Here is a 144,179-nt window from a genome sequence, read left to right as displayed (position 1 = left end):
ATGCATGTTTCAGATCGAAAGGTCAAAACAGTGACTCGTGGCACGTTGTACAAGTTCACTCTACTGAACTAGTCTATAAGCAAGTCACTGTGGGATATTTCACATAACTCTTCCTTGGAGAATCCAATTTGGGTCAGACTTGTGGCATTGGAAAGAGGACACAGAGGGCTAATGCAGCTCACAAATTTAGAACTAGATGATTGGAAAGTACAAAGATACGTCAGAGGCAATATCGAGCTCCGACAAAGTGAAGAAAGGTGTGTATATTTTTTTAAATTTTTGCTTAAGTTTGGTTTGAAAATTTATTTTGAAGGAATTCAAAGGGCATAGTAGAGCATTATTATTGATAAATGATGCCCCAAGGAAAGAAAATGCAAACACCTAGTAAGGAACCTGAAAGCTCTAGCATGAATGATGAAGAAGAGGAAGAAATGCAACATGATATTTGAAAATTACAAGACCAAGTGCAACAACTGTCCCTTGCACAAAAAGGAACAGAACCTAAGATGGATGGTTTAAAGAAAGATGTAGAAGCTAAGATGGATGGTTTAAAGAAAGGTCTAGAAGTTAAGATGGATTGTTTAAAGAAAGGCATAGAAGCTAAGATGATTGACGTGGAAGCTAAGATGGATGATTTGAAGATAGATTTGAAGACAGACATGGACGAATTGAAGATAAATATGAATAAGTTGCTACAAGAAATGGTCCCTAAGGGTGAAAGGGTACTAAATGAAACTCACGATGAGAACAAAAGAAATGTTAATCATGATTCCATAGATGCTAATATTGGATTGAAGACTCACCATATTCCAAAAATTGATATGAGGAAATTTGATGGCAAGGATCCTGCCACATGGATATTACAGATGGAGCAATTCTTTGATCTCAATAATGTGCAAAACACAAAAAAGGTACGTATGGAAACTTTATATTTGGAACCAAATCAGGTTGTATGGTATCAATGGCTTTGCTCTCGTAAACCATTTATCACTTGGGCAATTTTTACGAAATAATTGATAGCACATTATGAGGATACAAAAAGAAACACTTTTTTTAGCCAATTGATAAGTCTCAAATAAAAGGGTTCAATAATGGAGCACATTGAGGAGTTCCAAAAATTGAACATAAGGGTAAAAGATATTCTAGAGGAGGATAGGATTGATGTGTTCATAGGGTGTTTAAAGGATAATATCCAACATGATGTTCGCCTTTGGGAACCTGATTCATTAGAGAAGGCATTCAGGTTAGCAAGAAAAATGGAAAGCAAAATTATGGCAACCAGGAAGCATACCACTCACAACTATAAAGACGGAAGTGTTGTTGCCCCTAGCCTTCCACAACCTATAAGGTTGACTCCACAACAATTGGAAGAACAAAGAGAAAAAGGGCTTTGTTACAGTTGTGATAGCAAATACACTAAAGGTCATAAGTGTGCTGAGAAGAAATTATTCTACATAGATTGTGAAGAGGAAGAAGAAAAGGAGAAGGAAAGGACAAAAGAAGAGGATATTCTTTAGGAACAAAGCCTAGATGAAGAACAAATAAATCCTACCATATCATGTAATGTGTTGGCAGGAATTACCACTCCTCAAACCATCAAGATAGAAGGACAAATCAAGAAGAAAAAGGTAATAGTGTTGATTGATTTAGGAAGCACCCACAATTTTATTCCATTGTAAGGTAGAAAAATAATTGAATTGCTTCCTATACCCAGCACCAGAGTTTCAAGTGATGATTGCAAATGGAGGAACAATAAATTGCTCTGGAAAGTGCCATAATATCAAGCTATCCATGGGAGAATATGTATTGACTAGCCCAATGCTTTCCATTCCAATGGTAGGTGTTGATGTTGCACTAGGAGTCCAATGGCTACAATCCCTCGGTACAATAGCTTTTAATTTTCAAGAACTTTTCATCAAATTTTCTACAGAAGTAAAGGAAGTTGAATTAAGGGGTATTGCAGGGAAACCAGGAAAGATAATAAGTTCTAATAGTATGACAAAGCTTCTAAAAAAGTAGCAAAGAGGTGTAATTGCACAATTATGCTCACTAGACGTTTCCACATCAGAATCATCTATTTCTCTAGATCTTCAAAAAGTCCTCGACAATCATTCCAAGGTATTTGATAATCCCAAAGGTCTCCCACCTATGCGTGATCATGGTCATGCTATTCATCTGATTCCAGGAAGTGTTCCTCCAAACATGAGGCCATACATATATCCCTATGTCCAAAAGAGTGAAATTAAACGTATGGTTGCAGAAATGTTAGAGGCTGGTATAATTCAACCGAGTCAAAGTTCCTTCTCTGCTCCAGTAGTATTGGTGCACAAGAAGTGTGGATCATGGCGCATGTGTCCAGATTATAGGGAGCTCAACAAGCTCAATATTAAAGATACGTTCCCCATTCCTGTCATTGATGAATTACTGGATGAATTGCATGGATCAATTTACTTCACCAAGTTGGATCTTCATTAAGGATATCATCAAATCAGAATGAAGATTGAAGACATTCCGAAAACAACATTTAGAACCCATGAGGGTCATTATGAATTTTTAGTCATGCATTTTGGGCTTACCAATGCACCTTCAACATTTCAAGGTTTGATGAATTCAATTTTCAAACCATTCCTCAGAAAATTTGTGTTAGTATTTTTTGATGATATACTAATCTACAACAAGTCTTGGAAGGATCATGTTGAACATGTTGACAAGGTGCTACAACTATTGAAGGAGAAACAATTATATGCAAAAAGATCCAAATGTTTCTTTGGAGTGCCGGAGGTGGAATATTTGGGTCATATTGTATCTCATGAAGGAGTTAAGGTAGACCCTAGTGTTACACTAAAAAATGTCACCATGGCTATTTACAGTTGGTATGGCTCTATCAACAGTCATACTACCCTCTTAAGCAAGTCTTATGCCTCTGCTATCCATGTCAAACTCCAAGAAAGAGAGAAAGTCTTTATAAATATGTTTATCTCTGGGTACGCAGGTTCTCTCAAACCTTGCCTGCGGGTACGCACCTATTGTTCATAAGGTCTACGTCCAAGGACGCTCTGTATCTAAAGGGGCAGGTGCGTCCCTCTGAAAAGGTTAAAATGCACAAGTTTTATCTTCAAAAACTTACTTGTGGTCATTTCTAGAGCATTCTAGAAGGTTGTTTGACGTGTATTGAGCGCCTCCAGATGGTTCATGCACTCCTACCAAAGAGGAACTTATCCCATCAATAAGGGAGTGATCACATCCAAAGAGGGGACTATCCCATTGATGGTGGACCTGATTAACTTCCTCTTGAGCACTATAAATACAGGCATTGGGCCAGAAGGAAGGAAGTTAAAAGCTATAGATTTCTAAGGGTAAATGCTGCAGGAATTAGGACTCCCATTTGGAAGCTTGTGAGGAGAGATTGTCATCTTTGCTTGTTCTATTTGGAAGTGGGTGAGCTTTGTCAAAGTAGAGGAAGACTCTTGTGGACCCTGGAAGGAGCTTGCACAACACCAAGGCTCAGGTTGTAATGGTTCCTTTTGATTACCTTTAATGCAAATTGGTCCATTCTTCTCAATAACTTGTTGTTTATGGGTTATTTCATGTACTCCTTGGTCTATATGTTGAATATGCTTTGTTTTATGTTATAATTAGGTGCTATTTAATTGTTTGATTGTTGGTGATTGCAGGTTTTGGAGAAAAAGAGGAGCTCATCCAGATCAACGAAGCTTGGACTTCTACAACAGCGTTTGGACAAAGGTAAGAACGAAACACTTGATTTCTCATATCATAATGTATGTTTGGAGAAGGATAGCTCCAGTTTGTTTTGTTTGTCATTAGAATGTCTTAGACTTCTAGGAAGGTCAGTTGTGTCTGCACTCTTGACTGATTCTGTGTGACAAATTGGCGACTCCGCTGGGGATAGATTCCATTGATGAGAAGAGTCTTTTCTTTTGTGTGAACTTTGTTTTGAGAAAATTGGTTTATTTTTCTGGTTTTGGCTCTGTGACCTTGTCTCTGGGTGGGTTAGCTTAGGATTAGTTTTATTTTGGTTTTTCTTGAGTTTTTCAGTAGGACGCACCCTCTGAGTGTTGCACAGTGCGTCCCTGGACGCACTTTTGCTGTGTGCACAGAGCGGGCCCGCACCTGTGCTAACGGGTTGCCTGCGTCCCCTGCCAAAATTTGAGAAAATTCCTTTTTTTACCTTTTTTTCTCTTAGATTTTGTCTTTTCTTAGTTTTTTCTGCCCAGATTCATTAGTCCCTTGCCCAGAATCTTCACCTGAACTTGTTTCGATAGCATTGAGTGTTTTAGTGGATTTCATCGAAGTGTAAGCCCTAGGGTTTGATTTTGAGTAGGTCTTGTAGTGACTTTGGCGGTAGGAGTTGTCAAGCCTTAGATCTCTCTAGTTTTGTCAACATTCTAAGAAGTCAGACCTGTCATAAAGTCTACCTGTGAGAGAAACTTACCATCGAGTTGTCTTTTGGGCCAATTTCGAAGTGCTTGTTGTTTAAGTCTTGAATTCCATTTTACAAAAGAACAAAAAGATTTGAGTTTTGTTTTGACTAGTCTTTTGATTCTGCATTAGCTGGTCCTTGATTTGATTTTGATCAAGTAAAACAACCTAGAATCATCTTTGTGAGCTTTTGCCTTGTTAGGTTTGCTTAGAGTAATCTCTCTTTTGATTTGCTTGTGAGTCAAGTTTTCATAGTTTTGTAGCTTTTGAGATTGTTTTTTGTTAAGATAGGTTTATATGCTTTATTAAAAAGAGAAAATACAAAAACATCTCCTTTGAAAAGTTTTGTTTCAAGTAGCTTTGAAATTTTTGAAAGAAAAAGAGTTTTTTTCGTGCAAGTAAAGAGTGGTTATGTTTGTGTGCTTGAAAAGAAAAAGAGAATTGTTTCTTCGATTGTCTTTTCTAAGGAAGTTGTTTTCTCTAAAATTTGCATTCTCTCAACTCTCCTAGTTAAGAATTTCATTGAAAAAGCAAAGTAGCGTAAATCATCTTAGGTGCATCTTTGTAGTGGTTGGAGTCGAGTCTACACACCATTGGTTTCACTTCCTCTACTTGTGACTTTAAAGAACAACCATAAAAGTAACGCTTAAAGTAAAATTGAAATAGTAACTTTTATTTACTAGGGCTCTGAAGCACCAATTTAGATCAGGCTAGTGTCTTGGAGTAGGTGCGTAATTAACTCTCCAAGACAACAAAACCAGACAAGTAGCTTATCTTGTGATAGAATAAATCCAATTGTCTCACTTTTACTCTGGGAAAGCTCCTCTTAAAGGAGAAGCACGAGCTCGTGTCCGAACCAGTGAGGGGATCATTCCCCGCTCGTTGGGAACGACGCCAGACACGCACGTATTACAAATGGTAAACCTCGGATTAACCATTATCGAGGAGCCAGGGGTCACTTGTCGGTAAACCTTGGATTATTGTCAAGGAGCCGGCAAGGGGATTGAGCTTGCTACTCTGCCCTTGCGTGATGTCGGAGTTTACACTGTTCCCCCAGGTGCATTTGTTGCGGTTGGTAACCTTAGTGGCCATTATCTTTAGGATTCTACCGAGGTGACGGTGGAGGGAAGGTCCCACTGTACCTGGAGCAGACGTCGGCTATACTCACTTGGATTTTCTGGGGGGTTCACTTCACTCGAGATGGTTAAAGTGGAGGAACTTGGTCCAGTCTATTCATTAAGCAGGTTGTCGGTGTAACTGTTCCACCCGCCATTTCTGTACTGAATCCAGCGAGGTTGGGCTTCATCACCAACTAGCGCTTTTGGTCCGGAAGAATACTGTTTGTGTTTGGTTTGACGCCCTAGATTCTTTAGGCGTGTGATTCAAATTTGTTTGGTTCTTTAGAGACTTTAGGTGGTTTGATTTGAAATTTTATTTTTTTTTCGTGTGTAGTAGTTAAAAGTTTTTAGCTGTGGCAGAATTACCGAGACAGTCCCGTAGACTTCGGGGCCAGTCTCCTGAAGTTGTTTCTGTGGCCGAATTTTTGAGAAGATCCCGTAAACTTAGGGGTGAACCTCCTCAAGATGAGTCCAGTCATCTAGAAGTTTAAAGGTCCTTGTAACTCCTCCTAGTGGCAGTAGAGTAGGTTCACCTGAAGAAGGAGAATCTTCCTTGGTAGTCCATCCAGATTACCAAAGTTTAGAGACAGGTTGTTGTGGGGAAAAGTATCCGACTCGGATGACCCTATCCCTACTCTAAAGGTGACAGTCTTTAGCAACAACTGAAAGCAAAGCTTTGATATTTTCCTTTATGAAAGTACAGAGAGAAGGAAGAAAAGATTAACCAACCGGTGTCTTTCGCTTTTGTCGATCCCTATCCTCTCTCTTTGTCTCTTGTTCCCAGCTCCTTGCTCCCTTTACCGGTCCAGCTACACACAGATCCTGCACAAACAAGAGAGGAAACTACAAGATACAAGTACTCATAACTGATGCATGGATTAGAGTGAATCAAATATACAAGTAAATACAATACATCAATGCAATACAAGTATATAGGAGAACATGCAAAGCTTTATTGATAAAAAGTAACAGGGTTCTGAGAAGGTTACAACCATCAATGGCTCCAATCCAGCAGCACCTCCCCAGCAGCAAGAAGTCTCCTCTTCACCTCTATATAAGCAATCACCCAGTAGCTCTGACTGTAAACCACCAGCACTTCCTTGCTTTACACAAAATTCTAGCCTCCTTAGACCTCATAGAAGAGCTCTATATATAGGATAGAAGAAGAGAGGATGAGTCAGCTTGAGACTGACATAAAGCTACCTTGTGTCCTCTTCCTCTTCAGTTAATCTTCAGTTCTTGAGTCCACTTGGAGATCCTTGCTTACACATGGAGATCAAGTACCTCTTACTCATCACAGGGCGAATCTCATGAACCAAGTGTCAGTTTGGAAGCTTCCTGGGCAGTTGACACCTTGCAGAATGACTGTGCCACTTGGCCAATCTCGCCCAGCGTAGGTAGCCTTCATTAGATTTGACTCTCAGCGCAGGTACAAGGAGGAGCAATTGCATTCCAGCGGAGATGCTCAGTGGAGCAGCTGACATGATCCAAAAATGGCCTGTTTTTGAGTGTTTTCAGGTGGAGAACTGATTGGAAGTGCTGTGGTTTGATGACCTTGTTCTTTTAGGGGTAAGAACAACATGTTTAGGGACTGAGGATCCCTGTAATTATTGACATTTCATGCTCCATGTCGCGAGGCACAAAAATGTCTATAACAGTTGCCCCCTAAAGTATGAGGCCGTTTATCGGGTGAAATGCTTTATCTAGAGGGTCCGAAGTTCATTCCAGTGCTGAGGAGGCGCCCTGTAATACAATACAATACAATACATTATTTTTCATTCTGTTTTCATGATCTAGCTGAGGCGGGCATTCCCATGCTCAGCTTTATAAATACATTTTGGTACATATGACAGACGATCGTCTGATGGTAGACTGATAATTTTCTACTGAAATTATCATCCTTTGAATAGGATGATCATCTGCCGAAATGATGTACATGACAAATGCTTTTATATTTCCTGAATATATATCGCAGCCCGGATGGATGAAACTAGATCCGGGGTCTTCAAACTCGTTCGATCTTCACTCTAAGTACAAGTCGATCCATGTGAGAATTGCGCTGAAGTCGAACATGGAAAGACATCGCTTGATTACCGGTCAATAATGAAAACCGTTAACAAGCGCGAGAGGAATCACCGATAATGATAATGACCCTCAAGGTACTGCAGTACAATTCACATGGCGTGAATAAAGGACTTGGCGTCGAATGCCACGCAAAATCTTCTGGTCGAAGGTCATTGATGTATACCTGTCGCCGGAAGTGAGAAACTTGCCATTGAGGCATGCAAGCTTCAAAGTACTGATGGGGGTGTTCCTAGATCAACTTCTTGGATAATGAGCTGAAGTCGACAAGAAGCGATCTTTCAAAGGAGGGCCTTAATGAATCCCACATCAATGACACGGAACGGAGCTAATGATTTTAGTGGAGGTGAAAACAAACTGTGACATATGATTCAGGGTGGCGATCATGAATGGATGAAGGATAATGTATGGCAGTGGATGGGACACGGTTGACACTTTCAGAATGACCCCTCTTGAACATATAACGACACTGATGCGATGGATCGGTAGCATTACCCCAAATGTGGATGGTTTGGCGAGGACCATGGTGATGAGACCGGTGAATGAAACAACCCAACCCGATGTGGTACGGAGGAAAAGTGTCATGTTCAAGAGTGACTTGCTACCATTAAACGTTGATGTTCTCCCAATTTTTCCCCAGTCATTTCTGACCAGTACCTCTTTATTTTTGTCAAGCTTGAGGAGGATAACATATGCTTGTTCTATAACCTGCCCTTCGGGCAAGCCCATCGCTATGATTTAACGAGCCTAGCGATAGGGAAACTCGTTCTCATATAAAGACAAGTTTGTCGCTATTTAATCATTTTAACGAGTCTAACGACAAGGAAAACTCGGTCCTTTTCATTTTTAGAGAGTCTGAAAAGGTACAGAAAGTCAACTCCATAATTCCTTTTTCGTCAGCTAATCCCTTAAGTCCGAAAAAGTATAAAACAATACAGAAGGGATGGCTGTTCGATACTTTTAACGAGCCGAACAAGACAAGCGCTTGATCCTTTTGTGCAATAATCCCTCGGGTCCAAAAAGATTAAAATCTAGAGGAGGGATAGCGTTCCGGTCATTTAACGAGCTGGAAGGCCAAAACTCGGCAAACTTTTCATATTTTACGAGTCAGTGAAAAGAGCTCAAAGAAGACTCGTCTTTTGAGGAACGAGTGATAAACAGGGATAGCAGCAGATTCCAGGTACAGGTTGGAATTTTCCAATCACGGCAGTGTCACAAGGATGGCTAGGTGAAATCACTCTTCGCAGTTGTTTCTCAAAAGAGGTAAACACACAAATGGAGGTGAATGATCGGCCAAATGAACAGTGGAGGTGACAACACAAACACGACCAAGGCTTTTATGGCTGATGAATTTACGATCTCAAAAGGTTATTTACTGGGATAGGTTCATTTTTTCCATGAGCTTGAACTCTGGTGGAAACTTTTGCTCACACTTTTCTATTTTTTAACGAGCATAAATTCAGTGGTAAAACTGCTCGAATTTTGCGTTTATTTTTTAACGAGCATTAACTATATGCTAAAACTACTCGATATACCAGTCATAATAAGAACGCCTCCTGTGAGATATCTATTTTTTAAGGAGCTTTATCTCACTAAGCTATGCTCCAATTTTGGCAAATTTTACCTTTGCCCCACAGGCTTTCTTCATGTAAGGTCGGAAACGGCTAATCCTACGAGTTTAAAGGGTTAGACCTACAGGTTTAAAGGGAGGACCTAAAATTTTAAAAAAATAAATAGTCGTCCCTTGCTTACATTCCAAAAGTTTGCATGCCCCCAGGTATAGGATAGAATTTCGAGGCTGCCCCTCCTCTCCCCTACCTCTGTTTTTCTTTGGGTGTTCACAGTTACTTGTCATCTTGCCAATCTAATGTTAACGATACTAGTCTTCTCGATATTTTAAGGGGTCTTACGCAGTACTCAGGCTTCCCGTCGGCCCACTTCTAACAAACAGTTATTTGTGACAAGAGAAGAACACTACTCAAAGACAAAACATTGGTATCGTTGAGGGAGGCTTGCCTCTTTCTTATTATCCGAAGAGGGTTCTATTCGCTGCCGCAAATCAATCTCTTTCTTCGGCGATGTCTAACGTTGGGTTACTAAAGATGGTGACCACCTGCTGTAGCAATAGAATCTCTTTGAAGGTTGCCCCTGATTATCCTTCAAAACATTTGTTTTTAATGGGCGAGGCTTGAATTCAAAGACGGTTACTACTTGTTACTGCAAACGGTCTTCATCTTCGGTATCCCTATTACCTAGACAAGGGGAGCGAGAAGCCAATTATCTCACTCACATAAATTTGACAAAAGAATATTATTCCAGAACAACCCCACTTCCTTCCACAGACGGGTTACGGACTAGTCATATTCTTCTGCGGAAATTCTTCCTTATACCCGGGGTTTCTTCTGCCCGAAGCAGACCAGGGTGCATGCCCCCTGGGTCCTAGTCTTCCTTTCTGAATCACTCGCACTCATCGGGAAGGAGGACGGGGGGTGGAGGCGTATCTTGAGTGAACAGACCATTTAGGATTGGTATTTGACTATTTGCGATGCGAGATCCCGGAAATGAAAGTTGGTCTACGAGCTTGACCATCCTTCCTTCGTGTGGAAAACACATTACTCTAAAGAGTGAGGAGACTATCGCTCCCATGCAATAAATATAGTCGCGTCCGAGGAGTAGGTTATAATCCAAGGGTCCTTGGACGACCAACACGTTCATATTGACGGTCTTCCCTTTCAATGTAACAGGTACATTGGGGAGGATTCCTAATGGTCGACTGGTTCCTTTATCAAAACCTGAGAGATTTCTCAACTCAGGTAAAAGCGTCGGGGAACCCAGTGCTTTCCAAGAAATAGAGGAAAGGATACTCACAGACGCCCCTTCATCAATGATAGTACCAGCCATAATCATTCTATAGATCTGGACAATGATTCTGAATGGTATACTGGCTGGTAACCGGGGTCTGCCTAGTTGATTCCAATCAAAGGATACAACCAGGTTGCTTGGTGGTGGGACCGAATATACGGCCGGATATGACCCTGATGATGTTCCTTCCTGCGATAAAGGAATGGACACATTTCCCTGACGCTCATCAGAGTCGGTGTTAATGAAAAGAACCTGGATGGTGTCATCCTTATTCTCTTCAGTGAGGGTGTCGCATGAAGATGACTCTTCGACGACGGTGTCATTTGAAGACGGGTTTTCAATGACGGGGTCATTGGACGATGAAACCTCTGAAGGAAGAACCGGGTCAACTGCCGTTTCGACCTTTAGACTTTCGTCTGGTCTGGATTCGGTAGGTTCATTCTCAATGACCGACACTTCAGCTGACCACTTGAGCGGGTCAACTGGATTTTCAACTATCGAGGGATTAGGCGCGAGTTTTTGGTATCCAGGAGGAAGTCACAACGGTGAAACCGGGCGATCTTCCAAAACTCTCTTGGCCTCATCTAAGAATGGACATTTGTGGATGGCATGATTGCCTTCACACAATAGACAGGGTGATCTTGGTCCCCTTCTTTGTCCTTCACTCTCGCTAGTTGACGGACTGCAATCAACATGACTACCAGAGGTTGATGCTACCGGATTGTGCAACCTTGGGGACCAGTCCCTTAGTATCCGGGGAATACAAGGACAATCACGATGAAAGTGGGTCCCTTTGCAAATGACACATGGCGATTTAGGCCCGGTCGGTGCAGTGTGTGGTTTTTTGTCAGTTTTCTTCTGCTTGCCCCGAGTCGCCTTCGCCAGAGGCTCCTTCTGCTTCTTTTCTCTCTTCTTCTTTTCCTTCTTCTCCTTGGGAGGCTGACTTTTGCCAGCTCTACCTCGCGAAGATGAAGGATCAGAGGAAGTATCGTAAGAAGTGGAAGGCTGGTGGGTAGTTCTAGATTGTTCTGACTGTTGATTCGACTGCTCAGGATTAGTGGCAATCTGGACTACATTAGTTGAAAAGAGCCACACAGAGAGGCCGATTGTCAATCCTGGAAGTGACAATGTTGCCATATGAGGCGCACCAACATCTCCCCAAGAGGAGAAGGGATTTGGACTTCCGCCAAGGTTACTTCCTTGGTTGGTGGGCTCCATACTTTTCAACTGAAAGATCAACGTGGGAATAATAGGTGATTATGTTCCGCTTAAAATAAATTTTATTAACGACGTTTTTAGACACAAACTTGCTTTTTCATGTTTTAAGAGTCGAGAAAAAGCTAAAGATGACTCTAGTCACCTTCGATGTATTAACGAGCCCGAAGTGACAAATGCTCGGTTGGACCTTTTCAGTTATAGAGTTTGAAAAGGGCCAAAAGAAACTGCTCTGGAGATCTAGGCAGAGGGTGTGCCAAACCTTTCGCGAAACCACATAATACGTTTTACGGTACGGGTGGTCGATCTTCGTGAATGCTGTGTTCACTGCATCGCGATCAGTAGGGCGGCCGACACGGCTTCCTAAAGATAAAGGATAAATGCCTATAGGGGTCTCCCAATATACGCGACGGTACGCGGGAGCACAAGTCCGTGTTAGTGCCACCGACTCTCAGGAGGAATCACTCACCTTCGTAGAGATCGACAGTCACTATGTTTAACGACGCCGGAACACGTCTCTACCTAGACCTCTAGATGTTTGCGTTATGTTACAAAGCGTTGTTATGTAACTTGGGTTTATTTTAATGTTGATCTTGCTTAACAGTTTGCCTTTAAGGATCGCCATGAGATGTATATATACAACTTCCTACATGCAATCTAAGATGAGAAGCAAAACTTTTCAATCTTTCAACTTTGAAAACCTTAATCTACTGAGGGAAAAGAAAGACACAACTTTTTCCACAGATCATAGAACACACACTAAAATGCACATTTTCCTAAATCGTCAAGCACACAGTCAAATGCAAAATGCACAATGCATGTATTTCTTTTCGTTATCCTTAATGTTGATGTAAGACAGAAAGGAAACTGTTGTATAATTTTGAATCTAATTTCAAGTAGAAATAAACAAGCTTGTCCAAAATCAAAAAGACACCTTATGATCGACTTGTTTAGACACTGAAAATGTATAGATTCAAACCATAAAATGAAAAGTAAACAAACTCAAACAGCCATGAACAGTAATAAAACTATCTCTTAAGATCACAAAAAAACACTTTTACAGTTCAGGATCTAAGAGGCCACAGCTATACTGGTTCGCTTTTCACAATGGGAAACTGTAACTGAAACAAGAAATATTGAAAGAACATTCACAGTTTCATCACACAACTGAGGCGGAATAATGTCAAGGAAAGTGGTTTACAACAAGTACAATGACCAGCAAGCAATCAGCAAAAAATCAGTGAAAACAGGGCTAAGACACAAAGGGAAACCTCAGAAGGACACTGGTTAACTGGTCCAGCGCAGGCTCTGGTCTGTCAAATTGACTTCCAGCGCAGTTCCCGAAAGGAGTACCTGCGCTGTAATGCAGACTGCCTGTGGACAGCCTGCTCTGGGACACGAGAGTTGCGTTTTCAAGGAATTCCGGGTCATAAAAAGCTCAAAAATGCACTGTTTTTGCTGAAATAAAAAGCTATAGGTCAAGTACAAGCTAAGGGATGATCAAGAGAATGAAAAGCTATCACAAAGAGTACAAGAGTCTCTTGTAGATCAGCTATTCAAATCTTGAATCTGCTCAGTAAATGAGCAAGAGTAGCAGCCCCTCTACTTCGCTTTTGATATAGTCAAAAGCTTTTCGATTTGGTACTCTTTTCTTCAAGAAACGAATAGCAAAGATACTACAAACACCAACAAGATACTAGGCTCCCCAGCGGAGTCGCCAGTTTGTTGTGGGGAAAAGTATCCGACTCGGATGACCCTATCCCTACTCTAAAGGTGACAGTCTTTAGCAACAACTGAAAGCAAAGCTTTGATATTTTCCTTTATGAAAGTACAGAGAGAAGGAAGAAAAGATTAACCAACCGGTGTCTTTCGCTTTTGTCGATCCTTATCCTCTCTCTTTGTCTCTTGTTCCCAGCTCCTTGCTCCCTTTGCCGGTCCAGCTACACACAGATCCTGCACAAACAAGAGAGGAAACTACAAGATACAAGTACTCATAACTGATGCATGGATTAGAGTGAATCAAATATACAAGTAAATACAATACATCAATGCAATACAAGTATATAGGAGAACATGCAAAGCTTTATTGATAAAAAGTAACAGGGTTCTGAGAAGGTTATAACCATCAATGGCTCCAATCCAGCAGCACCTCCCCAGCAGCAAGAAGTCTCCTCTTCACCTCTATATAAGCAATCACCCAATAGCTCTGACTGTAAACCACTAGCACTTCCTTGCTTTACACAAAATTCCAGCCTCCTTAGACCTCATAGAAGAGCTCTATATATAGGATAGAAGAAGAGAGGATGAGTCAGCTTGAGACTGACATAAAGCTGCCTTGTGTCCTCTCCCTCTTCAGTTAATCTTCAGGTCTTGAGTCCACTTGGAGATCCTTGCTTACACATGGAGATCAAGTACCTCTTACTCATCATAGGGCGAATCTCATGAACCAAGTGTCAGTTTGGAAGCTTCCTGGGCAGTTGACACCTTGCAGAATGACTGTGCCACTTGGCCAATCTCGCCCAGCGCAGGTAGCCTTCATTAGATTTGACTCTCAGCGCAGGTACAAGGAGGAGCAGTTGCATTCCAGCGCAGATGCTCAGTGGAGCAGCTGACATGATCCAAAAATGGCCTGTTTTTGAGTGTTTTCAGGTGGAGAACTGATTGGAAGTGTTGTGGTTTGATGACCTTGTTCTTTTAGGGGTAAGAACAACATGTTTAGGGATTGAGGATCCCTGTAATTATTGACATTTCATGCTCCATGTCGCGAGGCACAAAAATGTCTATAACACAGGTTATAATCCCGAAGCTGTTACAGTTTCTGAGCTTGTTGGTAGTTTTTCGTCTGCTAGTGATACAGGCGAAGAACCAGAAATATCCGAACCTGTTACTCTGACTCCTAGTGTTCCTGATTCACCGAGAATAGAAAGAATTATCACCGAAAATCTTCATGTTGGTTTGATTGCTATTGAAGAACTTGTTCCAGAGGAAGAAATAGGCGTCTCTGATCCTGAAGATCAATTTACCCTTGATCTAAGGGAGCGTGAATCTATCTTTTACAGTCCTCCTAGAAGTACTACTTGGTACCTTTCGTTAACCAATTATTTAGACAACTTTGGGCTAGGTTTTTCCACACCTCGTACTCCTTTTCCACCTGGAGGTATTCATACTCTTGTAAATATGTCTGGTCAGTCGTCTGTGTTTACACAAAGTCCTGAATCTTTTTTACATGGCGGTCCTTCTGTTCCTACTGGGTATCAATCTCTTTCTGGTACCTTTGCGGGAGCGTCTCCTTAACCCGTTGATCATGGGTTATTAGTTGGAAACAGTGGTAATGTACCATTGGGTGTAGGAGACATTTACATGATGTCAGGTTCAGTTCCCGTTTCCCAACCTCAAGGTGGCCAATTACCGCCTGGGGGGCAGCCTCCGTTAATGCTTGGGGGGCAACCTCAAGGTACTCCATTCATGTCTGGGGGGCAACCTCAAGGTCAGTACGCTCCTATGGGGCAATACATACCTCAAGGTCAACCCCAGCCTCAATATGTACCCCAAGGTCAACCTCAGTATCAATATCAACCTCAAGGATGGCAACCTCAAGGATGGCAACCCCAAGGGTATCAACCCCAAGGGTATCAACCTCAAGGATACCAAACTCAAGGTCAAGGTCAACCCCAGTACCCGTATTCACCTCAAGGTTATCAACCTCAAGGTCAATACTCAGGTCAAGGTTATCAACCACCTCAAGGTCAATCATATGGTCAAGGTATGGGAACTGCACCTTACAATTATCAATCCTATCCTCAATCCGACTATGGATCTCAGTATCCTCAACCTGTTATGGGTCAATACCCTGGAATGTTAGTGTGGGATCCGTCACAGGGTCAACAGGTGTTGCAGCCAAGTATACAGTCGGTACCTCAAGCCGGACAACCTGTAGTTTCTGGTCAACCCCAGCAACTGCAAGTTGTCCAGTCAAGTGTTCAAACCTCTGTAACTTCGGTAGTTCCTCAGCCGCTAATTGCACCTAGTACTCCATCTCAAACGGCTGATGCAACTACCGCCACATCTACCATACTTACTTCTGGAGTATCGACGGCTCCGGTTTCTACTGTCTCTGTAACCACTCCGCAGACATCTGTACCGTTGTCCGGATCTACGATTCAAACCACGGTCCAGATGCCTGTAGGCCAGCCTGGTATAAGTACGGTTGTCACTACTCAACCTCAATTTGTTCAACCTCCGTACCAAGGACAGTATCAACTTGGGCAAGCTATCCAACAACTGGTTTACCTGTATCAACCGTATCCTGGGTACACTTATCAACAACCTCAGCAACCCCAGTACGGTCCGGTTAATCCTGGTTTTCCAGGAGGATATAATATCCCAAATGCAACTCTGGTTCCTAGTTATCCGGGATATCCTCCTCATGGGGCCAGTATTGTGACCCAGAGTTTTAGATATCCTAACCGGCAGTTACCATTTATCGCAACTTTGGATTTACCAGACTTGATGCGCTTAATGAACGATCCAATTCAATATCTTCCGTTCTGGCCGCCAATGCCAAATAAGTTGCCCAGCAATATACCCAAGTTCGAAGGTAAGTCTGGAGAGGATCCGTCCAATCACGTGATGACTTACCACCTCTGGTGTGCTTCAAATTCTATCTTGGATGATTTGATCCTCTTACGTCTTTTCCAGCGTACACTCATTGGTCTCGCGGCCAAGTGGTACATTGAGTTACCACGGGCCTCTTTCTACAATTTTAGCCAGTTAGCTACCTCGTTCTTAACTCACTTTCAGTTACCGTTCAGATACGATAACGGTACGGAGTTATTAACTTCACTAAAACAATCAACCTCCACATATATTTCCGATCACATTCATGAGTGGAGACGTCGAAGAAGGCTAGTGAAAGTTTTTATCCTGGACCAAATCTTAGCTGAATGGTTTGTTAAATCATTATTACCAAGGATTACTGAAGATGTAGCTAAGGCCGGAGTAGTTACTGAGGAGCAAGTCATTGCTCAGGCGCAATACCTTGACTTACACTCAGTCGGGTACATTACACGAGAAGATTCCGGATCTTCCAAAGTCGAATCAAATCGCTGCTGCTCCTTCGGGATCTCATGCCGCTGATGGTATGATTGGTATCGTGAATACAAAGAGCAAGAAGAAGTCTTCCAAGGCTTCAACTACTCCTATTATCACTTTGCCCGATTCCCCGACAGGAGAGTCTTCTCCTGAACTTACCACCGATATTCACGCTGTAGAGTCATCTACGGCCAAATCAAAAAACGGTGGAAAGAAGGAAAGAAAGAAGAAGGCTAAAGCAGACAAGGCTCCGAAGGAGAAAACTGAAAAGTCGGAAACCAATGACGAAAAGCGCAAACCTCGATATCCTTGTCTTATTTGTGAAGAGGATCATTTTACGAGAGATTGCCCTCATCGGGCCAAGGTTGTGAAAATAGTCAAAGGTTCTCCCACTCCTGCTGTGTTAAAAAATCCATTTCCGGAGCAGGAGAATAAGATGATAGGTTCTTCCTCGAATGCCAGTGAAGAACCCATTTTGATGATGTCTCATGTGAGGATTGCAACTCGATCGCAAGATTATGGTAGTAAGAATCCTCTTGATGGTAAGGAAGCAAAATCTTCTCACTCTAACCCATCAACCTCAGCTCCTAGTTCCAATCCACTACAGATTGAGAAACATAACCAAGACTTAGTAATTAGACCACCCGCCAAGGGTGTACTTCGAAGGTCTGCTTTCAATACACATGCGAGAGCGGCCCAGAATTACAACATTGTTGAGGACTTAGCTGTTTCACCCTCAGCAATGTCGACGTTAGAAGTGCTGCAATCATGCCCAGCACAACGAAAATTGCTTTTGTCGGCTATAGGAGCTGCTGATGTTCAGGATCCGAATCTCATGATCTTCGATCTAGAAAATAGTACACTTCGTCTCCCCCATCAAATGGCTTTCCAAATTCCAGTGATCGTCAAAAACAGACCTATTCATAGGACTGTGATTGATGAAGGAGCTTCTACGTGTATTATGTCGATTCAATGTTGGAGATCCCTTGGTTCTCCTTCGTTGAACCAATCCCCCACCATCCTTAAGGCCTTTGATGGCCGTGGGTTCCGTCCGTTTGGTATTCTACAGGAATTACCTATAGGGGTAGAAGGTAAAACCGTTAGTCTGGATGTGGAAGTGGTTGATGCCCCTCTAGACTACAACCTTCTTTTGGGTCGAAGTTGGTCATATGCTATGACAACGGTCGTTTCATCGGTCTTCAGAGTAATTAAGTTTCCACATAACGGTAAGATCGTGACTATTGATCAGCTGACATACTTTTCATCTGACCCAGCCTCTTCAGAGAGTATCCAACATGTCGGTAAGACGACAATCCCTTATAGGGACGTTGGTGTAGGTTTAGTTAAGGATTCCGGTTTACTGGGAACTTTTCCTCTCCCTCCACTCAGCGTAGAACCTTCGTTTGCAACAATTCATATGATTACATTAGAAAACATTATTTATGATGATCCTTGGTATGTCCCATCTGACTCTGAGATAGACTCATTCGGTAATGCTATGCCCTTGAGTCCATATGAAATTGCTTATGAATCTCTCATGTCTTTTACCGACTTTCATTCAACCGAGGTCGACCAAATGAATGTGGTCAGTGAAGAATCACTTTTCACCTCAACCTTAGAACGGATAGCGTTTCCCGAAGTCGTGTCATCTGACGAACAACTTCGCGAAATCCTAAGTGTAGACGATCTACCATGGGAGGATCTCCATCACAGATCTTCGTTTTTACCTAAGGATGATGCATTTCAAAATGACTTTTCATCTATCTTTACCGCTGAATATGTCAAAGACGCTCAGGATCCAACGAAACATTGTGATTCAGAGTTGAATTTAGGGAATATTTCTCGTACTATTCCCATTGATATTTCAGTGAAGCCCGGAATTGAGGAGAACATTCATATAGGTGCCGCATGTACAGAAGAAGAAATCCAAACTTACAAGGCCCTATTCCAAGAATTCCGCGATGTGTTTGCCTGGTCTTACGAGGAAATGCCAGGAATCGATCCTGCCATTGTTGTTCATGAAATAAAGACCTACCCAGATGCTAAATCCGTCCGGCAACGGTTGCGTCAAATTCACCCTCTAAAAGTGGTTGCGATTAAAGCAGAAGTCGAAAAGCCGTTGAAAGAAGGTTTCATTTATCCGATCCCGTTAACGGATTGGGTATCGAATATTGTTCCGGTCAATAAGAAACAAGGAACAATAAGAATCTGTATCGACTATAGGGATATCAATCGAGCTTGTCCAAAAGACAACTATCCTACGCCTTATATCGATCAAATTATTGATGATTGTGCCGGAAGTGAAATGTTTTCCTTCATGGATGGTTTATTGGGCTATAATCAAATCAATATTCTACCTGCCGACCAACCAAAAACGACATTCATTTGTCCATGGGGGACGTTTTCTTACTGCAAATTACCTTTTGGGCTTAATAATGCCGGGGCCACTTTTCAACGGGCGATGCCTTACGCATTTCACGACATCAAGCACATTGTGCAACCGTATCTCGATGATTTTCCTGCTCATTCTTTACGTCGAGCTGATCACCTTGTCCACCTACGAGCAATCTTTATGAGGTGTAGGAATTATCGAATTCGGTTGAATCCCCACAAGTGTGTTTTCTGTATAGAAACAGGTCGATTGCTGGGATTTGTTGTTTCAAAAGCCGGCATTCGTGTCGATCCCTCGAAAGTCGAGGCTATCATCAAATTGCCTCCTCCTTCGAGTTTGCGCCAACTCCAAAGTTTGCAAGGGAAAGAAATTTTTTTTACGCTGATTCATCCCAAACTACGTCGAGGTCACTAAAGGTTTTACACGGTTGTTGAAGCAGAATGTTCAATTCTTTTGGGATGAGATTGCCCAACAGTCTTTTGATGCACTTAAACACGCGTTGACCCATGCACCGTTGTTGCATCCTCCCAACTACAACCAGGACTACTTCTTATACCTCGCAGCTTCGCATTCCACCATTGGAATGGTGTTAGTTCAAGAAGATGAATTCAGAGCGGAACATGTGATATATTATCTCAGTCGGACCTTAAATCCCACTGAGCTAAAATATTCGCATGTGGAGAAATTAGCCCTGGCAGCCGTTCAAGCTGTCCAGCGTTTTCGTCACTACATTCTTCTCCGTAAAACTACAGTTATTTCGGATTGCAACCCTATGATTTACATTTTGACAAAACAACTGCTAGGGGGCAAGTACTCTAAATGGATCGTTATCCTGCAAGAGTTCGACTTGGAATTCGAGAAGTCCAAGTCTAAGAAATCCTTAGTTTTTGCGGAATTGATGTGTGATTTCCCGCGTACTGACACAGAGACTGTGGCAGAAGAGTCCATTGCGGACGAATATTTATTTCTTATCAGTACTTTAAATCCGTGGTTCGGGGATATAATCATCTATCTCCAAACCCAAACCTTTCGGCCTGAAGCTTCAAGAGTGGAACGTCGAAAAATTAGGTTTCAATCCCAGCAACACAAAATTATTGGAGATACACTTTATCGCCGGGGGGCAGACTTAGTTTTTCGACGTTGTCTAACTCACGAAGCGACTGAGAGAGTTTTGAATGATTGTCACTCTGGAGCATGTGGCGGTCATTTGTCTGGGTATGCCACAGCTCAGAAGGTGTTGCGCGTTGGTTACTTCTAGCCATCTATGTTTAAAGATTGTATCATTGCAGTCCGAAAGTGCCACAACTCCCAAGTGTTTGATCGAAAGATGCGCGCACCACCTGCTCCTCTCCACCCTATAATTTCCGTTGGTCCATTCGCCAAATGGGGTATCGACTTTATTACTTGTAACCCTCACTCGGCCGAGGGGCATGCGTATATCATCCTCGCGGTTGATTATTTCACTAAATGGGTTGAGGCGATGCCTACATTCGACACAAGCGGCAAAACGGCTGCAGTTTTCATATTCAATCATATAATAACTAGGTTTGGTGTCCCACAAGCAATCATTACTGACCATGGGAGCCATTTTCAAAACACCATGATGACTGAACTTACAAGCCAGCTTGGTTTGCGCCATGACAGCTCTACTCCTTATTATCTGCAAGCCAACGGTTTGGTTGAGTCTATCAACAAAGTTCTGGTTATCATGATCCGACGAACCATTGGTATTCATCGGTCGAATTGGCACAACATGTTATTTTCGGTGCTATGGGCATACCGAACCTCAGTGAAAACCTCAACAGGGTTCACTCCTTTCCAGCTAGTTTATGGCTTGGAAGCGGTGTTACCCATTGAATGTGAAATCCCATCACTTCAAATGGCTGTCGAATTACTCCCAGCTACTTCCGAAGAGGATAAACGTTTATTGTACTTAGCTAAATTAGATGAGACTCGACGTGACGCTGCATTGGCAATCGAGACTCACGCGAAACGAATGAAAGCTCAGTATGATAGAAATGTGACCCCTCAAAGTTTTTCGGAGGGAGACCTAGTGCTTTTATATGATCAAGCTAACGATAAGCTAGGTGCTGGAAAATTCGTTCCTATGTGGCATGGACCCTATATTGTAAAGCGAAAGCTAGCAAAAGGGGCTTATGAGCTGGTAGATTTTGATGGGGACTCTTTAGGTAAACCCAGAAATGGAATTTACCTAAAGAGATATTATGCTTAAATGGTGGGTATGGAGAATTTTTAAGTTAGGTTAGGTTTTCTTTCTAGCTAGTATGGTTGTTAGTTAGTCAGTGTGCTTAGCTTAGTGAGTGTGTTTTTTGTCGTTATTCTGGCTTATCTTTGTTTTGCTCTTGATATTGTAGATGTCGACGCCCCTCCAAACATACATTGGATTTGCTGATGGTGCTTGTCGTAGTACACGAAATATCTCTTCCGCAGCTTGGGTTATCTATTCACCCTCTGACGAGTTAGTTTCTATGCATGGGGTAAGCCTCGGTCAAACAACGAACAACATTGCAGAATACAGTGCAGTGGTTGAATTATTATCCGAATCTATTTCATTTGGAATTCGACGTTTGATAGTGAGGTTAGATTCTGAACTTGTTGTGTTACAGCTTAATAGAGTTTATGCCATTAGAAATCCTGTATTATTAAGGTTGTTTTTGAGAGTGCGTCTCTTAGAACGTGAATTTGATTACATTGAATATCAGCATATTCCAAGGTCCTTAAATACATTAGCAGATGCAATTGCTTCTCGAGTGTTGGAAAGACATTTACGATAATCATGCAAGTAAATTTAAAAACATTTCATCATACATGTTAAACAAGATAAGCCGGTAATAATGATATATATAGATAGGAGTGTGTCAAAAAATATACATCGTCTTCGATCATAGGTTGAAAAACACCTTATGATCGGCAAAAATGATAGAGTACAAAAAGTCAAAAATGTCACATGTGTCTATAAAGTGACTAGCCGATCACTGGTGGTGCTCCCTGTACGACACCACTGCACGGGCTACCTTGCGCAAAAATCTCCTAAATGGTCCAGGGACTGCGACTACATAATGCTGAAGTCTGATAGGAATATCATCCATAGTAGTCTCAGGTATATCCACCGTGAGACGCTGTAGATCATGCTCCAACTCAACTAGTACCTCTGCAGCCGCCGTGTCCTGTGGGGCCGGTACCGGTGCAACTGGATGTCTCCTCTCAAAAGGCCGGAGGTTGGCTGGACGCTGTGGACCAACATCTGCATTTCGAAAAATTTTACTGTCAGTTTTGAGATGACATATATAAAAAACAAAAAAAATACATAATTTGAAAACTCGTGAAAAATAAAGTACCTCTGTCATCCCATTGTTCTCCCTGTGGAAGAACCATGTCCGGATCACCTCGAAAATCTACTCCGGCATACGGAAAGTCCTGAATCGCAAACACCTGGTCCTCTAACCAGTGAAAATAACTGTCAGTGAATCGAACAACTGCCGCACCCTCGTCCGGATGCCGGGCCATCACCGCAACCCATCGTACCAGCTTTGGCTCCTAAGGACCCAAAATATCAACAGTGAGATGCTGAGGGATCAGCATCAGAATTCTCTCTAGGGCAAAGCTCACGACTATAGGCCCATATCCAAAGGTCTTTAGTCTCCCGGTCTTTGCCCTGGTCAGTTGAGCTTTCAAGTTAGCCGACACCGCATCACACCAGTTGAAGATGGTGCCTTGGAGACAGTCAATTGCCATCCGCATTTGGGACCCAGTGGCAATATGTAAAGTGGCTGAGCCACAAATCCTGGTCACAATGAAAGCTAAGACCATGAGTTTAGGCCGAGAGACATATTTGATCTCTATGCCTTTCGCATGGTGTCGATCAGGTAGGCATCAATCTGCTCGGAGACTATCAAGGGATTGGCCACCCGGCCTAGTCCCAGCCAGATTGAGTTGCTCACCTCTATTCGGCAAGCCAGTGAGAAAGTAAATATCAGAGGGCTCTATCTCGAGTTGTTGCCCCCGGATATAAAAGCATTGCTCTTGAACATTCCATCTCTCGACCAGCCACTCTAAGAATCTTACCTGAGCCCTCATGCCAGGTATGGCCCAGTATTTGTATAATCCACATCCTCTTAGGGAATCGAGGGAAGGTTGATGATTGATTGCAGCTTCATCAACCTCCTCATGCTCTCTTTCTCTCCAATCCAGCATGATAAGTGCCCTACACATGAATAAACAGGCATTAAAATAAATTTTGGGTAAATTCAATGGTTAATTTGGGACCTTGGGGTTTCAAAATACGCGTTTTGCGGAGGACGCACCCCGTGTTTGGCGCATAGTGCGCCGGGACGCAGGTGGCCCGAAGGTAGCCTGCATCCCCCGACCTTTTCCCTGTGTAGGAAAAAGTCGAGGGACGCAAGCCAGCCTTTAGGGAACCTGCGTCCCCCGCAGAGCGGTTTTCAAAACCCAAAATCCCCCAAAAATTAAAAATGAAACCTAAAATAAATTTCTAAACGGATGAAATTGACAAGGAGGATGTTGTGAAATACCTGGAAGAGACGGCGTTCGATTCTAACGGTCGGATTTTCCGCAGCGACCACGGGAAGTTTCTTGTCAAAAACTCCTTTTTCAACCTCAACAGTCAAACGGTAAAAATGACATGGCAAAAAGTCTTTTTATAGGTTTTTTGGATGAATTTGTTCATTTTTCACCATGGAAAGATGTTTTTCGATGTATTTTTGCCTGTCTTAAATAGGTATGAGTAATGTGTCACTTTTGTGCAGGACAAAGGGACTTAGAGGGAAAATTGTCATTTTTTCACGAACAAAATATCAGAGTCATCTTTTAAGCCCTTTTCTGACTCCTAAAACATGAAAAGATTGCCGAGCGTTTCTTTTACACTCGTTAAAACGGAATTAAAAGACGGTCCCCTTATAGCTCTTTTCTGATCGTAAAATCAGGAAAAGATTGTCGGGTTTTTGTCGTTTCAAACTCGATACGGAAATAAAACGACGTGTCCTTGATCGCTTTTTACTTTTCAGGTCAGTGGCACTAATTATGAAAGTACTCCTTGGTCGCAAGATCAAGCGGTTCCCCCAGGTATTATTTTATACTTTTTCGGGCTTGAGGGACACAAATCTACGAAAAAGTTCAACTTGGAGTTTTCTTAAGTTTTTCAGACTCTCTAAAATTGAAAAACACCGAGTTTCTCCTATACTGGGCTCGTTAAACATTTCACAGTAAAGGACCTGTTCAATTACAAACAGGAACGAACCACTCCTTCCTAGGGTTCGAATCAAAACTGGGTTGGACTCATCCGAAGGATGAGCTTATAATCAAGCATATGTTATCCTCCTCAAGCTTGTTAAAAATAAAGAGGTACTTGCCAGAAATGGTGGGGGAAAAGAGAGAAGAATGAGCCTATTTGTTACCTTTTGTCTCAGAAGAAACTTTATTACCACTCTTGGACACGACACTTTTCATTCACCTGGGTTGGGAAATCCTTTACCTCACAGTTGATCAAACCACTTTTGAAAGTCTTCAACTGGGTTCTGGGGATTAACTTTGAGGTATTTAGCACCAAACCATCTGTCGTGTTGTTATGTGTCCAAGAGGTCTGCAAACAAAACTTTCATCTGCAAAATACTTGTCATCCATTTGACCATCCCTGAGTCAGTCCTTACAGCAAAATTTCTTCAACTTGAACAATGATTTCGTGTTGTGGGCTTGCCTGCAACGGGTCACTTTCTATCGACATCAGCACATTATCTAGAGAGATGACTTAGAAATCGTCAGTGCCTTGAAGACTGCATGCATCAATGGCAGGTTTCTCGCCTTTGACGTCAGTTTACATCATTGACTTTCGATCGAAGGATTCCGTGAAATGTTCGACATCAACTCATTCATTCACATCTCATGGATTGTACTGGGTACTTTGAGAACCATTGACATTACTGGTGGTCTCTCTCACGCTTGTTAACAGTTCACATCATCGACTGGTAATCAAGTGGTTTCTACCATGTTCGACATCGACTCATTTATTCGCATGGCTAGGATCGTACCAATTCGAGAAGTATGAACGAAGACCCTGGATCGAATCTTTACCATCCAGGCTGTGAGGAGTTTTGTATTCATTATCTAAGTAGACTAACCATAAACAGATGGCTGCGCCCATACTGTGTCTACAAAAGTCTATGATTATGATGTACTGCAAAATCATTCCTGTATCAGAGTAGTTAGTCTGTTAGTTAAAGTTTTAATCTGAGTATGGGAATGCCTACCTCAGTGATGATATAATCTTATACATGTATTTTGTGTTGAAAATTGCAGGTTCTGACCAGGCTCTCCACGAGATAATCCTCAAAATGATAAAGCGCTTCACCCTTCCTAGATAATACAAAACCCTAATCTATTCCACGCTTCGCACTTTAGGGGGCAATCTGTTACACTAAAAAATGTCACCATGCCTATTTACAGTTGGTATGGCTCTATCAACAGTCATACTACCCTCTTAAGCAAGTCTTATGCCTCTACTATCCATGTCAAACTCCAAGAAAGAGAGAAAGTCTTTATAAATATGTTTATCTCTGGGTACGCAGGTTCTCTCAAACCTTGCCTGCGGGTACGCACCTATTGTTCATAAGGTCTGCGTCCAAGGACGCTCTGTATCTAAAGGGGAAGGTGTGTCCCTCTGAAAGGGTTAAAATGCGCAAGTTTTATCTTCAAAAACTTACTTGTGGTCATTTCTAGAGCATTCTAGAAGGTTGTTTGACGTGTATTGAGCGCCTCCAGATGGTTCATGCACTCCTACCAAAGAGGAACTTATCCCATCAATAAGGGAGTGATCCCATCCAAAGAGGGGACTATCCCATTGATGGTGGACCTGATTAACTTCCTCTTGAGCACTATAAATACAGGCATTGGGCCAGAAGGAAGGAGGTTAAAAGCTATAGATTTATAAGGGTAAATGTTGCACGAATTAGGACTCCCATTTGGAAGCTTGTGAGGAGAGATTGCCATCTTTGCTTGTTCTATTTGGAAGTGGGTGAGCTTTGTCAAAGTAGAGGAAGACTCTTGTGGACCCTGGAAGGAGCTTGCACAACACCAAGGCTCAGGTTGTAATGGTTCCTTTTGATTACCTTTAATGCAAATTGGTCCATTCTTCTCAATAACTTGTTGTTTATGGGTTATTTCATGTACTCCTTGGTCTATATGTTGAATATGCTTTTTTTTATGTTATAATCAGGTGCTATTTAATTGTTTAACTGTTGGTGATTGTAGGTTTTGGAGAAAAGGAGGAGCTCATCCAGATCAACGAAGCTTGGACTTCTACAACAACGTTTGGACAAAGGTAAGAACGAAACACTTGATTTCTCATATCATAATGTATGTTTAGAGAAGGATAGCTCCAGTTTGTTTTGTTTGTCATTATAATGTCTTAGACTTCTAGGAAGGTCAGTTGTGTCCGCACTCTTGACTGATTCCGTGTGACACCTAGCAAAATTAAAGCCATTTAGGAATGGAAAATCCCCACATCCATAAAGTATCTGTGACGATTTCTCGGGTTGACAAGGTATTATCGCAAGTCTGTTAAGAATTATGGGAGAATAGCAGCACCTCTAACAACATTATTGAAGAAAGATTCATTTTCATGGACTCCAAAACCAACAAAGGCCTTTGAACATCTTAAAGAGGCAATGTGCCAAGCACCAGTCTTAGCTACACAGGGCTTCACAAAAACCTTTATTGTGGAATGTGATGCTTCAGGAAATGGAATTGGTGTCGTTCTAATGAAAGATGAAAGACCCATTACTTTTGAAAGTCATCCAATCAAGGGAAATTTTTTAAGCAAATCTATTTATGAGAAGGAGATGTTGGCAATACTCCATGCACTTAAGAAATGGCGACCCTACCTAATGGGTAGACACTTCAAGGTAAAAACGGATCATGATAGCTTTAAATACTTTTTACAACAAAGATTATCCTCTGAAGAGCAACAAAAGTGGGTCACAAAGATGTTGGGTTATGACTTTGAAATCATCTACAAAAAAGGGAAGCAAAATGTGGTGGCAGATGCACTCTCAAGAAAGGATGAGGATGTGGAACCATTGTTGTGCACCATTTCTATTATCCAACCAGATTGGATAAACGAAGCAAGGGAGGAATGGAAGAATGACAAAGAAGTGTGGGCACTTATTCGAAAGTTACAACAAGATTCCAGTACGTCTGGTACATTTAGCCGGCAAAATGATTCGTTATGGTACAAAGATTGCTTATACCTTTGTAAGAATTCCCAGCTAAAACAAAATATTCTTATGGAATTGCACACTCCTCCCTTAGGAGGGCACTCAGGATTTTAAAAAACTTACCACATGGTTAAGAAGGAATTTTTTTGGGATGGCCTTAAATCATATATTCAAAAGTTTGTGGCTGAATTTTTGGTTTGCCAACAAAATAAAGTTGAAACAATTAAGACATCGAGTCTATTACAACCTTTATCCATTCCAAGCCAATGTTGGGAGGAGGTTTCAATGGATTTTATCACAGGTTTACCCAAGTATGAGGGAAAGAGTGTCATCATGGTGGTAGTTGACAGAATTACCAAGTATGCACACTTTTTTGCATTATCACATCCATTTAAAGCCAATACAGTTTCTACTGCATTTATGGAAAAAATTCAAAAGTTACATGGAAACCCAAAGATTATTGTAAGTGACAGAGATCCCATTTTCACTGGAAATTTTTGGACAGAATTATTTTCTTGTCTTGGTACTCAGTTAGCTCATAGCTCATCTTATCATCCTCAATCTGATGGGCAAACTGAGATAGTAAACAAATGTTTGGAAGGATATCTTCGTTGCTTTGTATCTGATAACCAGACACAATGGGTCAAATGGTTGCTTCTGGTTGAATGGTGGTATAACACTTCCTTCTATACATCAACAAAAATGACCCCATTTATGGCACTTTATGGGTATCAACCACCATCCATCACATCATATTTAAGAGAAAATTCTAACGTTCAGGCAGTGTAGCATCACATCGAACATCAACAACAAGTCCTCCAACTCTTAAAGGATAACCTCGTGTTGGCACAGAATAGAATGAAACAATAGGCAGATCAACATCGCAGTGAAAGAAGTTTTGGTGTAGGTGATTGGGTATTCCTACAGCTACAACCATATAAGAAAATGTCCCTCAAGCAAGCTAAGAAGGATAATAAATTACCACCAAAGTATTATGGTTCGTACAAGGTGTTGCAAAAGATTGGTACTATGGCATACAAATTGGAGCTTCCAGCAGCTTCTCGATTGCACCCAATTTTCCATGTTTCATTTTTAAAGAAGGTTATAGGCGACAAGCTCCCAGTTCAAACAATATTTCCAGAACTTGACGAGGAAGGAAAGATTATATTGGAACCGGAAGGAGTCACAGAAACAAGAACTCGACAGCTACGAAATTGTTCAATTTCAGAGTATCTTATTAAGTGGAAGAACTTATCCGCTCAAGATTCCACATCGAAGGATGAGAATTTTATGAAGAAGTATCCAGAACTACTCAAGCGTTGAGGACAACACTTTTTTGAAGGAGAGGGTCATGTTCGGTCCCTATAATACTAGTGATTACCCCATTACTATTGTAGCTATACCCCTTATTAATATTGTTGTGCCCCTATTACCCCCATATTGTTACTATTGTGCCCCATAGAATCCCTCTATTGTTATTTTTGTGGCTTTATATTATTATTGTTAGGTCGGCTAGATTATATTGTGACTCCTTAGACTCCTATATAGAAAGGAGGTTTTGTCATTTGAATCATCCAAGAATTGTTCATTTATGTAATGTAAAGGAGGTTTCCCCCTCGAAGAGGCTGAATTCTAAGGCATTGATTTATCTTTCCTATCTTTCCTTGAGCTAGTTTCATAACAGTCCCTCATCCCTTTTATGCAATCCTTGTGTGTATCGATGGAGGAAGGTTGTTGAGGCTTGGAAGGGATGGATCTAGAGGACAGTTCCACTTGGAGATGGAGAAAGACTCAGGTCATAGTTTTTCACATTCATCTAGCTTACATCAATAAAGAAATGTTGTTCTATTCCCGATATTTATTGTGTTTATGCATTAATCTATGTTATGACTTATGTATGAAATCTTATGTTAATGCTCATTTTCTCACCTACTTATATGATTTAACACCTATGTCATGAACATGATTTATATTAATTTTGTTGTATATGATTTTCTTGGATAAGTTACAGGTTCTGAAATCGTTAGAAGGAGCAGAGGGTTTGGACCGTATGGGATCGACCTTGAACATAGGACTCTAAGTAATACCACTTCTTCATACTTTAGTTGTTTAAGATTTTAGGTTTTTTTTCTTTGTATTTATTTATGATGTATGCCATATGCTCTTTTGGGGTTTTCAACCCAATAACCTAAGTTTTTTCCACCTACAACCAAAGGATATTGAAGCAATGTCCCTTTTGGAAACAATGCTCCAGCAAGAATCAAGGGAAAAATAGTAGTAAGTCTTGATCAAAATGAAGAAGGACGAAATGTGTTGTATGTAGAAGGTCTCAGGCACAATCTACTTAGTGTTAGTGAGATGTGTGTAATGTCTATGATGTAAACTTCTGATCTAAAGAAACTGAGGTCTGCAACATAAAAAATAGAAAACTGGTGGGAAAAGAACTCAAAACCCACAATAATGTATATGTGTTTTATTATTCTAGGGTCAACTACTATTTGAGAAAAATGAGTAAAGCATGAATGTGGCACAAGAGGCTTGGGCATGTGAATTTTTATAGTTTGATAAAGATAAGTAAGATGGGAGAAGTGAGAGGATTACCAAGACTGGAAAAGTCTAATAACATAATCTTCAAGTCATGTTAGTTTGGCAAGCAGACTATAACACATTTCAAATTGAAACAGCACCTCATCCAGACCTCTGAAGCTCTTTCACACCAAAGGGAGAGAGTTATTTCATGTTTTTGATTGATTATTTTACCAGGGCTACTTGGATTGTTCTCTTAAAAGAGAAATCATAAACATTAAATAATTTCAAGAAGTTAAAAGTTCAAGTAGAAAATGATAAATATTTAAAGACAAAATGCATAAGATCAGATAGAGGAGGAGAGTACACCTTAAGAGAGTTTGGGAAATTGTGTGAAGAGCACGACATTAGTAGGAATTACTCAGTGGCTAGAACTCCTCATCAAAATGGAATAGTAGAGGGGAAGAAGAGGACAATCTAGAAAATGGACAGAGAAATGTCAGATTAAGAATGAGTGCCTCAAAACTTCTAGGGAAAAGTAACCCATATTAATATATCTATGAAATAGAAATCAACTCAGGCCTAATAGTGATAAAACTCCTAGTGAGTTATGGAAGAGAAGACATGCATTAGTTAAACAACTCAAGGTGTTTGGGAGCAAGTGCTTCATTAAAAGGAATGAAAATAACCCTGAAAAGTTTGACTCATGCACTGATGAAGATTTATTAGTTAGATACTATTTTCAAAGAAAAGGATATAAGTGTTACAAAAAGCGGACAAGGAAGATTGAGGATTTCATGGATGTAATAGTAGATGAAGTATGTTCACAACCTGAATCCTCTAAAATTAATATGAACTCAGATAATGAAGAAAGGTAATATTTGATGTCCGTCGATCTAAATGAAGTAGATTTAGACAATGAAGGTGGGAAAGTAGGCACATATTCAAGGCCGAGGATACCCTCTAGGTGTGTACAAAAGGAACATCATGAGATTTAGATTCTCGGAGATCAAAGACAGGTTGTCCAGACTAGAAGGAAACTTACGGGAAGTACAAGTTATGAAAATTTGGCTACTATCACAGATAGAACATAAGAACCTCTATCAAGCAAGTGAATATAAGTTATGGGTGAAATCCATGAGTGAATAACTTGACAAAATTGAAAATAATGATACATGGAAGTTTGTTTGAAGACTGAAAGAGAAATTTTTTTTGGAACAAAGTGGCTTTTCAAGAAAAAACTAAATGAATAGGGTCAACTAATCACGAACAAAGTTTATTTGGTATACAAAGGATATGCCCAAATAGAAGGGTAGATTTCAAAGAAGCCTTTACACTAGTAGCTCAACTAGAAGCTATAAGAATCTTTCTTTCTCTTGACATCCATAAGAATATTAAGGTAAATCATATGGATATGAAGTCTACCTTTCTCAATGGAGATTTATAAGCGGAGGTTTACATTGTAGATCCAAAAGGATTTCTTCTCTCCTCTAATGAAGGGCTTGTATGTAAACTAAAGAAGGCCTTGTATGGTTTAAAAAAACCCCCCAGAGCTTGGTATGAAAGGTTGGATAGGTATCTCCAACATCAAGGGTTTAAGAAAGACATATTTGACAGTAATATTTATGTAAAATCTGAAGGCAATCATCGATTAATAATGGTTGTGTATGTGGATGATATAGTATTTCACATAGATGTGGAACAACTAGGGGATGAATTTACAAATTATATGTAAATAGAGTTTGAAATTTCCATAATTGGAGAATTGTCCTTATTTTTAGGTCTGAAAATTACTCACTATCCACAAGGAGTGTTTATTTTCCAATCAAAATATCTCAAGGAAACCATAAATAAAATTGAATGGAAGATTGCAAACCAGTCAGCACACCCATGAATATAGGCTGCAAATTGTTAAAAGAATATGGACAATCACTAGTAAGTCAAACTAAATTTAGCTCAATGACTAGAATTTTACTGTATCTGATAGCTTCAAGGCTAGAAATCATGTAAGTAGTGTGGATTATGGTCATATTTTAGGCCTTTCCATGGGAGAGTCATGTTGTTGTTGTCAAGCATATATTCAAATATCTTTAAGGTACAACAGAATATGGACTGTGGTATGCGAAGAGAGAATATTTCAATTTGAAGGCCTACATAGATGTAGATAGAGTTGGAAGTCTTGATGATAGGAAGAGTACTTCTAGTGCAACCTTCTTCCTAAGTGAATGGTTGGTGTCGTGGGTTAGCAAGAAACAAGGCTCTATCTCTCTGTTGACTACTAAAGAATAGTATATTTCTATTTCTACCTATTGTACATAGATTCTATGGATGAAGAAACCCTTGAAAGATATAGAGGTAGAGTTGTCTAATCCCATAAAAATAATGTGTGACAACACAAGTTCCATCAACATCTCTAAAAATCTAGTCATGCATTCAAAGACTGAGCATATTCCTATCAATTATCATTTCTTGAGGGAACATGTTGCAACCAACATTGTCAAACTTGAATATATGCCCACTAAAGAGAAATTGGAAGATATATTTACGAATCAACTAGCAAGGGAACCATTTGAGCATCTTAGGTGGAAAATAGGGGTTGTGACTCCTCCCTTCAAATGACTTAATTTTGGAAGGTGGTGGAATTTACTCAGAATTTGGAACTCACGGGAGAGTGTGTTGTAATTGTTCAAGAGGATTTCTTTTGAAGTATTATTTGCCACTAATTTCAAAGGGGGATAATATTGGCATCACATTAGACCATTCCTAGCCTGAGGGGGATCTTATTGTGTTGCAATCAATGCCAAAGGGGTAGATTGTTGACATTTGTTGGCATATAGCTGGTTCTGTAAATGTTTGCATTGATGTCAAACAATGGTCAGCATGATGACTGGCTATTTGGAAGGAATCCCTTGGTTGTTGAGGTGCTTTGTAGAAAATAATCACAATAGTAGGCCTACTGAAGAAACTAAAAAATGATGATTACAATGATGGACTAGATCGAACTCCATGGTCACTTCAATCTTCTTGAAGAGAATCATTATAGTAGTAGTCTTACTAAAGAAGCCATAAAATGATGGTTACAGTGACGGGACACATGGAACACCATGGTATCTACAATATTCTTGTAGAGAAGCATCCTAGTAGTAGGCTTACTAAAGAAGCCATAAACTGATCATCACGGTAGTTGTTGTTAAACTAGCCAAAGATTCAATTGAAAGAGAAGTTTATAGTCACCTTCCATGCGATAAAGGACTCAAAGCCTACATTTTACCCTATCCATTGGAAAGTTCCGTGAATAATCTTTCCAACGATATGTGGAAGTCCAAAATAGGACTCTTACGCCAAAACATATGGCTTGCCAATGTTTAGGGATTTGAATTCCTAAGAATGCTGGAATATCTGAGACCAGGATATCAGTGTATCTGCATGATAGGTGATATTTATAATCATAGATTTGATACATCAGAGAGGGTTGTATTAGAATTAGGAGGAAATTAGAACCCCGAATATTGGAGTATCAGAAGTTATTCAAGTGAGTAAAGTGCATAAAGTTGTGAAAGCGATAAGTGTCAATAATCCATTAAACATGTGGAGGAATGCCAAAAGGAGAATAACAAAGGATTTCAACACAAATCCAAGGGTGATAGGTGCCATTCTCTCTCCTCTAACTAGACACAAGGATGCATATGATTGGCTCCAATAAGCAACAATTATAACTGAAGTCATCATGACATGTCAGTATGACAGGACATGTGGTAGGTGTATTTAACTATATTGGGTAGGCTAATACGCTAGAACCAAGTGACACATGTCATCTCTAAAGAGTCAACATGTGGAGATGATGACATCATATCGGAGCTTGAAAATCAAAGGATTAAGAGATCAAAACACTAGAGCAATTGGAGTGTTGAAAACTTTCAATATAGAGGGATTCCGATATTAGGCTCGCACATGGTCATAAGAGCTTAATGAATTAGGGGTGCAAGTAGTTAACGAAGGGAGAATGACCCCTCACAGGAGTGTCAAGGCATAGCACCTTAAATTTAAGTGGTAGGTCACAACTAGCGGTCCTATGATTAGACGCATTGTGATGGCTACGCAGAAGGAGCTCGAAAATCAGAGGATCAGACTATCAGAACACTGCACCTTTGTGAATATTGTGATATGGAATTGTAGAGATATGGATTGCTCTAATAAGTAAGTATATATCTTTAAAGAACATATGGGATGGAAGTTATGATATTGATGGAAGGCATGAAGGATTTGGTAGTTGAAAATGTCTAATCCTAAGGAAGAATTTTTTAACAAGAAATCAAGGACAGCATTTGTAATAGAGATGAATTTGAAAGCTTGAAGGAAGAAATCGATTGCATCGCATGCACGAATGGTTATGGTAAATAAGAATAGAATGGTCACCCCTATGGACTGACATGATAATGATGAATAACCATGGGACTCTCGAAGGACTGTGCAAGTCATATAAGAATTAGTTTCTCGGTACACGAGCTCTTTGTCGGAAAGCTACACAGAACTCTAAGGACCATCATTGTTTTGGGCACGATGACAAGAAACTATCAAAATATGCAAGAGAAACAAGTGAAGGCATCTCTAAGTACATATTGGAAGCTATAGGGTAGTGTGGAGAGAATCCATTATATAGTGTGCCTCAATGGAAAAAAACCATCACCAACAATGGAAAAGATGGGAAAGTGAGCATAAGTGTGGCAGAGTAGTGTTCTAAGAGTGAGCATCAAAGTATAGAGGTAGAAGCTCTTGAGAGGATACAATGTAATACAACAGCAAGAGAAGCGCGAGGATTGTGTAAAGAATTGCAAGGGTAGTGTTGAAGTGTAGTCAGTGAAGAGCCCTTAATAGTGAAGGCATAATGCAGAGGAATTATTGCAGTGAGCAACGAGAGGAGACCTACTACAAGTGAGCACATAAGGAATAGTGTAGAATTCAAATCTATGAAAAATTATGTTTGGTATTTTACTTGTAAAATTTCATGCCTTTGTTTTTAGTTTGGAAATTGTATGAAATAGTAGAATAGTGGCAAGGGCAAGTTGGTGCCTGCAAACTATAGAGGTTGATGCCTCTTGGAAAGTTGGTGCTTGTTAAACAAAGTGGTTATGTGCCTCTAGCGAGTGGATTCTCACAAACAAACATATGTAATTAACTCGGTACTTAATTTACATCATAAGCAAGCAACAAATTGGTGGTTTTTTCCCTTTGGGTTTCCACATGAAAAACATTGTGTTAAATGTGTGCTTATCATGTGTGTTGTTGTTTGAATATGTATGCTTGAAACATTTTGGGTTCACTCCTTTTTTAATGAATTCTCTCACAAGTTAAAGAAAATAATAAGGGGATTTAATCATAATAATAAAAAGAAGAAAGAGTTTCTTAAGTATTGTTTCACACCCCCCACCCCCTCTCAACAATTCATTATTCCAACACTATGTTAGTTCATTGGTGCCTAGCATGAATCCCATTATAGGTATATACTGACTCTCATGATAAGAAGTTGTATGTTATCACTTATAGAAAGCCCTGCTTGTGGGGTAAAAACGCTAAGGTAACCTCCAACCGCTTCGGGATTGAATTTGGACCTTCAATATAGATGGGGATCTCTCCTCAAGCTCAGTCACCCTAGGTCAAAACATTAGTAGGTATGTTAAACAATCTATGGCCAAATTAATGTAAAATTTATTGGTGTTGGTTGGATTATCGGAAGATACCATTGGGCACTAGAGTCAAATAATCTTAGTTAAGAATCTTTGGATCTTGGTTTGTAAGGATTCTGCATTCCAAAGGCATTTATTTTAGAAATATTCTATACATTAATCATTTATAGCATGAAAAGAAGAATAGGAATACATGCATAGCTTCAAAAAAAGAGAATCATAACAAGGAATTATGTATTTAATTCATCAACTGAAAGTTGAACATATGAATATAAGATATAGATCAGTTTGACATGAATTGTACATTTACTTACCAATTCAGATGAGAATATTAAACAATCAATCAATAAAAAGTGAAGAAAAAGACACTAAGAAACATACCAAAAATTATGTAAAAATGAATCTTTCGCACACAAATCCCTATACTTCTATCCAAAATCTCTTCTATTAATGAAATGCACACAGTTATAATAGGTTTCCTCTTCAAATTCCAGTTGTGTACATTACATAAATGATAGCCTTTATAAAGTACTTGCAAATGGTTCAAGATCCAAAAATAATGGATCTAAAACCTATTAATATATCTATGTATTACTAAATAAAATAATCAAGGAGATAAGAACTAAACCCAAGTTAAATTGATGAGGTGCATCTCCAACTGATTAGGCCTTTTTTCTAAAAATAGAAAAAATAACTATCGTGAATTCCTGAAAAATGGGATTTAAATGTCCATTCTAAACTCCCAAGCTGTGATATCTATGTAGAAATTGATTTTTAAAATAGTGGTTAAAACAAGAAAAAACTGAATTGTAAAATCCTCTAACATAGGCTTCGAATATCCTTCCAATCTCTCAAACAATGACACCTGTGTACGAGGGTTTTTTTTAACGAGTCTGTTTAAAAATAAAAACCTCTTGCAAATTTGGAAAATTCATTTCCATCTATTCGGAAACCATGCCAAAACTTACTACCTTTTAGAGGAAAAAAATAGTAAAACAAAGTTTTTTTCCAACATCTGCTTGTTGGAAACAATGTTAATATAGAAGTGGGTGGGTGAATCAATATTAAGGCTAATCTAAAATTTTATGAAAATTTTCCTTTACTCATTCAAACTTGGCATCCACTAAATGAGAGCTACCATTAACAAACTATAACATTAGTAATTTGAATCCACATAAGCATACACATCATGAGAAGCACATATATGACACATAGGCTTAACATGGAAACCCTTATGGGAGAAAAAAAAACAAGATTATTTTTATTATTAATGTAAAAATTAGCTCATCTATCATATTACATCAATCTGTTTGTGAGACACCAATCATAGGAAGCACCAACTCCCTTTGATTATGTACTATCACCCACTAGCAGGAAGCACCAACTCTCGTCTTTTGCACACACTTGATCAACCTACCAAAAAAACCATCTAAAGCACTAACTTCATGAATTTCTTATAAGCTCCAACTTGTAGCTCCTTATATTTATGCAAGCACCAACTCACAGGAGGAACCAACCCCCAAGCCTTTTGAGACACCCACTAGAGATAGAAGCACCAACTTCATGTATGCATGCTCCAACCTACACTCAATAAGGAACTAATATTCTCTATAGATGGTAACTATGTCTGGTATCAACATTGTTCTCCTCATTAGCCTTCCATATACTAATCCCATCCTAAAATTTTTCCTCTCCTCACTTTGTAAAAATAGACAATACTCATTCCTCCGCTCTCAATAACATAGACTTATATCTAAGGCTTCTTCCTTTTCTCTGGCACGTTTGGCCTCTTTCCTCTGCATAGGCACTCTCAACCTATTCTTCGTAGCATAGTCTCACTTGGTCTCACACAAAAACACTGAACCACTCAAACTATTTTTTATGCAACATAGGCATGCACATCCCCTTTCTGCAACCCAGGAACACTTGGCCTCTCCTTAGCAGCACGCTCACACCCAAAGCTATCAACACAACTCACTAGCAACAATGCTTCTTCCCTCACTCACTCAACTATAATATTGGGTTTTTTTTCACTAAAACATAGTGGTCAATTTTGTCTCTGTCAGTCATCACTTTGTCATTCACACTATCATATTGTACCTCTACATGGATTCTCCATCTTGTTGTTCTATCTCATTGCTTGAATTCTGTCAATGTAGCATTAAATCAAAGAATGAGCTTCATTCACTCACCAACTATGGCTACAATAAAAGTAATGTAATGATTTTCCATCTAAGAGTCTTTCAACCTATCGAGAAATAAATCTTGGTCACACTATAGACTCGAGGATCTCCTCCATTAGATTCATCTTGTATCGACAATATGGCTCTTTACCGCTCAAGACATACTTCTGAATTGTCTTCCAGAGACTAACATGTTCCTCTAGAATGGCTCTCCTTCATGTAATCAAATATGTTGTTCTTACAATTTTTCCTTCATTTAACTCAATGATGCATGCATGGGAGATTATATGTAGCTTATTTCAACTCAAGGCAAACCCAACACTCTTCGTTGAAAATTGTAGTCCTCTTCACCCTTAACTCAAGGATATTGACATTTGTTGATTATTCATTCGATCAATTCTTATACGCTCATTTACTCTTAGCTTCTGACTCATGTGTTCTTCATACACCTCTGTGTTGTAAGATAAGATCCCCACATATCATAACTTTATTAAGGTGACTATGTTCTAGGATATTATGAGATCACAAGATTCTTAGCTTGGCCTTTAGTCATTTTTGCTTTCCTTCTTGTTGTTGTTCCACCATACGATCTCGTGTTGTGACCTGTGACAAAGCACCTAGGTGATAAGCCCTTCAAGATCCTGCTGGGGGGATATCTCCTTCTGTTCTTGTTCTATGCCCTTGTTTCTTTAGGCTCCACGACCAAACTCCAATAACATTGGAGCTCCCTTGTATCAAAAAATTCTCAATGTGAAATAATAAAGGAGTTACTAAATCTCCAACCTCCAAAACATACTTCCAGGATGACATTAGGATATTCTCATCAACCCCACATGGTGTCTTCATAGCACTTAGGTGCTAATCCCTTCAAGATCATATCGGGGGCTTATCTCCTCATGTTTCTGTTTTCACCCTTGGCTCTTTGGGCTCCATGAACCAATGCCAAAAACATCGAAATATCCCTGGTCTCAAAAATTTCTCTAAATCCAATTGTAGAGGAGTTATGAATTTTATGACCTGTGATATATACTTCTAGGGTGACATGATTCTCGTGTCATATTCTATCATTAGCTTTTGAGGGCCAATCAGCTTCTATTTGCAAATGATTTCCTTTATAAATCCATACTCCCCTCAACCCTTAGTTCTTTAAAAAGAAATCATTAATAATAAGTTACAAGGCTCTAAGGTTCTGAAGTGTCGATGGGTCTGAAATTCAGCCTCCTTCCTTGGTTCTTAGGTTCCAAGGTTCTGAAATTTTGACCTCCTGACGTCCTGATATTCCAACCCTCTGGGGTCCTAGGCCTCCAACCCTTTGAAGTTTTGAAGTTTTGAAATTCAGCCTGCTTCCCTAGTTCTAAGGTTCTGAAATTTGTGCCACTTCCTAATTCTGAAATTCACCATGCTCCTAAGGACTTCAACATCCTTATTTTGGTTATCAATAACTTTTTTTCCCAAGATCCATTTATTACTGTTGGAAATATTTCTCAAGTCACTTTCCACTAGAAAAGGTTCAATGTAGTCCTTGAACCATTTCCTACCTGAAACATTGCCCCAAGCACTTTTCCATTCTTTGCACCTTAACTCTTCTTCTTGTTCCTATAATCCTAGACTCCTTGGACAACAAAATCATCCTTTTATGGCTTCTCCAATAGGCCTTCTTCTGTGATTATTCTATACTAGAGACTACATCAACCATGGGATTCCCCCTAGAACAAACATGCTAGCACATATTGTTGGTGTCCCAAATTGCTCTATTTTTACCCTATTCCCATAAGCCTTAACCTCTGTTTTATCTCTATTTAACCCTCTCATTCCTGTACTAGTCCAACATAAACATCTATTCCTACATATACTTTGTATTTCATAATTAATATTTATTAAGTGATTTATTAATTACTTTACATAGATTTAATGCATTTTATTATTTATTGTAACTAATGTTTAAATTTCCTAAAAATTAATTGAAGAACTAAGTGTTAATCATCATTTAGTGTGATTAGTGTCTGTAGATTTCTGCATCGCCAATGTTGCTACTCCATGATCTCTATGATATTCCATGCGAGCATTTTTTATCCACAACTCCTAGTTCGGTTGCAGACTATCTGAGGACGGACGTTGGCAGTGTATAGTGAGGGATGTTGGCCGATAATATGGTCTACAACTAGCAAAGTCCACATTTTACTATAACCATTAGTTGGTTTTGCAAAGTTCATTTGTTAGTCCATTCAATTGAAAGGTTTGAATAGGGAATGACTATAATTAGAATAATATGGCTAAGGCCGACAGCCTGTATATAACGAATACTATAGGTAGAGCCACGCTAGCGATCTCTGAGTTATAATTTTGTTTACTTTATAATTTTGTATCACCCTCAGTTCTGGGTTGGACTTTCACTATCATATATATTTGCTGATCAAGTTAATACAAGGAATGCAACATGTTTTCTTCACGATGTGTTTATCTTCTATTTCATGTGTGATTAAGTGTTGAATTGTCTCATTTTCTAAATAGGAAACAATATGTTTGGCTAGGGTCTAGCCAACCTAGTTCGTTTACCCTTATGCTTTCACCATTTAAAAAGTATGTGTGAACATTTATTCATTTTCATTTGTGTGGCTTTGATTGCTCTTATGTTTATTTCAGAGTTTTGAGATTAATCCATTTTATAGTCAAGCATGAACGTATCCGTAATTTGGAACTTTAATTAAGTTTATTTCTTTCTTGCAATTTCTTTCTTGCAAGTTACTTTCTTGCAATTTCCTTCCTAGAATTCCTTTACTGCAATTTTTGCCTTAGTTTGCATCTGCTCGGGTCATGTAGTAATATTCTTCCTGTACAAGTACATGTCGTTTCTTGCACTCTGGTTTTACCTTACAAAAAGTGTTATGTTCCTTTCCAGCTTATAATTTCATTTATTCTTGTAAGAAAATGTATTTTCAAATCAAGTAATCATTCTAAATGTTAAGAATTATACTTTTGAAGGATTTTTACATGAATTAAAAAAGAACATTATTACAAACAATTTACTTTATACTTGCAGTTTATGAATTAAGAACAAGGAACATAAATGTTATAAGTGAATTGCTGAAACACAGTTGATGCATGCAAATTTCTTTGACTGCTGCTTGATTATTTTGAATTCTTTTTTCTTTATGAAATTTAATTTCATTGCAAACATTAGTTAATTAAAGCATTCTTTTTCACATGTACCTTATCTCAGAATCCAGCTTGCAATTGCAATTCTTTTCAGCACCTCTTCTAATTCTTTCGAAATTAAATTGGAAGCTTTGGTGAAGGAAGCTTTGTCTTGGTGCAAGAGTTGGTCTCTTGTCATAGGAACAAAGTGTTGTAAGCCTTGAGGCTTAGATCAACTCCATAAAGACATAAGTCTTCAGTAAAGGAGGTAAAATATACTTTTCAACATAAGTACTATACCTGCACTAGTGCAAGCATATTGCAATAGTACAAGAACAAGTTGCTTGGTGTAGAAAGAAGATCAATTGGGAAACATATCTTGCAAGGGCACACTTGTTAAACTGTTAGTTATCTACACTAATGATAAACATAGCATTTCATTTCAGCATTTAGGATTGCTTCCAGTTATGTGGAAGTTCCTTTACTTTATTTCCTCGCAAATTATTCTTCTACATCCCAGCACTAGAATTTCTTTGGTGTCGATTGTCTTTAAGATTGTTTATGTTTGATTTTGCAACATTTCATTTAAGTAGTAGGATTAGTAATAGGAAAAGTTCATACCACTTCTGGAATTTCATGTGCTTCGTCTCTAATTTTACGAAAGCCTTGTGTTGACAATTAAGTGTTGAGGAGTTTTCTTAAGTGCAATCCCCGCACCCAATATTTTGGCATCATTATCGAGGAGGCAATTTGAATTAGTAAGAATTTTCCATTTTTTGCAATAGAGGTAAGTCTGTTATTATTTTTTCTATAGTGTCCTTCTATTTTCTTGAAGGAATTTATAGGTGTCCAGTTATTTTTAAGCTGCAACATTTTTATTGAATTTTTTTTTGTCATTTTTTGAAATGAATGCCTAAAGGTGGTAGGAGTCCGAAGCCCACTAGAGGACAAAGAAATACTGATAATTTTGACACCAAATATCATATTGGGCCTTCTTTTGCAAGTAGAAAGTCCAAACAAACTCAAACTCATCACGCAAGAATAGTCCACTTGGGCTCTGGAAGCAGTACTCCAGGTGTGACACAACCCACAAAGGAGAAGAAGGGGACTATTGGAACCCATAGTTATCCTTCTTAGCCTGTTGAGAGTGGTTCATGTGGAAGAAAAACAATGGAAAATTAGGAGGACCATGCAGAAGGAATTGGTGAAAATGAGGTAGATGAGGAATAATCCACTTTTGGATTTTCAATTGTGGATCCTGATACACAAGTACAAACGAAAAATATTTCACCATCAGCTCTTACTCATTTCTACAGTAAGGTACATGAAGATCCAAATCCTTTCCTATTTGAGTTTGATATTTTGTGTAGAAGTTATGATATTCTTTCGATCCCCAGAAGTTAAAGCTGTTTCCTACAACTCTTAAGGACACAACACTCTGTTGGTTCATGGGACTAGGAGAAAACACTATATCTTCCTGTGAATAGATGTACAGAGTGTTCTTGCCAAAATATCACGAAGATTGTAAGACTATAGATATTGAAGATGAAATCTTTACTATTGTACAAAATGATGATGAGATTATAGAGGACTACTTGGAGATATTCCTCTACATCCTCCAAAGGTCAAAGCACAAATTTGAACTAAGTTCCATTGGAACCTTGTTCTGATGGGGGCTTACTCATGATGCTAGGAGTAATTTAAATAATTTAGGACAAGGGGATATTGCTCAAAAATATTTTGATGAAATTTGTGACTTGTGTAGGAAATTTGCGAAGAACCAATATAGATCTGGTATAGGAATGCATAATAGAAATAAATAAATAAAAAACTTAATCTACTGATTCTATGATTATTGGATTAGAAAACAAAATGGACAATATGAAAATTGAAACAATGAATATTTTTAGTAAACAAATAGATTGTATGAAGTTTCAAAAAAAACTTGTAGAGAAAAAATATTTATTGTCCGAAATGTAGAAGAAAGCATCCTTTAAGAGAATGTCCTCTCGATTTTAAATAAACTAAAAAATGTGTAATTTTTATAGATAACCATGCCATGGAAAAATGTCCCTCCATACCTGGGCTGAAAACTGTACTTGAAGGAGGACAACTTGAAGCTAAATCATTTCATGCTATGGGAGCATCAAGAACTGGCCTCAGGTAAGTGCAGGTATGGCTCTAGAACCTCCACTACATTTTTTTGGTTATAATGCATATTCATATTCCTATCCTAACAATAGTCACTCTCAACATTGGCAGCATGGGAACCTATATCATTATGGACAACCCTCCCAATATTTGCAACAAGGATGGAGAAGGCCAAACCATTCATATGATTCACACCATTCCTATCCTGCACCTATGTAGTCATACCCTCCTACATATGCACCTTACCCAATGCCACAACCATCATTACCTCAACTGAGTCAACCAATGCCACCATTGCCTTTACCCCCACTGTTTCGACCTTCTTAGCTGCCTGCCCAACCTTTACACAACCCCAATAACAAAGTGGTATAGATGATCCATTCTATGAGCCCGCTTTCCTCATCCATATATTAGTCCATGCTAGTTGGAGTCAATGAACCCTAATTGAGATCGGGGAAGATAGTAACCTCAGAAAATGGAAAGCAACATATGGTGATTATCAATGAGAATGACGAGGAGGAAACTCCTGACCATTTTGAAAAATATGACACCATCTAGCCTATCCTTGTACCTTCTAAGCCTTTTCCATCTTCTTCCAATCGATCTCCCTATCCAGAGAGGTTAGTTGTGGAGAAGAAGGACCCCATTCTTAAGACTAGCCTGGCTTCTCAAGTTAGGAACCTTTTCATAAAGGTACCTTTGTTCCAAGCTATTAAAGAGATCCACATTTTCATAAAAATCATTAGGGATGCCTGTCTCAAGAACTCAGGGACGAGAAGATTAGAACCTCAAACCATTCAATTTGTTGGTAGAGCGAGAGAGTTAATGATGGGGTGTATGCAAATGGAGAAATATACCAACCCTCGAAACCCTGTTGTTTCTATTTGGATAGGTGATGTCCTTGTATCCAATGTACTTATATACCTAGGGGTAGCCATTAATGTTATGACCAAGAAAACCATGGATCAACTTGGATTGGTCCATATTCATCCTACTACCACTATGCTTGTACTAGTAGACATATATAAAATCAAGTGGGAAGGGGTGTTGGATGGTGTGATCATTTCTCTAGACTCTTGGGAATATCCCACAGACTTCATTTTGCTTCAGCCAGAGAACCCTATGGGAGGACATCCCTTGATCTTAGGATGACCATGGATTGCTACAGTAGATGCTTATATCAGATGTTGTTCTAGTGACATGTATATTTCTCATGGAGATTCCAAGAATAAGGTCACCTTGTATCCACCCACTAGAGCCATTCAGGAACTCCTAGACACTTTATGGTTAGACTACACTAGTGATGAGGAGAGTTAGCCTATTTCGTTGATACATCATAATGTTGAATTATCGTAAGAGGGTGAGATTCAAGACTTCCTGAACAATCTAGACACCATGCCCAATTTTGAGTCATTGAGTTAGATTTTTAGTCTAGATTTTCAATAAAGATACGAATCTATACCTCCCTCACCACCATATCTAGTGACACCCTTATGTACTCTTGACACTGATACCACTCTTGTTGAGATTAGTCTAGTTAAATCCTTGCATATCAATTCAGATTTGGATTCTTCCCAACAAGAGAAGCTTGTGAATTTGTTGTGAAATGATCTTGATGCCTTTGCATGGGGTGATGAAGATATGAAAGGCATCCCTCCTTAAAATGGTACCCACCATATCTATATTCATTATGGAGCTCGACCTATCCGACAACCCCAAAGGAAAATGAACTGAGCTCTAAGAGATGTTGTAAAGGAAGAATTGCAAAAACTCTTAGATGGTGATTTTATCTATCCTATTTTTGATACTCAGTGGGTCTCTCCATTGGTCTTAGTCACGAAAAAAGATGGGATATGGTTCATTTGTATTGAATACAGAGAATTGAACAAAGCTAATCTCAAAGATTATTTCCCCCTTCCTTTCATCGATGAGGTAATTGATACCCTTGCTGGTAAGAAGTACTTTTATTTTCTAGATGGCTTTAGTGAGTATAACAAGATACATGTCCATGGGGTACATTTTCTTAGCAAGTGCTTCCCTTTGGGCTATGTAATGCCCCAGATATCTTTCAAATGGAAGACTTGGCCATTTTTGCTGACCTTGAGTGATTGTAGATATATATGGATGAATTTTCTGTGTTTGGTGCTTCATTTCAGGAAGCCCTCAAGAATCTAGAAAAAATTCTTCTTCGCTACCAAGAATCTCATCTCATATTGAGTGATAAAAAATGAAGATTAATGTGCAAGGTAGGGTTGGTTCTTGGCCATCTTATTTCTGACAAAGGTATCCAAGTTGACCCTGCAAAAATAGAAATTATTTTGAGTCTTCCTATACCGAAAACTCAAAGGGAAGTGAGAGTTTTTCTAGGACATGAGGGCTACTATAGGAGATTCATTGAGAATTTCTCAAGGATAGCTACCCCCCTTTCTGAATTTTGGCTAAAGATAGTGTGTTTTATTCGTCCATAGCTTGCCAACATTCCTTTGAGACATTGAAGGAAAAAATGGTCCAGGCACCAGTTTTGAGTGGACCAAACTGGTCCCTAGAATTTCATATTTCCTCTTATGCCTCATATATTTCTATTGGCGTGACTTTAGGACAAGAAGAACATAAACAATCTTATGTTATGTACTTCATTAGTAAAAACATGTCACCCACTGATCTAAGTTATACATTTACTGAGAAATAGTTTTTAGCTGTAATTTTTTCCATTAATAAATTCTGACATTATATTACAGGATATGAAGTCTTTGTGCATACTGACCATTCTGGTATAATATATTTGATGATAAACCATTAACTAGTGGTAGAGTGACTAGGTGGTTATTATTGTTATAGGAATTTAATGTTACCATGATTGATAGACTAGGAAAATCTAATGTAGTAGCAAATTATGTGTTATATACCTAGGGGGGATAATATGGGGTACCAAGGGAGGTACCCAAGGTAATAATGTAATAATGGGATGGGCCATAGTAATAAATAAGGTGGTTAACCCATATCATGTAAGGGACCACAAGTAGTTAATAATAATGTAATGGGCCAATGGTATTACTTGATGGTATGAGGGAACCATGGTAATGACCCATGGTATTGTATGTATGAGGCCTATATAGAGGCTAGAGACTCCACATGGAGAGAGTGAAGGAATATTGTATGAACATGCATATGGCTTGTGGAGTGTTCTCCTTCCTTAAGGAGTGAATATATGGTGTTGCCCTACCTTAAGGGTTTTGATCAATAAAGAAGAATTTCTATCTATTTCTCTCTTATTTTTTCTGGGTTTATTTCCATTATTATATATTTTTGGGTTAGATCTATAACAAGTGGTATCAGAGCACTTTCTTGGGCACAAAAGTGGAGAATTTTTTTATATATTTTTTGTAGGGATTTTTGGGCGGCGAATTTGCAGATCAGACCTGTACGTTTTGGTGCAAGATCTGCAAAATCTAATTGTAGATATATATTCTATGTGAAAAAATACCCGATTTCAAAAAAAAAAAATCGGTCGAATCGGAGTTCGGATGAAGGAGATATCGTTGATTTTAAAATCAGTGGGGTTGCAGACAAACTTTTAGGGCAGCGAGTTTACGGAATAGATATGGACATCTTGGTGCTAGATCTAAAAAATCTAATCGTAGATCTGGGATCTTTGTGAAAAAATACCTAATTTCAAAAAAAAAATCAGTCGAATCGGAGTCTGGATGAGGGAGATATCGCTGATTTAAAATCAACTCTTTTTGTAGAAATTTTGGTGAGGGCGGGAGAGTTGCAACGCAGATCTGAAATTTTAGTGTCGGGATCAAGATTTCTATCACATGGGTAGATGCGGAATGATTGTTCCATTTCTGAAAACAGGTCATAATAGGGATTCTGAGCAATATTGAATAAACTGTGAAAATTTCAAATTTTCGCCAAGTAAGTGAATTTTTTCAGAAGCCTCTTCATGGTGGTTCTATGCTTTACAGGAAAAGATAATGGTCCTACTACTAAAGAATACATAAAAACACACAAGTTATTATGGACACATCATTGGAGAACTTTTGTAGTGTTTAATTTTGAAGATGAGGCAGCCACACGGTGGGGATTACTTAACCAAAAGAAGTGTTCCAATCTGCCCGATGAAGAATTTGAAAAATTACTTTTAGACAGATGGTCTCATGCCAGAAAACAAGATAAAGAGGAACATGTGGGGCTATTTACTACTGGTATATCCTTATTGCAGGTTCATGGATTGATTCAGAAAGAGAAGATCATTGTTTCTATAAATCCTAGTTGCAAACATAATTTTATCAATGTTAATTTGGTAAAAAAATTGCAAGTTCCATAAAAACACATTGAAAACACACAGGTGGATGATGAGGATGTTATATTGTATAAGGATTTGAAGATTTCTATGGATAAGTATGTGTTGCATGGTGATTTTTATGCTTTAGATATGGATAACATGGATGTTGTTTTGGGATACCCTTGGATGGAATTAGTGGGTACTATCAATATTAATGTACAGAAGAAATTCCTAAAGCTCTGGTATAAAAAGAAGAAAATTACATTACAGGATATTTCCATTAATAAACAGGTAGATTCCAAGGAGACTGAAGCATAAGATGTTCCAGGGTCTGACATATTAGATGATGAGCAAGTGATGATCGACAATCAAACACAAAGAGAGGTTGAAGAAGAAAAGGTTACAGGTGCTGATACATCAGAGGAGGGCTCAATGGTTGAAGTAATATTGAAAGATAAGACACCACAGCAGGCACCACAACATGCACCAGATAACAATAAGGCTCCAGTAAGGAGTGAATTAAAGAAAAAGAAATCGTGGGTTAAATCTTCAACATATCATCACCCACATCACCCTGCAAGACAACCATCAAGATGGAAACCAGTAGTCACAAGGACAACAACCCCCGTATGACGGATAGTGAGGAGAGAAGATCCACCTACTACACATCAACACAGAAGAGTTGCCATGGTCAACTTCCATCTCAAGCGAGCGAGGCACTAGCAAGATCGAGGGTTCACCTTTCTCTTGGATGGCTAGATGCACGTGCATGGTACCAGTGGACTACTCTTTTGAGTAGATCTTATTATTTGTGTTCTTCCCATGTTTTGGGGACGAAACATGCTTAGGGGGGTGGAATGTTATATACCTCTGGGGATAATATGGGGTACCAAGGGAGGTACCCAAGGTAATAATGTAATAATGGGATGGGCCATAGTAATAAATAAGGTGGTTAATCCATATCATGTAAGGGACCACAATTAGTTAATAATAATGTAATGGGCCCATGGTATTAGTTGATGGTATGAGGGAACCATGGTAATGATCCATGGTATTGTATGTATGAGGCCTATATAGAGGCTAGAGACTCCACACGGAGAAGAAGTGAAGGATTATTTTATGAACATGCATATGGCTTGTGGAGTGTTCTCCTTCCTTAAGGAGTGAATGTATGGTGTTGCCCTACCTTATATGGTGTTGTCCTACCTTGTATGGTGGTGTTCTCCACTTTTGTGCCCAAGAAGGTGCTCTGATACCACTTGTTATAGATCTAAGCCATAAATATATGATAATGGAAATAAACCTAGAAACAATAAGAGAAATAGATAGAAATGCTTCTTTATTGATCAAAACCCTTAAGGTAGGGCAACACCATATATTCACTCCTAAATGAAGGAGAACACTCCACAAGCCATATGCCTATTCATATAATATTCCTTCACTCTCTCCATGTGGAGTCTCTAGCCTCTATATAGGCCTCATACTTACAATAGCATGGATCATTACCATGGTTCCCTCATACCATCAACTAATACCATGGGCCCATTACATCATTATTAACTAATTGTGGTCCCTTACATGATATGGGTTAACCACCTTATTTATTACCATGGCCCATCCCATTATTACATTATTACCTTGGGTACCTCCCTTGGTACCCCATATTATCCCCCTAGGTATATAACATTATGTTTCAAGATTAAATAATCCTAGTGAAGCAATTCCTGTTCGTGATGATTTTCTTGACATAAATATTTTTGTTGTGTCAAAAAAATCCCTATGGTTTGCTGACATAGCTAACTATTTAGTATTTGGGAAATTACCACCTCACTTATCCACTTGTGAAAAGTGGAATATCATATAGAAAAGCATTGCATAAACATGGATTCAAGGAGGCTTCTTTTATATTGGAGCAGATCTCATTATCTATAGATGTGTAAGAGAGGAAGAAGTGTTTGATATTTTAAAATCTTCACATGATGAACCTTCAGGGGATCACTTCTTCGATAAGCGGACTGCATAGTTTTGGCCCTCCTTTTTTAAGGATGTAAAATAGTATGTCAAGTGATGCGACAACTGTCAACGAATTGGCGAACCTAATCAAACCAATGAAATGCCTTTATGTCCTCAGGTTATGATTGAGCCTTTTGAAAACTGGGTCATTGATTTTAATAGGACCAATAAATCCAACATCATTAATTAGAAAACATTTTTTGGTTTGTACAAATTTCATTACAAAATGGGTAGAAGATAAAGCTCTTTCTTTTTATTGAAATATTTACTAGATTGGTGTACCTAGAGAAATTGTTTCTGACAATGGACTGTCATTTATTCCTAATATGGTACAAGGTGTGATAGATAAGTAAAAAATACGGCTTGGGAAATATACATCGTATCGCCCGCAAGAAAATTGTCAAATGGAGTCCACAAACAACGTGATTGAGTCCATCCTCACAAAGACAATAGATATTCACAGAAAGGATTGGGCTGAAGAATTAATAGAAGCATTGTGGGCTTACCAAACCGCTTGGAGGAACATCAAAGGACATGCACCATACAAAATGGTGTACAGAAACAAGTCATTTTTCCAATAGAATTCTAGATCAAGACTTTTAGAACTATAGTCCAATTGGGGCTAGATCTCTCTGAAGAACAACAACATATTCTACAACTGAATGAGTTATATGAATTATGAAGGGATGTTGTTCAACAACAATCCAAGAAGCGGCATGACAAGTCTATCCAGAAGAAGCAATTCCACCTAGGTGGTTGGGTTCTCCTTCAAGATTCTAGATTCTAGTATTCTAAAGGGAAATTCCATACACGTTGGATTGGACCCTATGAGGTGGTCAATATGTTTGAAAGTGGAACAGTAGAGATCAAAACTATTGATGGACATAATTCTTTGTTCCTCTTAAATGGGCATATATTGAAGGTATATTTTTAGCCCCTTACTAAAGAAGATTTTATGCAACAAGACCAACAATAATCTGAAAAGGACTTGGTAGGTGGTAACACCAACTTGTTGAAGATTTGATTCTTTCTTTTCCTCATTAAAATAATAAAACTAATAATAATAATAATAAAAGAAAAAAATGACAAATTTTTTTTCCTGTAATTATGAAAATCAGTTGACTGACATGATTGTAGAAGGATCAACCTGAAAACTATCATGCTGGCAGGAAGATCGAAATTTCAATAAAAAGGGAATGTTACTTGATTTTTAGATATGTTGGCTGCCACCAAGGAGAAGCAAGTTCAAGGACGCAGCCTTCACCCAAGTTTGGGGTAACTAGCATGGAAATTTGTATCCAAGTAAACACTTAATTCCCACTATAATTAATTTTGCTGGCACCAGTGTCGGTAGACTTTGAAGATAAAATTATACCTTTCTTCTATTTTCTCACTACGTAGTTCCTACTATTTTTATTTTTCTAAATCCCCAATGAATTACCGTCCTATTTATTCTAAAGAAAACTACCCTTACCCGTTCTCATAAAATCCCTCTATTTCCCTTGAATTTTCTTCCCCATCCCATTCTCATTTATAGCCCTTGGCGATATTTTTCTTGGAATCCCTGCAGTAATATTCCTTCCCATTCTAAAACTTACCCGTTTGACACTTTTTTATTCCCTCATAAATTGATTTCAGAATTTGATCCAGTAAATTCAGAAGGCATGCTCATGAAACACCAAAGGATGGTGAATAAAATTTTCCTTCTATATTGAGGCAAAAAAAAGTTTCCATCTACAAAATTGTGTTCTAACAGAATTTTTATTTGGTAAAATCCTTGATGCAAGATGCATAGTGCAAGCATGATGCAATGAAAGTAGTTAGTGCAAGCACGATACAGTGCAAGTAGGATCAGTGCAGAGTGTGGTTGACTGTGGAAGTAAATGTAAAACAAATTTTACATAGTATAAGAGCATATTATGAGGAATGTTTATGGAATGTTTATAATTTACTTCCTACTTGAGTGATTCCAACGTTGATAGATCATAGAATTATGTATTTTAATTAATAATTTGTGTTATCATTTACTGACATAGGAAAATGTTTGAAGTACAAGATATATTGGGTTATGAAATCTAATATTTTTAATGGGTACTGAAATATGTCTTAATTAAATTATGAGGTAGACCATGCCATAGTAAAAGTTGTCTAAAAACTCATAACTCATATCTAATCGAACCAATCTCCCATCACTTGTTCATCATTGTCTTACCTACTAATGCTATCATTATGACCATTACACTACCACCGCATAAGCCTTCGGCACATCTAGTCATTATTTCTCACCCGTAGCAGGATGGTATGCATTCGCATCAGAACCGAGAGCGGTTCATTTATCATTAAAAATGACCGGTTGGATGGGACTGAAAGGAAAAAGGGTGGATGGACCTCCAACATAAAATTCTCAGCAACCGTTAGTATTGCTCACTAAAATCCTTTTGAGGTTGTGACAGAGACTTGCCACAAGTTCAAACATGGCACCTGTAAGGAATGAGACATCATCATTAAAGGAAGTAGAACAGACTACGAAATGCTTGAACAATCTTGAACTATTGCAAGAATCTAGATTCTTTCAATTTTTTCAAAAGTTTTATGGCTTCAATATGACCGTGGTGCTATAATTTGTGAATACGTTTGAAGGAGGCCGAGCAAGGGTGAGCTCATTAGAGTTCAAATTCATGGAGGAGATGATTGCATGACCTATAGGCTTGCCAACTACAAGGGAGAAGTGGTTAAAAAATAGGCAGCTTGAAAATAAGTGATGGAATTGGTTTGTGAGTGACAAAAATCTTGAGGTGAACTGGAAGAATGGGCTTCCATAGAGTGAAATGCTTGGAAAATTGCAAGACCTCCTCTTCATACTACAAAAATTTGTGACCTGTGAGGGACGTTACACTTTAGCATTTGTGTACCACATGAAATTTTTGTTGCACTTTGAGTTGGGGAAACTTATTAATTTTCCTTTCTATCTACTCCAAAGTCTCAAGAAAATGGTGAATGGTGTGCAGAGTGGGAACACAATTCATGTCAAAAATAAGCTATATCATCATGGGTTTATCACAATCCTCATCAGGAAAGTGATGGAAGAGAAGGGAGTGAGCTGGAAGGCATTACTTAAGGAGTTCTGGGTGAGGAGTGCAGGGAAGTCTCTTGGCACTTGTACAAGCAAGAAAAGGAAGGCAGAGACACTGTCCCTTGCCAAGTAAAATGGTAAAATCACGCTGGTGCAAGAAGAAAAGAAGTCTGTTGAAGACACTCTGCCCTCATTAAAGAAAAGAAAAACCAAAACCTCACCAAGGAAGAATATTGGGACGAATCAGTATCGCTCAAGCTCTCTGATTATGATTGATGAATCACGTCAAGTTTCTTCTAAAGACCATAGCCTTTCAGTGATTGTAGATGCAGTTAACCACACCACGGTGAACAAAGAAAACGTGGAAAAGGAAGATGACATATTGTTGTCTACCCTTGTTCACAAATTAAGAAAGAGGAAGATGACACCGAGTGCATAATAATTTTAGGAAGATGGTCAAGAGGATGATGAGGCACACCACATGGAGCCCCTTGACAATTTTGATGAAAAGGATATAGAAACCCTCAATGTTTTTGATGAACAAGGTATTAAATCCCTTGCTAGTTTAAATGAAAAGGGTAGTGAATCCCCTAAAGAATTGGAAGAATAGGGAATTAAAAAAATTGTGGAGTTAAGTGCAGAAGGTACTAAAACCCTTGAAATTATGGTTGTGGAGGGCATCAATCCCCTTGGTGATAAGGAAACCCCGGGCACAAAAAATTTTGGCGATGTCATAATGCAAACTTTGGACGCGCTTACTCTCAACAATGATGGGACTTGATTGGAGTCTGTTGCAGAGAAGGTATTTACACCAGAGGGTTTGAGCACAGAGCCCTCTACCCTCTACCTCAACAACCAGATAGTGGAATTACAACATCAAGTTCATGACCTGGAGGCTTTGAACCATGTCATGAAGGAACAAAATTTTCAAAAGCAAGCTAAGGTAGAACTTCTCACAGAAGTCAAGAAGCATAAACAACAAGTGAATGTATGGAAGTATCAAACTTCCAAGTGCTACAAATGCCTCAATAAGGTGCCTAAACAACTAAAAGAAGATCGAGGTAAAAAGCCAAAGGTAGTGAAAGCAGGGATAAATATTGATGTACAGGATTGAGAGCTGGCCACCCATTTTTGAATATTTTTTGCAGAAGGTAAAATGTTATGTGAGGACACACAACAACTTAGGGATGGGAGGATGTTGGTGTCCAAATTGATCTATTTAAGCCCAATTCCCATAAGACTTAACCTCTGTTTTATCTACATCTAACCCTGTCATTCTACACTAGTCCAAGATAATCATCTATTCCTACATATACTTCGTATTTCATAATTAATATTTATCAAGTGATTTATTAATTACTTTACATAGATTTCATGCCTTTTAGTATCTCTTGTAACTTATGTTTAAATTTCCTAAAAATTAATTGAATAACTACATGTTAATCATCATTTATCATGATCAGTGCAGGCATATTCCTACACCGCCAATGATACTACTCTGTGATCTCACTGATATTCCATGTTGGCATTTTTTATACACAACTCCTAGTTCGCTTGCAGACTATCTAAGAATGGAAATTGGCATCATATAGTCAAGGATCCTTTCTGGGAAACTACATCCAACAAAGTCCTCATTTTATTATAACCAATAATTGGTTTTGCAATGTTCATTTGTTAGTCCATTCATCAGAAAGGCTTGAATAGGAAATGACTGTAATTAGTAGAATATGGCTAAGGCTGAGAGACTATATATAATGAAGACTGTAGGTAGAGCCAAGCTAGTGATCCCTGAGTTATAATTTTGTTTACTTTGTAATTTTGTATCACCCTCAGTTCTAGGTTGGACTTGCACTATCATGTATATTTGCTGATCAAGTTAATACAAGGAACGCACCATGCTTTCTTCACACTATGTTTAATTTCTATTTCATGCATGATTAACTATTGAATCGTTTCATTTCCTAAATGAGAAACGAGCTGGTTGGCTAGGGCCCAGCCAACCCAACTCATTTACACTTATGCTTTCACCATTTAAAGAGTCTGTGTGAACATTTATTCATTTGTAGTTGCGTGGCTTTGATTGCTCTTATGTTTATTTCAAATTTATGAGATTAATGAATTTTGTAGTCAAGCGTGAATGGATCTGTAGTTTGCAGGTTTCATTAAGTTTATTACTTTCTTGCAATTTCCTTCTTGAAATTCCTTTCCTGCAAATTTTACCTTATTTTGCTTCCGGTCGTGTCATGCAAGAAGATTATTCCTATACCAGTGCATGTAGTTTCCTGCACTATGGTTTTACTTTACAACAAGTGTTACATTCCTTTCATGCTTATATTTTCATTTATTCCTACAAGAAAACATATTGTCAATTGAAGTAATCATTCTTAATGTTAAGAATTATATTTTCGAAGGATTTTTACATGAATTAATAAAGAACATTATTACAAACACTTTATACTTGCAGTTCATGACTTAAGAACAAGGAATATAAATTTTATAAGTGAATTTCTTAAAGTCAGATGATGCAAGCAAATTTGTTTGACTACTGCTTGATTATTTTGAATTGTTTTTTCTCTATGAAATTTACTTTCATTGCAAATTTCAGTTAATTAAAGAATTTTTTTCACATGTAACTTATCTCATAATCGAGCTTGCAATTGTAATTCTTCTCAACACATCTTCTAATTCTTTCAAAAGTAAATTGGAAACTTTGGTGAAGGAAGCTTTGTCTCAGTGCAGGAGCTAGTATCTTGTCACAAGAATCAAGTGCTCTAAGCCTTGAGGCTTAGATCACCTATATAAAGACATAAGTCTTTAGTAAAGAAGGTAAAATATACTTTTCCACATAAATACTATACCTACACTAGTGCAAGCATATTGGAATAGTACAAGAAGAGGTTGCTTGGTGTAGAAGGAAGATCAGTTGGGAAATAGATGTTGCAAGGACCCACTTGTTAAATTATTAGCCATCTACACTAAATATAAACATAGTATTTCATTTCAGCATTTAAGATTGCTTCCAGTTGTGTGAAAGTTCCTTTACTTGATTTCCTCACAAATTATTCTTTTACATTTCAGTAGTAGAATTGCTTTGGTGTCGATTTTCTTTAAGTTTGTTTTCTGTCTGATTATTCAACATTTTATTTGAGTAGGATTAGGAATAGGAAAATTTGATACCACTTTTGGCATTTCCTATGCTTCGTCTTTAAGTTTACGAAACCCATGGGTTTACAATTACGTGTTCATGATTTTTCTTAAGTGCAATTCCTATACCCAAGACATACATCCATGCTAGTCTGGTTGACATCAGTGCCAACATACTTGCCATCTGATAAGAAATACCAACCGACCAACAAATATCCCAACATGGGTGTTAACATCAATGCCAATACACTTACTGCCACTATCCATCTAGACAACGCTAGTTGTCTAATAATCTCCCCCTTTGGCATTGATGGAAAAACCTCTTCACTTCTCCACATTGATGGCCAATCCTCATGCTGCTTTCACACATCTCCATTCATGAACCACCAATGGATTTATTTCCTCTACTTGGGCCATCGCAACTTGTTATCCAATAAGTTTCTCTCCCCCTTTGACATTAATGGAAAAGTTCTTCATGTTCATTGTTCTCTCCCATGCATTCACTAACTGTTGATGAGGAGGGTATAACTACTACTTTGCATTCTACTCTGCAGAATTCTCTTCAAGGGTTAATAGTTGTTGTTGTTATATAAACTAGACATATGTGATATGCTCTTGATAACAATATACTACCTCTGATTTCATTCTTCCAGCTTTTGACACCTTATAGATGACTAAATATTATTTCTGCCAATGCATATTTTGTACCATTTGAAAAGAAATCGAGACCAATTAAAATTTCTCATGGTATTGTTGTTGTAGAAAATACCAATCATTAGTGATGCATTGAGCTTGTTGTTCACTACCGTTTTTTCTTCGTCCTCTATGCTCACTTCTCTCGAGCATCTACATTAACCAATTATGCTCCTCTTGAGCATCTACATTAACCAATTATGCTCCTCTTGAGGTCAGTCTACTCCAAATACTGATTGTTGCTTAAATAATAGCAATTTCACCAAAAAGGAATATACAAATTCGATATTGTACCACACAAACTCTAATACTTCCTTTCAGAAATAAATTCCCATTTTCATAAAAGGATACTCCATATGAACTTAGAACACCAATTGACATAGTGATACCAATTGAAAGCTAAGGGAGATTCAAAGCTTGTACCTATTGTGTTTCATGAACACAAGACTACTAGGAATAATCAAATTCACAACTTAAATGAAATAAGGGTATTTCACCCAAGATGTAAACCTTTCATTTCCTGTGCAAACTTTCTTCCTGAGGCTGAAAATTGTTTTCCACTACTTCTTAATAAAGCATCTCCCCCTGAGACAATTCTCTTTGATCTCCTACATCCGCTTCCTTGCATTTGTGTGAGGAGATATCTTATGGACTTGACTTAGCTATGGACCTTTTTCCATTCCACACTTTTGTTGCAACTCATCCTCTTGGTCCCGCAACATAATATTTTTTTGTGTACTACCTCAAAATTTGGTTGCATTCACTCCTCCTATCTCTTTCAATGTTGATACATTTGAAATAAACAAATACATTATTGTAATCAGCAAGGGAACCTTACCATACCTTAAATAATAAGATGCACCTATTTGTCTATTATTTCTAGCTTACTTCATCTGACTTATTCAACCTCCCTTGAGGCCTGTTAGGCCCCTATAATACTAGTGACTACCCCATTACTATTGTATTTGTGTCCCTTATTAATATTGTTGAGCCCCTATTGTCTGCATATTTTTATTACTATGCCCCATTGAATCCCTGTATTGTTATTTTTGTGGCTTTATATTATTATTGTTAGGTCGGTTGGGTTATATTGTGACTCCATAGATTCCTATATATAGAAAGGAGGTTTTGTCATTTGAATCATCCAAGAATTGTTCATTTGTGTAATGTAAAGGAGGTTGACCCCTCGCAGAGGCTGAATTATAAGGCGTTGATCTCTCTTTTCTATCTTTTTGTGAGCTGATTTCATAATATTTGGTATCAAAGCTTTGGATTCTAGGGTTTCACTACTCCAAATAGGTCATCGTGGCATTTTCGCTATAAAATTTTTTCTGCGATGTTTCAGAAGCGAAAAAAACCCATTTGAGAGGAAATCGCACTGAACCTCGGGTCCAAATTTCAGAGCTTTTTACACTATATTTGTGGAGATATGATCTAAGGAAGTTTGTCCTTTTGCAGACTCCTGAATTACATTCCAAACAGGTGACCTGGGGAAAATCGTCATAAATTTCTCTCTGAGCATCGGATTGAAATTTTGTAAGAAGTTACAGAAAGAGGACGGACTGTAGTTTCTTGTATATATTTTTTAGTTCCATAGGTTGAAACAGGGACACGTGGCACTTCATACAAGTTCGCTCTTCTGGAAGGGTCTATAATATGGTCATCTTGGGACATTGTGCATAACTCTTTCTTGGAGAATCCAATTTGGATCAGACTGGTGGCATTAGAAAGAGGACGCAGAGGGCTACTACAAATCATAAATTCAGAACTGGATGATCTGGAATTACAAAGATACATCAAATTCAATATCAAGCTCCTACAAAGTGAAAAAAAAGCTGCGTATTTTTTTTGAATTTTTTTTAAGCTTGGTTTGAAAAATTAGTTTGAAGGTATTCAAAGGGCATAGTAAAGCATTATTATCACTAATTTATGCCCCAAGGAAAGAAAATGGAAACACCTAGTAATCAATCTGAAAGCTCTAGCATGACTCATGAAGAAGAGGAAGAAATGCAACATGATATATCAAAATTACGAGACCAAGTGCAACAAGTGTCAATTGCACAAAAAGTAACAGAATCTAAGATGAAAGATGTAGAAGCTAAGATGGATGGTTTAAGGAAAGGTGTAGAAGCTAAGATGGATTGTTTAAGAAAAGGTGTAGAAGCTAAGATGGATGGCATGGAAGCTACGATGAATGGCATGGACACTAAAATAGATGGCATGGATGATAAGATGGAAGAATTAAAGATAAATATGAATAATTTGCTACAAGAAATGGTCACTAATGGTGAAAGAGTAGTAAAGGAAACTCATGATGGGAACAAAAAAAATGTTAATAATGATTCCATAGACTCTAATGTTGGATCGAAGACCCACCATAGTCCAAAAATCGATATGAGGAAGTTTGATGGAAAGGATCACGCAACATGGATATTATAGATGGAGCAATTTTTCGATCTCAATAATGTGCAAAACACACAAAAGGTACGTATTGCTACTTTATAATTGGAACTAAATCAATCTGTATGGTATCAATGGCTTTGCTCTCATAAACAAATTATCACTTGGGCAATTTTTACGTTAGAATTGATAGCGCATTATGAGGATACAAAAAGCAACACTTTTTTAGTCAATTGATAAGTCTCAAACAAAAGGGTTCAATAATGGAGCATATTGAGGAGTTCCAAAAATTGAAAATAAGGGTAAAAAACATTCCAAAGGAGCATAGGATTGATGTGTTCATATGGACTTTAAAGGATAAAATCCAACATGATGTTCGCCTTTGGGAACTTGATTCATTAAAGACGGCATTCAAGTTAGCAAGAAAAATGGAAAGAAAAATTATGGCAACCAGGAAGCATACCAGTCACAACTATAAAGATGGAAGTGTTGTTACCCCTAGCCTTCCACAACCTATAAGGTTGACACCACAACAATTGGGAGAAAAAAGAGCAAAGGGGATTTGTTACAGTTGTGATAGCAAATACACTAAAGGTCATAAGTGTGCTGAGAAGAAATTATTCTACATAGATTGTGAAGAGGAAGAAGAAAAGGAACAAGAAAGGTCAAAGGAAGAGGATATACTCCAGGAACAAAGCCTAGATAAAGAAGAAATGAATCCGACCATATCTTGTAATGCATTCGCTAGAATTGCCACTCCTCAAACCATCAAGATAGAAGGACAAATCAAGAAGAAAAAGGTAATAGTGTTGATTGATTCAGGAAGAACCCACAATTTTATTCATTGTAAGGTAGCAAAAGAATTGAATTGCTTCCTATATCCAGCACCAGAGTGTCAAGTGATGCTTGCAAATGGAGGAACGATAAATTTCTTTTTAAAGTGCCATAATATCAAGATATCCATGGGAGAATATGTATTGACTAGCCCAATTCTTTCCATTCCAATGGGAGGTGTTGATGTTGTACTAGGAGTCCAACGGCTACATTCCTTGGGTACAATAGCTTTTAATTTTCAAGAAATTTTCATGAAATTTTTTTCCAAAGGAAAGGAAGTTGAATTAAGGGGTATTGCAGGGAAACCGAGAAAGATAATCAGCTCTAACGGTATGACAAAGCTTCTAAAAAAGGAACAAAAAGGTGTAATTGCTCAATTATGTTCGCTAGATGTTTCCACATTGGAATCATCTATTTCTCCAGATCTCCAAAAAGTCTTGGATAATCATTCCAAGGTATTTGAGACTCCCAAAGCTATCCCACCTATTCATGATCATGATCATGCTATTCATCTGATTCTAGGAAGTGTTCCTCCAAACATCAGGCTGTATAGATATCCCTATACCCAAAAGAGTGAAATTTAACATATGGTTGCAGAAATGCTAGAGGCTAGTATAATTCAACCTAGTCAAAGTTCTTTGTCTACTCCAGTAGTATTGGTGCACAAGAAGGATGGATCATGGTGCATGTGTCCAGATTATAGGGAGCTCAACAAGCTCACTATTAAAGATAAGTTTCCCATTCCTGTCATTGATGAATTACTAGATGAATTGAATGGATCAATTTACTTCACCAAGTTTGATCTTCATTCAGGATATCATCAAATCAGAATGAAGACTAAAGACATTCTAAAAACAACATTTAGAACTCATGAGGGTCATTATGAGTTTTTTGTCATGCCTTTTGGCCTTACCAATGCACCTTATGCATTTCAAGGTTTGATGAATTCCATTGTCAAACCCTTCCTTAGAAACTTTTTGTAGTATTTTTTGATGATATACTAATATACAACAAGTCTTGGAAGGAACATGTTGAACATGTTGACAGGGTGCTACAACTATTGGAGGAGAAACAATTATATGAAAAAAGATCCAAATGTTTCTTTGGAGTACAAGAGGTGGAATATTTTCATGGACTCCAAAAGCAACAAAGGCATTCGAACAGCTTAAAGAGGCAATGTGCCAAGCACTAGTCTTAGCTACACCGCACTTCACAAAAACCTTTATTGTGGAATGTGATGCTTCAGGAAATGGAATTGGTGTTGTTTTAATGCAAGATGAAAGACCCATTTCTTTTTAAAGTCTTTACACAAAGCTATTTATGAGCAGGAGATGTTGGCAATACTACATGCACTTAAGAAATGGCGACCCTACCTAATGGGAAGACACTTCAAGGTAAAAACAGATCATGATAGCCTTAAATACTTTTTAGAACAAAGATTATCCTCTGAAGAGCAAAAAAATTGGCTCACAAATATGTTGGGTTGTGACTTTGAAATCATATACAAAAAAGGGAAGCAAAATGTGGTGGCAGATGCACTCTCAAGAAAGGATGAGGATGTGGAAGCATTTTTGTGCGCCATTTCTATTATCGAACCAAATTGGATAAACGAAGCAAGGGAGGAATGGAAGAATGATGAAGAAGTATGGGAACTTATTTGAAAGTTACAACAAGATTCCAATACATCTGATACATTTAGGTGGAAAAATGATTCGTTATGGTACAAACATCGCTTATACCTCTGTAAGAATTCCCAACTCAAACAAAAAATTCTTATGGAATTGCACACTTCTCCCTTAGGAGGGCACTCAGGATTCTTAAAAACTTACCACAGGGTTAAGAAGGAATTTTTTTGGGATGGCCTTAAATTGGATATTCAAAATTTTGTGGCGGAATGTTTGGTTTGCCAACAAAATAAAGTTGAAACAATTAACACCCCAAGTCTATTACAACCTTTATCCATTCCAAGCCAACATTGGGAGGAAGTTTCAATGGATTTTATCACAGGTTTACCCAAGTCTGAGGGAAAGAGTGTCATCATGGTGGTAGTTGACAGACTTACCAAGTATGCACACTTTTGTGCATTATTACATCCATTTAAAGCCAATACAATTTCTATTGCATTTATGGAAACAATTCAAAAGCTACATGGAAACCCAAAGATTATTGTAAGTGACAGAGATCCCATTTTCACTGGAAATTTTTGGACAGAATTAGTTTCTTGTCTTGGTACTCAATTAGCTCATAGCTCATCTTATCATCCTCAATCTGATGGGCAAACTGAGATAGTAAACGAATGTTTGGAAGGATATCTTCGTTGCTTTGTATCTGATAAATAGACACAATGGGTCAAATGGTTTCCTCTAGCTGAATGGTGGTATAACACTTCCTTCCATACAATAACAAAAATGACCCCATTTATGGCACTTTATGGATATCAGCCACCATCCATCACATCATATTTAAGAGAAAATTCTAAGGTTCAAGTAGCGGAATATCACATCAAACATCAACAACAAGTCCTCCGACTCTTAAAGGATAACCTTGTGTTGGCACAAAATAGAATGAAACAACAAGCAGATCAACATCGAAGTGAAAGAAGTTTTGATATAGGTGATTGGGTATTCCTATGGCTACAACCATATAAAAAAACGTCCCTCAAGAAAGCTAAGAAGGATAATAAATTATCACCAAAGTACTATGGTTCGTACAAGGTGTTGCAAAAGATTGGTACTATGGCATAAAAATTGGAGCTTCTTGCAGCGTCTCGAGTGCACCCAGTTTTCCATGTTTCATGTTTAAATAATGTTATAGGTGACAAGATCCTAGTTCAAAAAATACTGCCAAAACTTGATGAGGAAGGAAAAATTATATTGGAACCAAAAGTAGTCACAAAAACAAGAACTCAACAGCTACGAAATCGATCAATTCGGAGTATCTCATCAAGTGGAAGAACTTATCCGCTAAAGATTCCACATGGGAGGATGAGAATTTTATACAGAAGCATTGAAAACTACTAAAACGTTGAGGAAAACACTTTTTTAAAGGAGAGGGGCATGTTAGGCCCCTATAATACTAGTGATTACCCCGTTACTATTGTAGTTGTATCCCTTATTAATATTTTTGAGTCCCTATTGTCCCCACATTTTTGTTACTGTGCCCCATAGAATCCCTCTATTGTTATTTTTGTGGCTTTATATTATTATTGTTAGGTCGGCTGGGTTATATTGTGACTCCATAGAATCCTATATATAGAAAGGAGGTTTTTCATTTGAATCATCCAAGAATTATTCATTTGTGTAATGTAAAGGAGGTTGACCCCTCGAAGAGGCTGAATTATAAGGCATTGATCTCTCTTTCCTATCTTTTTGTGAGCTAGTCTCATAACAAGGCCACTCTCTTCCTTAACTGAAGATAAATAGAGGATCTACCCCCCCTAAGTTGATCATATTCCTTCTTCTTCCAAACCTTCAATGGTTGAGTCTTGATAGGATCATTACTTTTCAACTTTTTTTTCCCCATGTTTAGGATTTCTCTTGCCTACACATGGCTAGAGGAAACTTCTCGTTTAAGTCCTCTTTATTAACCAAAATCTTATCGTTGCCTTTTTTCCTTATAGAGGGGTCTACTACAAGAGTAAGAGGATAATTCTTCCTCATTTTCTTATGATTTATTCCTCCTCTTTTCGTCTTTCTCTTTTGATACCGAGCACTGAATACAAACCTATATTCCTCTACTCCAATATTTGTTTTGCACTTCAAATCTCAAGCTGCTACAGTTTCATGCATATGCTAAGAAGCATGCCTTTTATCCCTATATATGTAGTGTGTTTCCTCATGTCCAAATTTTCCATAGTTGTAGCATTTTATTTGGCTTAAGAATGGGGTAGAGAAATTACTATTATTAAAAACACTAAGATCAAGCCTTTGATTACTTTCAACATTCCTTGTCGTAGCCTTTTTATGCATTATTAGGTTGCTACTACCCAATCCATCATGTTTTCTTCCATGCCATCTACAATCCATAGCCTTATGACCATATTGCAAGAGAAACAATAACCATGAAAAGGCTTCTGATAGTTAACAATACCTTTTCTTGAAGGTGTTTCCTTGAGAGGGAAAGGACATATGTTGGTTCTTCATGTCACTTTGATATTGACTTGAATTGTTCCCTATGGTTCTTAGCATATTTTTTTGACTTTTTTTTTCCTACTGTTTATGCTTTCCTTTATACTATTGAAGTAAAACAACTTATTTTCCCTTTTTGTTGCTAGAACCTAGATTTTCCTTTACCTCAGATGTTGAACCTTGACCCTTCTTAGTCTTGCATCCTGGCTTTTCTTTGAAACCCAAACTAGATTTGATGAGCCTTTTTTCTCTCCTCAAGCCTCTGATATTGATACATCTCTTCACTTTCCCTTTCTATGTCATGTCTCAATGAGACTACTTCATTTTGTAGTCTCTCACAGTGAAATTCCCCTTCATTTAGTTGAATGTATAACCTCCCATTCAATCTGATAGCCTCTTCTTGTTGAGAATTTATATCAAATATTATTTTTCTCAACTTCTCATTTTCAAGCTCATACTCATGGAACTAGTCCTTGTGCTTGAGATTTTCTTATGATATCTCCTAGATCTCTTTTGGAGTAGGGATCAAATTCTTCCTAAAATACATCCTTTCATCTAGATCATTTTCATCACTATTAGAGGTGTTGGATGAGCCACAACAAATATCTAAAATCATATATGTGTCAATAGAGTCTTCCACAGGTCTAAGGGGTACTCTTATATATTTTCTTATGGACGAGCACACTTGGGATCCCTCTTATTCTTTGGAGGATCCCTCTTTTTCTATTTCTACTAAAGTAGGTCTATCTTCATTACTATTATTAGATGCATGGCTATCTCTTTCCTCAAGTGATTCACATGAACATCTATATAATGAGTGACCTGTTTCTTTACATTTATCACAAAGAAATAACTTATCTTCTAAGCCACATAGCCTATCATCTAGGTCTTCTTCTTTACCATCCTTGGAGAGAAGTTCAACAATTTTCTCACACGAAAAAATGACTTCAATATTTTCAGCATATTTTTTTTAGATGCCTTCTCCACCAACAACTACATGTTCTGCTTCACTACTTAAGAAATAAGGTTATTTTGCCTTCTCTTGGGCCACATTGAAATCTTCTCCATATAGACATTGCAATCTATCTAGCATTTCATTTGTTGTCTCATAGTTACTTACTTCCTCAATGTCTGGTTCATATAGCCCTACCATGATGATTTGCTTGCCTTCTTCATTTTTCTCACTCTTTTATCCATTCAATAAGGATCATCATACATCAACATCCAATGCTATTAAATAGGCTTCCATTATAACCTTCGAGATTACATACTATTATCCACTTAAAAATGGGACTCCTCTTGTTGTTCGCCAACATTGATTAGCCATTATTTCCCTTCGATCTACCTTCGAGAGATTAAGTTGTTCTTGAAGGAACCTAGCTCTGATACCAATTTTTGGAAAAAATGTTAACACTGAGAGGGTGGGGGTGTTGAATCGATATTAAATCTAATTTAAACTTTTATGTGAATTTTCGTTTACTCATTCAAACTTGGAATCCACTAAATGAGAGAAACCATTAACAAACCATAACAACAATCATTTCAATCAACACAAGAATGCACATCATAAGAAGCACAAATATGACATACAGGTTTAATGTTGAAACCCTTTAGAGAGAAAAACCACCAAGAATGTTTTTGTTATTGATGTAAAAATAATAGCACCTACTCTATTAAATCAATTTTTTTTGTGAGAAACCAATCATAGGAAGCACCAACTCCCTTTGATCGTTTGTTGGAACCCTTTAGAAAGAATGTTAGGTCCCCATAACACTAGTGATTCCCCCATGATTGTTGTCATTATAGCCCTTATTACTATTATTGTGCCCCTATTATCCCCATATTTTTATTAGTGTGCCCCATAGAAACCCACTATTGCTATTGTTGTGCCCTTATGTTATTACTGTTATGTCGGCTTGATTATATTGTGACCCCATAGAATCCTATATATAGAAGGGAGGTTTAGTCATTTGTATCATCCAAGAATTGTTAATTTGTGTAATGTAAAGGAGGTTGCCCCCTCGAAGAGGCTGAATTCTAAAGCATCGATCTATCTTTTCTATCTTTTTGTGAGCTGGTTTCATAACATTTGGTATCAGAGCTTTGGATTCTAGGGTTTTGCTGCTCCAAACCAGTCATCATGGAATTTTTGCTATAAATTTTTGTCTATGACATTTTAGAAGCTAAAAAAAAAACATTTGAGGTGAAATCAATTTGCACTTTGGATATAAATTTCAGATATTGTCTCGCTTTATTTTCGGAGATATTACTTGAGGAAGTTGGGGTTTTTGCAGACTCTCGAATTACATTCCAAATAGGAGACCTTAGGAAAATCGTCATAACTTTTGTTCTCAGCATTAGATTGAAATTTTGTAACAATTTTCAGCAAAAGGACAACTTGTAATTTTTTGTATATCAATTCAAGTACTAAGGTCAAAATTGTGACACGTGCAACTTCGTACAATTTCGCTCTACTAAACTAGTCTATAATCAGGTCACTGTGGAAGATTTGGCACAACTCTTCCTTGTAAAATCCAATGTTGATCAGAATTGTAGGGTTAGAAAGAGGACTCAAATACCTACTGTAGGACGTGATTTCAAATATTCTATATTCGAAGTTACAGAGATACAACAGATTGAATATTAAGTTCTTACAAAGTGAAAAAAGGGTGTGTAGTTTTTTTTAATTTTTCATAGGATTGTTTTGAAAGATTAGTTTGAAGGAATTCGAAGAGAATAGTGAAGAATTATTAGCATTAATTGATGCCTCGAAGAGAGAAAATGGAGACACCTAGTAAGCAACCTAATAAATCTAGCATGACTTGTGAAGAAGAGGAAGAAATGAAACATGAAATATCAAAATTACAAGACCAAGTAAAACAAATTTCACTCTCACAAAAGGTAATTGAAGCAAAGATGAATCGAGTGGAAGCTAATATGAATGGAGTGCAAGTTAAGATGGATGGCATGGAATCTAATATGGATGGAATGGAAGCTAAGATGAATGGAATGGACGCTAAGATGAATGGCATGGACTCTAAGATGGAAGAATTGAAGATAAATTTGAATAAGTTGCTACAAGAAATGACTTCTAATGGTGAAAGGATAGTAAAGGAAACTCATGATGAGAACAAAAGAAATGTTAATCATGATTTCATAGACTCTAATGTTGGATTGATGACCCACCATGTTCCAAAAATCGATGTGATGAAGTTTGATGGCAAGGATCCCGGAACATGGATACTACAGATGGAGCAATTTTTCGATCTCCATAATGTGAAAAGCACACAAAAGGTACGTATTGAAACTTTATATTTGAAACCAAATCAATTTCTATGGTATCGATGGCTTTGATCTCGTAAAAAAATTGTCATTTGGGATTTTTTTTTGGAAGAAATGTTAGCACATTATGGGGATACAAAAAGCAACACCTTTTTTAGCCAATGGATAAATCTCAAACAAAAGGGTTTGATGATGGAGCACATCGAGGACTTCCAAAAATTGAACATAAGGGTAAAAGATATTCTAGAGGAGCATAGGCTTGATGTGTTCATAGGGACTTTAAAGGATAATATTCAACATGAGGTTCGCCTTTGGTAACCTGATTCATTAGAGAAGGCATTTAGGTTAGTAAGAAAAATGGAAAGTGAAATTATGGCAACCAGGAATCCTACCACTCACAAGTATAAATATGGAAGTGTTTTTTCCCTAGCCTTCCACAACCTACAAGGTTAACACCACAAAAATTGGAAGAAAAAAGAGAAAAATGGCTTTTCTATAGTTGTGATAGAAAATACAGTAAAGGTCATAAGTGTGTTGAGAAGAAATTATTTTACATAGATTGTGAAGAGGAGGAAAAAAAGGAACAAGAAATGTCAAAAGAAGGGGATATACTCCAGGAACAGACCCTAGATAAAGAAGAAATGAATCCAACCATATCTTACAATGCATTGGCTGGAATTACCACTCCTCAAACTATCAAGATAGAAGGACATATCAAGAGGAAAGAGGTAATAGTGTTGATTGATTTAGCAAGTACCCATATTTTATTCATTGTAAGGTAGCCAAAGAATTGAATTGCTTCCTATATCCAGAACCAGAGTGTCAAGTGATGGTTACAAGTGGAGGAACCATAAATTGCTCTAGAAAGTTCCATAATATGAAGCTCTCCATGGGAGAATAGGTATTGAATAGCTCAATGCTTTCCATTCCAATGGGTGGTGTTGATGTTATGCTAGGAGTCCAATGGCTACAATCCTTGGGTACAATATCTTTTAAATTTCAAGAACTTTTCATGAAATTTTGTGTGGAAGGAAAGGAAGTTGAATTCAGGGGTATTGCAAGAAAACCAGGAAAGATAATAAGCTCTAATGGTATGCCAAAGCTTCTAAAGAAGGAACAATGAGGCATAATTGCATAATTATGTTCGCTAGAGGTTCCCGCATTGAAATCATCTATTTCTCCGGATCTACAAAAAGTTTTGGGCAACCATTCCAAGGCATTTGAGATTCCCAAAGGCCTCCCACCTATTTGTGATCAGGATCATGCTATTCATTTGATTCCAAGAAGTGTTCCTCCAAACATAAGGCCTTACAGGTTGGTGAGCGCCAGTATTGCAGCAATAATGCTACAACTTCTGGGCTACCTACTTTACTCTTATCAACCCAATAGTTCGTAACAAACTTGGAAGCGACGGTGATGTATGCACAAGTATTATTTGTTATTGCAGGTTTTCAGTTGGTCAGTCAGCGCAAGATCCCTAGGAGCTCAAGCCAACTTCTATGGATTCCACAAGAAGCTTTATATGTGATGAAAGGAGAGAAATACTACTCTATAGATACTACTCTAACTGCAGAAAGGAGAAAGACTGAAATTTAAAGCAAACCAAGTAAATCTTAATTAACCAATGAATGCTACTTTTGTAGAAAGCACCATGAAAAGAATGCCATTACCTACTCAAGGAAGTAAACATAATCTAACTAAGTTATTCTATAACTAATGAGAAAAAAACATCCTTTTGGATTTTTATGTATTTTTATGTGAATTTGACATGCATGTTATTTATTGTTTGTGGATATGGCAGCGAATAGGTGGTGTTGAAGGGAGGTTTGTGGAATTATGAGGATGTAGGATGGTGTGGTTTGGTCCTAAGAGGTCTTAGGTGGCCTTCTGGAGGCTTTTTCGACACTCGGCCTACAGAAAGAATCCTATAGGAAAATCTATAGCAGGACACAAGAAATCTATAGGAGGAAAAACAACGTTCTACGGGAGGCCTACAGGAGGCGGTTGAGAGTATTTTTGGCTTTCTTGAGGGTGTGAGAGTGGCTAGAAAATGTATATGAAGGTTAGAATGAAGTGTTAGGGCACCTAGTATCTACCAAGAATCATTAGGAGAGAGAAAGATGATTCGATTTTCTCAAGGAGAGAGGAAGAAATTCTATGGAAAATGCAGGAAACTAAAGCAGTTTTTGAGGGGAGACTTGGGTGACCTGTAGGGCATGGATAAGATGGAGGATGGGATGGATGATAGACTGGCCTACTGCTAGAATATCACTATTGCATAAACAACTGATATTCAACCAATGAGATTAAGCAAGCAATGAAATAAGTGCATCTAGAAAAAGAGAGCTTTGCATCAAACTAATCTAAACGGTGATCTTATGAAAGGAAATGTTGATAACTATTGCAAGAAAGAAAAGCATGGAAGAGGACTATTGAAAATAAAGAAGTGAGAATGATGAAGAATTTCTAAAGCAAAGAAAACTAGACTATTAACCAACTAAAATGTTGTAAACACTAGAAGTCCTATGAATGATGAAAATCTCTGTTTTTGGGGCATTAAGAGGGTCTTTGCCTCAAATCGTGGTCCCAGAGGGAGGAAGAGAGGCCAAGGCATGGTTTCTAGCCCTTTGGATCTTTTCTTTATCACTGCTTAACCTACTATGGAAAGCACAAATGGAAGCAAACTATTGAATCATCAAAAGCAACCTATTCTTGACCATAAAATAAATTCATCTAACAGCAACCTAATCTACAAACTAAAATAAAAGATACAAATACAAGTAAATAGGAGCTTGGCTACTGGATTGGGCCCTAACCAAAGAGCTTCAGCCCTCTGAGGTAACTAAGTGCTAACTCAAAAAGGATTCCATCTTTATTTCAAACAATAACAAGATTACATGAAGTTGTCACAAAAGTAATAAGCTCAAAGTTGAGCAGAGTTTACATAAGCAAAAGTACAAAAAAAAATCCAACAAAAATCCAACACTAGTGAGGCCCTAGACATATCTACTTATACCAATGAAGCTACAAATAGCTTCCTTAAAATCAGGGAGGCTTGGCTCCCAAAACTCGAGATAATCATCAGTTATCCTCCACTTTCTCGGTTGCCTGCTAATACATGACTTGGCTGCTTGTACTCGGAGCTGAATGAAGGGGAATTCGAAGTGAGGAGTAATAAATGAGGGGGAATCCCTCCTATAAGTCATCTCCTTTGTCCACTTCGAGTTATTGTTGCCATTTTTCTACTAGATCCTTGACATTGACCACAAAATTCATCAATAATCAGCATTAAACACATATTAGACCACATGGCATCATAACTAGCTCAACTCACTCTATAAACATAAATATAACTAAAAAATCATATAATAAGCTAAGAGAATGGTGGATTTGACTAGGTTATGAGGTAAAATGAGCCCATATAATTACCCATTTATGATGTTCATCATCACCACCTACTGAAATTGTTTCTCATCCTCTGAGCAACTTAGTCCATCTCCTCATCTTTTATGGCCCGGCTGGCCTCCCTAGCATCCAATGCTTCTAATGTAGTCTCGTCTTCCTTGTCATAGAATGTTGCCTTCCTATCTATTTCTTCCCACTTCTCCTACTCTTCTTCTTCTCTTCTGCCTTCCAACATGCCTAGCAGCAGTGGGGGACTCAATTTGAGGCCAATCCAATTGACCTTCAGCCTCTGCATGGAGCGATTTAACATTGGAACTCTCCTTAATGCCTCCTTCATCCTCATTGGGGAATGATATTCCTTGATCTGTAGACTGTGTGGTAAGGTGTTCCATCTCCTCATACATGCATGCACACAGTCATCCCCAGGTAACCTTTCCATATCCTCAAAATGTGCAATGACTTGTGCATGATCACTAATATATCTAGGGGAAATCTAAGGATTATTGGAAAGCAAGTTATGTGTGTTGATGAGTTCCATGGGATATGATGGCTCAACTCTGATCATTAATGGCTCATTCTGCTCCTTTATCATCAACCTTCTTATTTCTGTTGCCCTTAACTCTTCATGGTTCATCCATGAGGCCATGGCCATTAGTTGCAAGTCCCCTAACCTAGCATTGGGGTCCCACACACTCATGTTTTTGGGGGCCATGTTATGTAGGTAGAATTCTGTCATCTTTTCCTTATCTTCTGTTGTGCTTTGATCACACAGGTCCATAAACTGTCTCTAATCTTGGAAAGGAATTTTACCTCTTTGTGCCGAAGTCTTTATCTAAAATTGCAACCATTGGTCCTTAAGATATAGGCCATAGGATTTTTTTGGTTTCCTACATTTCAATGCCTCCATGGATCAGCTAGCCATGCATGCCAGTTAGGTCTCTTTCTCTTGCAAATGCCTCAGCAATTCATTTTCTATTTCAAGTTGGCTTCTTGCAATTGCTTCTCTGTGTCTGAAAGCACTTAACTGTCTACCCATTTCTCTCAGTTTTTTCTCCATATGGCCAATATCCTCAACCCCTTTGGATTTGGCTATTTTCATCCACTTATGGGTCCTGTTATCACCCAGGTTGTTCCCTTTGACTCTAAGGGAATACGGTCGGGGTAACCACTAAGCAATCTTTGGATTACAGCTTCTAGCCAAACTGTGATCAGAGAGGGCTCTCTCTTTAATATTTATCTCTGTTTTGTACTGATTTTAGGCTAGCTATAAGTTCAGGTTTGTTTAAGGTTTTGGTTGGATGATAATTTCAGTCAAGGTGCTTATGCATTCTCCAAAGTGTTCTAGTCCATTGAGCTATGGAGTCAGTGGTCCTTTAGTTATTTTGAGGTGCTGAGTGATTTGATGTAGTGATGCTGCAGAGCCAGATTAGTGTCTGAGAACAACATTTATAATAGTGATTAAGTGGAGTTTATCCAGTTAATGCAAGGCAGTGAAGAATCTTGCAGTGAACTGCTAAAGAAACATAAGGGGAATATTGTCCTAGAAGCAATTAAGAATTTCTAGGTAGTATTCATACTTATAGAATCAATATAGACATGAGCAATTAAGAATTCATGTGCATAGTAATCCTGAAGACAAACATTTACAGTAGTAAAAATTGAGTACAAGGTGTAGCGAAACAAGTCCTGCACTATTCTTTCTTTTTACTGCTAGCTTAGTATAAGATGAGTATGATTTTGACAAACATAAGTAAAACAAGAACAGAGTTTGGAGAAAACTTGTTATTTCATCAGACAGCATAGGAATTCTGCATCAGCACATGGAGCATCATCCAAACATCAAATATTTCAGGAAATCACGGAGCTCATCCAGCCCTTTGTATTAGATAATTCTGAAAGTGTACAATACATTTGTCTCGTAGAGAAAATTACCAACCCCTTATGAGTTACTCAGGGGAGTATATATACAAAATTTACATCAAAAATATCAGCGAATGAGTTAATATCTCATTTATGATATGGTAATCTCTGGAATGCAGTAGCTAAAGGAGTGAATGATGCAGTAATTCCTTAATGCCTCAGCTGTCAAAATAGTCAGAAGATATTTGCACTTTATGGCTATTAGAGTCGGCTGGAGATGTGTTATCTGAAACTTGGATAGTTGTCATTGTCTATGTGATGAGTCACTTTTTTAGCTGCTTTAACTGCTGACATTTGTCATGTTATTTGTCTTGTAGTGACCTGGAGCTGGCAGTGGCCGAATGACTGAAGCTACCGTGGCAAAATCTGAAGCATAAATTGCCACCAATCCTCCTTAGGAATTTGATGTCTGCGCATCTTTATCAATGTTTCCTTGGCCTCTGTATGTCTATAAAGATTGGCAGGGATTTCAAATAGGTGATTCACTTCATTCTCAATGAGGAACATGCCTTCAAGTTTGTCATCTAAGCTCTGCCCTGTGGGAGGCCCTGCTTGTTCAGATGAACTGCCAGATGCAATAATCTGATTTTCAATAGTGGTTGCCATTCTGTTGGCCATTTGATCTGGAGAGATGAGTTTTCTTGCACCACTTAGTAAGCTGGGCAGGCCTTTTGCTTGCAACACTCCCATTTTAACTTTGTATTCCTCCACATCTGCTTGCATCTCATAGTACTTCCTCTCCACTGTTTGTATATAGTTCCTGAGAGTTAGTACCTTCTTGGCAGAGAGGACAGCCTCTGTTCTGTTGGGAATGCCTATAGCTGCCAATTCCTCCCTTTCTTGCCTGTCCAGGAAGTCTATCATTCTGTTTGCCTGCTCTGCTCTGTTCCCTAGCACTGTCTTGGCCTTCTGAATTTCTGCTTGAGCTTGACCCATTAAATCCATTTGCTCATGCATTATTTTTATTGACCTCCATTGCTGTTTGATGGATTGGCCAATTTTGGCCCATAGGATTCTCTTTATGTCGGCCATAGCAGTCTCCGGATTCAGCTCTTTCTCTAAGGCCTTTATCTTTTCTTTTTGGGCCTTTATTTCTCTGCCCTGTTCTGCTACAGTCACTTTGGACTTGTCATACTTGGCATCCAGTTCTGCCAACTTCTCCTTGGCCTTCTTTATTTTATCTGCCTGGAGCTCCATTGCTTTGACGGCCTTGGTCAATTCTTCTACACTTGGGCTGGCATCTGGAGCTGCTGCTATTCCTGCTACTTCTGTTGTGGGGGCCACTGCTGCCCCTGAAGTTGCTGTTGTTGTTGAAGTAGTTGGAGGAGATTGGGAAGTGGATTCTGCCTGTTTATCTTGTAATGCTCCTTCCAGCTCTCTCTCCAATTCCCTGATCCTCTGGTCTTGCTGCATTAGGAGTTCCAGTTGGTCCTCAACCTGTTTTTGCTTTTGAAGTTCTGCTGTTTGAGGGTGCTTTGTGGGCTGCAGCTTCAATCTTTTCTTCAAGGCATTGAGGTCATCATCTTTCTTCTTCATAAGGGCCTTCACACCCTTTGGATCACTAGGATCATGTCCTAGATCAATGATGATCTCCTCCAGAGACTTTATTCTATTGTCTTTGGCGAGAGAGGACATTCTCTCAAAGTCCAACTGGGTATTGGTGTTTTTGAGGGACTCTTTCAGCTCATGTGCCATGGTGGCCTTCTCCGCCAAGGTTGCATAGACCATCTCCCCAGCTTGCTTATGGAGTTCAATCTGGTCCATGGGATGTATATCTCTGGCTAGGACCTCCACCCTTGTCTTTACAAAATCTGCAACTGTCTTAGGCTGCGGCCCTTTGGGCTTAAAGTGGCTGAGGAGCAATTTTTCCTCCTGAATGTCATATACCGACATTAGCCTTTCTTGCTGGGCTAGTGTTGCATCTATGAATTTCTTGTAGACCTCAGCCCTTAGCAGCTCATTCTGAGCTTTTATTTGTTTGAAAGAAGCCTTAGTGCTTTTGGGCTTCTTGGTCTGCTGGAAAGAGGAGGACACCTCCAAACCGAGCTGTAAAGTTTGCTCCTGCTGAAAGGAGCTTGTACCTGTATGCTGAATGCCCTCCCTGTTTTTTCTTGCACTGTCCAAGACATCTTCAGTAATGTCTTCTACCTCTGGGGAGTCTGCTCTTTGCCTTTTGGCTTCTGGCTGGTGGGAGGATCCACTGAGAGGAGTGGACTCTTCTCTATCGCTTTTTGTCCCCCTTTCCTCATGTGCCGTGGTCTGTAAAATTGGAGCAGTTACTGGCTCAGTTTGTGGGGGTGGAATTTGCAGTGCTGGAGCTGTTGGTAGCTCAGTTTGTGAAAGGACAGTTTTCCCTTGCTGTTGTTCTTGCTGCTGCTCACCTGAAGGGGCAGACTTTTCTTTCATTGTTTGTTCTTCTGCACCCATTATCCCTTTGCCTTTATCTAACACTGGTGATGCTGTGGAAGATGCCTTTATTACTGGTGCAGTCCTTGAGGCTGAGGTCCCTTCTCCCACTGAATAAGGCGGTCTGAAAGGTACCTGCTGCACATAGTCTAGGTCAATAGTTTTTTCAAGCTCCTTCACATTCTTTAGCATTGTCTCTTCCTCAATTAGATTTTCAACTAGAGTATCCATCTGCCATTCTTGCAGGTTGGCATATTTTTCAATGTGTGGGTACTGGCAATGCTTAATGCCTATAAGCCTATACTTGTTTCTCCTAGAAGTGATGAAACCTTCAGGGTCATAATGGACCCACCGAAAACTATAAGACAACTTGTATTTATCCTTAAGGATTAGGTCTCCATCTTCCCACCCTTCTTTCTTGTTCATGATGAAGGGGCCCAACTGGTGTTTGAACTTGAGGTGGGCCTTCTTTTTGGCGCTGTGGAAATGGGTGAGGTCGGACTGAATCAACTGCCTGTAATACTCCAAGGCAAATAACCTCATAGGTACATATTTTGGGAGCCTGTATGGACAGAGCTCACAGCCATAGATCCTAATGACAGTATGGTTCTCATATAGGTACCAGTCACCTATTTTATATTTTTTGGAAAGCTGCAGAGCTTTCTTTATCTCATTTGATATTCTGGGAGGAGGGGACCTCATCAACAGGCAAGAGACTGGGTATACAAATTGGTCAACAAATTCACAGTAGGTGTAGGGTGAATTTGTGACTTTGTGATAGACAGAGGTCCAGAAGATGACAGATCTTCTTTCCCCTCTATGATCCAGCTTTTTGATGTAGCATGGGAAGGCTTCAGAATGATAATACATGAACAGGTGGTAAATATAGGCCGAGTACTTGAAGACCCCCTGTCTATCCACTCTGCTCAACTGATCATGAATCTTGTTAGCTATGAACTTAGCAAAGTTATATTTGTGGGCAGGGGGTTGGCGTGGGCTGTAAGCAGATAGCAATACCAGCATTGTTTTATCCACATGCTCACTGTTTTTGTATCCCAACACATAGGCAATCATGTCCAGTAAAAGCCTACCTACATCATTGAAATGGACATCCAGGTAGGGAGGTGGCCCTGTAGGCTGCCACTCAGGGCTCATGAATGTCCTGGTGACCTTTTGAATCTCCTCACTGGTCATCTTGGCACCAGTGTCCAGCAAATAGTTCATGGAAAATGGGATTAGCAACTCTGTCTGATCAAAATGTAACATTTTGTTGATGGACTCAGCATTAATGTAGAAAAGGATCCTCCCAGATGGAGTGCTAATAGCTCTGTGCTGCACATCATAGTTTTCAGCACATAGGTGAATGATTTTAGGGAAGACATTTACAGCTGGGAGACAATAGTATGGTAGGTTTGACTCCAATATCCCATGTGTACCATGACCATCCTTATAGTCCTCTCTTAATTGACAGAAGGTCTGCAAGAAGTCCCTGTTACCCTCAAAGTCTTCAATAAGATAGTCCTTGTCAGCAAATGCCAAGGCCTCCAGCTCTTTATTTGGTGGATTTAATGGAGCTACACTGAGGGATGAGGATGCAGAAGCAGCCATTGTAAAACTTGATTTTGAAATAAGGTGATGGCAATGGTTTGCAAAGTTCTTTAAGAGCTTAAGTAATGGGCCAAATGTAGACCAAGTCTGAAGTGTTTTTCTCAGTGGAAAATGCAAGATGGTTTCTATAGTTTGTTGCAAATTCACAGGGATGTGAATTTCTAAGGGTAAGTTGCAGAGGGTATGAGGTTTCCTTTGGTAGAAATTGAAACTAGCCTGTACTCGGCAAAAGGGAACAATGTCGAGCACCTCGAGGACAATTTTATGGTTTTGGCTCGTGGAACAACTGTTTTAATGCCAATTTTTAGTTCTGGGGGCAATGCAAGTTACTTTAGCTGACTCTTGGTTAGCAGACAGAGCTAGACTGTGGATTTTGACCAGTGTTCAATGGTCAATTTACAGAGAAATGGAATGCATGGGCAAAATGGGGAAATCTGGTGAAATACCTGGAAAAACGTTTGACAGGCCTGCGGGCTGAACTGTGCAGGCTCAATGTAGCTGAATCCTTGACTTGTAGCGGTCTGAATCTTGAATTTGATGGCTGGAAATGAATTTTCGCGGCAGCTGGTTGAAAACGACTACGTCGTTTGTGTGTGAAAATGACCGCAAACGGCTAATTTGGTCGTTTATAACGACAAATTTGGAAAAAACATGCTATTGGAGCTTTTCCGCCGATGACGTCAGCATGACGTCATGGTGGGGCCCAGGTACGGAGGTGACGTGGCTGCTGAGGTGTAGGCCAGGGTGGTAGGACACGGTGTCGGGTAGATGCGGTGGCAGGACTACTTGGAGGGCCACGGGACGTAGGGGCGGGCGGAAGCGACATGACGTCAGGCTGACGTGAGGGTGACGTGCGCCGGATGGGTGGTAATGGGGAGGGTGTAAGCGGGTTCCCCGCACCACCTTTGGGCAAAGGAGGTATCGGGGAGGGGGGCTCCGAACAACCCCACCGCCTGCCATGCATCCCTGTACGGGGCGGAAAACCATTTTCCCCGGACGCTAAAGGTCGGCAGATCCGGGCCCAAGAATACCCGCCCACTGTTAGATCATGGGTGGCGGAAGATTGACGGCTGGCGGGCCCTCCGACGGATCGTGCAAGTTGGGGGGACCCGCTGGCCTATTAAAATATTCAATTTAATATTTTTAGGTGGAAAACTTTAGAGTTAAGGGTTTTTGCGAGTTTTTTCGGGGTAAGGGTCAATCTGAAAGGGGAAAAGTGGTTAAAAGGTGGTTTTGAGCAGAGAAAAAGGGTTCTTGTGAAATTTACAGGGTAGAGGTGAGGTAATGGCTTAGGGGGAGGCAGTCACTCCAGCCTGAGGTCAGAGCAATCCCATGACAGGGTTGACCATAGTCCATGATGGACTAATGTCTCCCTTGACAACTTATTTGGCTATAGTGCTAAAGGGAGGACATGTATATAATGCTGGGATTTATACACCATAGTGTTATTATAGTAGGGAAAGGGGACCATAGGGGAATTATATAATAGAGTTAAGGTTAATATGGATGAAAGGAGTGGAGGAAGGGAGATAACACTAAGTTTATTTGAAAATAACTTAGCTTAGGGAGTAGATCAAAATAAAAAGATTTTTAGACAAGAAATGTGGCTTCTAATAGGACTAAGAACCACCATAAAACCATCAATTCTTCCATGTATCTCAACTGATGATGGGATGTTAGTAAATGAATGGGAAGAGGGGAAAATTTGGGAAGTTAGACATGCTTCTTTGCTTGCTGCAACCTGATGGAGAAGAAGGACTTCTCACTCCATTGATTTTGCTTTGTGAAGTAGGTTAGCACACCTTCAATTTCAAGGAATGACTCTTCTGCAACCCCATCTGCCTACCCATCTACTTGCCTAGCATTTTTTGTTTCTTCTTGGAGGGTGCACTTAGACTTGTAGACCCTTGCTTGCCTTTTCTTTTCTCTCGCTTTTTCTTTTGATTTTCTATCTACTTCTACCCTTATTTCTTCCAAGGTCCCAGATTAAGCAGTTGGGAGCCATTTTTTCTCTACCTAAACTACTTGTCTGCCAAGATTAAATAGTTTGGACAGACTTCTTTCTCTATTCTACAACTGAAAATTTAAAACATGGCATGATCCAGATTAGGCTGTTGGACCATCTATCAAGGTTTAGACAACATCAAGCTATATACATAGAATGTTTTCTCATGGAAATATGGGATCTTTGCATCATCAAAGCAAAGCATATTTGGACCTTTCCTTTCCAATCATGAAATATGAAACCTATTGGTATAGGTAGCTAACAGGTCCCTATCTTTTCTTTCTCTAGTTCAAAGAATAGTGAAATTGAAAATTTTTGTGGAATTGTTCTTCCCTCCCCCCGCAAAAGAATATTGTAGTAGGAGCCAAGACTGGGCTGGGGATTAGGTTCTTGTAGCTCTGTTTCTTCCTCATTTCCATGTGGCTATCCTTCTACCCTTTTCTCAAGATTTTGGGTCTCCTGTAGTTTTGACATGGTCTCCTGTAGAGCTGTGTGTGCCTCCTGTAGGACTATTTTTGGGTCCTGTAGTTCTATCTTTTCTTTCCATGTGGGGGATTTGGGATTCCCCCTTTCATATGTGATAGGTTCATTGGAAGGGAATTCTTCTCCTTGGGTAGAGGGTGAATCTTCAATAATAATTATCACTTTTGAAGACGGTTGGGGTTTCCCAGTTTTGATTCTTATGTTCTTCCTAGCCCTGAAATACATTGTGGTCTACCTCTTCCTCTCTTGTTTTGGCTTAATTAGTGTGCTGAGGGTAGTGAGAGAAGTTGTTGCCTCTCGTTCTAGGGTCTCAGGGGACACTTTTGTCTTTTCTACCCCTTTTTCTCCTCCTTTTGTTTCTCTTTCTGTCTTTGTTTGCTATGTTTCTTCCTGCTCTATCTCTTCAGCTTTCTTCTCCTCTATCTTAGTTTCTTCCTCCTTCCCTTCTTGTTCTACTAAGTCACCAGTTTCCTCACCTTCTCCCCCTTTCTACTCTTCCTCCCCACTGCCAGTAGGACTGATACCATAGGTTAGGGATTTTATGTCATCTTCTGTTGTCATGTTTCGGTAGATTTCCCATGCTATAGGGAGTGTAAATATATGGAGGGATTCCTCCACTAAAATTTTTATTAACTCATGGTGAGAAAGCTGCTCTGAATTCCCTGCTTGAACTTTAATGCTAGAGTGAATGAGAGACTGCAGGAGGAAGTAGGGGATGTTGAGCTTCTGAGGGGCTGGTGTGTCCATGCCATATCCTATTTCATGAAGGATTATAAAATGGTAACTATAGTTTTACCTCCCCTCACAAGAAATATATTTGATTATCTGGTAGCTAACATCATCCCAAGGATATGGTATGTTAGCCCTTCTAATGCCATTTTTATCCTCTACAAGGGTTTCATTGTTTTGGAAGAAGTTTTTCTTGGTAGCCTGGCCAATTGGTTTTTCATCCTTACTCCAAGACACTCCAAGAGGAAGGGTAGTGACCCTAATGATAAAATCAAGGGTTATCTCTATGGAAATACCTCTAAAGGTGACAGTGTCATGTGTTCTGGTGTGAGGGACCAAAGAGTGGGTAAATTCTTGAGCAATTTCCTCATCAAACCCTTAGAATTTCTCAAAAAAGTTCATCCAATTTGCTCTTGTGAATATGTCCACTACTTGGGGATGTGCATGGAGCCTGGAGGAGTTGGTGGGCTCCTTCCTCATAAAAACTCATTTCATTTTGTTTATGCTTCTTTTGGATTCCAAATGTGAAGAAGGAGACAACAATTTTTGAAGAAGAAAAGAGAAATAGAGAGACTATCTTTCTTTTAAGAAATAAGTAGAAATTCTGTTATGTATTTCCTCTACCTAAAGGATTTATTTCCTCCTAAAAATTAAACCACTGCTTACATATTTTGATATTCAATGGGGGTATGCATAAAACCTACCTTCTCAGCCTGAGAATTGTGCTAAAACCTGATTTTTATCCCTTCAAAACAAATCACTGGCCCTCCTGTAGAATTCCTGTAGTTTCTCTTGTAGAACCTATAAGTGCTCCTGTAGAAAATGCTGAGAGTAGGAATATGGGATAGATCAATGGAGAATGATGGTTATGAGGCTATGGGGGGTATGAGGAGATTTCAGGAGTGAAGTTTTTAGGAGAGAATGAAGGAAAAGGTGGTGAGAGTGCTCAGTGAGGAGTACTTTTACCTTCTATGGACATTTCTGGTGATGGAGGGTGAGCTAGACAAGTGTACATTGACCATAATCAGACCGTTGGTCCCCACCTTCCTTGTTATCATGGACCTTTCCTTGTAATCATCCCTTATGATTGCATCTAAGTTCACACTTCCTCCACTACTTGTCCTTGACATCTTTCTTGAGTTGACTGTGTGCACGTCTGGGTGACATCTTCGGATGAGTGGACTCAACTAGATGAAGGTGGCCAAGTTAACTGGCCACCTTTCCCTCATTCAACCTCAACCATCTCATTAATTTTTCATGCATTCTAACTACACAAATGCAAACATAGGAGCAGGTTAGTTACTTACCTGAGATCCAAATGTATTTGATTATGAGGTGTTGTGGTTCCTTCCCTCTACTTCATGCCCTTGTTTCCTTTACTGCATGTTGTCTGCTTGCTAGTGTGTTTTTGTGTCTTGTGTAGGTTCTTCTCTGGCTAGATCTGAGCTTCATGTGCATTCTTCAACTTCTATATTTGCACCCTCTTACTGTTGATGCTGGATTTTAATGGGATCAATTGCTACAGGGATTTCTACAGGAGCTCCTATAGTTGCTTCTCCCCTTGAAACTTCAACTTATTTCTATTCTTGGAGTTGTGAGGATCATGCCAGAGATGTAGATAGAGATGGAGAGGTAATTGGTAGGCTTCAAGTGAGGTTGATGGTGCTGCCTACCCTCTTACTTTTTTGCTTTTTCTTTTTCCTGAAAACTATTTTTTTCTCTGTGTTTTTCCTGGACAGGAAGAAGAATGATGCTTGGGGTGTGATGCAGGATTGGAAATGATGGCAAGGAGGTTTTAATACTTCAGGAGGATTTATATATTATTTACAGAGCTTCCTTGTCCTTCAAAATTCCTTTTATATCCATTTCTGGTTCTATGTAATTCCTACAAGAGCCTCCTATAGAAAACACAGCTTTTAAAAAATAAACATAGTGAGGTGAAAAAAATGCCAAGAATGATGGAGAAAGGTGTGGGAAGGTAGGATAGGTGCTGGTGTTGGTTTCAGGGCTCCCTTGGCACCTTCTGCTACTTCCTGTAGTCATCTTGCAATCCTTCAATGCAACTAGAAATTCAGTTTTCTTTTTCTCTTTTTTCTTTTTCTTTTTGAAAAGAACTAGGGCACCTCTAGGAGAACTGCCTGCCGTAGGTGCCTCCAAGAGAGGTTTTCAACCAGGGATCTTATTTCTCTCTCTCTCTCTCTCTCTCTCTCTCTCTCTCTTTTTGACATCACTGGGCTGCCTCACAAGAGGTTTTCAACCCAATGATGGGACTCAAGCACCTCATGGAGGTCTCCACTTGAGTCCTTATTTTTTCTTTTTTCTTTTTCTTCAGCGGGTGGGTGAAGTGGAGGCTAAGACATGCTCGACTACCATCACTGTCTTATTCAAATCTTCAATGACCTCTTTCTTGGAGAGGGGTTTCTTGTAGACATTCAACAAATGTCCACTGACAAGCATGGGGATGGCTTCATCATTAATGGTTTTGATCAAAATTGAAGCATTGTCATTGCATTTTTCCATAGTGCAGGGTGCCAGCCATCTTGTCCTTAGCTTGCCCTTGAAATATTTATATCTTGAATCATAGAGTAGTGCCTAATGTCCCTCTTGGAATTGCTTCACCTTGATGTGTTTTTCATGTCATATCTTTCTCTGAAGTTGAACTACCTTTGCATGGAGAAGGTCCTACATTCTATGTTCATCCAATCCATTGTGTTGAAGTAATCTTTCTTTCTGTGCATGGTTAAGGTCTAGGTCTAGCTGAGCTGCTATCCTTAGAGTATTGAATTAAAATTCTATTGACAGCAAAGCCTTCTTCCCATAGACCAGCTCATAGGGTGTGAACCCTGTAGTGGTCTTCCATGTTGTATTGTGGGCCCAAGTGGCCTCAACTAATCTGTCTGCATAGTCTTTTCTGCTGATGCTCACAACCTTTGTCAAGATCCCTTCCAATGCTCTCTTAGTGACCTCCACCTACCCATTGGCTTGTGGATGGTAAGGGGTCGAAGTCCTGTGCTTGATTCTATGATGTGTGAGTAGGTGTTCAATCAAATTGGAAGTCAACTGACTACCTTGATCTGTAACCAATTCTCTTGGATACACGAACTTTTCGAATATGTTTTCTCTCAAAAATTCAGCTACATTTTCCTCTGTTGCAGCTTTGATTTCTTTTGTCTCTGCCCACTTCGTCAGGTGATCAGTGCACACAATGATGTATTGCTTCTTCTTTGAAGGAGGATTGATAGGACCCACAAAGTCCATGCCCCACTTCTCAAATGGCTCAAAGGTCACTTGAGGTTGCATGGGAATTTCATCCTTTGGTGTATATTTCTCCATCCTCTGACACTGATCACACTCGTTGGTATATCTCCCCACATCCTAATGAAGAGGGGGCCAGTAGTAGCCCACTTGTAGTATCTTGAAGGTAGTTCTTTTTGCTACAAAAAGACCTCGAGAAGGCCCATCATGACAGGTCGGGAGGATGTCAAAGATTTCCTCCTCCTTGACACATCTTCTCAAAATCTGATTTGGGCCAAGTTTTGAGAGATTGCCACCAATCCAAGTGAAAGGGGTGCTTTTCCTCACGATATTGCTCTTATCTTTTGAGGACAAATGTGGTGGAAACTGTGCTAAAACCAAGTAGTTTTTTATATCAACAAACCATGGAGAGAGTACTAAGATAGCAAACAGGTGTTCATCTGGCATTTGGTTATCCACCATTCCTTCTTCACCTATATGCAAATTTACTCTAGACAAAAAGTCAACAACAATATTTTCTTTACTAGGCTTATCAATAATGGTCAAATCAAACTGATGTAGTGAAAGAAACCATCTAATAGTGCGAGAATTCACATCTAGTTTACTCATTAAATATCTAATTGAAGCATGATCAATGTCCACAAAAGTTTGATAGCCTATGATATAATGTCTGAATTTGTTTAAAGAATGCACAACAACTAGGAGTTCCTTCTCAGTCACCATATAGTTTAACTCTACCTTTGACAAGTTTTTTCTTATAAAGTATATGGCATAAGGTTACTTTTCATCAATTTGTCCCAAGGATACTCCTATTGCTTTGTTCGAGGCATCTGTGTGAATGTGGAAAGGTAGGGTCGAGTTTGGGCCTCTCAGAATTAGGGCAGTCACAAGCTTGCTCTTCAAGGTATCTAGGGCTTCCTCACAGTTTTCCGACCATATAAACTCACATCTTTACTTAATAGTCCAAACAAACGAGAGCCTAGCTTGCTAAAATATTTAATGAATCTCAGGTAATACCCAACTAAACCAAGGAAACTTCTGACATCTCTCACCTTTTGAGGAGCTGGGACCCTTTGGATGATGGAAATTTTGTTGGGGTCCACCTGTAGTCCTTCATGAGATATTGCATGACCTAGCATAGTACCTTCTATCATAAAACATTCACATTTTTCTATACTGAGGGACATGTTCATCTCAATGCATTTGTCTAGTACTTTTCCTAGATTAGATAAGGCTTCCTGAAAGTTAGAGCCATAAGGAGTAAACTCATCCATGTGTATCTCTACTGCATCATGAACTAATTCAGAGAATATAATCAATACCACTCTTTGGAAAGTGGAAGGAGCATTACACAAACAAAAATGAAGGACCTGGTATGCAATGGTACCCAAAGGACAAGTGAAAGTGGTCTTATCGTGGTCTTCTGAGGTGATTTGAATCTGATTGTACTCGCTAAACCTGTCTAGGAAAGACAAAAACCTTTTTCCTGCCAGGCCGTCGAAAAATTGATCTATGAAAGGTAAAGGAAAATGGTCCTTTTTAGTGGCTTTGTTCAATTCCTAATATTCTACATAGATACTCCACTTACCATTTTTCTTTGGCACTAGCACCAAAGTAGAGACCCGTTCAGTGTTAGAGATGGGATAGATGAATCTTGCATCAAGCAATTTTTGTAGTTCTTCCTTAACAATATCTTTAAGTACTAGATTCATACTCCTTTGAGGCTACTTGACTAGCTTGCAATCATCCTTGATGTATATATTATGAGTACATAGTGAAGTTTGCACTCCCTTCATCTCCTTATAACTCTAGGCGGAGGAATTTAGGAGTTTTCTCAAAAAGCTAAATAGTTCCTTCTCCTCGGAAGTGGATATCGATGGATTTATTTTCAAGGTTCTTTTTGGGCTGGACTCTATATTCTTAACACGGAGAGGAGTGGAGTCAGCCACACAGAGATCAATTGAGGGTTTTTTTTGGTTTCCCTTACTATGTCCTCTAATGGTGATACACTAGGGGTGGATTATGAATCAGATTTTGAATCATATCATCCTCATCTTGCGGTTCCCCCCCCATGGTGATTTCTAATGCACAAAACAGTGCATAATAGACTTCATCCTCATATTCCTCCTCCAACCAGAGAGGTAGATCATGTTCTAGCAAGGGTTGGGTAGGAGGATATAGGATTAAATGCTTCAACATATGGCCATTCTTTATGGTCATGTTCCTAGCTCGACGACTGATGTAAGCATCAACAATAGCCAACTAGGGTCTTCCTAGAATGAGAGGATACCCACTGAGCTTTGCCTTTGGCTGGAGAACTAAGAAATTAGTAGGGTATGCCCAAGAATGAATGGACACCATCACATCTACCACAATCCCCTCAGGGGTCACAGTGGACTGATCTACAAGCTGTAGTACAGTCGTGGTCTTCCTCAAGGAATCCTGGAGGTTGACTTTGAGAATTATGTCCTTTGTCATCACATTAATGGTATCTCCCAGATCAATCAAGGTGTGTGGGATCATGGTGCCATTGGTTTGGACATCAACTATTGGGCTTTCAGGGTCCTGATATTTTGGACAGATTACCTACCCAAACATCAGGTCAGACAATTGACCTATGATATTGATGTTTCGTGCATTCCTCTTGTGCCTTCCTAGATGCCTAAAGAACTTCCCTTTGATCAGCCTATTGTAGATAGGCACATATTTTATGGCTTGGAGAAGTGGTATCTTCACACATAAATGCTTCAATTCTCCTAGCAGTTTAGTTTCTTCTAGGGTAGGTTGGACTGTTGCAGATAGTCTCTCAGAAAGGGGTGGATTTGCTTTAGGTTCTCTTTCATCTTTATCCTCCTTAACCTCCATGGGTGGAGGCTGACTATCTAAGAGAACATTCCTAGATCGCAAGTTCATTTCCTAAATCTCCATAGCATAAGTCAGGCATGATGGTTCCCTACTATACAATTGCTGAGCATGTCTGTTGTTCTAGTTAGGATTTGGCTAGGCAGGAATTTGGGGCTGCTTTGGTGGAGTAGGATGTAATAGTTGTGGTTAGGTAGGTGTTGCAGGCAAAGGAGTGGGATGAGAGTTTTATTGGGGCCTCCACCTCTGATGAAATGCATTCCACTGGGGCTGCAGTTGAGCATAGGATTGAAATGAATGGGTGGTTGGTTGGGCATGATATGGAGATATGAAGGACCAAGGATGAGGTGTGGACCAGGTAGGATGAGCAGGGGAGCCCCAAGAAGGTATGGAAGTGACTTGGTTGGGGTTGTAGTATGCCTGAGATGTCCATTACATCCCCTACTGGTATGTTCTAGGTCCATGCGGCCTCCTTTGGTTTATGTAATAGAGTTGTTCAGTGACTCCCTGAGCACCTTGATATATAGCTTTAAGTCTCAGTAAGAAGGGAACTTGTTTGTAGAATGATTTTCTTGATATACTAAACAAACATCTATAGTGTTCAATCGGAATTCATTCCTAAGATGCCTTCTAGTGCATCTAGGGAAAAAAATGGCCAAATCCCTCTCTAATTCCTCTTGTTTCCTTTTGATATGTAAGGTATCCATTTGCATGTCAAGAGTCTACAACATCTCACTCTTGAAGTCTTCCAGCATGTTTCCAATTTCTTCTTTAATGGATGAGCTAGAGGAAGAGGTACTAGCTATGGTTTGATTCCCCCTACCTTTCTTTTTGCCCGCTCTAGAATGGTTTCTAAAAACAGTCTTTATGTCCTGATAGGACTATTGGTAGATGTCTCCCCCAACTAGTAGATGGAGGGCATCTGAAAGATCTTTCTGAATTCCCTTGAGTTCGACTAGCTTTAGAGACTCAGGGTCAAGTGTACACCCAACCCTTTTGTAACTAAGCTGGAATCTCTCTTCATAGTCCTCCAGGGACTCATCACTTCCTATGGTCATTCAGAAAGTTTCTTCTTTAGTACCTTTTGAACTAAAATAGTCTTGATACTTTTTGTTAAAGGCTTTCTGCATCTGAGACCAAGTTGTGATGCTATTTCTAGGTAATCCCATGAACCATCTTAATGTTGCATCCTTGAGAATAGAAGGGAACATTTTCAAGTTTTGCTTATCCTTTGGATGGTCATAGGTTCGACAGATAACAAAAAACTCAAACAAAAAAGGTGTCAGGATCCTCTGTAGTCAAAGCGTGGAAATGAGGTAGGGAGGAAGGGCTTATATTCTTCATTTTGGTGTCCCCATTGGTCTCCCAAATAGGAAATTTACCCTGTATTCTCTCTCCATTCCCCCCTATAATTTTTGTGTTCGGCCAATGGCTACAAAGAAATGTTTTCTTCTTCTTCTTCCCCTATAGGTTCTTCAAATATGTATGGTTGTTCCTCTAAGGGTTCTTCTTGATCACAACCACTGAATAAGAGAGAAGTTTGGCTGTGTGAAGCAGTGGGGTTGTTGGGAAAGAATTTTCCTGAGTTATCTCTATTCCTGTGAGGCATGAAAGGAAATATTTTTGGTTGGTTTTTGTTTCTTTTTCCCCACACTGATAGTACCTGCAAAGCTAAAATTGATTGAACAAAACAAATTGCAACTAGCTGACATAAACTTGCTGAATGGAAACTTGTAGAATTGAAGAGGAAAGTAAGGAAATGTATAAATTGAAAGAAAAGAATGACTAGTATACTCTTGCTGAAATGAAATTTGCTAAAAATAAATGAAAAACTTCAATGAAAAGAAGGGACTAGTCTACTTTCGCTAAAATAAACTACTAGCAAAATGCTGCAATAGAAAATAGAAGAGAGCAGTAATCACATAATACTTTGACACTTCCCTAGAAATGGCACCAAAAAGTATGGTGAGCACCAGTATTGCAGCAATAATGTTGCAACTCCTGGGCTACCTACTTTATTCTTATCAACCCAATAGTTCATAACAAACTTGGAAGCGACAGTGTTGTATGCACATGTACTAGTTCTTACTGTAGGTTGTCACTTGGTCAGCCAGCATAAGATCACTAGGAGCTCAAGCTAGCTTATATGGATTCCAAAAGAAGATTTATATCTGATGATAGGAGAGAAAGACTACTCTACAAATACTACTCTAACTGCGGAAAGGAGAAAAACTGAAATGTAAAGCAAACCAAGTAAATCCTAATTAACCAATGAATCCTACTTTTCTATAAAGGACTATGAAAGCCATGAAAAGAATGTCATTACCTACTCAAGGAAGTAAACAACATCTAGCTAAGTTATTTCTGGAAGTAAATGAGAAAAAAACCTCTTTTTGGATTCTTAAGTATTTTTATGTGAATTTGACATGCATGTGATTTATTGTTTGTGGATGTGGTATTGAATAGGTGGTGTTGAAGGGCAGTTTTTGGACATTTGAGGATGTAGGATGGTGTGCTTGGGACCTAGGAGGTCTCAGGTGGCCTTCTGGAGGCTTTTCCCACACTCGGCCTTGAAAATAAATCCTAGATGAAAATCTACAGGAGGACACAGGAAATATACGGGAGGAAAAACAATGTTCTACAAGAGGCCTATAGGAGGAGGCCGAGAGTAGTTTTGGCTATATTGAGGGTGTTAGAGTGGGTGAAAAGGTGGATGAATGTTGGAATGAACTGCAAGGGGACCTATGGTCTACCAATAATCATTAGGAGAGAGAAAGATGATTGGATTTTCTCAAGGAGAGAGGAAGAAATTCTATGGAAAATGCAGAAAACCAAGGAAAATTTTGAGGGGAGAATTGGGCGACCTGTAGGGCATGGATCAGATGGAGGATGGGATGGATGATAGGCTGACCTACTACTAGAAGATCTCTGCTACATAAACAACTGACATTCAACCAATGATATCAAGTAAGCAATGAAATAAGTGCATCTAGAAAAATAAAATTTCGCATCAAACTAATCGAAATTGTGATCTTATGAAAGGAAATGCTGATAACTATTGAAAGAAGGGAAATAATGGAAGAAGAATATGGTAAATAAAGAAGTGAGCATGATGAAGAAGTTCTAAAACAAATAAAGCTAGACTATTAATTAAATAAAAAGTTGCAAAAACTAGAAGTCCTATGAATGAGGAAAATCTGTGTTTTTGGGGCAGCAAGAGGGTCTTTGCCTTAAATCATGGTCATAGAGGGAGGAAGAGAGGCCAAGGCACTGTTTCTATCCTTTTGGATATTTTCTTTATCACTGCTTAACCTGTTATGGAAATCAAAAATGGAAGCAAACTATTGAATCATCAAAAGCAACCTATTCTTGAGCATAAGAGAAATTCATCTAACAACAACCTAATCTACAAAATGAAATAAAACATACAAATAAAAGTAAAGAGGAGCTTGGCTACTTGGACTAGGCCCTAACCCAAGAGATTTAGCCCTCTGAGGTAACTTAGTACTAACTCAAAAAGGATTCCATCTTTATTTCAAACAATAACAAGATTACATGAAGTTGTCAAAAAAATAATAAGGTCAAAGTTGAGCAGAGTTTACATAAGCAAAAGTGCAACATAAAAACAACAAAATATGACCCTAGTGATGCCCTAGGTCTCTCTACTTATACCAATGAAGCTACCAACAAGTTCCTTAAAATCAGGGAGGCTTGGCTCCCAAAACTCGAGATAATCATCAGTTATCCTCCACTTGCTAGGCTACCTACTAATGCATGACTTGGCTACTTGTAGTCTGAGCTGAATGAAGGGGTGTTGGAAGTAGGGAGTAATAAATGAGGGGGAATCCCTCCTATAAGTCCTCTCCTTTATCCACTTCAAGTTATTGCTACCATTTGTCCACTGGATCCTTGACTTTAACCACAAAATTCATCAATAATCTACATTAAACACATATTAGACCACATGGCATCATAACTAGCTCGACTCACTCTATAAACATAAATATAACTAAAAATCATACAATAAGATAAGAGAATGGTGGATTTGACTAGGTTATGAGGTAAAATGAGCCCATATAATTACCCATTTATGACGCTAATCAAAGATATTCCTATCCCCAAAAGAGTGAAATTGAACGTATAATTGCAAAAATACTAGAGGCTGATATAAATCAACCTAGTCAAAGTTCTTTCTCTGCTCCAGTAGTATTGGTGCACAAGAAGGATGGATCATGGCACATGTATCCAAATTATAGGGAGATCAAGAAGCTCACTATTAAAGATAAATTTCCTATTCCTTTCATTGATGAATTATTGGAAGAATTGAATGGATAAATTTACTTCACCAAGTAGGATCTTCATTCAGGATATCATAAAATCATAATGAAGACTGAAGAAATTATGAAAACAACATTTAGAACTCATGAGGGTCATTATGAATTTTTCGTGATCCCTTTTGGCCTTACCAATGCACCTTCTACATTTCAAGGTTTGATGAATTCCATTTTCAAACCCTTCCTTAGAAAATTTGTGTTAGTATTTTTTGATGATATACTAATCTATAGCAAGTCCTGGAAGGATCATGTTCAATATGTTAACAAGGTGCTCAAAGTATTAGAGGAGAAACAAGTATATGCAAATAGCTCCAAATGTTTCTTTGGAGTACAACAGGTAGAATATCTGGGTAATATTGTATCTCGTGAAGGTGTTAAGATAGACCCTAGAAAAATTAAAGCCATTAAGGAATGAAGAATCCCCACGTCCATAAAGCATCTGCGAAGATTTCTCGGGTTGACGGGGTATTATCACAACTTTGTTAAGAATTATAGGAGAGTAGCAGCAACTCTAGCAACATTATTGAAGAAATATGCATTTTCATGGACTCTAGAAGCAACAAAGGCCTTCGAACATCTTACAGAGGCAATGTGCCAAGCATCAATCTTAGCTACACTGGACTTCAAAAAAGCCTTTATTGTGGAAGGTGATGCTTCAGGAAATGGAATTGGTGTTTCTTTAATGCAAGATGAAAGATGCATTGCTCTCGAAATTCATCCATTCAAAGGAAAGTATTTACACAAATCTATTTATCAGAAGGAAATGTTGGCGATACTACATGTAGTTAAGAAATGTCGAACCTACCTAATGGGAAGACACTTCAAGGTAGAAATGAATCATGATAGTCTTAAATACTTTTTAGAACAAAGATTATCATTTCAAGAGCAACAAAAATGGGTCACAAAGATGTTCAGTTATGACTTTGAAATCATCTACAAAAAAGGGAAGCAAAATGTTTTGGTAGATGCACTCTCAAGAAAGGATGAGGATGTGGAAGCATTGTTGTGTGCCATTTCTATTATCCAACCAGATTGGATAAACAAACCAAGGGATGAATGCAAGAATGAAGAAGAAGTGTGGGCGCTCATTCAAAAGTTACAACAAGATCCCACTACATCTAATACATTTAGCTAGAAAAATGATTTGATATGGTACAAAGATCACTTATACCTATGTAAGAATTCCCAACTCAAACAAAAGATTCTTATGGAATTGCATACTTCTCCCTTATGAGGGCACTCGAGATTTTTAAAAACTTACCACAAGGTCAAGAAGGATTTTTTTTTTGGATGGCCTTAAATTGGATATTCAAAAGTATGTGGCAGAATGTTTGGTTTGCCAACAAAATAAATTTGAAACAATTAAGACCCTAGGTCTATTATAACCTTTATCCATTCCAAGACAACATTGGGAGGAGCTTTCCATGGATTTTATCATAGGTTTACCCAAGTCTGAAGGAAAGAGTGTCATAATGGTGGTAGTTGACAAACTTACCAAGTATACACACTTTTGTGCATTATCTCATCCATTTAAAGTCAATATAGTTTCTACTACATTTATGGAAACAATTGAGAAGCTACATGGAAGCCCAAAGATTATTGTAAGCAACAAAGATCCCATTTTCACCAGAAATTTTTGCACATCATTGTTTTCTTGTCTCGATACTTAGTTAGTTCATAGCTCATCTTATCATCTTCAATCTGATGAGCAAATTGATATAGTAAACAAATGTTTGTAAGGATATCTTTGTTTCTTTGTATCCGATAAATAGACAAAATTGGTCAAATGGTTGCCTCTAGCAGAATGGTGGTATAAAACTTCCTTCCATATTATAGCCAAAATTACCCCATTTATGGCACTTTATGGATATCATCCACCATCCATCACATCATATTTAATAGAAAATTATAATGTTCAAGTAGTGGAACATTATGTCAAGCATCAACAACAATTTCTCCAACTCTTAAAGGATAACCTCAATTTGGTGTAGAATATAATGAAACAACAAGGAGATCAACATCACATTGAAAGAAGCTTTGATGTAGGTGACTAGGTATTCATACGACTACAACCATGTAAAAAAATGTCCCTCAAGAAACCTAATGAGCCCCAGAAAGGGGTAATTATATGGGCTCATTTTGCCTCTTATTTCAACTTAATCCACCATTCTCTTTAGTTTATTGCAAGTTTTTGATTATGTTTATGCTAATAGACTGAATTGGGTTAGTCATTATGCTAAAAAGTCTAATGTGTGCTTTATGCAGATTTTTGGTCAATTTTGAGACAAAATCAAAGGTTTAATGGGCATTTTGCAGCCAAATTCAAGGAAGAACAAGGGAGAGGATTTGTAGGAGTGTGTACCCTTCATTTATGAACCCTTACCTTGAACTATTCATCAAAAACTCGGAGCACAAGCAACCACATTGATGATTCCAAGGGGCAGCCGAGAAAGTCAAGTAAGACTGTTGTTATATTCAGTTCCAGGAAGCCGAGTTCCATAATTTTAGGAGGACTGTTTGGAGTACCCATTTGTATAAATAAGAAGACTTAAGGTGTAAATTTTTTTAGTTATATTTTATCAATTTGATAGTCCATTTTTGCACTTTATTGCAGCCTTGTATTCAGCTCATTTTCGAGCTCTTTTTGTAGACAGTTTTGTGATGTAACTATTATTTTTTGATCAATGAAGTTGAATCTAGCCTTGAACCAAAAATGATCTTTCTTAGGGGGCTATAGTTTTTGGGGTTGCACCCAACCCAAGTTCCCAACACCTCCTTTGTGTACCTATATGTTTTTTCTTGCACTCATGAAATAATTTATGTTGTTTAGGTTAAATCTTGTTTTGTTACTTAGGTTGTTTTTTATGATTAGAATAGTTGTTCTTGCTTCAGGTTGATTATATAGTTTGCTTTAATAATAGAAAAAGATCCAAAAAAAGGCTACCAATCAAGCCTTGATCTCCTTTCTCCCTCCTTGGGACCATGAATTGAGACCAAGGCACTCTTGCTGCCACCAAAACATTGTTTTTTCTTTCCAATGCAATTGCTAGCGTGATATTTTGAGTTGGAGAAGTTGATATAAGTTATATTTACATGTTTAGATCTATCCTTGTTCATTTACCATGGCTTTCTCACATAGTTCCCTGTTCATAAAATTATGTTCAACACTTTTCTGGTTTTTAGGTCAGAATTAGGTTAAAAAAGGTAAAACTCTGTTTTTTTAGTTCTTGCTTGGGACAGTTTTGAAAAGTAAGTGTGCATATCACTTGTTGAACCCTCTAGAATTTCATTCTTCCATAACCTAAACTACTCCAGTCCATCTCTCAACATTTCCTCCACTCATTTTCCATACTTTCCCAAACTGCCATAATTTCTACGTTCTTGTGCAAAATTGCTTTGTTATCCTTTGAACCAATCCAACCATCTCCTTCATTCCTAATCTTTATCAACAGAGTCCTGGACCCTTCAACACCTTCATCCAACCTTCATTTCCTTTTCCCCACCATTTTTCCACCTCCAAACCTTCAAAAATCACTTTCGACCTCCTCTTGTAGAATTTCCGGTACAATTTCCTGTAGATCCCCTGTAGCCTTCCTGTAGAAGTCCATGCGAGCGATTTTTTGAAGTCTGATAGAAATCAAAATCTCCATAAGGGTACTAGAGACTTCTTAGAACCCCTCCACACCTTCCTCATCATTTGCAAAAAGCCAACTCCATTTTCCTTTGCTACCAAACCACTGCACAATCACCATTAGTCAAATCACAAGCATAATAAATCCACATAAAAATGCTCAGAATTGCAAAAAGATGATTTCTTTCCACTTCTCTTCAGAAGTAGCTTGAATAAATACAATTTACCTTTTCAGTAATCAATGGCACCAATTCCAGTAATTGCCATCGCTTTTCTTACATGATTAGGGTTTGCTAGCGTTTGTTAGGGTTTGAGTTCCATTTCAATTTTCATTCTCTTTCTGCAAGTAGGATAGCCCCTGTAGAATTAGTCTCCTACCATCACAATAAAAGCTTTTTTTGAGAACTCATAGAAGTTTCCTTAAGCTCCTAGCAAACTTGTTCCAGCTGATCAAGTGACAACCACAGTAAGAGCTAGTACTTGTGCATACAACACCGTCACTTCCATGTTTGTTACAAACTATCGGGTTGGTAAAAGTAAAGAAGGGAGCCCTAGGAGTTGCAACATTATTACTGCAATACTGGAGCTCACCACCTCTTTTTGGCGCCGATGCCAGGGAAGCGTCAGAGTATTTGTGATTACTGCTTTTCTTCTATTTTCTACTACAACATTCTACTAAAGCGATAATGAGTTAAATTCAATAGAAAGCGATCCATCACAGGCAAGCCCACAACACGAAATCAAAGATCAAGTTGAATAAATTTAGTTGCAAGGACTGACTCAGGGAAGGTCAAGATGGATGACAGATATTTTGCAGATGAATGGCTTATTGGTAGTGACCTCTTGAACACATAATGACACAACAGATGGCTTGGTGACAATTGACCCAAAGTTAATACCCAAAAATCGGCTGAAGACTTTCAATGTTGTTTGATCAACTGTTAGGCAAAGGATTTCCCAACCCAGGTGAATAAAAGTGTCGTGTTCAAGAGTGGTTACAAAGTATGACAAACAAGCTCATTTTTCTCTCAGTTCCCCCACCATTTCTGGCAAGTACCTCTTTATTTTTGACAAGCTTGAGGAGGATAACATTTCTTGATTATAAGATCATCCTTTGGATGAGTCCAACTTAGTTTAAATTCGAACCCTAAGAAGGAGTGGTTCGTTCCTGTTTGTAATTGAACAGGTCCTTTACTGTGAAATTTTAACGAGTCCAGCATAGGAGAAACTCGGCATTTTTCAATTTTAGAGAGTCTGAAAAAACTTAAGAAGACTCCAGGGTTTACCTTTTTCGTAAATTTGTGTCTCCCAATCCTGAAAAAGTATAAAATAATACTTGAGAGAACCGCTTGATCTTTACGACCAAGGAGTACTTTTCGTAATTAGTGCCCATGATCCGAAAAAGTAAAAAAGTGATCAATGACACGTCGTTTTATAACCAATATCGGATTTGAAACGACAAAAATCCGGCAATCTTTTCATGTTTTTACAGTCAGAAAAGAGCTGTAAGTGGACCGTCTTTTAGTTCTGTTTTAACGAGTTTAAAAGAAAAACTCGGCAATCTTTTCATGTTTCAGGAGTCAGAAAAGAGCTTAAATATGAGTCTAAATGTTTTTTCATCGAAAATGATAGATTTTGCCTGAATAATCCGTTATCCTGAACAAAAATGTAAACATTACTATACCTATTTAAAATGGATAAAAATACTGCAAAAATACCTTTCCAAAGTGAAACATAAACAAATTTGCAATTTATTTACTCTAAGAACCTATAAAAAGGGCTTTCATCAATAAATTTTTACCGTTTGAGTTTTGGGTGAGAAATAGTGCTTTTGTTCAGAAAACTTCCCGTGAAGATTGCGGAAAATCTAACCGTCGGAATCGAATGTCGTCTTCTCCAGGTAATCCACATCATCCCACTCTTCATCTTTAACCGTTTGATTTTTTGTTTTAGGCTTTTATTTCATTTTTTGGAGGGTTTTTAGCTTTAAAACCCGCGCGCGGGGGACTGCAGGCGTAACACTGGCAGCCCACGGACCCCGACTTTTTCTCAATGGGTAAAAAGTCAGGGGTCTGCACCTTCCATGTAGGCAAGGTGTGGACCCACGCACTGTCTCTAAGACAGAGGGTGCGGTCCCCGCAGCAAGGGTTTTTAACTCAAAAATTCTCAAATTTGACCCAAACAAATTAATTTCTAGCATTCTAATTTGTCCTTTTACTGGATGCAAAGAGTACATCATGCTAGATTGGCGTGAACGAAAGCATGAGGACGTGGATCTTGCCACGTTGAATCACCAACCTTCGATCGATGCATTAAAGGCATGCGGCTTGTACAAATTCTAGGCCATACTTGGCATGAGGGCCGAGGTGGATTTCTTACAGTGGCTGGTTGATCGACGGAGCATACAGGACCAGTGCTTCTTCATTGGTGGCCACCAGCTCGAAATCGAGCCGACAGACATATATTTCTTGGCTGGTTTGCCTAAGAGAGGCAAAGACTTGACTGTATTCGGGACTAGGCCAGGTGGCCAGTCTATTGATAGCCTCCGGCTAGAGTTCTGCAATAGCCGGGCTAGAGACAAAGGGATAGATATTAAAACCATATCCCTTCCTGAACTCATGGTGATCACGTTTACTGTCACCAGACTTTGTGGAAGTGTCGCATTACATATTTCCACCAGATCGCAGATGCGGATGGCAGTTGACTACTTTTGAGGCACCATCTACAACTAGTGCAATGTTATGTTGGCCAATGTAAAAGGCCAACTGAACAGAGCCAAAAACGGACAACTGAAGACCTTTGGTTATGGGGCTTTGGTTGTGAGCTTTGGTCTGGAGAGGGTTCCCATGTTGATCCCACAGCACCTTACTGTTGGATCTGGGCTTCCTCAAGAACCCAAATTGATGCGATGGGTTGCAGTTATGGCCCGTCATCCGAACGAGGGGACAGAGGTTGTTCAACTCAAGCCTGAGTATTTCCAATGGTTGGAAAACCAGGTTTTTTCTATTCAGGACTTCCCTTACACTGGGGTAGATTTTCGTGGTGACCCAGACATGGCTCTTCTACCAGGAGAGCAATGGGATGACTCAGGTAAACATCATTTTCAACATTTTCCTATTTAAAATTTTTATTATTATTTTTCTATCATCCCAAAAATGATAGTAAAAGTTTCAAATGCAGATGTGGGTCCACAGCGACCAGCCGCTCTTCGACCTTATGAGAGGAAACAACCAGTTGCAGCTGTGCCAACCCCATAGGACGAATCAGCAGAGGTTTTGGCCGAGTTGGAGAGTCATCTAGAGCACTTGACTGGAGATATTCTGGAGACTACCATAGATGACATTCCTCGTCGACTTCAGCGCTATGTGATTGGGGTCCCAGGACCTTTTAGGAGGTTCCTTTGCAAGGTGGCCCATGCAGTGGTTTCTTATCGAGATCATCACCAGTGATAGGATGATCGCCTATTGTGGGCACATATGAAATTTTTGCTTTTTGTACTTATCATTTTTGCCTTTCATAAGGTGTTTTTCAACCTATGATCGAGGACGATGTATTTTTTGACACAATCCTATATATATATATATCTATATATATATATATATATATATATATATATATATATATATATATATATATATATATATATAGATCACTATTACCAGCTTATCTTGTAAATTATGTTATGGAATGGTTTTAAATTTACATGTATGATTATTGAAAATGTCTACTTAACATTCGAGAAGAAATTTCATTTGCTAATGTATTTAAAGATCTTGGAATATGCAGATATTCAATATAATCAAATTCATGTTCCAAGAGATGCACTCTAAAAAATAATCTCAATAACACTAGATTTCTAATGGCATACACTCTATTAAGCTATAATACAACAAGTTCAGAATCTAACCTCACTATCAAACTCTGAATCCCAAATGAAATAGATTCAGATAATAACTCAATCACTGCACTATACTCGGCATTTTTTTTCGTTGTTTGACCGAGCCTTACCCCATGCATAGATACCAACTCGTCAAAAGGAAAATAGATAACCCAAGCTGCGGAAGAAATGTTCTGTGTATTATGACAAGCACCATCAGTGAAACCAATGTATGTTTGGAGAGGCATCGACATCTGCAATATCAAGAGTAAAACCGAGATATGAAGGAATAGTGACGAAAAAACACTCTCTAAGCTAAGCACACTTTTTTAAACTAAAACACACCAGCTAGAAAGAAAAACTATCCTAACTAAAAAATCCCCATACCCATTCTTTAAGCATAATACCTCTTCAGGTAAAGACCATTTCTGGGTTTACCTAAAGAGTCCTCGTCAAAGTCTACCAATTCATAGGCCCCTTTTGCTATCTTTCGCTTAACAACATAGGGACCATGCCACATAGGAACAAATTTTCCAGCACCTAATTTATCATTAGCTTGATCATAAACTGAGACTAGATCTCCTTCCGAAAAATTTCGAGGGGTCACATTTCGATCATACTGAGCTTTCATACACTTTGCGTGAGTCTCGATCGCCAATGCAGCATCACGTCGATTCTCATCTAATTGAGCCAAGTATAACAAACATTTTTCCTCTTCAGAAGTGGCTGGAAGTAACTCGATGGCCATTTGCAATGACGGGATTTTGCATTCAATGGGTAACACAACTTCTAGACCATAAACTAGTTGGAAAGGAGTGAACCTTGTTGATGTTTTGACTGAGGTACGATATGCCCAAAGCACTGAAAATAGCATGTTATGCCAATTCGACCGATGAATCCCAATGATTCGTTGAATCATGATGACTAAGACTTTGTTGATGGATTCAACTAGACCATTAGCTTGTGGATAATAAGGAGTTGAACTATCGTGACGCAAACCAAGTTGGCCTGTAAGTTCGGTCATCATAACGTTTTGAAAATGACGCCCATGATCAGTGATAATCGCTTCTGGGACACCAAACCTAGCAATTATATGATTGAACATGAAAATTTTAGCTGTCTTGTTGTCTGCCTCAAATGTAGGCATCGCCTTGGCCCACTTGGTAAAATAATCTACCGCAAGAATGATATACGCATGCCCCCCGCAGATTGAGGGTTACATGTAATAAAATCGATACCCCATTTGGCAAAAGGACCAACGACAATTATAGGGTGGAGAGGAGCAGGTGGAGCACACATCTTTCGATCAAAAATTTTGCAGTTGTGGCATTTTCAGACCGCGCTAATACAATCGTTAAACAAAGACGGCCATAAGTAGCCAGCGCACAATGTCTTTTAGGCTGTGGCATACCCAGACATATGACTGCCACACACTCCAGAGTGACAGTCATTGAGAACCCTTTCATCTTCCTTGTGAGTTAAACAATTTCGAAAAATAGAGTCTGCCCCACGGCGATATAGAGTATCTCCAATAATCCTGAATTGTTGGGACTGGAATCGTATTTTCCAACGTTCTGACCTTGAAATTTCTAGCCGAAAGGATTTGGTCTGGAGATAAACGATGATATCCCCATACCATGGATCTAAAGTGTTGATTAGAAACAAGGATTCGTCTGCAATGGGCTCCTCTGCCACAGTTTCTCTGTCAGCACGCGGGAAGTCACACATTAACTCCGCAAAAACTAAAGATTTCTTAGACTTAGTTTTTTCAAATTCCAAGTCGAACTCCTCCAAGATAACAATCCATTTAGAGTACTTGCCCCCTAACAATTGCTTGGTCAAAATGTATATCATAAGGTTGCAATCCGAAATTACTGTAGTTTTACGTAATGAAATGTAGTGACGAAAACGTTGGACAACTTGAACAACTACCAATGCAAATTTCTCCACATGTGAGTATTTTAGCTCAGTTGGATTTAAGGTTCGACTAAGGTAATATATCACATGTTCAGTACCGAATTCATCTTCCTGAACTAAGACCATTCCAATGGTGGAATGAGAAGCGGTGAGATACAAGAAGTAATCCTGGTTTTAGTTGGGAGGATGCAATAATGGTGCATGGGTCAACGCGTTTTTTAGTGCATCAAAAGATTTCTGAGCTATCTCATCCCAATAGAATGGAGTATTCTGTTTCAAAAACCGGGTAAAACCCTTTGTAACCTCGATGTAGTTAGGAATGAATCATCGTAAAAAGTTTGCTTTCCCTTGCAAACTTTGGAGTTGACGAAGACTCGAAGGAGGAGGCAATTTGACAATAGCTTCGACCTTCGAGGGATCGACGTGAATGTCGGCTTTCGAAACAACAAACCCCAGCAATCGACCTGTTTCTATACAGAAAACACACTTGTGTGGATTCAACCTAATCTGATAATGCCTACACCTCATAAAGATTGCTCGTAAATGGATGAGATGATCAGCTTGATGTAATGAATGAGCAGGAAAATCATCGAGATAGGGTTGCACAATGTGCTTGATGTCATGAAACTCTTAAGACATGGCCCTTTGAAAAGTTGCTCCAGCATTCTTGAGCCCAAAAGGTAAATTGCAATAAGAAAATGTCCCCCATGGACAAATGAAAGTCGTTTTTCGTTGATCGACAGGTAGAATATTGATTTGATTGTATCCCGAAAAACCGTCCATGAAGGAGAAGATTTCGCTGCCGGCACAATCATCAATGATTTGATCGATATAGGGAGTTGGGTAATTGTCCTTTGGACAGGCTCGATTAATGTCCCTATAATCAATACATATTCTTATTGTCCCTTGCTTTTTGTTAACCGGAACAATATTCGATACCCAATCTGTTAATGGGATCGGATAAATGAAACCTACTTTGAGTAATTTTTCAACTTCTGCTTTAATAGCAGCAACTTTTCTTGGGTGAATCTGACGCAAACGTTGCCGGACGGGTTTAGCATCCACGTAAGTCTTGATTTCATGAACAACAATCGCAGGATCAATTCTTGGCATTTCCTCATAGGACCAAGAAAACACGTCGCAGAATTCTTGAAATAGGGCCTTATATATTTGAATTTTTTCTTCTGTACACGAGGCACCTATATGAATGTTCTCAACAATTCCAGGCTTAACCAAAATGTCAATAGGAATAGTTCGAGAGATGTTTCCCAAATTTAACTCTGAATTAGGATGTTTCATTGGATTTTGAGGTTCCTTGACATATTCAGTAGTAAAAATTGATGAAAAATCATTTTCAAAACGATCATTCTCAGGTAAAAACGAAGATCTTTGATGGAGATCTTCCCATGGTAAATCATCTACACATAGGATTTCACGAATTTTCTCATCAGAGTGAACAAGTTCAGAAAACGTGACTGAATCTGAGCTTGATGTGAAAAGTGATTCCTCACGGACCACATTCATTAAGTCAATTTCAGTTAAATATGGGTCGATAAACGATTGTACGGCCTCGTATGCAATTTCATATGGACTCAAAGGCATGACATCACCAAATGAGTCTATCTCAGATTCAGAAGGAACGATCCAAGGATCATCATAAACAATGGTTTCTGACGAAATCATATGAATGGTTGAAAATGAAGACGATGCGTTGATCGGAGGAAAAGGAAAAGTTCCCAGTAAACCGACATCTTTAACTAGTCCTACTCCAACATCCTTATACAGAATAGTCGTTTCACCGACATGCTGAATACTTTTAGAAGAGGCTGGGTTGGATGAAAAGTAAGCCAGCTGGTCTATTGTTACGATCTTTCCATTATGAGGAAACTTTATAACCTGAAAGACCGATGAAACCACAGCTGTCATAGCGTAAGACTAACTACGACCCAAGAGAAGTTTGTAATCTAGAAGGGCATCAACCACCTCCACATCTAGATTAATGGTCTTTCCTTCAACCCCTATAGGAAAATCCTGTAGAATTCCGAAAGGATGAAACTCACAGCCATCAAAGGCCTTTAGAATCGTCGGGGATTGATTTAGCGAAAGAAAACCAAGATATCTCCAACACTGTATCGACATAATACACGTTGAGGCTCCCTCATCAATCACAGTCCGATGAATAGGCCTCTTTTTTACTATCACTGGAATCTGGAAACCCATTTGATGAGGTAAGCGCAGTGTACTATTTTCTAGATAAAAAATTATTAGGTTTGAGTCCTGAATGTCAACAGCTCCTATAGTCGACAAAAGTAATTTACGCTGTGTTGGACATGATTGCAGCACTTCCAAAGCCGAAATTGCTGAGGGTGAAACAACTAGATCCTCAACAATGTTATAGTTCTGAGCCACTCTCGCATGTGGATTGAAAGATGACTTTTGAAGTATACCCTTGGCGGGCGGTTTGATTACTAAGTCTAGATTAGGTTTCTCGATCTATAGTGGATCGGAACCGGGAGCTGAGGTTGATGGATTAAAATGAGAAGATTCTGCTTCTTTACCATCAACGATACTTTTACTACCATAATCATGTGATCGAGTTGCAATCCTAACATCGGACATCATCAGTATGGTTTCTTCATTGGCACTCGAAGAAGAACCTATCATCTTACTGTCTTGACTTGGAAAAGGATCCTTCAAAACAGCAGGAGTTTGGGAACCTTTGACAATCTTCGCAACCTCTGCACGATGAGGGTAGTCTCTTGTAAAATGTTCTTCATCACAAATGAGAAAAGGATAACGAGGTTTGTGTTTTTCCATCATTGGATTCCGATTTTTCAGGTTTCTCTTTTTAATTTTTGTCCATTCTATTCTTCTTCTTTCCTTCTTCTTGCAACTGTATTTTGATTTGGCTGTAGATGACTCTACAACACGAATATCGGCATAAATCTTTGCAGAAGAATTTCCTATCGGGGAATCAGGCAAGGTTATGATAGGGGAAGAATTCTTGGAAGACTTCTTCTTACTTTTAGTGTTAATTGTACCAATCATACCTGTGGAGTACCAAAAAGGTATGCTTTTGATGATCATTTTGATAGCTTTTCAGTAGAATTTGTAAACCTTTTTGAATCATGAATCTACTAAGAAAACAATAAAGAATTATAACAAAACATGTGAATTAATATGCAAGACTTAATCACTGATAATTGTTATTCTTCTGTGCAGGAAAGGGTGAAAACGAAGAGTTGTCGTTCCAAAGGAAAAGATAAAGACGAGATAAATGTTGTCCCTTTGAAGGGAAACCAAATACAAACAAGGTTAAGCCGATCAAAGCAAATCGGCCCAGAAAAGGAGGAGAAGACACCAGCTCAGCGGAGAAGAAAAGAAAATATTAAGGATTGATAGTTTGGCGAATCCCTCAGGATCTTTGATCCTGAGGGATCGCTGCTTTATTTATCTTGTTACTTAGACATCTCCGTCATCACCTTTATATAAAGGGACAACACTGTTAACCTAGGACATGGATATATACTTTTATGTAATTTTCTGTAAAAAATCAACTTTGATCATCGACTCTCGTTGAGAACTGGTTCATTGTACTTTTGTCTTATGCATTAATATAAACTTGGTGATTGCCGTATCTCTGCATCTAGATTAACTCAAAGCGGTGTACCCTTCAGGCTAAGGGTGCGGCCCCGGAGGACACTTGCTTCTGTACCACTACAATTTGATTTCTACGTGGTTTGCTTATTATTGTTATCTGGTAATCTGATATGCTTTATGAATCGCCATTACATGCTCTGTTAAGATTAATCCATTGAGGTTTCTACAGATAGAATTGTGTATTGACTCTGCATTATATTACTGATCCTTTCAGAGTTTATTGAATGATTATTAGTCTTGGCCGAATATTATTACTGTCTCGTTACAGAGCTCTTGTACTGAACATTTACGTCATAGATTCATTCAAAGTTGTATTCAGAAATAAGGTTGTTAAATTAAGATTGATCAGATTACTGTTTCAGAGTGTTACGTGTGTATGATCTATTGGCGTTGTTCCATAATTCATCAATAGTTAGTGTTGTTCCATTAGTGAGTTCTGCTAGATTTTCTTTAAGAGTGAGAGATTGTTATTTGATTGTGAAGAGAGCATTTGGGTTAATAGATTAAGTTTGGTTATGACTCGCGAGACTTAGTTGTTTGATTGCTGTTCCATTTTATTATTGTTGTTCCATTCCAGATTTGTCGTTCAATTCTTTATTTGCTGTTCCATTTTGCTATTTGTTGTTCCATTTACTTGCATTTGTTATTTTGGTGTGAGAGACGATCCAAGGCTGTAGTGAGCCTCGGCATTCACTGCCTCGCTCCCAGACCCGTGATCCATGCTCTAATTTCCTTTCCATCAGTTTCCAAAGGGATGGGCTATTGTTGCCGAACCCTTGACTGGTAAGTTGCCTGGTTTTCTGAATGTGTGATTTTCCTTGCTTTTATTTCCTTTCCGTCAGTTTCCAAAGGGATGGATTATCGTCACCAAACCCTTGACTGATCAGTTGCCTAGTTTTAAGAGTGTGTGCTTTAGTCATTTGAAGTAACTTAGTTATAGGCAAGCATTCATTTACTCTTGTATTTTTGTAGAACAATGTACTACTAGCATTACTCTGACAAATAGCCTCAGATTGAGTCACTCTTTGTAATAACCAAATGCTCCGGGATTGACATACTAATGTGAGATAATTAGAGGTGAAAGAGACCCTTTTTATAGCTCCAAATTTTAGCGCCGTTGCCGGGGAAAAGAGTGTAGCCATTTGTTATTTCAGAGTAGTGTACGAACCTGCTAGGGAAGAATTGGATTTTAAAAACGGAAGGTAAGAATCTGCGTGCGGAGCATGTAAAAGCCCTGCTCCACTGTCCGCTTTCCTAACAGATTTGTTTTTGCTTTGTTTGAATAGTAGTTCATTTGAGTGCATGACTAAGCAGAGAAAAATAGAAAAGAATATCAAACCTCCATCCAAACTCGAAAAAGCTAAGGGGCTGGTGACCCTTGGCCGAACGACCTTCATAGACGAAATCTATAAGAAAACAGAATCTCAGCCATCAGTAGGCCCTAGGAAAATCATTTCTAAATAGCCTACTAGTTCCCTTCAGGCCACAGGATCACCATCTGTAGCCTTTGCTGAGGTGCATAGTCAAACTGAAGAGCAAGACTTTCAAGAAATTGAAAATTCTACTCCAGAACTATTGCAGGAAGGGAATTTCAACAACTTTTGTGAAGGAGAAGGAGAAACAGGGGAAACCGAGGAACCAAAATCTCCTATTGAAACAAATCAGCCATTAAATAGCCTGGATAAGGGGAGTGCTACAAAAATCATTGTTGAAGGAATCCAATCTCCTCAGACATCAGGTATTCTCATTATCCCAGATAAAGGAAGTGTTATTAAAACTACCTCTGTCAAAACCATTCCCTCTCAACCTAGGAATACCCTCCTAGATATCCCAGAAGGTTATTGGCATATATTCGATCCTATGGCTCAGAACCAGCCAAATGCTCAAACCTCTACATTACAATATCCTATAGTGGATTCTGCAGCAAATGCGCCCATGAAAGCTATCCCTCTTGATTATATCCCTACATTTCACAGTCTCACATCAGAAGATCCGGATGCATTTTTATTTGAATTCGATGTGTTATGCAGGGGATATGATTACACCACCGATCCCCAGAAATTGAAACTATTCCCTCTACATTAAAAGGAGCTGCTTTAAGATGGCTCATGGGACTAGGTGGTGGGGTTATCAACAATTGGGACCAAATGAAAGAATCCTTCCTAAAGAAATATCAGGATTATTGTAGGTCCAGAGAATTAAAAGACGAAATATTTCAAATGACAGCCAAACCAAATGAGACATTAGAGGAATATGTGGAACGCTTTCAGTACAATCTACAAAGATCCCCTTATGCATCACTACCTTTACCTGATAATGTATTAAAAACTGCATTGATAAGGGGCATGAAGGAACAATGGATAGAAACATTAAACATCATGGGAAAAGGGGATATTTATCAAGAGAATTTTGCTGACATCATTGACTTATGTATCAGGAGCTCGAGAGGCAGAACAAGAATAAAACTGACAGAATATGATCGGTTTGCAAGAGATAATAAAGTATCAAAAGGAGTAACACGTGTAGAAATTGGAAATTTATTAGAAAATTTTAAAACTGATATTCTGGGGACACTAACTACACAGCTTGATATTGTGCAGGCTAAATAGAAGCAGATGGAGGCAGAACAGAATTTGGCTATCTTCTGCCCCCGATGCAGAAAAAAACATAGCCACAGAGAATGTCCGTTGGATACAGTTCAAACATGTGCCATCTGTACAAAAGATCACCTTACAGAGAGCTGCCCCTCACTTCTTGGATTGAAAGCGGTATATAAGGAAGCGGAAGAAGAACCAGAATCAGTGTACTTGATCAACCAACGTCGCCAGTGGAAGCCGAGACAATCTAGTATGTTTCTAGACCCAACCTCTTCTTTTCAGCCTCCACGGTATAATTCTCAACAATATGGTATGTGGTAAAATCAATCTCAACCCCCATTTTCGAACTGGTCACCACAATCGTTTCCTTCTTCAAACCCATGGCTGAATCAGACAAGCCAATCTGGTTGGCCAAATTTTCCTTACACTCCACCATATTGGCAAAATGGCCCATATCCTCCACAATGGACTCCCCCTACTTCAGAAAGTTCACCCTGGCAGACAAACTGGCAAAGACCGATGCACCAGCCCGCAGGAACTATTCCGCTCCCTCAACCTACTCTACTAGCCTTATAACAAAATCCCCAGTCTAATTTGAGACCACAACTCCCAGCTCAACCCAATCCCAATCCAAATAACAGACCGATCCAATCTCTCCAAATCATCGAATCATCAGAATTAGGACCCTATCTGAGGGAGTGCAATGATCTTCAGTTAAGATCTGGACGTATAATTGGAACTGAGGGAGATAAAATAGTTCATATTGAAGATTAGTTACCTAGAGAACAACAGTCACAACAAGAGGATGTAAACAAGCAGCAAACTTATAATCAAGCAACCACATCCTCTCCTCCATTCCCAGAATGATTGGTCATCCCTCGACCCATATAATATCCCGACTTTGGCATTCTGGGAGAATTACAAAATTTGTACATAAAAATCCCATTCCTCCAATCCATTCAAGACATTCCTATATATGCAAAAACTATCAAAGAATTGTGCATCAAGAAACCGAGGAGGAATACAACAACTAATCCAAGGGTCCAAGTAGTCGGTACTTTATCTAATTTACCGTCCAAGAAAGAAACACCCATTAAATATGAAGACCCAGGAAATCCAATTGTAACTATTCAAATTTATGGTCAGACTCTGTCTAATGCCTTAGTTGATCTAGGAGCCGCAATTAATATTTTAACAACCGCTACTTTCCAAAAGCTTGGCATTACATCTGTAGAACCCACCTCTACTCTGTTAGAATTAGCTGACCGATCTGTGGTGAGACCAAAGGATACTCTACATGATGTCATGGTCTCTGTAGACTCCTGGGAATATCTAACCGATTTCCTGATAATCAATCCAAAAACCCGACTTGATGGACACCCGCTAATTCTAGGTAGACCTTGGCTCGCCACTGCCGATGCTTACATTCGCTGCCGACAGGGAAATATGACTATAACTAGAGGACCGAATATCAAAAATTTAGTTTTATATCCTCCAGCACAGCCAAGTGTCACAATAATCAAAACTAATAAACACCCTGTATCATACCTTACTGATAACATTAGATCTCCATTGACTATACAAGAGGCACTTGATTTTAAAGATCAAACAGAAGATGATGCCATTAATAATTTTATCAGTCAAACTGAATCTAGATCTCGCACACAGTGTCACATGATAGAAGCAGCATTTGATAATGAATTAGAAGAAGATCCTCTGAAAGATAGACATGACCAAACGATACCCGTTACTTCTGTTACAAATAGTAAAATTGTGGAAATTGAATCGGGAAAAACTTTAAACATCAATGCCAATCTCACACCTGAACAAGGAACGAAGCTCATCCATCTGTTAACAAAATATCAAGAAGCATTTGCATGGGATTACCCTGATATGAAAGGAATTGATCCCCAATTATGTGTATGTTTTAACCCTGTACAGAAATTACCTGCATACGAATTCTTAAATAAAGAAAATAAACAATGCGAGAGCATAACCCATAAAACACATATGCACAGAGATTTTTCCCTGGATCCCAAAACCGGGACTACCAGCTTGATTTTTCATTATATTCCTTTCAATGTTGCAATACATATTTATACATGCCGAAGCATCCAATACCATGGACCAAAAACCATCGCATCCAATACCATGGACCGAAAAACCATCGCGTCCAAAAAACATGTGCGAAAATCATGCATAAAACCATAGGTGGGTCCGCCCAACCTAACATATAGTCCAAAACCAAAATTTTCCGGGGCGCTGCCTCGGACCCCATAAAGTGGGGTTACTGGTGCCCTTCAAACCCCCTATTAACTACGTGGAAAGAATATAACATAACCCAACATTATGTACACACCACATTTATATAGAAAAATATGCCAGACCTGTTCGTCAGCCGCAAAGAAGATTTAATCCTCATCTAAAGGATGTGGTAAAAGTTGAACTTTAGAAACTTTTAGATGTCAATTTTATCTATCCTATTTCTGATAGTAAATGGGTCTCTCCGCTTGTGGTGGTACCAGAAAAGAATGGAAAATGGAGAATTTGTGTGGATTACAGGGAACTAAATAAAGCAACACAAAAAGATAATTTTCCTCTCCCATTCATAGACCAAGTATTAAATACTTTAGTAGGAAAGAAATTCTTTTCTTTCTTAGATGGCTTCAGTGGATACAATCAGATTCAGATTACCCCTGAAGACCAGGACAAAACTACTTTTACTTGTCCTTGGGGAACATTTGCCTATCGAGTTCTACCCTTTGGCCTATGTAATGCTCCTGCCACATTCCAAAGGGCTATCCTTAGCATTTTTGTAGATTTAATAAATGATGGACTTGAAGTATATATGGATGATTTTACACCATATGGAGATGATTTTGATCCAGCACTAGACACCCTAGAAAAAGTCCTACAGCGCTGCATTGCTACCAGGCTTTGCTTAAGCCACGAAAAATGCTACATGATGATGACCGAAGGACTTATCCTAGGACACTATGTTTCAGCAGCCGGCATTCAGGTAGACCCGGCCAAAATTCAAATACTTTTGCTTATTCCCACTCCTACTACTCAAACAGAGGTACACAACTTTCTTGGATTTTCTGGTTATTATAGACGATTTATAGAACATTATTCGCACATTGCTGCACCTTTATATGCACTAACTAGTAATGTTGATTTTCTTTGGACAGAAAAATGTGACCGTGCTTTCGAGGATCTAAAGAAGCTCGTATCTACAGCCCCAGTCCTTTGAGGAACAAACTGGGATTTACCATTCCAGATATCATCTGATACCTCAGATACAGCCATTGGTGCAGTCCTTGGGCAGGAAGAGGATAAAAAACCATATGCCATCTATTACATCAGCAGAAATTTATCCCCTGTTGAATTAAATTACACTGTTACTGAAAACGAATTCCTAGCTATGATACATGCTGTCAATAAGTTTAGACATTATATTACAGGCTATCACGTTATTTTATATACAGATCATTCTTCCATTAAATATCTAGCAAATAAGCCTGTCACAAATGCCAGAGTAACTAGATGGTTGATTTTATTGCAGGAATTCGACATCACAATCAATGATCGGCCTCGCAAAGAAAACCCTGTAGCTGATTTCCTCTCAAGAATACAGAAGCCAATCGATGCAGCAGCAGTTGAAGATCAATTTCCAGATGAGCACCTATTTGCTATTGCTGTTCAAACACCCTGGTATGCTGATGTTGCCAATTACCTTGCAGTAGGTAAGCTACCAAAACACTTAACCCCTAATGAGCGCAAGCAGATTGTTCAGAAGAGTACTCGATTTTCATGGATTGGGGGTTATTTGTTTCACACAGAGGCAAACATGCATATCAGGAGATGTGTTTGAGAAGATGAAATCTTTGACATCCTAAAAGCCTGTCATGATGAACCGTGTGGTGGACACTTCGCTGAGCATAGAACTGGACATAAATTATTGCAGACAGGATATTACTCGCCCACGATTTTCAAAGAATCAAAGAAATTTGTCCAAGCCTGTGACAGCTGCCAGCGAGCAGGACGACTTGGTCAAGCCGACGAGATGCCTCTGAAGCCACAATTAGTCATTGAACCATTCGAGCGATGGGCTCTTGATTTCATTGGCCCCATCAACCCATCATCAAATCAGAAAACATATATCTTGGTGGCAACAGAATATGTCACCAAATGGGTTGAGGCAGAAGCATTGCCAAGAGCCACAGAGGACTCTGTAATACAGTTCCTGTTCCATCTATTTGTACGTTATGGCCTTCCAAGGGAAAGAATTACAGATGGAGGACCACAATTTATTGGAAATAAATTAGCTGCAACACTCAACAATTATCATGTCCAGCATAAAATTACTACTCCATATCACCCACAAGAGAATGGGCAGGTAGATAGCAACAATAAGATAATAGAATCAATCCTAACGAAAACCATTGCATCACATAGGCGTGATTGGGATGCTAGACTACCTGAAGCACTGTGGGCTTACAGAACAACATGGAGAAGCACCACAGGTTACTCACCTTATCAATTAGTGTTTGGAAAACAACCTATTTTTCCCATAGAATTTGAAATCCAAACCTTACGAACTGCACAGGAAGTTGGCCTAGATCTAAGCGAGGCACAAATCAATCAACTACAACAGATCAATTGGACGAAATTAGGCTCTCTGCACTACAAAATACATCACTGATTCAACAGTAGCGGGCTAAATGGCATGATGCGCTCATCAAAAACAAAGTCTTCCACGAGGGAGACTGGGCTCTGTTATACGACTCTCGATTTCAGGACTTCCCTGGGAAACTCCAGACTCCTTGGTTTGGACCATATGAAATCCAGAAGTTGCATGACAATGGGACCATCACGTTAATCACCATTGATGGTTCTGGATATGCCTTCAAAGTGAATGGCCACCGAGTTCGTCTCTATCGCAAACCACTTACTCGGGAGTCCTTCTGCCAACAGCTACGTCGAGACACTGATATGGAGATTTTAGGACAGGAAGAGAAATCTTCCTCACCTGTAATTGATTAAGGAATTCATTCCTTTTTTACAGTCTGTACATAAGTTTTTTTTTTTTTTCAAGACGTTCTTGTATATATGTTTGAACTCAATGTTTTTGTTTGCTTTCTCAAAATTTTGATTTTTGCCGTTCCGTTTCTAAAAGAACAGCATTTGCGTGTTTTGTTGTTCCTTTTCAAAAGAAACAACATTCTAGATTTTTTTGTTGTTCCTTTTCAAAAGGAACAACGTTCTTGATTTTCTGATTTCTGTTGTTCCTTTTCAAAAGGAACAGCACTTTCGATTTCTATTGTTCCTTTTTCAAAGGAACAACATCTTTGATTTTCTGTTGTTCCTTTTCAAAAAGAACAACACTTTCAATTTTTGTTGCTTCAAAGGAACAACATCTTTGATTTTTTGCTGTTCCTTTTCCAAAGGAATAGCATCTTTGATTTTCTGTTGTTCCTTTTCCAAAGGAACAACATCTTTGATTTTCTCTTGTTCCTTTTCCAAAGGAACAATATCTTTGATTTTTTGTTGTTCCTTTTCCAAAGGAACAACATCTTTGATTTTCTGCTATTCCTTTTCCAAAAAGAATGGCTTTGCTTGTTCTGTTGTTCCTTTTCTAAGGGAACAACATTTTGGATTTTTGTTGTTCCTTTTTCAAAAGGAACGGTGCTGCGGTGAGTTTGTTGTCCCTTTTCCAAAGGCACAACATATTTTGGTTTATGTTGTTTCTTTTCCAAAGGAACGACATTTTTGCCTCTTTTTCTGTTCCTCTTTCGAAGGAACAACACTTTTGATTGCTGTTGTTCCTTTTTCAAAGGAACAACATTTTTGGTTGCTGCTATTCCTTTTTCAAAGGAACGGAATTTTGAGTATTTTTTCATACCATTTTATTTATTTTGGTTGTTCCTTTTTCAAAAGGAACAACATTTTCATTTACATTCTTCGTCTTTTTCCAAGAGGAACACCACTAGCATACTTTTTCTCTCCTTGTGAAACAGCTTACTCCTTTTGCTAATCTCAATAAGAAGATGCTTCTTACCCATATTCTTTCAAGTCTTTAAAAATACAGCCATGCACTTATGCAATGAATATAAAATCACAACATACCGAAATCCGCAAATCATAAATCACTATATTTATAAGGCTCTGCATTGGTAAGAGGACAAAAGGAACGATATACTTATTTCGTATCTTTTGTTGTCATTGTTTTACTAAGTTTGCTCTGATTGGTTATCTTTATCATGCTGATCCCTTTAACCCTCTTTGATTATTATTTAGGAATAAGAGCAAAGGGCTTATATCTTCCTATTGAGATGATAAGACTTCTTCCACCATTCCTACTCTTAAGGAGTGTTGAACCATCCTTTGTGTATAAATAAGGAAAAAACTCTATGAAAAAGAAAAAATGTGTGTGAACATGATTTATGAGATGTCAAATGCAGGATAGGGGGTCTCATCAAGAGCCAGCCTACCATGATCATGAGGATGAAAGTGAAGTGGCATTCCCACTATGGCCACCACACCAGGGATATGTTCCAAAAGGTATATCAAAAAGAAATTGAACCTTGGAACAAGAGGTCTCATCACGAGCCGGCCTGCCCATGTTTCACTCCTTCCTCGTGAATGGCATTATGATTAACTGGTCATCAAGCCAGCATAATGGCCTACACTTTGACATAACAACATTCCTAGGTATACACAAAGGATCATAGTTCCAGGGGCGAAAAAAACAACTCTGCCAAGGTTATGGACACCTGTCGGCAGCAGAGCATTGTTAATGGTATTGAAGTCACATTAGTTATTCCAATGGGTAAGATACTAATACTCTTTTGTTTCTTATATCCTAAGGAACTAATCATATATTATTTCCCGATTTATACATCGCATGAACATTTATTATCACCAATCATGGCAAAGGAAGTGATAATGACCACTTGAGATTTGGCAAGTACGACAGACGTCCTATCCCCTAGCCTCATATCATATCATAGCAGCCTCTTACGTAATATGCGATCAACTCTCTGCCTCGATTTCGGTAATTCTTTGTCTTTCTAAAACATGGCATAATTCCACACGCTATTCCTTTATGACTTGGTTGTAGATCGAGTGCTGCTCCTTTATTTGATGGCTGGGACAACCTATCACATTGTGGGGGGGGAGGTTAACCTCATTATTCCCTGAACTACGTTTCAGCTCACTATTCGGGAAAGATAGCGTACGACGACATGGCATGGCTTAACGGCATGACATTTCTATTTTTACGCAAGATGCTATTCATAATTCGTATGGACACTAAAGAAGGAAATATTACAGAAGATCATGGAAATTTTCTAGGATGAAGGCCAGAGCTTGACAATTAAGGGGAAGGGAGTCCTGCCAGCAACCCTTGGAGAACCCTGGATCGAATTAGCAAGAACAGCTCACAGTTACATTATCTGTGAGGGGAGGAAAGATGTGGTAAGGCCACGACATCTTAAACTCTTAGCTATTTTAAAGCAAAAGTGTTCTGTAAATCTACCTGCACTTCTGAATTCATTACTGCATGATGCTGCACAAAGCCTAAAAAAGGCACATCATGCAGAGTCAGTCGTCAGTCACCATGGATTAATTCGATTAGTAGTTAGCCATAGCCTTACCCAGTAGCAAAGAAGCTGGGATGAACTGATTGCAATGATTGAGGGGGAGTGACAACACCATCCCCAAAACGAAAACATTCTACAAGCACACCAGAACGTCCGGAAAAACGCAGAGAATTGGTAAAATAAAAACATGTTGCTAGTGCATCTAAAAAACTATAAATACACCAGGAATCGGAAAAGCGTAAGAATGCCACCGATACACCCGAATGTTGAAAAGTGTGCAACAAGAAATGCTTGTTGAGAATACAACAAGATGATGGAGCTTAGTGAAAAGAGTCGCCTTCACTAAGTGGGCCCGCAGGCTATTTTTGGCGCAAGTCTATTTTTAGACTATGTCTATTTTTAGACATATGGATCATGTCTATGGATTGCAGGTTGCTGTTTATGGATGATTGGTAAAGTTGGGAAAAATAGATGGACTTCTATTTTTGATCAAAATGTGAATGATCACAGTGTGAGTGATCAAAGTCTATTTTTAGACTAGCTGTCAAAAATAGAGAAGTCAAATATTATTGTCTCATAATAATATTTGGACTATAAACTTGATCTTATTCTCTTAGAGCACTTCAGAATGAGCTACAGATGTGGTACATGCAGATCCCACAAGGAAATACGTGGTTACCTATGGGATGACTAATATTTTCATGCAGGACTTCAGTTAGAACTCAAGTGAGTTGAGTTTAGTGGACTGGAGGTGCAGTTGATGGAGTTGTGTTCAGTTTAGCTTTGTTAAACTGGTTGTATTTAGTCTAACTGATCAATAGAATAGAGATGAGTTGGGTGAATTAGTTATTAATTAATTCACAAGTTATTAACTCATAATACAACTAATGAATACATCAGTTAACTCAGTTGCATGTCAGTGCATGTTCAGTTCAATAGGGACAGGTGGTAGAGAATCAGATTGCTATCAGTTGTGACTATAGTTGTGCACCAGATCTTGCACAATCAAGGGATTGAGTATGCAAATGAGTTTTCTCACGTATTTGCCCACATTTTAGCCTTTGATCACGTCCACAAAGAGTTAGTGACTATTTTGCAGGTGAAAAATGAGTTTGGGAAGCCATTCTCATCAGTTCTTGAGCAGGTATTGAGCAGTGGAGGCAGGCAAGCAGCGGGGGAGATTTGGAGATCAAATCTGAGCTGTATTGTGTGTAACAGGTGGAGATACTTTTGAGAAGTATTATGCTTTGTATTGTTACATGATTCAATCAATATAATATACAGATAGTGTGGGGTTTTTAGCGAGATGCTTTCCCCGGGATACATATTGTGTTTATGAGTTTGATTGATGCTTCTATGTGCGCCTGTGAATGTTTCTGCTTCTGTAAATTGATGATCAACGTAGAGGAGATTATGTATTATACATCTTCCTCTTATAATTGTATGATCAGGATAATCTCTGTGAATATGTGTTAAATTATTCAAAATTTCTACATGGTATCAGAGCTAGATAATTTGTAGAAAAAGTTTCTACATGGTATCAAAGCAAGATAATTGTAGAAAAATTTTCTACATGGTATCGGAGCTGCTTGATTTGTAGAAGAGATTTTTTACAGGATATCAAGCGAGGATTGATTATCAGATCTATTATTCAGGAAGTGTTTACATTTTATTTCTTCAGGCAGAGTCTGTAATCGGGCCAGGTAGCCTCTGGATTCATCCTTCCTTTGGAAGGTGAGATATCCGATGAATGCCCATACAGTCGATCTCTGTACAAGAAATACTTTGTTCTCGCGAATTCTATATCGGAAGCGGTTGAGTTTTGTGCTGGTGGAATTCGAAATTAATTCCAAAGCAAGAGATAAAACTGAGAAACATTCAGTGTGAGAATGGAGACAGTATGCCCCAGTATCTCACGAAGTTCACCCAATGCCGGGATGAGCTGGGAAGTGTGGGGGTGACTGTCAGATGAGGCTGGTGAGTCTAGCACTCCTTGACCTTCCTAAGAGTTGGCATAGCTACCAGGACTCGGTGAATGGAAGGGAGAAACTGCCAAATTGGGAACGACCATGGTCGCGTTTGATGCAAGAGGAGATTAGACGGAGCACCAGAGACGGTTCTTCATCCATGCAAGATGAGGAGAACTGTGCCTTAGCGAGTAAGGTGAGGAAGGGGAAGGAGAAGGTTTCTCTTTTCGAATCCAGTTCTTCTAGTGATGGGAAGAATGTTGACAAGTCGAAGGTGAGATGCTTTCATTGTCATGAGATTGGTTCACGGGTCAGGAACCTGTATGCTCTTGAGGTTCAAGATGCATGCGAAGCCTTGAGCAGCGAGGCAACTGATGGAGACTTGGTGGTTGAGAGGGAGCGTATATTACCTCTCAACATGCAGAGCTAGAAGACGTCTCAGACGATTGTGGAGGAGCCACGATTGGTGCAGCAGCTTCAGGAGGTTGTGGAGGAGCCACAACAGGGGAAGCTAAAAGGAGATCGAGTAGAGACATCTACTCATCCAGAGACCTCCAGTAGGGGGAAACTTCCAGCCAGGTGGGCTGAGGGATCGCATGCAGCCATACCTCCAGGTAGGAGGTGGGGTGATGTGGATTGATTGTCCCAAGGAGGAGGGGCAGGATCCTTGAGGTACCCAACCTCTTGGATGAGACCTTGCTACAGGAGCCCCGATGTGTAGTAGCAGGAACTGACTGATTGGGTAGAGACAGATGCGGATGGAGTGGCAGAGAGAGCGACAGTGCAGGGAATCTCAGGACAGCGCATAGCTAGCAGGCTGTAGCAATGCGAGAGGCACAAGTGTTTTGCACAGTCTAGGTGGCACAGAGAGGTGTGCAATGGTGCGAGATGCATGGAGATGTTGCAGTAGCGCAGATGTCAGAGAGGGAGCACTTGTCAGCAGTAGGTAGAGCTTCAGCATCAAAGGGTGTTTCTATCCCAACAGGGAGGTCAGTTGGGAGGTGCAGTGCAGATGCAATGCTGGGAGATAGAACCAGCAGCAGCATGGATGTAGTCAGAGATCAAAGTGACAGAGGCTAGAGTAGTCAGATACTGAAGAGCACAGAGATGCAGAGTTTCAGTCGACAGAGGCAATAGCAGTCAGAGACTTTGATGACAGAGCAAGTGGACCAGCCAGATGTGTTGCATGGAGAACATTCCAGAGTTACAGGATCGGGTTTGAGAGGAAGCCTTTCTTGTTGAGAGGGAGTGTTGAAAAGTGTGCAACAAGAAATGCTTGTTGAGAATACAACAAGATGATGGAGCTTAGTGAAAAGAGTCGCCTTCACTAAGTGGGCCCGCAGGCTATTTTTGGCGCAAGTCTATTTTTAGACTATGTCTATTTTTAGACATATGGATCATGTCTATGGATTGCAGGTTGCTATTTATGGATGATTGGTCAAGTTGGGAAAAATAGATGGACTTCTATTTTTGATCAAAATGTGAATGATCACAATGTGAGTGATCAAAGTCTATTTTTAGACTGGCTGTCAAAAATAGAAAAGTCAAATATTATTGTCTCATAATAATATTTGGACCATAAACTTGATCTTATTCTCTTGGAGCACTTCAGAATGAGCTACGGATGTGGTACATGCAGATCCCACAAGGAAATACGTGGTTACCTATGGGATGACTAATATTTGCATGCAGGACTTCAGTTAGAACTCAAGTGAGTTGAGTTTAGTGGACTAGAGGTGCAGTTGATGGAGTTGTGTTCAGTTTAGCTTTGTTAAACTGGTTGTATTTAGTCTAACTGATCAATAGACTAGAGATGAGTTGGGTGAATTAGTTATTAATTAATTCACAAGTTATTAACTCATAATACAACTAATGAATACATCAGTTAACTCAGTTGCATGTCAGTGCATGTTCAGTTCAACAGGGACAGGTGGTAGAGAATCAGATTGCTATCAGTTGTGACTATAGTTGTGCACCAAATCTTGCACAATCAAGGGATTGAGTATGCCAATGAGTTTGCTCACGTATTTGCCCACATTTTAGCCTTTTCTCACGTCCACAAAGAGTGAGTGACTATTTTTCAGGTGAAAAACGAGTTTGGGAAGCCATTCTCATCAGTTCTTGAGCAGGTATTGAGTAGTGGAGGCAGGCAAGTAGCGGGGGAGATTTGGAGATCAAATCTGAGCTGTATTGTATGTAACAGGTGGAGATACTTGTGAGAAGTATTATGCTTTGTATTGTTACATGATTCAATCAATATAATATACAGATAGTGTGGGGTTTTTAGCGAGATGCTTTCCCCAGGATACATATTGTGTTTATGAGTTTGATTGATGCTTCTATGTGCGCCTGTGAATGTTTCTGCTTCTGTAAATTGATGATCAACGTAGAGGAGATTATGTATTATACATGTTCCGCTTATAATTGTATGATCAGGATAATCTCTGTGAATATGTGTTAAATTATTCAAAATTTCTACACTGAACAGCCAGAGAGGCCCAGAAAATCAGCACGGTTAGCTCGAATAAGAGGAAGGTTGGAAAAGCTCCAGGGGAGCACCAGCCAGCCAGTGGTAATCGAGGACGAGCAACCCTCACTGTTATAGAAATTTTTGTGCCTTACAGCATTGAGCATGAAATTTCCATAATCTAAGGGATCCAATGTCCCTAAACATGTTATTCCTACCCCTAGAGGAACAAGGCTAACAAACCACAGCAATTCACAAAAGTTCTCCACCTGAAACTGCTCAAAAACAAGTCAATTCAGGATGATGTCAACTGCTCCACTGGCCATCTGCGCTGAATGTCAATGGCTCCACTGGCTACCTACACTGAATGTCAACTCCAACACTGGCTACCTGCACTGAGCGAGATTGGACATGTGGCAGGCTCATTCCTCAAGGTGTTAATGCCCAGGAAGCTTCCAAAATGACACTTGCCTCAGGGAATTCGACTGGTGATGAGTAAGAGGTTCCAAATCTCCAAGTGGAAGCAAGAACCTCCAAGTGGAATCAAGAACTGAGAGAGAGAGAGGACACTCGTCAGATCTCAAGCTGACTCATCCTCCCTCCAAAACATCTATATATAGATCTCTCCTCCTTGAGATCTAGGGGCTGGAATTTTGTTATTGCAAAGAATTGCTGTTGGTTTGAGACTGGAATCATTGGGTGCTTAATGCTTTGAAGGGAGGTGAAGATAGGAATTCCATTCTACTTGGAAGGAGATGCTGGATCGGAGCCCTCTGGGTTGTATCTCTTCCTGAACCTTGTTATTTATCAATAAATCTATCTTGGTTTTCTCCTATATACTGGTGTATTTGTATGATTGCATTAGTGTATTTGATTTACTTCTAATCCTGAATCATTTATGAATATGAATATTTGCCTTTGTGTTGTGTTCTTATCTTGTCGCAAGTAGCTGTTCTCTTGTCACAAGTAGTTGTTCTCTTGTGATCTCGCAGGAATCAAGTAGTTTTTCTCTTGGGCGAGCGAGGAGGAAAGTAGCTGCGAACACCCAAAGAGAAGAGGATCTGGATCGAGGGACAAATGGAAGACACCGGTAAGTCCATTGATCTCCCCTCTTTCATATTTCATAAAGGAAGAAACTAGAATAGTTGTCTATATTTGTTGCTAAGGCACTGTCACACCTTAGGTGGATAGGATCATCCTGCATAGGCATTTTTCCCCACAAAAAATTGGCGACTCCACTGGGGACATTTGTTTTAGTCATTTTATTTGTGTTTCTATCATTGTTTGCTTCATAGACTCAACAGCAACAATCGAACTGCTTCTGCAAATTAGATTGTTGCTACCTTAATCCTTCACTGGATTTTGTCTATGATCTGAATAATGGACTCACAAATGATTTGAGGATCCTTTGTGATAGTCTTTAGTACCCTCTCAAAGCATCCCTTTGATTATACCTTGCTTGTGTTTCTGATTTGGCCTGAAACTGTTGATTTTTGAGCAATTTGTGACCCAGAACCCAGGAGAAACGAGAGTTTCTCCTTCAGCGCAACTGCTGTGAAGCAAGTCTGCATTTCAACGCAGGTCCTGTGAAGGCTACTTGCGCTGAATGTCAAACCCACAGTGTTGAGGTTGCGCTGAACCAGTTTGGCCTTGTGCAACTGGGGTTCTCTGCTCTCTGTTGCCCTGTTTTGATCTCTGTTTTTTGCAGCATTTAACCAGCAGAGGTACCAGTCTGATAACTCCTTTTCTTTGCTTGAATTCCGCCTCCTTTTGTACAAAAATACTGTAAGTGTTTTTATGTGTTTGTGGCGTCATTTATAGTTTTCCTTTGCATGAGTGAAATAATCATCCTGTAGCCCTTGATTCAGATCTGATTGATTGTGATCTTAGGAGAGAGTTCATTGGCTGTTTGCAGTTGATTATACATTTGCTTTTGCTTATTGGTTTGAGTTTGTCTCTTTTAAGTGTCGAAACAAGTATTCATTTCGAAAGTTGCAAAGTGTTGTAATCTCTTCTACCCTTGTTGTTTTCGAAAAAGTAAACTTGTTTGTACTTGTCATTTAAAAGCGAATTCAAAGTTGTACAAAAAGCTTTCTTTGTAGGCATCAATACTAAGAAAGCGGAAAACAAACACCTGCATTGTGCATTTGCATTTTGATAAGTTTGCATGCTTGATTTAGGAAGAGTGCATTAGAGTGTGCTGATTTCTCTTTGAGAAAAGATGGTGTCTTTCTTTTCCCTTAGTAGCTAGGGTTTTCAAAGTTGAAAAGATTATAAAGCTTGCTTATCATCTTAGACTGCATTTAGGAATTGTACCATACATCTCGTGGTGATCCTGAAAGGCAAACTTCTAAAAAGATCAACTTAAAATAAACTGAATGAACCTAACAACGCTTTGAAACATAGCGCACAACATAGAGGTCTAGGCTAGAGATGTGTTCCGGCGTCGTTAAGCCTAGTGACTATCGATCTCGTGGAAGGTGGGTGATTCCTCCTGAGGGACGATAGCGCTAGTATGGATTGTGCTCCCACGTACCGTCGCGTATATATTGGGAGACCCCTATAGGCATATATCGTTTATCCTTAGGAAGCAGTGTCGGCCGCCCTACTGATCGCAATGCACTGAACACAGCATTCAGGAAGATCGACCGCCCATACCTTAAAAAGTATTCTGCAGTTTTGCGAAAATTTTGGCACACCCTCTGCCTAGAAATCCAGAGCAGTTTATTTTGGCCTTTTTCAGACTCTATAACAGAAAAAGTCCATCCGAGCATTTGTCACTTCGGGCTCGTTAAAACATCGAAGGAGACTAGAGTCATCTTTAGCTTTTTCTCGAATCTTTAAAAGTGAAAAAACAAGTTGTGTCTAAAGCGTCATTAACAATTTATTTTAAACGGAAAAATCACCCTGTATTCCCGCGTTGATCTTTAGGTTGAAAAGATGGATCACACCAACCAAGGAATTCCCCTTGGTGGAAATCCTAGTCCCTTCTCCTCTTGGGGAGATGTTGGTGCGCCCCACATGGCCACATTGTCGCTTCCAGGACTGACAATTGGCCTACCAGTCTGGCTCTTTTCAACCAATGTCGTTCAGAACACCACGGTTCCTGAACAGTCAAGTCAACAGTTAGATCAGACAAGAATTGCCTACCAGCCTTCCACTTCATCTTCCTCTCCTCCTTCTTCTTCGCTTGATGGAACTGGTAGAACAAAAAACTGAGTTCCTAAGGAGAAGAAGGAGAAGAAGAAGAAAGAGAAGAAGGAGCCTAAGGTGACTGGGGGCAAACAAGTGTCGTCTGACAAAAATCCACACACAGCACTCATAAGGCCTAAATCGCCATGCGTCATATGCAAGGGAGACCACTTCCATAGAGATTGTCCCTGTATCCCCCGGATACTAAGGGACTGGTCCCCCCATTTGCATAATTCTTTAGCATCGACCTCTGATAGCCATGTCGACTCCTCACCGTCAACTAGTGGGAGTGAAGCCCCAGGATAGAGCAGGAAAGCTAAATTTCCCTGCAGACTGTGTGAAGGCGATCATGCCATCCACCGTTTTCCCTTCTTAGACGAGGAAAAAAGAGTTCTGGAAGATCGCCCGATTTTACGAGCACAACTTCCTCCTGGATATCAAAAACTCTTGCCAAGTCCCTCGCTAGTTGAGAACTCGGCTGACCCGCCCAGGTGGTCAGCCAAAGCACCTGTCATTGAAGATGAACCGTCTGAGTACATACTGGACGAAAGTCTAAAGGTTGAAACGGTAGTTGACCCGGTTTTGCCTTCAGAGGCTCTATCTTCGAATGATACCATCATAGAGGAGAATAAAGATGACACCGTCCAAATTCTCTTCATCAACATTGACTCTGATGAACAAGGGGGCAATGCCACCATTCCTTTATCGCAGGAAGGAAGTTCGTCAGAGAGATATCCAGTCGTCTATTCGGTCCCACCACCAAGTAACCTAGTTGTCTCGTTCAACTGGAACCAACTAGGCAGACCCCGCTTGCCAGCTAGCATACCATTCAGAATTATTGTCCAAATATACAGAATGGTAATGGCTGGCACAGTTATTGATGAAGGGGCATCTGTGAGTATCCTTTCCTCTATTGCTTGGAAAGCGCTAGGTTCACCGGCGCTTTTTCCTGAAATGAGAAATCTATCAGGCTTTGATAAAGGAACCAGTCGCCCTTTAGGGATCCTCCCCAATGTGCCAATCACATTGAAAGGGAAGACCGTTCAAATGAACATGATGGTCATTCAAGGACCCTTGGATTATAACCTACTCCTTGGACGAGACTATATATATTGCATGGGAGCCATCATCTCATCACTCTTTAGAGTAATGTGTTTTCTGCATGAAGGAAGAATGGTCAAGCTCATGGACCAACTTTCATTCCCCGGATCACGCATCGCAAATAGTCATGAACCATCCCTAAATGGTCTATTAACGCAAGAAGTGTCTCAACCCATGGTCTGTCCTCCTGATGAGCGCGAGTAATCCGGGAGGATATGACTGAAACCCAGGGGGCATGCGTCTTGGTCTGCTTCGGCAGGAAAGCTTTAGGTATAAGGTAGGTTTTCGCGGGAGAATATGACTAATCAGTACCCCGTCCGTCTAGGAAGAGGGTTGTTCTAGAATAATATTCTTTTGTCAAAGTTATGTGAGTTGGTGGGCGTCGTCACTCACCTTTGTCTATTGCGGTAGACATCGCTGAAGAAGTGTTTCATTTGAAAGATTAACAAAACAATATTTAGGTAGCCTGAAAGAGGTAGGCCTCTCCCGGTTAAACAAATTTTTTTCCTGCAAATTGAGGGGTAACCTTGAAACTCTGTTTTATACCTGGGGGCATGAAAACCTTTCAGAGTGCAAGCAAGGGGCAGCTATTTATTTTTTAAATTTTTAGGACCTCTAACCCTTTAAACTCGTAGGATTAGTCGTTTCCGAACTTGCATAACGAAAGGATTCGGGGCAAAGCTTATGTGAGATGAAGCTCCATAAAAAATAGCATCTCCAATGAGACACTCTTATCATATGACTGGTATAAATGAGCAGTTTTAGCATAAAGTTCATGCTCGTTAAAAAATGAACCTAGTCCGGTAAATAACCATTGTGTACGTAACTTTATCAGCCATTAAAGCCTTGGTCGTGTTTGCACCGTCACCTCCACTTTTCATTTGGCCGATCGTTCACCTCCATATGATTGTTTACCCATTTTGAGGAACAGCTGCAAAGAGTGATTTCACCTAGCCATCCTTGTGACACTGCCGTGATTGGAAAATTCCAACCTGTACCTGGAATCAGCTGCTAACCTTGTTTATCACTCATTCCTCAGAAGACGAGTCTTCCTTAAGCTCTTTTCATCTGAGTCGTAAAATATGAAAAGATTGCCGAGTTTTGGCCTTCCAGCTCGTTAAAGCGACTAGAAGTGCTATCCCTCCTCTCGATTTTAATCTTTTTGGACCTGAGCGATTATTGCACAAAAAGATCGAGCACTTGTTTGTTCGGCTCGTTAAAACTATCGAAAACTCATCCCTTCTGTATTGTTTTATACTTTTTTAGACTTGAGGGATTAGATGACGAAAAAGGACTTTCGGAGTTAACTTTATGTACCTTTTCAGACTCTCTAAAAATGGAAAGGACCGAGTTATCTTTGTCATTCGACTCGTTAAAATCACAAAATAGCGACAAACTTGTCTTTATACGAGAACGGGTTTCACTATCGCTAGGCTCGTTAAAACATACCGATGGGCTTGCCCGAAGGGCAGGTTATAGAATAAGCATATGTTATCCTCCTCAAGCCTGACAAAAATAAAGAGGCACTGGTCAGCAATGACTGGGGAAAAATTGGGAGAAAATCAGGAAAACTTCGATGGTAGCAAGTCGCTCTTGAACATGACACTTTTCCTCCATACCACAATCGGGTTGGGTTGTTTCATTCACCGGTCACATCACCATGGTCTCACCGTACCATCCATATTTGGGGTAATGCTACCAATCCATCACATCAGTGTCGCCATATGTTCAAGAGAAGTCGTTCAGAAAGAGTCAACCGGGTCCCATCCACTGCCATACATTATCCTTCATCCATTCATTACCACCACCCTGAATCATATGTCACAGATCGTTTTCACCTCCATTAAAATCATTAGCTCCGTTCCGTGTCACTGATGTGGGATTCATTAAGGCCCTCCTTAGACGGATCGCTTCTTGTCAACATCAGCTCATTATCCAAGAAGTCGATCTAGGAACAACCCCTTCAGTACTTTGAAGCTTGCATGCCTCAATGGCAAGTTTCTCACTTCCGGCGACAGGTATACATCAATGACCTTCGATCAAAAGATTTTGCGTGGTGTTCGATGCCAAGTCCTTTATTCACACCACGTAAATTGTACTGCAGTACCTCGAGGGTCATTATCATTATCGGTGATTCCTCTCGCACTTGTTAATGGTTTACCTCATTGACCGGTAATCAAGCGATGTCTTTCCATGTTCGACTTCAGCACAATTCTCACATGGATCGACTTGTACTTAGAGTGAAGATCGAACAAATTTGAAGACCCCGGATCTAGTTTCATCCATCAGGGCTGCGATATATATTCAGGAAAGATAAAGACATTTGTCATGTACATCATTGTAGCAGATGATCATCCTACTCAAAGGATGATAATTTAACCAAAATTATCAGTCTACCATCAGACGATCGTCTGTTCTATGTACAAAAATGAATTTATAAAGCTGAGCATGGGAATGCCTACCTCAGCTAGATCATGAAAGTAGTATGAATCATAATGTATTGTATTGTATCTTATTACAGGTCTCCTCCCAGCAAATGGATGAACTTCGGACCCTCCTAGATAAAGCATTTCACCCGATAAACAGCCTCATACTTTAGGGGGCAACTTTTATAGACATTTTTGTGCCTTACAGCATTGAGCATGAAATGTCCATAATCTAAGGGATCCAAAGTCCCTAAACATGTTGTTCCTACCCCTAGAGGAACAAGGCTAACAAACCACAGCAATTCACAGAAGTTCTCCACCTGAAACTACTCAAAAACAAGTCAATTCACGATCATGTCAACTGCTCCACTGGCCATCTGCGCTGAATGTCAATGGCTCCACTGGCTACCTGCGCTAAATGTCAACTCCAACACTGGCTACCTGTGCTGAGCGAGATTGGACATGTGGCAGGCTCATTCCTCAAGGTGTCAATGCCCCGGAAGCTTCCAAAATGACACTTGCCTCAGGGAATTCGACTGGTGATGAGTAAGAGGTTCCAAATCTCCAAGTGGAAGCAAGAACCTCCAAGTGGAATCAAGAACTGAGAGAGAGAGAGGACACTAGTCAGATCTCAAGCTGACTCATCCTCCCTCCAAAACATCTATATATAGATCTCTCCTCCTTGAGATCTAGGGGCTGGAATTTTGTTATTGCAAAGAATTGTTGTTGGTTTGAGACTGGAATCATTAGGTGCTTAATGCTTTGAAGGGAGGTGAAGATAGGAATTCCATTCTGCTGGGAAAGAGATGTTAGATTGGAGCCCTCTGGGTTGTATCTCTTCCTGAACCTTGTTATTTATCAATAAATCTATCTTGGTTTTCTTCTATATACTGGTGTATTTCTATGATTGCATTAGTGTATTTGATTTACTTCTAATCCTGAATCATTTATGAATATGAATATTTGCCTTTGTGTTGTGTTCTTCTCTTGTCACAAGTAGTTGTTCTCTTGTCGCAAGTAGTTGTTCTCTTGTGATCTCGCAGGAATCAAGTAGCTGTTCTCTTGGGCGAGCGAGGAGGCAAGTAGCTGTGAACACCCAAAGAGAAGAGGATCTAGATCGAGGGACAAACGGAAGACACCGGTAAGTCCATTGATCTCCCCTCTTTCACATTTCATAAAGGAAGAAACCAAAATAGCTATCTCTGTTTGTTGCTAAGGCACTGTCACACCTTAGGTGGATAGGATCGTCCTGCATAGGCATTTTTCCCCACAACACTCACGACTAGAAGTAGAGATAGAACAATCTGAAAAGGAGGCCGAGAAATCGGAAGAGAGGGCTGAGCAATCCGAAGAGGAAAATGAGGAAGCAATAGAGCATTCCGAAACTGAAACAAAAGCTGAGCATTCCGAGACTGAGAAATCTAAGCAGGAGGAGGAAATAAGACAACAGGAAGGTAGCCCACCACAAGATCCAGTGGGAGAAGACGAATTGGCCGCAATTTTGGCCAATATGGGTGAGTATGGCCAACCTTCCAGTCCTGCAGACCTCCACGGAAAACCCCAAGAAGAAAATGCATCTGAAAAATCACATGCAGTAGAGGCAGAAGAAGGAAAACTGCTTGTTCATGACGAAGCGAAGATAAGAGATACTGAACGGGAACACTTTGTCCCCAAGTCACCAAAGGAATTCCGGAGGGATTGGGAGCAGAACAAGCAGTTGTCCAGGAAGAGATGGAACCAGCTAAGATTCCTACCCCAGAACAGCCAGAGCAGAACAACGAAGAAGCACCCCAGGAGAAAGATCCAGAGACTAGTCCAGACCGCAGTAGACAGCCTGCTGCCCCTTCTAACGAAATGCTGGACATTAAGAAATTGCGAAAGGAATGACAGAAATTATTAAATACAATAGTCCAGCTCCGACATCAAATTAGAATTCTGAAAGCAAACCAAAAGGTAAGGAATACTGCAGGGAGGAAAAAGAGGGCCACTGCAGTAAAATCCCGCAAGGCAAAAAGGCGAAGGACCAACGATCGCCCTGTTGTTCCAAACCCTGCTGAAGAACAGACTGCTGCTCCAAATAATGTTGAAGAACAGACGGCTGTTCCAAATAATGTTGAGGAACAGACTGTTGTTCCATTTGAAAAGGAATAGCAACAAGCTGATATTCGTGTTAAAAAAGAAAAGGAGAACAAGGAAATCCAGACAGAGGCACCACCCTCAGGGGTAATAAGGTTTTTGAACTCCAAACAGCGTAATAAGAAAGTTCAGGTAAAACTCCCGGCCTCCACTGACCTATGGAAAAAAGATCCGAACACAAGAACCTTGCATAAGATGATGAAGCAAGCCTAGCAAGAAGCTGAACAACTTAGAGAGCAAACGGTCCCCCGTGCGAAATATGAAGAGTTATAGCAGCAACTAAGGAACGTTAATCAATCTGAAAGCCATGCCTTTGAAGGGTGGTGAAAGGAACAAGAGAAAGCTGCAAAGGTAACCCATAGGTTAGATACTGTTATCAAGCAGATGGATACCTTTTGTTCTTTATACAATGACGTTTTAGCATGTAAGGCCCCTGCCAAAAACTATGCTTTGTTTTTACTAGAACGATTTTTACAATTAAAAATAAAAGTTGTTAAAGCAGGCGCCCCTATACAAATCAACACTGTCAATGACTTTATATATTGTTGCAAACAATATGGGGTGAAGGTCCAGAAATTGCTGTGTGAATTTTATTTGCATAACCTCGTGCTAGATCAGGAGACTGAATTGAACCCAGGTCCTTTTGTTGGGGACATTCAGTTGCAAGCATTCATCTCATTCAGGGTTAATCAGATTAAATGGATCAAAGCCTATAACAATTTCTAGAGGCAGGAAAATGGCCTAGACTTGTGGGTAAGGGCTGAGCCTAGGGACCCAGTGCAGTTATGGAAAGCACATAGAAACCTTATGAGAACTCCGAGTGTCATTGAAACGTTAGGACCTATGCATGAGGCACTCATTCGAAAAAGTTTAGGGTATTTTCTTTCTATCAAAGACCTCGCCATTGATGCAGCCAAATTTTGGTACTGAATCTCTAATCCAAACATCCAGCTCAGGGAACCGTTTAAGTATGAGAATTTTGAATTAGCTGCCAACCGTTTGAACCTCTATGGTGAGAGAATTTTGAAAGCAGGGACATCCTGGTTAGGATATAGATTTCGCAGTCCAATTATTTGGCACCCTGCACCTAGATATCAAGCCCTGTATGAGATGCCTGAGGGTCAAACAGGTCAGTTATGACTATCTAGTCACTCATCATGGTTGTAGGCCTCCGCATGAGATTCCTTCTCCAGCCTATTCTCTCACTGCCTTGCATGTCAACTACAATGTTTTCATGAGGGCATGAAACAGGGTAAGCAGGGGGGTGTGTGGAGTACCAAAAAGGTATGCTTTTGATGATCATTTTGATAGATTTTCAGTAGAATTTGTAAACCTTTTTGCATCATGAATCTGGAAAACAATAAAGAATTATAACAAAACATGTGAATTAATATGCAAGACTTAATCACTGATAATTGTTATTATTCTGTGCAGGAAAGGGTGAAAATGAAGAGTTGTCATTCCAAAGGAAAAGATAGAGACGAGATAACTTTTGTCCCTTTGAAGGGAAACCAAATACAAACAAGGCTAAGCAGATCAAAGCAAATCGGCCCGGAAAAGGAGGAGAAGACACCAGCTTGGCGGAGAAGAAAAGAAAAGATTAAGGATTGATAGGCTGGCAAATCCCTTAGGATCTTTGATCCTGATGGATCGCTGCTTTATTTATCTTGTTACTTAGACATCCCCGCCGTCACCTTTATATAAAGGGACAACACTGTTAACCTAGGACATGGATATATACTTTTATGTAATTTTCTATAAAAGATCAACTTTGATCATCGAGTCTTGTTGAGAACTGGTTCATTGTACTTTTGTCTTATGCGTTAATATAAACTTGGTGGTTACCGTATCTCTGCATCTGGATTAACTCAAAGCGGTGTACCCTTGAGGCTAACGGCCCAGCCCCGGAGGGCACTTGCTTCTGTACCACTACAATTTGATTTCTGCGTGGTTTTCTTATTATTTTTATCTGGTAATCTGATATGCTTTATGAATCGCCATTACATGCTCTGTTAAGATTAATCCATTAAGGTTTTTACAGATAGAATTGTGTATTGACTCTGCATTATATTACTGATCCTTTCAGAGTTGATTGAATGATTATTAGTCTTGGCCGAATATTATTACTGTCTCGTTACAGAGCTCTTGTACTGAACATTTACGTCATAGATTCATTCGAAGTTGTATTCAGAAATAATGCTGTTAAATTAAGATTGATCAGATTACTGTTTCAGAGTGTTACGTGTGTATGATCTATTGGCGCTGTTCCATAATTCATCAATAGTTAGTGGTGTTCCATTAGTGAGTTCTGCTTGATATGCCTTAAGAGTGAGAGATTGATATTTGATTGTGAATAGTTCATTTGGGTTAATAGATTAAGTTTGGTTATGACTCGCGAGACTTAGTTGTTTGATTGTTGTTCCATTTTATTATTGTTGTTCCATTCCAGATTTGTCGTTCAATTCTTTATTTGTTGTTCCATTTTGCTATTTTTTGTTCCATTTACTTGCATTTGTTATTTTGGTGTGAGAGACGATCCAAGGCTGTAGTGAGCCTCGGCATTCACTGCCTCACTCCTAGACCCGTGATCCATGCTCTAATTTCCTTTCCATCAGTTTCCAAAGGGATGGGTTATTGTTGCCGAACCCTTGACTGGTAAGTTGCCTAGTTTTTTGAATGTGTGATTTTGCTTGCTTTTATTTCCTTTCCGTCAGTTTCCAAAGGGATGGATTATCGTCACATAACCCTTGACTGATCAGTTGCCTAGTTTTAAGAGTGTGTTCTTTAGTCATTTGAAGTAACTTAGTTATAGGCAAGCATTCTTTTACTCTTGTATTTTTGTAGAACGATGTTCTACTAGCATTAATCTGAAAAATAGCCTTGGATTGAATCACTCTTTGTAATAACCAAACGCTCCCGGATTGACATACTAATGTGAGATAATTAGAGGTGAAAGAGACCCTTTATATAGCTCCACAATACCATCAGCGGCATGAGACCCTGAAGGAGCTGCAGCGATTTTATTTTTCTTGGGAAGATCAGGGATTTTCTCATGTAACGTACCTGACTGAGTATAGACCAAGTCAAGGTACTGTGCTTGAGCAATGACTTGCTCTTTAGTAACAACTCCGGCTTTAGCTACATCTTTAGTGATCTTTGGCAACAAATATTTTACAAACCACTCAGCCAAGATCTGATCCAGAATAAAAACCTTCACTAAACGTCGTCGACGTCTCCATTCAGGGATGTGATCTAAAATGTAAGTGGACGCTGATTTTTTTAATGAAGTTAGTAACTCCGTGCCATTGTCATACCTGAACGACAGCTGAAAATGAGTTAAAAGTGATGTAGCTAACTAACTGAAATTATAAGAAGTGCCTCGGGGTAACTCATTGTACCACTTGGCCGCGAGACCAATTAGAGTGTGCTAGAAAATCCTTAGACAGATTGAATCATCTGAAATGGACTTAGAAGCACACCAGAGGTGATAAGTCATCACATGGTTCGACGGGTCCTCTCCTGATTTTCCTTCGAACTTAGGAGTATCACTAGGCAACTTATTCGGCATTGGCGGCCAAAACGGAAGATAATTAATGGGATCATTCGTTAGTAGAGACAAGTCAGGCAAGTCCAAAGTTGTGATAAACGGTAACTAATGATTAGGTCCCTAAAACTCTGGGTCATGAGACCAGCCCCAGGAGGAGTATATCGAGGATAACTAGGAATAGGGATTGCATTTGGGATATTGTATCCTCCCGGAAAACCAGGATTAACCGGACCGTACTGGGGTTGTTGAGGTTGTTGATATGTGTACCTAGGGTACAGTTGATACTGATAGACTGGCTACTGCACAGCAGGACTGAATTGGTACCTTCCCTAGTGTGGTTGATATGTAAACTGTGTTTGACTTGTGACAACCGTACTTGAACGAGGTTGTCCTACAGGCATCTGATCCGAAGTTTGAATCATGGATCCAGACGGAGGTAAATATGTCTGAGGAGTAGATACAGGAACAATAGAAACCAGAGCTGTCGATACTCCAGAAGTAGGTGGGGTAGATTGAACAAATGTTGCGGTAGTTGCAACAGTCGTTTGAGGCAGAGTATGAGGCGTACTAGGCCCAAGTTGAGAAACTATCGCAGGTACAGAAGTTTGAATAGAAGACTGGACAGGTTGATGGGGTGTATTAGAAACTAAGGGTTGTCCAGTTTGAGATGACAATTGTACATTTGGTTGCAAGACCTGTTGAGTTTGCGATGGACCCCACACTAAATTCATTCCGGGGTACAAACCCATAACAGATTGAGAATATTGAGGACCATAACCGGGTTGAGGGTAGGATTGATAATTCAAAGGTACATTTCCCGTTCCTTGAACATATGATTGACCGGAGGGTGGTTGGAAACCTTGGTTCGAGTACTGACCTTGGGGTTGATACCCTTGAGGCACGTACTGATATTGGGGTTGACCTTGAGGCATAAATTGATATTGGGGTTGACTTTGGGGTACATATTGAGTCTGGAGTTGACCTTGAGGAACGTACTGTCCCGTAGGTATGTATTGTCCTTGAGGTTGCCCCCCAGGCGCAAATTGGGTACCTTGAGGTTGCCCCCCAGGCGATAATTGAGGATTTTGAGGCTGCCCTGTCACCTTGAGGTTGAGGATTGGGAATAGTACCTGACATCATGAGAATATCTTCTACTCTCAACGACTTAGTACCATTGCTTCCAGTTAATAACCCTTGTTCAATGCGTTGAGGAGATGCTCCCAAAAAAGTACCAGAAAGTGACTGATACCCAGAGGGAATAGAAGGACTATCGTACAAAAAGGATTCTGGTGATTGAGTAAACATGGACGACTGTCTTGACATATTTAACGAAGGATAATAACCTCTAGGTGTTGGGTGATAAGGAACACGAGGTGGTGAAAAAATTAACCCTGGGTTTTCTAAGAAATTAGTCAAAGAAAGATACCAAGCACTACTCCTAGGTGGACTGTAAAAAATTGATTCACGCTCCCTTAGCTCAATAACAGGTTGATTTTCAGGGATAGGGATACCTACTTCTTCTTCCGAAGAAAGTTATTCGATAGCTATAAGTCTAGAAGGAAGATTTTGGGTAATTGTTCTTTCTACCCTAGGTGAACCAAGACCACTAGAAGCTGGAGAAGCAAACCCCGATGTCGAAGTAGCAACAAATTCACTTTCAGGTTCAGATATATCAGGTTCCTCACCTATATCACTAGTAGATGAAAAGCTACCAGTAACTTCGGAAATAGACACTGATTGTGGATTATAATCTGCTACTAAAGCTTGAAAATCAGGATGCACCACCAAAGAAGACTCTCCTTCTTCAGGTAACCCAACTCTACTGTCTCTAGGAGTTACGAGGACTCGCAACCCTTCAGGCAGGCTTGGTGAAGACTCAGGAGGTTGGTCCCGAAGTCTATGGACTTCCTCAGTAATTGAGCCACGGTTAAAAATTTTCAACTACTTCACACGCAAACAAAGTAAAATCTCAATGAAAACCACCTAGAGCCTATAAAGAACCAAACAAATTTGAATCACATGCCTAAAGAATCTAGGAGATCAAACACACACAAACAATAGCTTTCCGTAATGAAAACACTAGTTGGTGATGAAATCCAACGTCGCAGAATTCAATACAGAAATGGCGGTTGGAACAGTTACCCCAACAACCTACTTAATGAAAATATTGGCACAAGTTCCTCCACTTAAGCGTCTCGAGTGAAGAGAACCCCCCAGAAAATCCAAGTGAGTCTAGCCGACATCTGCTCCAGGTACAGTGGGATCTTCCCACCACTATCACCTTAGGAAGAATCCTAAAGAATATGGTCACTAAGGTTACCAACTGAAACAAATATACCTAGGGGAATAGTCTACGGTCCGATATGCATGCAAGGGCAGAGTAGCAAGCTCAATCCCCTTGAAGGCTCCTTGACATAATCCATGGTTTACGAACAAGTGACCCGAGGCTCCTCGACAATTGTTAATCCGAGGTTTACGATTTTTAATACGTGAATATCTGGCATCGTTCCCAATGAGGAAGGATTGATTCCCACATTGGTTCGGACACGATCTCGTGCTTCTCCTTTAAGAGGAGCTTTCCCAGAGCATAAATGCAACAATTGGATTTCTTCCCTACCACAAGATACAGCTACTTGTTTGTTTTTACTGTCTTGGAGAGTTAATTACTCTCCTACTCCAAGGCACTAGCCTAAGCTATGTTGGTGTATCAGAGCCCTAGAAATAAAAATGTTACTAGATGAATTTTACTTTAAGCGTTATTTTTATTGGTTTTTGTTTAAGTCAAGAGGTGTGGAGATGAAACTCATGGTATGAAGAATCGACTCAAAATCACTAAAAATGCACTTAAGATGATTAAACAATATTTTCCCTTCGATGAACTTCTAGCTAGGAAAGAGTTTGAGAATGCAAATACTTGTAAACACAAATCTTTCTTAACAAACAAATTAAAAGAAGAGCTTTTGTCCTTTCCAATGCACTCAAAATGAGACAACTAGTTATTTTCACAAAAAATTCCCTTTTCTTTTCAAAGCACTCAACCACTACAAAAACAAACTTTTTCCAAAAGATATTTTTTTATTTTTTATAAAACACTCAAAACTATGGAAATGACTAACTTTGAGATCTATAAACTATAAAAACCTATTTGAAGTCAAAGCTTACAAGATGTCTTTTTTAGGGATGTTTTACTTAGCTAGATGTAAACTAAGGACCAATTTATGTAGAATCACAAATCAGTAAAAAACAACCAATTTTGTTTTCCTTTTAAAAATGAAAACCCAAACTTTTAAACACAAGCTTTTCGAAGTTTTGTAAATAGAAAACACAAGGCAGATTCCTCAACAAGGGTAGATTTCGCAAATGGTCGGACTCATAAGAAGGCTCGTAGAATCCAAGGTGATCTGAGGTTCATACAGCTTCTAAGCTCAGAGCTACTACAAGACCAAAATGAAAAACAAACCCAACAAGCAAAACTTCTAGGAATTTCACCTGAAACCCTAACACCAATGAAATCAACCTAAGGAAAGCTTCTGACAAGTTATATGCAGGTCGGGCAGTGGATAATAACTTCTAAACAAAAACTAAGCTAACTAACAGAGGAAATCTTAGGTTTTCCAAAATTTTGACAGGGTTCCCAGGCCCACAGTTAACATAGGTGCGGTACCGCTCTGTGCTAAAAGAAAAAGTGCGGATAAGTACGCACTGTGTCAAAAGACTAGGGTGCGGTCCTCTCCCAAAGTTATGAAAAACAAAAAATAACCCTGGATCTACTATTTCTACCAAATTCCACACACAACAAGCCAAAAACCGAAACAAAAACACAGTTTCTCAGGTCAAAGTAAAAACAAGGAAAAAATCAAGTCCCCAGTGGAGTCGCCATTTTGTCACATGGAATGAGTTGATCTTGGGGATAAGATAGAAATTCCTATAATCTAAAGAAGACCTAATGTCAAGCAAACCAATCACAAACTATCTTTATCTAAATATGCATTTATAAACAAAGGCAAACAAGTGTTTTAGGCCTACCTTGGGTCCAACACAAGTTTGTGGAAGCCTTGCTCCTTCGATCCAAATGAGCTCCCTTGTCACGAATCTACAAACACAAAAAAGCAAACAAATTAAATAGCACCTGAAAAGAAAATATCATAAAACATATCTAACATGAAAGTGAAGGAATTCATGAAACAAATGACATGAGACAATTTGTTGAGAAAAATGAATTTGATTGTATTAATTCAAATCAAAGAATAACTTTACAACTTGTGCCTTGATGGTGTACAAGCTCCTCCCAGGGTCCAGCAAGAAGTCTCCTCTACTTTGACAAGTCTCACTTTCTTCCCAATGAAGCCAAAAAGGTATGTGATCTCTCCTCTCAAGCTTAACTAGGAAGTCTTAATTCCACCAGCATATACCCTCAAAAATGTTCAGCTTCTAACCTCCCCAACAACCAGCCCAATGCCTAAATTTATAGTGCAATGGAGGGAAGTTACTAGGTCCTCCTTCAAAGGGATAGCTCCTCTCATCAAGGGATAACTCCTCTCATCAAGGGATTAGCTCCTTCTCTTTTGGGATGCATGAACCACCTAAGAGCGGCCAATCCACGTAGAAATTCCTTCTAGAATCATCTAGAATTAACCCAAAGTGATTTTTTTAGAATAAACTTGCGCCTTTTTTACTTTCACAGGGGTCCGCACCCACACCTTTAGCGACAAAGCGGTTAGGTCCACAGTTTTTGTAAACAGAAGGTGCGGGACCACAGGCAACAGTGAGAGAAAGTGCGGAACCAGAGCTTTGTTGATTTTCAATGTCTTTCTCTCATTTTCAAAGCTTGAATTGAAGAGCTGAGGTTTGAGACTTGCTTAGGAGGACAGTACAAGTGGTTATAGACCCATACTGACTGCAAATAATCATGGTGACGATATTTTTGTGTAACACTCCTAGTATTGGATAGGTGTTAGTCTCTTTCATCCTAAGGCATTTTGGCAATATAACAACACCTAGTTTCACTATGATGTTCAAGAGAATTACTTTTTATCTTAAAACTATTCATTTTTTTCTTTACACTAGTTAAAGACATTTTTTATTTTTGAGATCAGGGTTAGTCACTTCTTTATAATATCATAATTTCATTTATCCATCAAATTCTCTATCACCACACAAATTTTCCCTAAATTTGGAAGTAATAATACTTTTAATATTATCCTTGTTCTACAACATCACCTTCTCTTTTATCTCCCACGATTCAATGAAGACTAGAATCCTTATGTCATCCTTAGTAGAGGTGAAGGTGGATGTTTTGGCTAGAGTTAGAAGAAATTTATCATACATCTTAGCTTCTACATTGTATAACTTATTCATGTCCATGAGAACATATTCATGGCCAAGCTCTTGATAGCAAAAAGAACTTATCCAATCAAAATGATAAGTTAGGGAGTATTTCCATTAATATTGAGGTTCTAGGTTATAAAAATTATTTTGGATCTAATCAACCTTCATCCATGATTCTTTAGATATACTACAATCCAAAACCTCACATCCATATAAAATTACAAGAATGGAAAAACCTCAAATTGGAGTTTTCTTATTTCCATATCCAAACATCTATCGACTTACAATTGTTTCAAGCCCATACGAACCTTTCCAAGCTCTATTTATCTATTTATCTATATTGTAACTCCAATTCAACTTATGATGGATGTCAATTCCTAGATATTTGTATGAAGGAACTTCCTCCATTTATTTTTTTGTCACAAATTAAAGTATCATAGGTGATCATTTTGGATTTAATTATTATGAATTAATTTTTCTTGGTATTAATAGTCTACCCATATTTGAGCATAAATCTTGGATGATTCTTAGTTTTTTTCCATGGTCGTAATGATTCCTTTCCAAAATGGAAATTTCATCAGCATAAAGGAGAAGAATTATGGCTATAACAATGAGCATATGGAAAAAAATCTTGTATCTTCCAAATACTCTTCTATATTTTCAATGTATATGCCAAAATTGTTGGGGGATAAGTGACACCCTTGCTTGACTCTGATATTGTATTTAGCTTATTTTGACCAACCTTCAGTGTTCTTAATCTTAGTAGTAATGTTCTCATATATCCTTATCATATAAATGATAGCTCGTGATGAACCATTACCTATTATATCCTCTTCTAAAGCTTTGTTTTAGGAACAATGTCAAAATATTTTCTAAAGTCAATAAAACAACATAAATATCTTTTTTTATTTTCTCAAAATTCCTATGCAATTATCATAAGTGTGATTAGATAGTAAAAAATTGGATGATATCTCCTAAACATATCTTGACTTTAGCTCTTTTACCATGGATTTCAAGCCAAAGGCTAATATTATTTTCTAAACTAATTCCATACAAATTGGCTAAAAAATGACTAATAGTAATGCTCTTGTAATTAGACAGAATTATTTTATCCCCACTTTTAAAGGTATGGACATTAAGACCATGTCTAAGACTTAGGGAATCCTTGCTTCACTACTGAATTGAAGATCTTGTGTATGTGTAAGATGAGGATAGGTCCTCCCATTTAAAATTTTTCAGCTAAGTAGCCTTCAATATGTTTAGCTTTCTCATTAGTAAGCTGCTTAACCCCAAAATCAATGTCTTCTGAATAAAATATACCAACCTTAATAGAATAATTAAAAATAGTGTGTTGAAAAGTGTGAAACAAGAAATGCTAAATTTAGAATGTGCTAAAAATATAAGTCCTAAAAATAGCACTTCTAAAAATAGCAGTTTGGCCAATGAGCATTTTGGCCACCTTGGGTGAGAGGTGAAACTGCTAAAAATAGAATCTTCTAAAAATAGCATTTCTGGGTCCCTTCCTATTTTTCGCAGTCCCTGGTCTAACTATAGGAAGTAAAAACGAATTTGATCTTAACAGTAATTTAAAATATTAATTAATTAATCTCCATGATTTAATTAATTATGGAAAATTAGATTTGAAGTCTTTGTGAGAACATGCAATTAGTTGTCCCACTAATTGAGGAATTTATCCTTGATTTTCTCCACTGATTGAGGAATCAAGTATGAATTCTATAATGATATGATCTATTGACTTAGTTTTACTTAGTCAAGTCTAGTTACATTAATTTAACAAGTTGTTAAATTAATCATATATAGTTTGTTAATGCTTGCATGCATGTTACAACTATTATTTCAGATAACTAAGCATTCCCTCATGGATAACTGATGCAAGTCAGTTCAGACATAGACCCAGTTGAGACCATATGAGGGACAGTGTACTATTAGATGCTTGGATATTTCCAGTAAGTATTCCTTGCGTGGATAAGGATCTATTTCCAAGAGAAATACGTAATATAGGAGATTGGAGGAAGTGTGGCCTATATATTGAGGCCTAGGTAGTTTATGATCTTCATCTTTTGAATGCAGAGAGTACACGATAGCTCTTGAGCTGATTCTTTTTGTAAAGAGAAGAGGATTTCCACTTGATTGATAATACAGATAAGGATTTTATGCTGGTGCTTTCCCTAGTGATATATCTTGTGTTATGGTTGATTATTTCTCTTGATAATTTATGTGTTTATGCATGATGTTGCTCATGAAATCGATTATGCTTCCACTTAATGTTTTGTAGAACTAGATCAAGTATTATGCTTTAGTACATTGCATAGATCAGTTTGATCTACAGGTGTGAAATTTCTACATGGTATCAAAGCACAGGTGATCAAGGAAGAAAAATATACAGGTAAGAGAAATTTGAAGTTTATTATTTGGGATATAGATCTCAAGTTCTTATCACATCTATTTCACCAATGGATTTCTATGGTTTGATGCTTGAGTATGCCCTTGATGGCAGCTCAAACTACATAGCTTCGAAGGATCGCATGGAGGCTATATTGGAAGATAACAACCTTAAGGACTTCAGTAATCAAGAAGTCCCTAAGACTACTGATGCTACTCAACTGGCGGAATGGAAGAAGTGTGTGGCTAGAGTTAGGAGAATCATTCTGGAGGGAGTTCGAGATCACATAATTTCGAGCCTCCATGGGAAGGAGACTTTGCATGCAGTATGGAAGACATTGAAAGATTTATATCAAAATAGCAGTGATTAGAGGAAGCTGGCACTAAAGAAAAAACTTCACAAGATCAAGTGTGAAAAGGGTGATACTATCTCTACGTTCCTAAATAGGCTCACCATCTGCAAGGATGAGCTTGCAAGTGTAGGGGTCATGACTCCTGATGATGATATGGTGAGTCTACCACTCCTTGGACTTCCTAAGAGTTGGCATAGCTACCAGGACTCAGTGAATGGAAGGGATAGACTATCAGATTTGGAATGACTATGGTCAGATTTGATGCAGGAGGAGATTAGATGAAGCACCAGGGATGGATCTTCTTCAATAAAACATGATGATGAAGAGAACTTCGATTTAGCAGCTTAAGCTAAGAAAGGGAAAAGGAAGGCATCCTAATCCAAGTCTTCTCAAGGAGGGAAGAAGTTTGAAAAGTCAAAGGTGAGATGCTTTCAATGTCATGAGTTGGGCCATTCTCCTACTAATTGCCCAAAGAAGAAGTCCAAGAAAGGTTCCTCCAAAGAATTTGATGGTGATGCACTAGGTTCACAGTTTGAGATGGATTTCTCACTTATTTCATGCATGGTTTCATCTAACATGGGATGTGTTTGGTACTTGGACAGTGGAGCATCTTTCCACATGTCAGGTGACAAGAATATTTTTAACACTTTGGAGGAGAAGCATCTCCAGATACAGATCGATATGGACGATGATGGAAAGTACCGTGTCTCAGGTGAAGGTACGGTTGTGTTTTAGAGGGAGCATGGTTCTCCCCTCACTCTTTCTAATGTTATGTATGTACCAGGGTTGAAAAATAATCTTGTGTCTATTCCTATGCTTGAGGATAAAGGCTATGATGTAGCCTTTAGTTTGGGAAAGGTTTTCCTAAGGCATATCGGCACTGGACAGACCAAACAGATAGGGATTCGAATTAAGCATCTCTATAAGTTACAGGTAGAAGACTGTGTTGCATTGAGTTCTAATGTAGAGGTGGTGCATGGCCAAGATATTGGCAAGTTATGGCATAAGAGACTAAGCCACTTGCATCATGGGGCATTGAATATCATGCAACAAATTTCTACCCGATAACCCAAGTGCAAGCTATAGCAAATGAGAACATGCAAAGGTTTCACTTTGGGTAAGTATGCAAAATCTTCCTTTCATGATCAGGATAGTAGAGAAGGAGCAGTTTTGGAGCGAGTTCATTCAAATGTATGCAGGCCTTTCTCTATAACCTCCATGAAAAAGGATAGGTACTATGTTATTTTTGTTGATGACTTTTCTCATAGACATTGGATCTACTTCATGCAAAAGAAGGATAAAACCTTATTGAAGCTTTGTGAGTTCAAAGCTTTGGCAGAGAAATAATCAAGGATGAAAATAAAGGCCTTGCAAGTTGGTAACGGTGGAGAGTATGTTTCCCAGCATTTTAAAGACTTCTGTGCTTCAGAAGGAATTAAACATGAACTCACAGCACCTCATAACCCACAACAAAAAGGGGTAGCTGAAAGGAAAAACAAGTCTATTGTGGAAGCATCTCAAGCGATGTTGCACGACCAAGGCCTACCACTTCACCTGTGAGCTGAGGCATGCAATACAATAGTATATCTTCAGAACATAAGTCATCATTACATGTTGGGGATGAAGACACCTATATAGGATATTTTAGGAAAGTGACCGGATGTGAGTCACTTCCACATCTTTGGATCACCAGTCTTTTGTCATGTGACCAAATATGCTCAAAAGAAGCTAGACCCATCAAATGAGTTGGGAATACTTGTGGGGTACACCGATAAACCTCACAACTATCGTGTGTTTCTACCTACCAGTTAGAGGACTGTAGTGCACTGGGATCTAAATTTTGATGAGTAGAAATTTGTGCGAGTGCCACTTGAGAGGGAGCTCAAGTTGCATGGTGATGATGAGGAACTATTAGTTCCTAAGGAGGAGGAGCCTCCTGATGATGTGGATCAGCCACATGTAGATATTCTAGTAGTGGAGATCACCACTGTTGGAGAGTCTTCCAGAGATGGGAAGAAACGTTCACAGGAAGCTGACAGATTGATGCAAGATGCGAGAGAGAATATAGGGCAGCCATACTCTTAGTGCAAACAGAGGATATCTCCTGATAGACACACTAGCTACATGGCCCTGGTTGGGGAGTGTGTCGCGACCGAGCCTTTCATCTTTCGAGGAGGCAGTGGAGCATCCAGTTTGGGTGGATGCAATGGCAGAGGAGTGTGATTCTATCATGTGAAATAGTGTGTGGGATGTTGTCCCTATATTGAGCGACAAGTCAGTGGTTACTTCCCGATGGCTTTACAAGGTAAAGCATGCAGCTAATGGCAGTATTTAGAAACACAAGGCAAGGATTGTTGCCCATGGTTTCTCATAGGTGGAGGGGATTGACTATGATGAGACCTTTGCTCCTGTTTCAAGGTACTCATTGATCAGTTCGATTCTAGTACTATCAGCAAAGAGGGGTAGGAATATCCATCAAATGAATATGAAGACAAATTTCCTCAATGAGGAAATAGAGGAAGAGGTATACATAGAGCAGCCTGATGGATTTGAGACCTTTGATCATGAGTCGCATGTGTGACGACTCAAGCAAGCATTATATGGACTATAGCAAACACCCTATGCTTGCTATACTAGGATCGACATCTATTTCACCGTGTTGGGCTCCACCAAGAGTGAAGTGGATGCAAACCTATATAACATCATGGTAGAAGGTAAGGTATTGATTATTGTACTTTAAGTGGATGATTTGATTTTGACAGGTGATGATCAGTTGATCAAGTCTTGCAAGGAGGACCTTACAAGAGAGTTTAAGATGAAGGACATGGGCCTCATGCACTACTTTCTAGGCATGGAGGTGTCGTAGAGAGATGGGGAAGTATTTGTGTCTTAGGGAAAGTACGCCAATGAGATACTCAGGCGCTTCCACATGGAGAAGTGAAAGCCATGGAGACTCCTCTAGCAGGGAACTAGAGCAAGGAGGATGTTACTTCAGGTGAGGTAGTAGTTGCTACTATTTATCAACAGCTTGTGGGTTCATTTATGTATATAGTGAATACACAACTAGATTTGTGCTTTGTGGTGAACTAGGTGAGTGAAGCTATGGTTAAGGAAACCAGGTTAGTTTGGAAGGCGGAAAAGCATGTGCTGAGATATGTCAGAGGCACTACTCAGTATGGATTATGGTAAAGGCAGACAGAGGAAGTGAAGCTCCAAGGCTTCACGGATGCAGATTCGGGAGGTAGTCCATCAGACAAGAAGAGCACTTCTGGAGGAATCTTCAACCTTGGGTCAACTGCGGTTTCTTGGTATAGCAGGAAACAAAGATCAGTTTCACTTAGCACAGTGGAGGCTGAATACATGGCTGCTAGTCAGGCTACCTGTGAGGCCATCTGGATGCGGAAGATTCTAGTGGGATTGTTTGGTTAGATGATGGATCCTAGCGTGATATATTGTGATAATCAAAGTTGCATTAAACTCTCTGAAAATCCAGTGTTTCATCACAGGTCCAAGCATATATATATATTCACTATCATCATCTACGGGATTGTGTGGTCAAGAGGATCATGATGTTGCTATACATTTCGACCGAGGAATAGGATGTAGATATTTTGACAAAGGCATTGTCAAAGGGCAAGTTTGAGTTCCATAGAGATAAGATCAAGGTTTTTGATAATCCCTTTATTGTTGAGAGGGAGTGTTGGAAAGTATGCAACAAGAAATGCTAAATTTAGAATGTGCTAAAAATAGAACTCCTAAAAATAGCACTTCTAAAAATAGCAGTTTGGCCAATGAGCGTTTTGGCCACCTTGGGTGAGAGGTGAAACTGCTAAAAATAGAATCTTCTAAAAACAGCATTTCTGGGTGCCTTCCTATTTTTAACAGCCCCTGGTCTAACTATAGGAAGTAAAAATGAATCTAGTCTTAACAACAGTTTATAATATTAATTAATCAATCTCCATGAGTTAATTAATTATGGAAAATTAAACTCGAAGTCTTTGTGAGAACATGAAATTAGTTGTCTCACTGATTGAGGAATTTATCCCTGATTTTCTCCATTGATTGAGGAATCAAGTATGAGTTCTATAATGAGAGGATCACTTGACTTAGTTTTACTTAGTTATGTCTAGTTAGATTAATTTAACAAGTTGTTAAATTAATGAGATATTGTTTTTTAATGCTTGCATGCATGTGACAACTATTATTTCGGATAACTAAGCATTCCCTCATGAATAACTGATGCACGTAAGTTCAGACAGAGACCCAGTTGAGATCACATAAGGGAAAATGTACTATCAGATGCTTGGATATTTCTAGTAAGTATTCCTTACATGGAGAAAGATCTATTTCCAAGAGAAATACGTAATACAGGAGATTGGAGGACTTGTGGCCTATATATTGAGGCCTAGGTAGTCTACGATCTTCATCTTTTGATTGCATAGATTACAGGATAGCTCTTGAGTGGATTACTTTTGTAAATAGAAGAGGATTTCCACTTGATTGATAATATAGGTAAGGGTTTTATGCTGGTGCTTTCCCCAGTGATGTATCTTGTGTTATGGTTGATTATTTCTCTTGATCAGTTATACGTGTTAATGCTTGATGTTGCTCATGAAATTGATTATGCTTCTGCTTAATGCTTTGTAGAACTAGATCAAGTATTACGCTTTAGTACATTGCATATATCAGTTTGATCTACAAGTGTGAAATTCCTACATAGTGTTCATGGTATCGCTTATTCTACTCGTTCTGATGCACCCCATGTTGAATTTCAATGCAAATTCAAATAAGTCAATGAAGGTTGTGGTTGTTGGTGTTTACTTGTGTTGAGACATGATGCTTGGGTTTGAGTATTAGTTCTTCATATTCCATGGTTTGTTCGTTGTTTGAATCTTTCACACACACACATATAGTAAAATTTGAGAAATAAATTAAATTTTTGGAAAACTTATTTCAAAACAAACAAAAAAAACAAAATTAGAAATTTAATCTATAATTTAATATTTTAAAGAAATCCATTCAAAAATGATAACAATAGACTTAAAACTATCACAACCACATTTACCCATGTGGTTGATATAGGTTGATAGGCCTATATTGTTCACATCTACAATCACATTAGTAAATGTGGTTGATATAACATATATTAACCACATTAATGATTATTAAGTATATCTTATGAAAGGTAAAGTATTTCTCATTATGAAGAGTTATATAAATAATAACAAACATATTACTGTATATTTATATATTTATGGTTATTATATTAATATTAAATTATATATTAATATAATATTATGTTATTATATAATATTATTTTTATATATTGAAAGTTATATTTCAAATTAAAAAATAATTAACATATAACATATTAATAACATTTAGTTATTATTAATAGTACTTATATATCTCTGACCATTACGCTATGGTCAATAATTATTATATATTTGTTAATAAATTTTATATATAATTAGAGTATAATGATAATATTAACTATATATAGGTTATATAAAGCCAAAATATAATATAATATTAAGTATAAAGAATATAATATATATATATATATGAATGAGAATATTTATAATATTAATCTATACCAAATGAAATTGATTAATATCAATAACATTTACTAATTATTAATAATATTTATTGGATAGTGAAAGTGTAGAGATCGGCGATGAGAGGGGTTACGATCTAGACTACGGGATACTATTGTAGGTAGTGATACCATCCCGTTCCCCCTGTTTTTGTCTACACAATCTCAAAACAAGAAATTTAGTGGTGTTTTATTTGTTTTTGGTTTTTAATTGAGGGTTTTTTTATGTTTCACTCCTCCTTGCTGGCTCACCAATGCGATACCATCATGATACCTCCTCGTTTACCCGCTACCTATTTCCTTCTCGTCGGTTTTTCTCCCTCGACGACATTGCTGCTCCACCATTCCCGTGTTCACTATTGGTTACCACCCTTGTTGCTAAAATGAC

The sequence above is a fragment of the Pinus tabuliformis genome, chromosome 9, assembly GCF_031772625.1.
Source record: "Pinus tabuliformis cultivar Carrire ecotype Pingquan chromosome 9, CPIR1, whole genome shotgun sequence".
Lineage (NCBI taxonomy): Eukaryota > Viridiplantae > Streptophyta > Pinopsida > Pinales > Pinaceae > Pinus > Pinus tabuliformis.
This window is presented reverse-complemented; position numbering follows the sequence as displayed.